The sequence below is a fragment of the Myxocyprinus asiaticus genome, chromosome 14, assembly GCF_019703515.2.
Source record: "Myxocyprinus asiaticus isolate MX2 ecotype Aquarium Trade chromosome 14, UBuf_Myxa_2, whole genome shotgun sequence".
Taxonomy (NCBI): Eukaryota; Metazoa; Chordata; class Actinopteri; order Cypriniformes; family Catostomidae; genus Myxocyprinus; species Myxocyprinus asiaticus.
The window spans coordinates 35221889-35348514 of NC_059357.1; the positions used below are offsets into that span (position 1 = coordinate 35221889).

The 126626-nt window shown below is 38.5% G+C and overlaps 3 protein-coding genes and 1 long non-coding RNA gene across 7 annotated transcripts; 3 read left to right on the forward strand and 1 right to left on the reverse strand.

Moving 5' to 3' along the window:
• Positions 1 to 837: 837 nt before the first annotated feature.
• LOC127452103 (angiopoietin-related protein 2-like) lies at positions 838 to 17027 on the forward strand. 2 transcript variants are annotated; one of them, XM_051717307.1, is made up of 8 exons: positions 838 to 1063; positions 2618 to 2741; positions 2856 to 3362; positions 5149 to 5286; positions 5396 to 5603; positions 13617 to 13810; positions 16116 to 16386; positions 16486 to 17027. In XM_051717307.1, exons 2-8 carry the CDS (start codon positions 2661 to 2663, stop codon positions 16668 to 16670), a joined length of 1584 nt encoding a protein of 527 aa, XP_051573267.1. In that variant the 5' UTR covers positions 838 to 1063; positions 2618 to 2660; the 3' UTR covers positions 16671 to 17027. The 2 variants fall into 2 exon arrangements, with proteins under 2 accessions (XP_051573267.1, XP_051573268.1); XM_051717308.1 differs by lacking the exon at positions 2618 to 2741.
• On the reverse strand, positions 8309 to 19666 carry LOC127452136 (uncharacterized). Its single transcript, XR_007899203.1, has 5 exons — positions 18113 to 19666; positions 16578 to 16662; positions 14778 to 14899; positions 8679 to 8857; positions 8309 to 8601 (listed from the first exon to the last, which is right to left on the reverse strand). It is a non-coding gene; the product is annotated as an uncharacterized LOC127452136 (long non-coding RNA).
• Positions 17236 to 28329, forward strand: icam5 (intercellular adhesion molecule 5). Of its 2 annotated transcripts, none has more exons than XM_051717295.1 (9): positions 17236 to 17456; positions 22089 to 22337; positions 22961 to 23281; positions 24124 to 24387; positions 24491 to 24820; positions 24929 to 25168; positions 25256 to 25483; positions 25641 to 25901; positions 26116 to 28329. In XM_051717295.1, the coding sequence occupies exons 1-9, from the start codon at positions 17402 to 17404 to the stop codon at positions 26289 to 26291; spliced, it is 2124 nt and encodes a 707-aa protein (XP_051573255.1). In that variant the 5' UTR covers positions 17236 to 17401; the 3' UTR covers positions 26292 to 28329. The 2 variants fall into 2 exon arrangements, with proteins under 2 accessions (XP_051573255.1, XP_051573256.1); XM_051717296.1 differs by lacking the exon at positions 17236 to 17456 and adding an exon at positions 19867 to 20002.
• Positions 28330 to 28469: 140 nt separating this feature from the next.
• On the forward strand, positions 28470 to 99667 carry LOC127452100 (cdc42-interacting protein 4 homolog). Of its 2 annotated transcripts, XM_051717301.1 has the most exons (15): positions 28470 to 28739; positions 53821 to 53936; positions 62120 to 62176; positions 71569 to 71716; positions 72238 to 72300; positions 77113 to 77217; positions 77383 to 77511; positions 80478 to 80624; positions 80725 to 80913; positions 87646 to 87810; positions 93220 to 93329; positions 93540 to 93672; positions 95643 to 95731; positions 98004 to 98128; positions 98215 to 99667. In XM_051717301.1, the coding sequence occupies exons 1-15, from the start codon at positions 28716 to 28718 to the stop codon at positions 98364 to 98366; spliced, it is 1752 nt and encodes a 583-aa protein (XP_051573261.1). In that variant the 5' UTR covers positions 28470 to 28715; the 3' UTR covers positions 98367 to 99667. The 2 variants fall into 2 exon arrangements, with proteins under 2 accessions (XP_051573261.1, XP_051573262.1); XM_051717302.1 differs by lacking the exon at positions 87646 to 87810 and having other exon boundaries at positions 28473 to 28739.
• Positions 99668 to 126626: the final 26959 nt, after the last annotated feature.

Consider the following 126626-nt stretch of genomic DNA (forward strand, 5'->3'; position numbering starts at 1 on the left):
TTTTGTGTGAACCATCCCTTTAAGTGGGTAGTATTCGACTGGCCATGTGATTCTAACATGGCCACTCCCATGAGAAGACCCTCTCTATGTAGAATAAAACTTAAAATAAAGCTCTTATAAGGTTACTGATATGACTGGAGACTTCATCTCATCTTCATCTCATTATTTTATACATATGTTTCAAATGTAAATTTTATTATTATTTTAATGAGGAAAAAAATACTGAGTGTGCTTTTCAAAAGATTTAAATTAGGCCTATCAGTTGGCTCTCTTTCTGTTTCAGTCTATGCCATAATTACAATTCTTCACAGAAGCCTCCTTCAGGTAAGTATGACAAAAGTATTTAACACTTTTAGACATTTAAAATATTTTTAGACATTTAAATTCATTTCAGTCAATCAGTTTTTTGCAAGCATAGTGTTCTCACAGTTTAAAGCATATTTAATTTAGTGTCACATTTTCAAATACACACTGACTACACTGCAGAAATGAGAGTGTGCAGGGGTGATCTAAATACTGTAAATACACTAACCCTAAATACACTGTATCTGTTGTCTGTCTCCACATATACATAATCATGGTCAGTCTGCACCCATGGACGGGGGTGAAGGAGAGGATGGAGACAAGTGGGGGTCAGGCCAGTTTAGGAGCAGAGAGGAGGGGAGATGCTCTCATTAGGTTATTTTGTAAGTGCACTCTTCTTTGTTTACAGATCCTGTGACAGGAGCTGATTTAAAAGTCTTTAAAAGTTTACTGTCAGTCTGGGTGTATCCCATTGCTTCACTGCTCACTGCCTTTGAACATCTCCACTGAAGATCAGCCAGAGCATGTAGCACACATTCACTGCACTACAGTTATTATGGTCCAGTATTGATGCAAAGGCAATATGTTAAATGGTGATTACTTTTTGATAGGGATTTTTTATTTATTTAAATAATATTCTGTTGGATATAAGGAACGCAGATCAGAAGCTTAGTGCTGAATATCTGGTCTGAAGACAAGTGGATGAGCTGAACACACCAAATCCAAAAGAGAAGATCATCTGGTGATTTTATCTGAGGAGGTAAGAAACATACTGTATTTATGTATATTGTGATTTGTTCTCTCAGAATCATGGTTTGAGTTATTTATTTCCATGTTTCAAAAAAAACATTTACTGATAGAAAAAATCAAAATAAAAAGTGTTTCTCCTTGTATGAATCCATCCCATCATATTAAACATTTAATTTGTCATTTGTATTGCATCAACAAATATGGAAAGAGTAAACACATTTGTTCACTGATGTTTCCTTTCTGAAAATAAAGTAATAAATAGCAGGGTAGCTTAAAATTTGATGACTGTATTGTGTCATTTTATCATACCTTTTGGTACAAGTTGTACAATATCTTACGATTTTGTCATCTCATGATAATTTTTGCGAGTTGTCTTGAGACTATGTTGGTTAAACTGTTTTGTCCAATGCAAATAAATAAATAAATAAATAAAAAATTGCAGGAAAAATATTTTTAAGTAGCCTAATCATTTTTTTTTGACAATTCTGTATTATGTTTTTCATGAGTATCTGCTCTAATTATCTAGGCATCGATGGAATAGTGTGTTTTTTTATTAGTTTTTGTTGTAAATGTTTAGTGATAATAGATTATTAAGTTTACAATGTGTACAAAATCTGTTGCTTTTCATCAGCATTGACTTAAACAAATGATTTTGACAACTGAATGAAATGAGTTGACTCAGGCTGTTTTCTGTTGACTGTGTTTGTTAACCTAAGAAAAGGCAAAACTGTTTTACCCCCCAAAATTAAGCAAGAACATCTGGCATCCATCAAAAAACTTCAGGCGTCTTCAGTTCTTTCCAAGGCTGTAGACTGAGTGTTAATGTGAGGGGGTGACAGTTCTACGACAGTTACGTAGTCTATAGATTTAGCACATATATAGGAATTGTATGTATGTATGTCTGACACAGGTTTGCATTATGATTTTGCAAGTCAGATCCAGGCTGAACTTTGAGTCACTACAGATTAAATGCTAGAAATAACCAAAATATTTCCAGTTAAACTGAAGAATAGAAAGGCTGTACTGCCCAACAAAGACAAAACAAGAAAAATAGCTTCAAAATGTTTGGTTTTAGTGTGGATTTTATAGTTACTGCAGTTTCTATTAATGTAAGAAATAGCTGAGCAAATCCTGACACTCACAGGACAGATCATAGTCTGAAAAGACCTGATTTCAGTCTGGTTAATTTTGACAAAATGTGAAGTTACTGCATTTTGCCTTTGCATGCCAGTGAGGTAAAATCCATTTCTTTTTAAGTCCCCAAACTATGTTTTTTCACCCAAAAAAGAAAATTCTGTCATTATTAAAGGGAAAGTTCACCCAAAAATGAAAATGATCTCATCATTTACTCACCCTCATGCCATCCCAGAAGCATATAAAGGCAGCATAAAAGTAATCCATATGACTTCAGTGATTTAGTCCATGTCTTCAGAAGTGATATAAGTGTGGGTGACAAACAGATCAATATTTAAGTACTTTTTTACTATGAATCTCACTTTCACATTTTTCTTCTTTTGTTTTTGCCGATTCACATTCTTTGTGCGTATCGCCACCTACTGGGCAGGGAGGAGAATTTATAGTAAAAAAGGACTTAACACAAAAAGGAGATGTCAGGCAGAATGACAGCATCAGTCACCTTTCAATTTCACTGTATGGAAAAATCATACGGGCTCTTGAACAACATGCGTGTGAGTAAATTATTATTTTGGTTGAACTATTTCTTTTAAAGTAAATTGCTAAGATTTTGTCCCATATTTAGATTAATTATTAATTTGTTTTTTTGCTTGGATTTGATTGGTCAGATTACTGGACCATTAGACACACTAATGGAGATTCCACTGTCTTGTGCCTTGGCCCTCTTGCTGTTTTTTGTGGAGATGTGCTGTGTAGACAGACACAAGGAAGCCTCTAATGCAGACACTTCCAAGAGTGATGTCAGTCAAAAAAGGCCATCTGGAGAGTCAGAGAACAAGCCAAGCCGCTGTTCCTACACCTTCATTGTGCCCCAGCAGAAGTTAACAGGGGCCCTCTGCGTGAGCACAGAGTCAGCCCGTGCCAACCAGTCAGAGATGGCAGCCCTGCGAGTGCTGTTAGACCGGCAACAAGAACAACTAGACAGAACGCGTGGGCAATTGGAGCAGGAAGGGGCACTGGCCAATGAGATGAGAGTTCTGCGCAGGGAGAGTGTCAGCATGAATGCCCGTATCACCCAACTCTATGCCCAACTGCTGAATGAGATCATCCAGAAGAAGGATCAGGCTTTGGAGCAACGGCGGCTTGAGAGTTTGGTGCTTAATGCAACATCCCAGGTAACGCAGAAAAGTTTCTATAGTGAAGATCTCATTAATATCTCAGTCTCATTAATATCTCCAGACAGGAGTAAGATAGTGAGCAAATGGAGACTTTTGCATCTCAGTTTTTTTTTTTTTGTTTTTTTTTTTTGTTGGCGGCCTGTTGGCCAAATCCAGCCAGTTTAAAATTTTCAGTGGTCAGTTGTCTTAGGGGCTGTTTGCACTAAACGCGTTTTGTGTCTGTTTGCACTGTTATTCAATTGTTTCAATGTTTTTAGTGTCTCGTGCAGAAATGCTGCATTTTTAAATGCTTTCAGAGCTTTCATTTTGATGGAATGGGAAGATTAAAGAAATAAATTAATGGATGACTGATAAGCATGAGTTTGGAGAAACAGAAAAGTTATTTTCATTAAAGGTGCCATTAAATCAGACATTTTCCAAAACACCACCCTACAAATATACCGTTCAGACCCTCACCGAACAGTAGAGTGGCAGTGTGTCTTCTTATGGTTGTGAAACACAGCAGTATCAAAATAGCGCCCTCAGCTGACAACAGTTATGAACCTGAGTATAACATTAAATCTGAATGATCCGCTTCAACTACTACATTATGAGAACACGTAAAATGATTGACTGGCAGAAAGCACATAAAAGTCTTGGTAAAAGTATGTGTCCTTAGCTGGCAGTTACATTTTTGTTTGTTATTTAGAAAGTCTAGAGCAGTCACAGAGACTGGTCAGACATCTCAGGACACTTATTTCAGTGATATCTTTCAGGGAGAAGGAACATTTTCTGCATATCATTCCATTAAAAAATCACTGTTATTGTTCAATAAAAATATTATTATCAGTCTGATTTACTCTCTCTGTTATGGACCAATTTTGAAAGCACTTTTTTTTTTCGATTAACAATTTTTATTGATTCACATATATGTACCTCAAAACATATACACTGAATCAAACTTAACCCCAACTGATCTCATCACACCGCTCTCATAAAGATCACCGATGAAAGCACTTTTTAGTAGATTTTTATTTTTATTTTTTTTTGTGGTCATTTTATCTGTATTTTTCTCATGATAAAAAATAAAGCTATAAATGAATGTTTTATTTATATAGTGAACAAATATTTTAGGCCTACTGTAACATGATATTTGATAGAAGCTTTTCGTGAACAAACTATTCTGGTTTGGCCCAATACCCCAAAGATTTTTTTTCCATCTGGCCCACTTGCGATGAAGTTGAATAGCTCTGACATAGACCAAAAATAATATAAAATGATATAGAAATAAAACAAACAATATTTTGACTTTTAAAAACTTGTCTGTTGCCAGAATATATACATGATGTAATCTATTTAAATTATCTAAATTATAATATTTATCACATATTATATTTTTAATTGTTACATTCTAAATGACCTTTATTTGGGGGCATTTCACAGTAAATGTAATATGCAATCAATTGCAATTAATTCATTTAATTAATCTGCACATTATGTAATTTAATCGATTAAAAATGTTTATCGATTGACAGCCCTAATTTTTAGCACTCCTCAGGAATTTTAGGAGAAACATCTGAGACTAAATTAATACTTAAAACAAAACTAAGATCTACAATAAGGTTTGTGAGCTTTTAAAAAGCAACCTCTAAGCAATGTGATTTCATCTGGGTTATGACAATTATAAAAACAATTATAGAAAGTTTCTTTTTGTATATATTGTGCCACTCATTAAGTTTTCTAGTTCTCTAATCTTTCGATCATTTACAACTTCTTGCAACCCTGCAATGGCAAATCCCATCAGGTGTTGCACGTGTCTAGTAATTACAGAGACCTAGAAAAGAAGTATGACATGCTCACTTCACTAGTGAGCAACCAGAGCCACTTAATAACACATCTGGAGAAACAGTGCCAACTCAAAGACCCTACCAACGCACAGCAGGTGAGAGCCATCTGAAAACTTTCACATCAGATATCACATAAACCCACAAGTACATATCCCATTAGCTTGGTGCAAAAACAACAGCAAACATTTCTAATGGTCTTTACAGGAGGCGACATCACTTCCAGTTCAACAGTCAAATGGATTGCTGAATGTGAAATCAGAACCCAAACACATCACCAGCAATGTCCAAAGAGTCCAAAGTGCCCCTTTGCCACAGGAACAGAGATTGCAGGAGTCACTGGAGACCTTTGATGACTTACCCAGTCACCCTACAGACACACCTTTCACCAGTTACCCTGTAACTAAATCTCCAGGTAGCATAAAAATCTTTAAACTAGATGTTTACATTTTCTATAGAAAATGTTAGTGGTGCTTGCTAAGGATGCAGCACTAATGAACAGAGACAAGAGGGTGAGAATCTTAGAAATGGGTCAATTGAAACTATCAGTGTTTCCTAAATGATGTTTAGCAGTTTAGAAACCCTGAGTGTCAGTGACCCGTAGTGAGGAAGCTTTATCTGTGAGAATTCCAAACTATGTCTTATCAGAGGCAAGGACCCCCATTACTCTTCACTCAGGCCGACAGCAGTGTATTAACATGAGCACACAAACATTCATGTGCACACTACAGAGGCCAACTAATTACCACCTTCATAAAAGCTTTGTGGTACAACCTTGGAATTACAATGCAAAGCCTTTTGCCTCCCTAACTAGGGTGTGAGATTATTCCACACACATTCGTCTACTCTTTTACCAAAACTGCCTGTCCTAAAATATAGTTACTGTTACTTGGCATACACATAGCAAAATGTAGAAGTAGATGGTTTTGCAGTTTGTACAGAAAAGATCTTTGTACATAAAAAAAAAAAAAAAAAAAAAAACATTGTACAGAAGATCATTGTGTGTGTGTGCGTTTAACTTTGCTATACTTTAGGGAAGACGTTTGTAATGGAAGGGGTTTAAGAGATGTGATTAAAATACCAATGGTAAATTAAATTAAATACATTTTGAAATAATTTTATAAATTTTAAAATGCTCCTATAAAAATTATAAAAATAACAACATGTGAAAATGTGAAATTCACAACATGTACCGACAGGTAAACATTGGTTTCAATCTTGTACTTAAAAGTAAATCATTTAGGTAATATGGGTTTGGCTTAAAATAAGGTTGGTAGATTGAGAACCCCTGCTTTAGGGACAAAATATCTGAAAATGTCCTCAGAAGTTGGCTTAATCAAACAAAACCTCCCTTTGGGGATGTTATCGAAGGTAAAATGATTCAGGGGTCCTGGGTAGCACGGTGAGTATTGATGCTGACTACCACCCCTGGAGTCACGAGTTTGAATCCAGGGCGTGCTGAGTGACTCCAGCCAGGTCTCCTAAGCAACCAAATTGGCCCGGATGCTAGGGAGGGTAGAGTCACATGGGGTAACCTCCTCGTGGTCGCTATAATGTGGTTCTCAATCTCGGTGGGTTGTGCGTGGATGCTGCGGAGAATAGATTGGGCCTCCACACGCGCTACATCTCCGCGGTAACACGCTCAACAAGCCACGTGATAAGATGCACGGATTGACAGTCTCAGACGCGGAGGCAACTGAGATTTGTCCTCCGCCACTCGGATTGAGGCGAGTCACTACGCCACCATGAGAACTTAGAGCGCATTGGGAACTGGGCATTCCAAATTGGGGAGAAAAAAAATGTTTAAATGATTCATAAATGAAGACAATTATAAATAAAGACAATATTTCTAATAATATATATTAGGGTTAGGTTAGCTTAGGTTTAGCACATACAGTTGTGACCAAAATATTGGCACCCTTGGTAAATATGAGCAAAGAAGGCTGTGAAAAATATGTCTTTATTGTTTATCCTTTTGATCTTTCATTCAAAATATCCACAAAAATCTATCCTCTAATAGATATCAATAAATATCAATCAATATCAATCTTCAGTACGCCCCACAGGTTTTCTATGGGGTTCAGGTCAGGGGACTGCGAAGGCCATGGCAGAACCTTGATTTTGTGGTTAGTGAACCATTTTTGTGTTGATATTGATGTGTGTTTTGGATCATTGTCCTGCTGGAAGATCCAACCAGGGCCCATTTTAAGATTTCTGGCAGAGGCAGTCAGGTTTTGATTTTTTTATCTATTGGTATGTGATAGAGTCCATGATGCCATGTATCCAAACAAGATGTCCAGGACCTCTGGCATAAAAACAGCCCCACAATGTTAAAGATCCACCACCATATTTAACCGTGGGCATGAGGTACTTTTCCATATGGCTACCTCTCTGTGTGCGCAAAACCCATCTCTGATGTTTGCTGCCAAAAAGCTCTATTTTTGTTTTATCTGACCATAGAACCTGATCCCATTTTAAGTTCCTTTAGTGTCTGGCAAACTGAAGACACTTGAGATTGTTGTTGGATAAGGGCAGAGGCTTTTTTCTTGAAACCCTCCCAAACAACGTTTTGTGACATAGGTGATGTCTGACTGTTGTTTTGGAGACTTTCTGACCCCAAGTCTCGACTGATTTCTGCAATTCTCCAGCTGTGGTCCTTGGAGAATTTTTGGACACTTGAACCATCTTCCTCACCATGCGTGGAGACAATATACGCACTCATCCTTTTCCAGGCCGATTTTTAAAATCTCCAGTTGATTGGAACTTAATTATTGCACTGATGGTGGAAATGGATATTTTCAATGCTTTAGCTATTTTCTTACAGCCACTTCCCATTTTGTGAAGCTAAATAACCTTTTTCTGCACATCATAACTTTATTCTTTGATCTTACCCATTGTGATGGATGACTATTTGGCTTGTGCGTTATCTCATATTTTCAGTAAAAAAGTCATGGCTGAACAGTTTCATGTTCCTAGTCACCCAGATGTACTAAAAAATGTAAAATATGAATGGGAATATAGTTCAAATATATTTTACTCATAAGAATTTCTAGGGGTGCCAATAATTGTGGCAAACGTGTTCTGGAGAAACATATTTATTTAATTATGAGAATGTGTGTTACACACACATATATACAGTTGTAACACAGTTTAAAGGTTTGGGTATGGAAGGAGCAGACGGGGAGCAGTGACGCGCTTCAGGTAGGCTTTTATTTTTTTTGCCTTCGCGTGCAGCCGATGCACTCTTTTCCGATTTTTCACTCGGTTCAATAATTCACTCTCAAAATAAACAAACTTCTTCACAACACTCAGTATAACAAACTCTCAATATAACAGACGCCAATGCTGCACACTCATTCTCTTTCTCCTCTCTGGCATGTTTTGGCTGCTTTTCAGGTCTCTCCCTGCTATCACTGTAACAAGAAACAGTTGTTAGAAATCATGTCAACCAGCTTGACATGCGTGATCTGAGCAGAGGGTGAAGGCCCACCTCAGCAGGTAGTAGCGGAGGGTGAGGACAGTCCACTTGATCTCCAAACACTCCTTTTCAATAGTGCTGTACTTAGTTTCCCTCAGCAAGAGTTTACGACTAATGTACAGCACGAGTCGCTCCTCCCCCTCCACTTCCTGCGAGAAAACTTCCCCCAGCCCTCTATCAGATGCATCCATCTGCAAAATAAAGGGGAGAGAGAAGTTTGGAGCATGTAAGAGCAGTGTAGATTTAACTTTTAGAAAAGCCTATTGGCACGACTCTGTCCACTGGAACCGGATCTGGAGCTCCCTTTCTAGTGAGATCAGTCAGTGGGCTGGTGACGTCAGAGAAACTAGGCACAAACCTTCGGTAGTAGCCAGCTAGCCCCAGAAACTGTCTCACCTCCTTTTTGGTCTTGGGCAGTGGGAAGGCCACGATCACTGCGGTTTTGTTAATTTGCGGATGCACCTGCCCATGGCCCAAGTGGAACCCCAGATAACAAACTTCCACCCACCCAATTGCGCACTTCATCGGGTTGGCTGTGAGCCCCGCCAGCCGCAGCGATCTCAGGATGGCTCTCAGATGTTGCATGTGCCCCTGCCAATCATTAATATACAGTGCATCCGGAAAGTATTCACAGCACTTCACTTTTTCCGCATTTTGTTATATTACAGCCTTATTCCAAAATTGATTAAATTCATTATTTTCCTCAAAATTCTACAAACAATACCCCATAATGACAACGTGAAGAAGTTTGTTTGAAATCTTTGCAAATTTATTAAAAATAAAAAACGAAAAAAATCACATGTACATAAGTATTCACAGCCTTTGCTCAATACTTTGTTGAAGCACCTTTGGCACCAATTACAGCCTCAAGTCTTTTTGAGTATGATGCTACAAGCTTGGCACACCAATGATTGGAGTTTTGGGCAGTTTCTCCCATTCTTCTTTGCAGGACCTCTCAAGCTCCATCAGGTTGGATGGGGAGCGTCGGTGCACAGCCATTTTCAGATCTCTCCAGAGATGTTCAATCAGGTTCAAGTCTGGGCTCTGGCTGGGCCACTCAAGGACATTCACAGAGTTGTCCCGTAGCCACTCCTTTGTTATCTTGGCTGTGTGCTTAGGGCCGTTGTCCTGTTGGAAGATGAATCTTCGCCCCAGTCTGAGGTCCGGAGCGCTCTGGAGCAGGTTTTCATCAAGGATGTCTCTGTACATTGCTGCATTCATCTTTCCCTCGATCCTGACTAGTCTCCCAGTTCCAGCTGCTAAAAAACATCCCCACAGCATGATGCTGCCACCACCATGCTTCACTGTAGGGATGGTATTGGCCAGGTGATGAGCGGTGCCTGGTTTCCTCCAGACATGACGCTTGCCATTCAGGCCAAAGGGTTCAAACTTTGTTTCATCAGACCAGAGAATTTTGTTTCTCATGGTCTGAGAGTCCTTCAGGTACCTTTTGGCAAACACCAGGCAGGCTGTCATGTGCCTTTTACTGAGGAGTGGCTTCCGTCTGGCCGCTGTACCATACAGGCCTGATTGGTGGAGTGCTGCTGAGATGGTTGTTCTTCTGGAAGGTTCTCCTCTCTCCACAGAGAAACGCTGGAGCTCTGTCAGAGTGACCATCGGGTTCTTGGTCACCTCCCTGACTAAGGCCCTTCTCCCCCGATCGCTCAGTTTGGCCAGGCAGCCAGCTCTAGGAAGAGTCCTGGTGGTTCCAAACTTCTTCCATTTACAGATGATGGAGGCCACTGTGCTCATTGGGACCTTCAATGCTGCAGAAATTTTTCTGTACCCTTCCCCAGATCTGTGCCTCGATACAATCCTGTCTCGGAGGTCTACAGGCAATTCCTTGGACTTCATGGCTTGGTTTGTGCTCTGACATGCACTGTTAACTGTGGGACCTTATATAGACAGGTGTGTGCCTTTCCAAATCATGTCCAATCAACTGAATTTACCACAGGTGGACTCCAATCAAGTTGTAGAAACATCTCAAGGATGATCAGTGGAAACAGGATGCACTTTTTCGTTTTTTATTTTTAATAAATTTGCAAAGATTTCAAAGAAACTTCTTTCACGTTGTCATTATGGGGTATTGTTTGTAGAATTTTGAGGAAAATAATTAATTTAATCAATTTTGGAATAAGGCTGTAACATAACAAAATGTGGAAAAAGTGAAGCGCTGTGAATACTTTCCGGATGCACTGTAAATGATGATATCATCTAGATAAGCGGGGGCATATGCCATATGTGGCCTGAGAATTTTGTCTATGAGATGCTGGAACGTGGTGGGGCCCTGAACAAACTGAACAGAAGGGTCACATATTGGTGTAAACCGAACAGTGTGGAAAATGCATTTTTTTTCTCGGGAGATTGGAGTTAAGGGGATCTGCCAATAACCCTTTGTTAAATCCAGTATTGAATAAAATTGAGCCGTGCCCAACCAATCAAGCAATTCATCAATCCGGGGCATTAGATACGCATGAAATTTAGACACCGCATTCACTTTTCGATAGTCCACACAGAATCAGACCGTCCCATCGCTCTTAGGTACCAGAACCACCGTGCTGACCCAATCGCTGTGTGTCTCTTCTATTATGCCCATCCCGAACATTACCTCTTATTCTTCCTGAATGACCTTTTTTTTTGTGTTCAGGAAAGCGATAGGGGCAGCTACCCCTGGGGTGGTCTCGATGTGGTGCTCTATGAGGTTCGTGCGACTGGTGAGAGACGAGAACACGTCCACGAATTCCGCTTGCAACTTGGCAACCTCTGTGAGCTATGATGGTGAGAGGTGGTCTCCACAGGAGACTGGTTTGAGTGTCACCTCTGGCCTGAGCTCCGCCCTCTCGTGAACTACCATTGCCAAGGCCACTGGGACCGCCTCCCTCCAAGCTTTTAGGAGATTGAGGTGGCAAACTTGACGTGCCCCGCCCCTATCCATTTGCTTAACCTCATAATCGAGATCTCCAACTCGCTGTGTGACCTCAAAGGGCCCTTACCACTTGGCGAGTAATTTAGAGCTTGAGGTGGGCAGCAATACAAGCACTTTATCTCCCAGTGTGAATTCTCGTAGTCGATTGCCCCTGTCATACAGCCAGCTTTGATGTTCCTGAGCTTGGAGAAAATTCCCCTGCGTTAATTGACCCAAAGTGTGGAGTTTTGCTCTAAGATCAAGAACGTACTGAATTTAGTTTTTACTGTTTGAAGGTCCCTCCTCCCAAGTTTCCCATATGATGTCGAGCACGCCATGCGGCCATCGCCCATACAGCAGCTCAAATGGGCAAAACCCTGTAGAGGCTTGTGGGACCTCTTGCACTACAAATGACAGGTGCTCGAGCCACTTATCCCAATTTCTAACAACTTTGTGTACGAATTTACGGATCATGTTTTTCAGGGTTTTATTAAATCGTTCCACCAACCCATCCATTTGTGGGTAGAAACACTGGTGTGAATCGATTTAATACCCAATTATTCATACAGTTCGCATAGTGTTCGTGACATAAATGTGGTGCCATGATCAGTGAGGATTTCTTTTGGAAACCCCACTTGGGAGATTATTCTGAAGAGTGCCTCCGCAACACTATGTGCTGAGATGTTGCGCAGGGGCACTGCTTCCGGATATCGCGTTGCATAGTCCACCAGAAATAATGCAAAGCAATGTCCACGTTCTAATGGCCCGAAGAGGTCCGTTCTTTCGACGGGGACCTTGTTTAACGTAGAGGGCGCAATGGCACTTTTGGGGTGGCTGGTAGATTCACTAACTGACATTCACGGCATGCTGCACACCACCTGCGAACGTCCCCGTGAATGCCCAGCCAAAAAAAAGTGTTTTTTCCTGTCCTAAATGGCCGGCCATTGGATTATGATGAGCCGCCTGGAAGAGAGCTTCCCGACAGCTCCTCGGTAGTAATAACTGGGTTGTATGCTCTTTTGTTTGAATGTCCTGCATCACACGATACAACCAATCTTTAATAATTTAAAAATATGGGTATGCGAGCGCGACGTTAGGCTGGAGCTGTTGACCATCGATTATTCTCACTTTGTCAAATGCGTGTTTGAGGGACTCATCACGTGACTGCTCTAGAGGGAAATCCACTTCTGGGAATTCCCTGCGGGGACCTCCTCCCTTGTGTCATCTTGATGCAAAGCAGATGTAGATGCCCTGGCACCGCCTCTCCAGCAATAGCATTGCACATCAAACACTGAGACATTATTTCACAGGACACATCCGTACAAATTTCCCTCAATAAATTCTTCAAATTTCCTCCCCCTGAATAGTATCTCAGTGGTAACCACCGGATATGTGTGAATATCACCGTGCACACACAGCACCTTCACCCAATTATTTGTGCCCAATGCCCCGTCTTGTACCAGGCGTTTGGTGGATGGAGGCTTGGGAAAAGCCCGAATCCACCAAAGCTTGATATGTATCCCCCAGGGTACTCACCAATACTCCCCAGCACGATTGAGGGCGGCCTGTGGAGCATCTTTAAAAACAATACCAAAAGTCTAAGGTATGTACCCATTTAGGTAGCTAGATAAATGTGTGCATGCTGAGGCTACGAGTAATGTGCGATAGGTGACATTTTTTTTCTGGCTTTGTGGGAGTGGGAATTCCTCCTTGGTGAGCTGATAAGCAAAGGCTAAGAGATAAGCTGAGAATACACAGTTAATGACCTTGCTACTTTCTCGACAAACAGAACAGCGGCTCTTCTTTTCCGTCTTCACCACTCCTCCAAACTGTCTGCTCATTACAGAGCTCACCCATAGAGCAATGCAAGGCATCTCATACACAACACAAACTCTCGGTTATTCAATTCTACAACAAAAACTCTGAATATAGAAAAATATATAAATTACCTTCTCTCTACCTTCTCTTAAAGCTTTAGACCTGTTTAAAAGCTTTTGTTAAATCAGTTAGATATGTCTCAAAAGGGCACAATGTCTCTTTTGTAGGGCCGTGGCAGGACTGTCAGCATGTGCTGGAGTCAGGAGAGACAACCAGTAGCATCTACCTGTTGCGTCCACACAACACTAACCATCTGCTACAGGCCTGGTGTGACCAAAGCAGAGCTCAGGGTGGCTGGACCGTCATCCAGAGGAGACAGGATGGCTCTGTCAACTTCTTTAAGACCTGGGAGCAGTACAAGGTGGACATAACAAAACCTCAACAACCCTTTGAAATATTAGGAACTGACCTATTTGCCTGGTGAACTTTAGGCTACATTATAATTAAGTTAAGAGCATCAAGATGCTCACATGCTTATTAATTATTATGTTTTATTCAGTCTTTGTCAATAGCCCTGCCCACCCAGCAAAAATAGTTGAAAAGACGTTGAAAAGACAACTTTGCCTGACGTCTCAACAACATTGATATTTGGTTGAAAAATGAAAGGTGAAAAGCCGTCTTTTACAGGTTGTTGTAAAGACTTCTATAAAAAGACATCCCTCTACAACTAATTTTGGTTGCATAGTTAAAGTTGAAAATATGTCATTTTCCGGCTGTTTCAACGACTTGAATTCAATCTAATTTCAACCATGAATTCATGACTATATATTATATTCATTATATCTACATATTATATTCATAATTACTCTCAAACAAAGACAATTGATAAAGTGCCAATAAAACATTTATTGACACATGTCAGATACATCCGCCAGACCATCCAGGGGCATGTTATTGTGTGTAAAATAAAAAATAAAAACTTTAAAATATTCTCTGTGCATGTCTTGAGTAGAAACATAAGATGAAACGAGAAGTGGAGCATATTCTATCACTTCCATGGCGTGATCGGTGACTGGAAGAGTTGGAGCACTCCCTTATAGAGTTGGACTGCCCTGTATCAGCAAGGGCTACAGGAAAATGCTTAAATTGATTATGTACTGAACCTAGAATAAAGTGCTCCATTCAAACAGACCAACTCCACACTACAAGCCCAGCTGCCTCAGAAATCCAGTTTAACTACAATGTTCTAGCTAGGCTAACATTAAGCTATAACTGCTAAAGGAAACCTAGCTTCTTCAACTTACCTTGCAACTGATTAGCTCGACTAAACTTCAGTCAAACATGCATTTCTGTATTATTCAAATAAATTACAATTACTTTATACTTACCCAGTTCAACATATGTCTGTGTCTCCGTCGCTCTTGGTTTCATAATGTACGTTAGAGAGTGAGAGTCTTGTCCGCCTTTTTTCACTACCCCCGCCCTTCTCCTCCTCCATGCCCACCTGCAACTATTTAGAATTTTGAGTGACCAATCAGTCACACGTGGCCTTGTGTACGCACGTGCATGTCACATTTTATATTTCATAACGACACTCCACATGTTTGGAATCTCTCTCTCTCTGTCTGTCTGATTATCTAGCTAGCTGTCTGTCTGATGGTTCTAATGTCAAACAAGCCATCGTCAATGTTTGTCTGGACAGATTTTACCTACTAACAATATGACATAAGTGTTCAATTATTTTGGAAATTAATTAAAAGAAAAAGTTTTGAATCATTTTCCATAAAAATTTTTTATTTTATGATATATATAATTATCGCTTAAAAATGTCAAGAATATTGCGAAATACATTTTTTCTTATATCATCCACCCCTATTGTACCGCATCACTCCACTACTATGATCCATACACCTGTATCATGCCCAAAGTACACTTGCACATCTGGATATATGCAAGGTTAATGCTCTTCTCCATCATTTGGCAGTTATTACTGCTGCCAGATTCGACAAAATTGTTTTCACAAACATCTCTTTAAATAAAATTCAGTTTACTCACTGTTTTTCTCAGGTGTTAATAAAGCAATGTTAATTGTGCCAGGCAAATAGCACATGAATGAAAGTCTGAGAAATACCAGCACAGCAGGGAGAAAACCAAATACTTTGGCCTCAGTAATTTTTTTTTATGTCATCTTGGACTCACACCGACACCTAGTGGCATGGATGCAACACCATTCAAACTCAATAATTTTTAGTTACCATTACCAATGTCATTGTAGAAATTCACTATTCACAGTCAACCATGATTAATTTAATCCCCTTATGGGGGCTGCCATGTTAAGATCACATGACCAGCCGAATACTACTCGCTTAATCTCAGTAACCATCCTGTTATTGGACATTTTCACTCCTAGATTAAATTAATTATGACTGACTGTGAATAGTGAATTTCTACAATGCCATCGGTAACAGAAAACTACTGTATTATTTTTTGTTTGAATGATGCTGCATCCAGGCCCCTAGGTGTCAGTGTAAGTCCAAGACGACATGCATAAAACATTACTGAGTCCACCTTAAAGATGCAGGTCACTGATACAGTATACCACGCGCAAAAGTGGTGCAAACTGTTTAGTAAATTTTTACAAGTATATTTTTAATATACCAAATACTAAATAAATGCTTATTTTAGAATAGATTTATATTAACTACATAACTATTGACTATACACAGCAAGGTTTTGGAAATTTGGATGGAGAATACTGGCTGGGTCTGGAGCACCTGTACTGGCTCACCTCTCAGGCCACCTACAAGCTGCGAGTCACCATGGAGGACTGGCAAGGACGTCAAGTGTTTGCAGAATATGACAGCTTTCAGGTGGAACCAGAGAGTGACTGGTATCGTCTACGGTTAGGCAGTTACCAAGGCAATGCAGGAGACTCTCTCTCATGGCACAACAATAAAGCTTTCACCACTCTGGACCGTGATAAGGATGCTTACTCAGGTAATCAGACCTAAGGTCTGTTGGTACAGTATATTGCCGAAGTCTCTGGTCTATCCTTAATAAAACAATTGTCCAATCTGTGCTATGTCTTCCAAATAGGCAACTGTGCTCATTACCAGAAGGGCGGCTGGTGGTATCACATGTGTGCCCACTCTAACTTGAATGGGATTTGGTACAGAGGTGGCCATTACCGAAATAGATACCAGGATGGTATTTACTGGGCGGAGTTCCACGGAGGCTCATACTCCCTGAAGAGTGTTGCCATGATGATCAAACCTGTGTAACATGAACAGAGACAAATTTGCAGACCACTTTTAATGAGTTTTAAATAGAATTATACAACAATAAACACAAGACAGAGGACATTTGTGACAATAAGCATAATTGTCTTTGAGGAGCTTCAGGCTCATTCATTGACTTTCCTTAAAATTGTTTATGCAAAGGCCATCATTTTAATATTTTAATTCAGATATCTAATGCGCCATTGTATTTTGTTATATTTCATATTATTGTATTGTATTGCATTAATGTACATAATGTTTATTTTTTTAGTCATTACCAAAGTGCCTATCATTCAAAATTATAGGTGACAGGTTACAACCCACAGACAATACATCAACAGATGTAATAAAAAAATATTTTTTTAAATAAATAAATAAATATAAATATAATAAAAATATGTCCTGGGACATAACAACTGATTGGCTCATTTGCAACATATTGACATTTTAAACTTTAAATTCACCAGAATTGCAAATCATTTGCTATATTATTTTTAAGAACATTGCTTCACACTTTCGCGGTTCCAAGTACATGGTTTTCCTCTTCAAAATGTGACAGCATGGGCTGGATTTCCTGTTCACTTGTTTGCCATCATCTCAAGCATTACACAATGCCTATCGCATCTACGTGAACATAAATCCTTTTCACAATCAAATCTTGTGCATCAAAAGAGACCTTGTGCATCCATCATCCATCACTGGCATCACTACTCTTCATTTGTGTGTTGCTCATAATGCTCCTGTCTCAGCAGTTGATAGTTCTCTTGCTGATCACCCTTACACATGGCGGTAAGTTCTCTCCATTTTGTGTGGCTTTCATTTTGTTTTGAGAATAATTCTTGTTCTACGTATCTTGGTGTCTGTCTTTGAAGGGATCGTGAGTCGTGCTTACTCTGCATTTTTTCTAAAACTTAATCTGCTTTGTTTAGTTCTGGTTATTGGTGATGTGATTAAACCTGCATTTGCATTTACATACAAAACTGGGTGTTTTAAAGTTGTGGCACTTTGCAGACTACTTAGTCCACCAGATTTGGTTTAAGTGTAATCTTCCCTCACACATTTCATATCTACTGAATGTTCCAAGTTTTTTCAAACTTCTAAAGAGCACAAGTTACATAGTCAATACATATAAAAATGCATACTCTGAAATAAGTGTGAGCAACACCAAAAGCTACTTTGGGATTTTTAAAAATGTTTTAGAGGGAGTGGTTGGTGACGCTGAACAGGAACCTTTGCATCAAGTGGTTTCGCGCTTCCAATGGCCAAAAGTCTTTCTTTTTCTTCAATGCTCAGGGTGAGAACATATGGTTGAAATTATCTCATGATAGAGAAGTTTTATAGATGCTCTGAAGAACAGCGATAAGGACCATAAAGCTTAAATGCTCCTGTCAATTAGACAATGTTGCAAAACTAAAGATATGCACTTACATACACTCAGCTTTTACCTTTGAGCTCAAGGCCTTCTTTTCTTTTCCAGCTCTTTGTCGGCTCTTGAACAGGTCTTGACTTGGTCAACCTACATAGTTTAAGCCAAAAAGGCACCACGATTTTGTTAATTATACATACAAATATCACACATATTTTTTTATTTACACAGTAAGTTTTTAAACTAGATTTTTACTGAAGATTATCTGAAAAGATTTTGAGCAATACTTGCCTGTACAAGACTCACTGCCATGATGCAAGGGGGTTGTGTTTGGGTTCCAGGTAGTTGCTTGGATGTTCCAGGGGTTGCTAATTTTTTCAGCCACATTGGTTCCAGAAGTATTTTTCCCATTAATTTTCCCATAGGCTTTTCATAAAGTATTTCACAAAGTGTTCTAGCCATGAAGCAATCCAACCAGCTCTGAGGTGCATCACAAGATTACAAACAATTTAAAGAGATCATGATGTGCTATTTTTTATTTTATTTTATTATCTTCCCTGAGGTCCACTGATAATGTTATAAAATGTTTTCATTCTTGAATGAAATGGTTTACTTATGTTTTTGATCGGGTCCAAGTGTTTTTAACTGCCTGTAGAAGGTTCGTTGTCTGGGTAATGAAGGAGTCAGGAGGCAGCGAACTGTCAATGTGAGTATGTTTATTATTCTTCAGCGTTGTTCATAAAAAATAAACAAAAAGACACCCAGTGGCCAAGTAGTCACACACACAAACGAGGAAAGGCTTCTATCGAGCACACACAGGTACAGTCTCTCTCTCTGTCACTCTGACGCCTCGTGCGCCTTTTTATATCTCCCTCCGCCATCACTACAACAAGAAACAAGTGTTAGAGATAAGGACAACGCAAGTGACGAGCCGAAAAAAAAAACGCACACACATAATCCAAAGCACAGTAAAATGCCGCACACACATACTGAAGGCGCACTGAGGTGCACATCGCCAGAAACACACCGAAATGGTCAAAGACGTCCATCGTCAAAGATGTCCTATGTTTACATACACCAACAATTAAAAATAGCGCAGATGTGCGAAAGAACATGTCCATGATGTGTTTGTGCTCAAAGCAACAAAAGGCAGCAGATGAATGAAAGAAAATTGCTTCTCACTTTTAGAGTTGTAACTTGACACTGTGTCTTTAAAAAGGGGCAAGACACATGACAGCTGTCAAAGAGTCTGTGTAGTTCATGTTAATATACAAATACTTCATGTTTATATAATAATTCAAAATAGTCCAGATGGGTCCCCTTTGGTGTTCAGGAATAGTTAGCCACACAAGGCCTGTCTGTCCTGCTCTCTCGAATTGAGCGCCAGTGGGCGGGGCCAAGGGTGCGATGACGTATGTTGTGGGATGTGAAAATACAAATGAGCAATGTCTCGTGGGTATAGTACAGTTACCTCTTATATGTCTAAATATCAAGGAAAATTTTATTCTCCATTTCATGACCCTTTAAAGCCAAAAAGTATTTGAAAACGGGACACAAAAGACAAAGGTGCAAGTCTGTGTAATTAATGTCTTTTATTAGGCCATGAAATACAATACCATGAAGCATTACGAATAACATAATCAAATGAAAAATGATATATATCATAGATTTTTAATTTTATTGCAAAATATCAGATATTTGCAAAGATTTTATTCTTTTTTTAACGAATCGGACTGAATCGATTCAGAGCATATTGCAAACCCGTTTGGCTAATTCACTGAAAAGAACAGACTCAAAAGAATGATAAATTCATGAATTCATTCAATATTTTTTTCCATATTTTTTCATAAACGTCTACCAAAAAGCGTTCTAGCCATGAAGAAAAACAACCAGCTCCGAAGTGCATCACAAGATGACAAACTGTGATTTAAAGCGAAAAAGTATTTGAAAATTGGACAAAAAGACAAAGGTACGTACACTACTGTGTACTTAAAGGGATAGTTCACCAAAAACCAAAATTCTCTCATCATTTACTCAACCTCATACCATCCCAGATGTGTATGACTTTCTTCTACTGAAGAAAAACTAAGATTTTTTTAACTTTTAAACTCCAAAAGGCAGCATAAAAGTAATCCATAAGACTCCAGGTGGTTAAATCTATCTCTTCAGAAACTATATAATTGTGTGGATGAGAAGAAGATCAATGTTTAAGTCAATTTTCTAATAAATTCTCCTCCTTGCAAAGTAGGTGGAGGTATGCACAAAGAATGTGAATCACCAAAAACAAAAGAAGAAGAATGTGAAAGTGAAAGTGGAGATTTATAGAAAAAATGGACTTATATATTGTTCTGTTTCTATAATTTATAATTTTTTTTATAATTTTCTTTATTCATCACACATTATACATTTGCACATATACAGTGAAATTCTTCTTTTTCACATATCCCAGCTAGGCTGGGGTCAGAGTGCAGGGTCAGCCATGATACGGCGCCCCTGGAGCAGATAGGGTCAAGGGCCTTGCTCAAGGGCCCAACAGTGGCATCTTGGCAGTGCTGGGGCTTGAACCCCCGACCTTCTGATCAGTAACCCAGAGCCTTAACCGCTGAGCTACCACTGCCCCTAGGTTCTCACCCACACCTATCACATTGCTTCTGAAGACATGGATTTAACCACTGGAGTCATATGGATTACTTTTATGCTGCCTTTATGTGCTTTTGGAACACCAAAGTTTTGGTACCCATTCACTTGCACTGTATAGACCTACAGAGTTGAGCTATTCTTCTAAAAATTTTCATTTGTGTTCTGCGGAAGAAAGAAAGTAATACAAATCTGGGATGACATGAGGGTGAGTAAATTATGAGAGAAGTTTCATTTTTAAGTGAACTATTCCTTTAACGTCAGACTAAAAAGAATGATTCATTCATGAATCCAGCATCGCTAATTCTGATTTGAGAGAAATACGGGACACATGTCATGATTGCTGAAATATTCTGAGGGAAAATGTTTGTCAGGTTAATCAGAGTGTTCATGATTTGCACAGTACATACAGCCGTACAGCTGACACAGCAAACACCACAAATTACACCAAAGAATTGCAGCCAAAATGACCCTTACCCCAACATCAGCTGTGAAAAATTGCTCAGTAATTAATTGTGTGTTTATACATTTAAATGCATTTAAAAGCAAGCAGCTGCCTGGCTGTATGTATGTATGTATGTATGTATGTATTTGTCAGGGTTATATGTGTTTTGTTCCGTGCCATGTTTGTTCCTGTTTCCTTGTCATATGATCTTGTCATGTGGTCCCCTGGTCATGTGATTTCATGTTTCCCTCCATGTTCATGTGTCTTGATTTCATTGGTTTATTGTCTAGTTATCTTGTTATCAGTTCTGTCTTGTCATTGGTTATCATTGTAATTTTTCTCCCTTGTCCATGTATTTAAGCCTCATGTTTGCCATTGTCCATTGTCAGGTATTGTTTGTGTAATTGTTTATGCCAAGTTCCATGTCATGTCATGTCATGTCATGTCATGTCATGTCATGTCATGTCAGGTCATGTCATGTCATGTCATGTCATGTCATGTCATGTCCATATTCATATTTTGTTCAAGTCAAGCTTTGTCAAGTTTATGTTTTGTTCAAGTCAAGCTTAGTCAAGTTCATGTTTTTGTTTTGTTCACGTTTGGAGTTATGGTTTTTTGGATATTACGTTTGTAAATAAAACCACTTGAGTTCATCACACATCATCGTCTCTTTGACTACGTTACAGTATCTATATATTTATTTATTTATTTAGTATTTGTTCCTAAACATTATTTAGTAGGTAAATGCAATACACAATTCTTAAAACGCAATTGCTAAATTTTAGACCATTATTGTTGTGCATTTTGTGAACATAAAGCACCAGAAATTAAGCCAATAATGTCTCATACAGACATTAATTCAGAGTTGTATTGAAATGTAAGTTTTTCAAATGGTTTATGAAATGTTTATGAACTAATAACAAATTTCCACACATTTTATTGGAATACGTTGTGCTTGTTCTTTCTTTTTTAGATGACTGTCCCATTTTCTTCAACCCACCTAAATTGGTTGTTGAATATGGAGCTTCAGCCTCTGTGAACTGCTCCACCAGCATCATAGTCGACGTCATATTCTGGAATATATCAGAAGGAGCAGTGCAGGTTTCTGAAGATTTGATTTCCTGGAGAGTGAATGAGTCGAGGAACTGGGAGTTAAAGCAAACTTGTTACATCTCCTCTAATAAAACAAAGTGTTCACAGAATCTCACTGTTACTCTTTACAGTGAGTTCCATTGAAAGTCTCAAATAATGCAAAACTGGTAACAAATAATTTTTAGAAGATACTTAAATGTGCACCTTAAATTCAAGTCAAGTCATTTTTATTTGTATAGCGCCTTTCACAACACACATCGTTTCAAAGCAGCTTTACAGAAAGTCCTGCATTAACAGAAAATGAAACTGTAATATCTATAAAGTCTTAAATAATAGTCTTAAAGTCTATGATTGTAAACTGTGTATAAAAATAAGTAATTAAATAATAATTGTATTTATAACCCCAGTGAGCAAGCCGAAGGTGACTGTGGCAAGGAACACAAAACTTCATAAGATGTTTGATTAATGTAGAAAGATAACCTTTGGGGAAACCAGGCTCACTGTGGGGGCCAGTTCCCCTCTGACTAAACAACATGAATATAATGACAATATTACTTAGGTATAGTGCAAGTCATGGTTTAAAATTATTTAAGTAAGTGTTAAGGGTCAGTGTTTAAACAAAGATTTTGTATGAACTGTAAGATTAATGACTAATGTCTTTGAAGTCCATCCTGGATTTATTTTTCAACAAATAACTTTTTTAATACACTCAATGACTGTGGATATCTAAATCTCTAAAATGTGTTCCTGCAGAGACTCCAGACTCTGTGTCCATCAAAACTGTAAATTACACAGGACCAATGATTTCGGGCGAACAGTATAAGCTCCAGTGTGACATTCAGGATGTGGCTCCTGTTAAAAGTCTAATTGTGAAATGGTTCAAAGGAGAGAATCTGGTGAATTTCACCACCTTCAGTGACACCATCAAGACTCCAGTGAATGAATCTGCAACACTCTTGATCACTGCAAACAAAGTGGATGATGGAGTTCAGTACAGGTGTGAAGCAGAACTGGAACTGGGACCAGACGGACCTCAACCTCCTCCTAGAGTGACATCAGAATCTCTTAATATTAGTAAGTTTATATATTTTTAGGCTATCGATTAATTAGACACTAATAAGTGATAATTATCACTATTATTATTTTCATACTTTGTTCTAAACCCCTTCTTTTAAGTATTACGTTTTGGCATATAACTTGTCATGCACCATTGTGGCCTACGAACATGAATGAAACCTTGTTAAGGGGAGGTTATATATTACTTTTCCAAGCAAATGGATTTATGCATGGCAGACATGCCAAGCATGAAGGAGGGACCTGCACTACGTATTTCTAAGGACTAGCATAGCACAGACACTGCATCCGAATATCCATAATTTCCTACTACATAGTATACCGAAAAACAGCATGCCAGTGGAGTAGTGTGTCCAAATCTTCAGCATTCATAAGTGAATAAGCTAGAAATACCCGGATGACTTACATTTTATGGTTAGATTCTGAAGTATGGATCGACTCTGCTGGGATGTTTTGAGTTGGGCCAGTTAGCAACAACCTAGCAACCACCCAGAACACCCTTGCAACACCTATGCAACCATTCAGAACACCTTAGCAACTGTATAACAACACCCCGACAAACACCCAAAACACCTAGAATCAAGAAATCGAGTGTAGCACCAATGATAGTTTTTTCAGAAAATGTAAAATCTAGTAAAGACTATTCTAATATTACACAAATGATTAAACATTGTTTTTGCTCCCAAGCCTCCTTCAGTCTAGCTTATATGTCTAGTATATAGCCTATATATCATTGGTCAGATTTTACAAAATCCCAAGCACCCCAAATAATTGACAGTTTGTAAATTGCAGTTATGTGCTGTTATTCACTCTATTCATACCCTACTCCTTAACACATTCAGGTATAAGCTCCCAATGCCTTGTACAGCTCAACCCACCGAGAGTTGTCATGAAGTACGACAGTTCTGTTTCAGTTAACTGTAGCACTACTGTCCCTCATGGTGAGATGGGATGGGAAGCCACTGAGGGAAGTGTACCCTTGACCAATGACAGTCTGATCACCTGGAACATACAACACCTGAGACAATGGGACATAGAGCCAATCTGCTACATCAACTATATTAATGGATCACAATGTGAATCACGTCTCCCAGTCACTATTTACAGTGAGTTTTTATGCATTATAGGTTTTCTGTCTTTCTTTTCTTTGAAATGATTAATAGGATATAACTGATGTAGAGATAACACTCTTTAAATGTTCCTTCACAGAGACTCCAGACAGTGTGTCCATCAGCACAGTGGATCACACAGGACCAATGATTGAGGACAAACAGTATAAGCTCCAGTGTGACATTCAGAATGTGGCTCCGGTTAATAATCTCACTGTGAAATGGTTCAAAGGAGAGACTCTGGTGAATTTCACCACCTTCAATGACAAAACCAAGACTCCAGTGAGTGAATCTGCAACACTCTTGATCACTGCAAACAGAACTGATGATGGAGTTCAGTACAGGTGTGAAGCAGAACTGGAACTGGGACCGGACGGACCTCATCCTCCTCCTAGAGTGACATCAGAACCTCTCAACATTACTGTGCACTGTTAGTGATCAAAATGTACCCATACATTTCAGTGAGCAAAAAGCTCAAACACACACAACCTTTCAGAGCAGTAGTAATGTAAATTAGACTTTCTTTTTTTTTCTTCAGTTAAGCCACAAATCAACGTTTGTAATGACTGGTCACCAAAGATATGGAGCTCATTGGGTTCCTATCCCTTAAATTCATCCTCTGTTGTGGGTAACCCTCGCCCTAACATCTCTTGGAGACATAGATCATCATCTGTCAATGTCTCCAAGCTTCTCGACAAATATGACTCTGGCCAGTATATAATCACTGCCAGTAATAAACATGGGAACTCCAGTTGTATCATAAATATCACATTAGAATGTAAGTGTAACACATGAATTTTGTCATCTCTATGACTGTCTTTGTGTTGTTAAAGTTGATATTAATGCCTGTTTTCCCCCGACAAAGACCCCCCAGAGCTTAACTGCAGTGAAAACTACCAAATAAAAGAGAAAACGCTCTTTAAACTTCCTTGCTTGGTTGATGGATCCCCAACTCCAGATGTTTTCCTCTACAAAGATGATAAAGCTATCCAGCTTCCATATTATCCCACATGTAATGATAGTGGCTGGCATAATTTAATTGCAAGTAACAAACATGGAACGGCGCATCATAATTTCATCATCGACATCCTGTGTAAGTTGCTGCTCTATAGAGAAAACTTCATTGACAAACTTTTCCATAAAAAAAAAAACTTTAAAAAAAAGCTTTATTATGCATTGTTAAATTGTGTCAGCATTTCTGTTTTGTGCTTTGAATTTGGGCCTAAATTAATCTCAATCTTCCAACACAGATGCCCCAATGTTTGACACCAAGCCAGCTACATTTACTGTGGTAGAAGACAGCAATATAACCCTAGAATGCAGTTCCACTGGTAACCCAGAACCTGAAATGTGGTGGAGTTTTAACAATAAGAACATCTCCACTGAGAGGCGCCATCGTCACATCACTTTAAACATCCAGAAAGCCACGTTTACTAGTGCTGGAGTTTATAAATGTAGTGCCACGAATGAATTTGGACGCCAGGAGAAGAACTTCATTGTGGAGATAAAAGGTTGTAAGCTGATATTATGAGGATATAGGGATGCTCCACGTTAAATATTAATTGATAGTTGTTACAACTAGCTTTTAATTCGGTTCTATATGACTGTACAGTAATTTTTTTTAACATGCTTTACCATCCACAGAATTCATCTTATGCAAATTATATCGACTTTAATTGTATTTCTTCATTAATCAAACAATCCTTTCTCTGTTTTCCTTTTTAGGCAACTTTCACATTAACATTGCAATTGTAGTAGCATTTATTGTAGGCCTACTGCTTTTTTTGATCATCTTGTTATTTCTCTGTGAGTGGAGAAGGAGGAAATCAAGTGGACATTATCAAATACAGTCAGAGAAGCAGTATGAAATGAGTCTTCTAAGCAATGGTGGAGCTAAGTGAGATTTGATGACAAGATAAAACATACATACATACATACATACCCAGTTTTAAATGTTTCTTTTTCAGAATCCTCAAACATGTTTCATAGTGTACAGCATGCAGCTGTAATATAAATCCCTTAAATTCACTAGTCACTGTACAATCCCAATCCTGAAAAAGTTGGGACAGTATAAAAAAATGCTAATAAAAACAAAAAGGAGTGATTCTTAAATTATATTCACCCTTTGCTACATTGAAAACACTACAACTAAACATTTTATGATGTTTAGTGAACCTTGTGAATTTCATTTTCATTTTTTAAATGTTTTTATGTACAGTACTTTCTTAACAGTTGATTGCAACACGCTCCAAAAAAGTTGGGACAGTCGAGTGTTTACCACTGTGAAACATCACCATTTCTTCTAATAACACTTATTAAGCATTTGGGCACTGAGGACACAAGTTTGTTGAGATTAGAAAATTGAATTTTCCCTCATTCATCCATTATGCAGGTCTTCAGCTGCACAATTGTACGGGGTCTTCGTTGTCGTATTGTGCGTTTCATAATGTACCACACATTCTCAATTGGAGATGGTCAGGACTGCTGGCAGGCCAATCTAGCACCCGCACTCTCTGCTTATTCGGCCAGTATGTGGTGTGAAGTTGTCCTGCTGGAAATGCCAGGATGTCCCAGGAAAAGACGGTGCTGGATGGCAGCATATGCTGCTCCAAAATTTGTACATATCTGTCTGCATTAATGGTGTTCACACAGATGTGTGAGTTACCCATGCCATGGGCACTGACACACCCCTGGCCCATATAGACACTGGCTTTTAGACCTGACGCTGATAACAGCTTGGATGGTCCTTTCCCTCTTTGGCCCGTAGAACATGGTGGCAGTGTTTTTCAAAAACTATTTGAAATGTGGACTCTTCGGACCAAAAAACTCAGTTCCACTGTTCTACTTTCCATCTAAGATGAGACCAAGCCCAGAGAAGTCAGCAGCGCTTCTGGACAGTGTTGATGTATGGCTTCTGCTTTGCATAGTAAAGTCTAAACTTGCATCTGTGAATGCAGCGGTGAGTAGTGTTGACTAACAAAGGTTTACTAAAGTTATCCCAAGCCCATGTTCATGATATCCATTACAGATGAGTGACGTTTTTTTAAGACAGTGACTTTTGAGGGATCAGAGATCATGTGCATTTAGAAGTGGTTTTCGTCTGGCCCTTTACGTACTGAGATTTGACAAGATTCCTTGAATCTTTTAACTATATTGTGCACTGTAGAGGGGTGAAATGCCCCAAAATCCTTCCAATTTGTCTTTGGGGAACATTGTTCTCCAAGTGCAGGATTATTGCTGAAGCATCAGCTGGCAAATTAAGTCTTGAACGATCCTTGCTCTTGAAGGACTAGGCTGTTTTTGGAGGCACCTTATACAGTATACATCTTCTGTTTCACATTGCCTTGTTATTTTAACTCGTCAAATTGTTATTAGTCTTAAATTGCCCCTGTCCCAATTTTTTGGAGCGTGTTGCAGTCATCTAATTTGAAATTACTGTACATAAAAAATAAAAATATAATAATAATAATAAAAAAATAATAATAAAAAAAATTCAAAAGGTAAAACATCATATAATGTGTAGTTGTAGTGTTTTCAATTTAGTAAAGTGTGAATATAATTTACAAACCACTCCTTTTTGTTTTTATTAGCATTTTTCATTCTGTCCCAACTTTTTTTGGAATTGGGGTTATGCATGATTTGTATGATTTTAGTTTTGGTGTATAAAACAAAGAAAATGTATTATTTTTTGGAATAATAAATTCATACATACATACATACCTGAATAATAAATAAATACATACCCAATTTCAAATGCTACTTTTCAGAATATTCTCAAAAATGTTTTATAGTGAGTGTACAGTAATGCAGTGTAATGCAGGTGTAATGTATATCCTGAAATGCCACTGTATATAATTTGCATGATTTCAGTTTTAGGTGTATAAAACAAAGCAAAATGTGTTGTTTTTTTTCTTAATAATAAATAAATACGTAAAACAATGCACATTTGCAATATTTTGTTTCAAGGAAGGGTACTGGTAATTGTATTGACATGTGGTGTTAATAATTTAATAAAGGTCCTGCCACCTTCTTTGTTTTTGAGTCTGAGAGCTGGTGGAAACTCGATCCGGCGGCTCCTTTAAGAATTAGGGATCTGGGAGTGACGCTGCAATGAAATCCAGTTGATCCCTCTCGCTTTGCAACGAAAGTTATTTATGCTCGCGCAAAGTAGTTCGCGCTGGCGACCTGTCTGCTGTTTCTGTATCGCGCGCGCTTGTGGAAACCGAAATGAATCGCGTTCTTTGATCCTTTTTGAACATCTGTTACGCTTGCAAGTTGGGATAACTTTTCCGCCTAATAAAGTGGAGCGATAAGGAGAGCTGAACATGGACTGGGGCACCGAGCTTTGGGTAAGTTCGGAGGAGAAACTCATCCCGCTGTTTTATGTAATATTCTTGTGTTCACGCGCCGATTAAACGCGGTTGAAGAATGCCTCAGCTGAATATATGGGCGTGAATAACTGTGATGTATTTATGACAATTTACTTTGAACATAGCAGATAAAAAAGTAGACACAATAACAATATGTCGCATGTTATTAAACACATTTCTGACCAAATTCTATGACATTATCAGTTGTCATCATTAATTTGACGAATTTCCACGATTAATGTAAACTTTGACTCTAAAACAAAGTTAAGCAGTATCACATCTGCAGAAACAACAACAACAACAACAACAATGTCGCCGTTAACTTCCATAGTCACTGTCTGCACTCGCTGCTAAATCAGTCAATTTAACTATTTTATTGTGCTGCAGTTTAGACAATAGTTTGCAGAATAATTGTTTATTCACGATGGCATAGGCGATGTTATGTCTTGACCAGCTTTTGATGACATATATTTGAAAACATGATAGCAATTTTATGTTTAGTAAAGGCTTTTCTTGACTACCAGACTGATTTTTTGTAAAGGTGCATTGGCCTTGTTTACCTGTTCAAAAAAGCTCTTTATAGTCTTAAGATAATTCTCATTGTAGTACAAGCGGCTGGTTTACCATTAATAATTTCTGTTACAGTCTCTTTTGTTTGATTTTTATGTTAACTCTTGATAAATTGAGTTTAATAAACAGTACCTGTGATGTCACAAGAGCTTTATTGGCACATTTTTATTTTGTGACAGCAGTTGGGTTTGCTTGTATTATTTGTTATTTGTAAAGGTGCATTCCCCCACATCGTCATTATTTGGGAATCTCGTTCTGGAAAGATACATAAATGCCAGTGATTGCACAAAAGTCTTTTTTGCACCTACTCAAGCACTTTCACAAATGTAGAATTGGCTTATGGACAATTCCAGCGTTATGGATGTGACATTTGCGTAAAAATGTGAAATTTAACTTCACATATAAAGTACTCATTACCAGTATGTCAATCAGTTTATATGTATAATCCCAGACCCCTTTAGATAGAGTCCAGACATCAGACATTTTTTAGTTTTTTTCCAGTTGAGATCAGGTAATGAACTTGTGGTATGGTCAAAAATGGACACGAGTTTTTGGGAGACCAGACACTTTGTAAAAATGAAAATTTAAATGCACAATCCAGAAATAATAATAGCTACAGAATGTTGAAGGGTTGGCACTCTTGAGAACATGTAATATTTATTTTTTATTCATTGTCGTTTTCACATAAATGGGGAAAAACTGGTGTTACAGACGTGACATCTCTTCATTACGGGTGAGACAGTTGTGAAAGCAGCACTTACATCATGAGGAGAAACCATCCAAAACACTTTGAAATCTGCTGACTTTGACCTCTGAGACATATTATACAGTATTACGTTGTAATACCCATCAAGGCTGCATAATTAATTGAAATAAGATTGAAATTGCCATTTTTCTGGAGTATTGCTGTCATTTTTGTGGAATTGACCATTAGAGAAATAGTCGCAGCTTGTTTCTGATTGCATCATCACCTATATTTCTTCCACCTTGTATGGAATTAGTGCTCCAATTTGCCTGACCGCCATGTAATGTCCCATGTACAGAAGTTCCCATCTTTTTTGGCCACAGCCGGATATTTTGCTCTCCACATGTATGCCGTATGTAAATGGAGCGTTGCGCTGAAGTGGGTGGGGATTTTCTGACCTCATTGCTTTTGCTCCCCCTAGACCTCTGTCTTCTGTCCCCTTTCCATCTTCTAGGCTACTGCACCAGCCTAATTAGTTTTGCCCTCATTTATTAAAAACATATCATCCCGTTCATGCTGCTATGTTTATTTTGTCATTCTGATTTGCTAGAAAGTGTTACTTTTTATATGAATTTAGGGCTGTTGGTGATCGGGACATGCCATTTTTATGGGTTTCGGCTGTGTAGTAAACAGAAGTGAAGGTTGAAAGGGATTGGTATGGCCTTGTGTTTCGGCTTCTGGCAGGCCCTTAACCAGGTGGGAAGTGTGTGCATGTCTGTGGTTTAAAGATTTGAATGAGTCACACAGTTTGTAAATCAGAAAAGAGAAGAGGGCAAGGCATTCTCGTTAATCTAGGCTTGGTTTACCTTCACTCGAAGCAATGTCTAAACTAATTGGTTTTGGTTGGGTTAGTCATTAAGTGCCATTTACATGGCCACCCTGTGGCATCTGTCCACTTCTTTGCCGGTAATCTACTTACTATGTTTGGCAGCTCAAGATTTCTGTCTACCACTTGACAGATTTTTGTGTATTTAAGTGTTTGTATGAATTCTTCTGGCATGTTTTGAAAAACTCAGGACAGCACAGCAGGCTCCTTATTAAGTCATTTGGTCATGACAAAGGACAGTGGCATGTGGACTCTTCTCTCATGGGAGGCTGTAGACTGGTACTCTGTGCTCCAGCTGGGAGAGTTGGTTTGTATTGCACTGTGGGGAGGAGGAGTCAATGACAGGGGAAAAGTATGAGGGAGGGGTCAAGACCAGGCTGAATACTATGCTACAGATAAGAGAAACCCTGCTGTATATTACGCCTAGACTTGTTTTTATAGCTTGAGTGGTTGTTTTCAAAGGGGATCTCTGCTAGTTTAGAGATTGGGATGTTAGCTGCTGGTGTGAATCCATTCTGGAGTTTGTTTGAAGTCACTGCTGATGCAACTGATGAAAATCTAGTGGACGCTGTTTCAAAGCATGAACTAGTACCTTCACAGTTTTTTTTTCCCGTGTGAAACTGTCAACAAATGTCCGGGTAATATTTTATCCAGACACAAAATGAAAAAAAATAAATAAATTAGGCTATAAGAATTATTATTATTATTTTTTTAAACATTAAGACATTTGCATTGTGACAATTTTCATGACAATTAAGAATATTTAACCTCATCCGTTGTCAGTAGTAGGGCTGTTCAATTAATTGAAAAATAGTCAAGATTACAAATACAGCTTCTGCAACTAATTGTGAAACGTGTCAGTTACAGTGTTCCATTTAGATTTGTCACAGTCCTTTTCAGTCCACTTGGCGGTAGAGATGAGAATTGTAAGGAATTTAACGATTCTGGTTCTGATTCCTCTTAACGATTCCGGTTCCTTAACGGTTCCAGTAACTTTTCCAGTAATTCTTTTAGTACTTTATTTATTTATTTATTTATTTTTACGATTATTTGGAAATGAGAAATGCAATTCTTATTATATTTACTACCATCTGTTGTCTGTTACTAAATGATGAGATTCATTTCTGACATATACAGAGAAGATATAACAAATCAGAAATAAAGTTAATACAATTCTTGTAAAAGGTGTGTTTGCAGACTTTTAAGAGACATATACAATCCAATAATATATCCTAACTATATATAAAAAAAAAATTAAAAAAAATTGTTGATTATATTTAATTAATTCTTTTATAAAATTCCACTTATTAAAACAAAATTTGTGCATTTTAATTACACATTGTCATATGAACACTAGTCAGTAACTGCACAGCTTGATTACAGTCTCACAGGTCTCAAGTAACATTACAACAATAGCAGTTCCAGAGACTAATGTTTTAGTTCAGGCTTGTGAGACTTCATCAGTTCTCATTTCATTTAGAGTTGGAACAGAAGCACTGTATGTTTCGCACTGTAGATTCGAAAGAACCAGCTCATTAGAGTCATAATTTCTGAAAATCTGACTATACCGGAAGCGTTGTATGTTTTGCGCTGTAGACTCAAAAGAACCGTAATCGCCTTTTTATTTTATAATTGTTATCACTTTGATAATTCTCCTTTTCATTTTAATACAAGTGGGCTAAATAGTCACTGGATCTACTCTTATTGCATTAAAATGTTCTATTTACATTTTATTTTCCCCCATTGCTTGAGCATTTTTAATCTGTCACAGACATATCCTCATACTTAAGTAATGACTTGACAAAACAAGAACACTCCCATTAAAATGTATTAATATAGGTTAAGAGCAAAAGTAATAAGGAACACAGTTCTCCACTTATTTTTGAAAGTGTAGCCTATTTAAAGAATCTGATTTGAATTTGCCCACACAAAGCAAATATTTGAATTAGGGCACAAAATATCACATTCACAAAATATCGCAAATGTACATATCGTGATATGCATCAAGGGTTTACGTTAACAGAACGATAAATGTTTTTTTCAGAAGTAACGTTTATGGCGACGCAGATAGCAGATGATAGAGTGGGCATGCATTTGTCACTTAGTGTGTGCTGGCCAAATTGATGCCCTATGCAAGGTGTTGTTCTGGTGCCCCTCTAGGATAAGATGATGCCCCCCTAGGGAGCTTGTACCCTACGCAGATAGGGCTGAAATGATTAGTCGACGTTATCGACAATAAAAAATTGTCGACAACATTTTTGTTGTTGAATAGTCGTTTGAGCTCATTTAAACATGAGATCACATTAAACTCTAATGGGGAGTCACGTGACGCCATGCAAGGTTCGGATGTGTGAATGGCGAGCTCTGTGCACTTTGCTAGTTTTAACACTATTAATGTCATTAACCGCTCTTTCCGAGTGTGCTCAACATAACAGGCCGTAAGCTGGAAATCGAGCGAGCTCGGAGACAGGCCCCGATCAATTCTGAGAATGAAATTTCTGAGATCATCTGATAAAGATCTCGTGTTATGCGAGGCGAGGAGTAAAGGAAGACTTTCTTGGAAGAACCACAGCATTTTCTTGTTCCCAGACTTTGCGAATTCGACAAGAGAGAAACGTGATCGATTGAAGGAGTACAAGAAACTCTTACATCAACGGAAAGTCGCTTTTGCACTGATGTTCCCGGCCAAATTGAGAATAGACGCTAAGGATGGCCATAAAACATTCACATGTCCGCAGCAAGCGATGTCCTTGTGGTACTCTCGTTGCAGCTGAATGGACTGACTCGCTGAACATCCACTTGACTGTCCGAGGAAACTGAGTGCCTTTTTTGTTTCTTTTTGTGCTGGTTCCGCTTAGCGGCTGGAGTTTGTTTTATGAAGTAACACTCCTTCGGGACAGTTGTGTGGATAAATCTGCACATTCTTTGTGCTTATGTGCTATTATTTCTTGCAAGTCTTTGGAGTGATTAGATCATTTGTTGCACTCATGTAGCAGCCGAATAGGCCGGCTCACAGAACATTCTTTTGACTGTCTGAGGAAATGAGTGCCTATTTTTTATTTTTTTTTGCTGGTTCTGTCTAGCGGCTTAAGTTTGTTTTGTGGAGGAGCACACCTGCGGGACAGTTATGTGGATGAATCTATACGTTCTTTGTGTTTATTCCACCTATTGCCTGGAGTTTGTATTTAGAATATAAATTATCTTTTGTTGTGTAATTCTGTCTCACAAAATTTGTATAGAAACACTGGACTTGAGCAATCCGACGGCAAAGTTGTCGTGGGGTGTCTAGTAGGCGTACATAGACTGTTTGAGAACTGTTGGGGTTAATGCACACGTTTTTCTTTTTTTGTTTGTTTGGTTTGGGATGTTTAGGGTTTGATTGTTGTACTAATGTTGGAATGTGGTCTTTATAATTTTGTTTTTGACACACAATCCATTTTTTCTAATATGTAAAAATGTAAAATGTTAATATGAGTGGATTGTCTCTCTACATGGAATGTGAATGGGTTGGGGCAAACCATAAAAAGAAGGAAGGTTATTTCTCTTCTTAAGCGTAAGAAATACGATATAGTGTTTCTTCAAGAAATGCATCTTTCCCCGCAGGAAGCTGAACAATTTGGGAAGATATGGGGTGGACATTTTTGCTTTAGTGCTGGCTCAAGTAAGAGCAGGGTAGTCATTACACTGATAAGTAAACATCTACAATTCAAATGTCTCAAACAGATTAAAGATAAATTAGGAAGAGTCATTATTGTTTTAAAGAGCACCTATTATGGTTTTTCAAATATTACCTTTCATGTAGTGTGTTATATAGCTGTTTGTGAATGTAAAAAAGTCTGTAAAATTTCAAAAATCAAAGTGGACGAAATATGGAGTTATTGACATCCAAAAGAAAAAAACGATTCTGAACACCTGAAACGAGTCGTTAGTAATTCCAGACTTACTTCCTGTACTAACCTACGTAACAAAAAACCCACCTCTGGTCTGTCTACATGTACAGCCAGTGCAGGCTGTTAGCCAGTTAGCTGTTAGCCTCTGCTAACCGGCTAACTCTCGTTATTGTCAAACTACATATAAACTTACCACTGAGAAACGTCCTGTTCTCGTTGTGCTTGCGATGGTGGTTCGGGTTGATCTTCCGATGTATCACTATCGGACTCGGGCTCAAATTGGTAAGGTAAAACAGAAATTTTTTCAGACGGAGCTGAAACTCAGATATGGTAGTGGGCGTTTCTTTTCCGACACGCACTGTAAGCGGTAGACCAATCACAACAGGTTGGGACATCTGACCAATCAGAGCAGAGTAGGCTCTCTTAAAGGAGGAGTTTAGAATGAATCCTTTAGAACGGATCATTGAACGAGTCGTTTGAGACACTGGGGAAAAAAAAAGTAATGCTGCAATTTAAATTATGAGCAAATTAAAGTGTTTTTTGACCCTGGATGCATGTAAATCTATTGTATGAGACCTTTAAAACAAAATTAGGCACGTTTAAAAACCATAATAGGTGCACTTTAACAGAAATTCAAGGGCAAAGTCTTATTTTGGCTAATATATCTGCACCTAACATTGATGATCAGGGCTTTTTTATAGATCTTGAAGGGATATTGCAAGCCGCTGGCACCCCTCATGATATAATACTGGGAGGAGACTTTCATCTTTTGATGGACTCAGTCCTGTGTTAGCCCCATAGAGCAACATTGACAGGATGTGTAAAAATCTTGGTCTCACCGATATTTGGAGACTTTTGAACCCATCTGGTAGGGACTATACATTTTTCATCAGTCCATAAGATTTATTCCAGAATAGATTTTCTTTTTATATCTAAGTCCCTCATTTCATCTGTTGATGATTGCTCAATTGGAAACATCTTAGTTTCAGATCACGCCCTGGTGAGTTTAGAGGTGTTGCCACATATGGAGAAAAGGAAATCATATAGTTGGCGCTGTAATATATGCCTTTTACAAATTCCTGAATTCCAACAAATGTTAAAGGCTGAAATCAATGTTTCTATGGAGACCAACTGGTCCTCAGTGTCCTCAGTAGGTGAGGCTTGGGAGGCACTTAAGGCAGTTCTTAGGGGTTGGATCATACAGTATGCCTTATTCACCAAAAAATCCAAAGCACGAGAACTCATGGAGTTGGAAGGGAATATTAAAAGTGCCGAGGCAGAGCTGAAGCGCCGAATGTCGTTTGACGGCCTCAGGGAACTGACCCGATTGAAATACAGGTATAATACTATTTTGTCGCTGGAGATGGAGTTTTGGCTATTCAGGGCAAGACAGTCATACTTTGAGTCAGGGACAAGGCAGGAAAACGTCTGGCTAGATATATAAAACAGAGTGTGTCTTTTTCTGACATTCCCTCAGTGAAATCTGCTGGTGGTGAAATATTTACCTCAGCCATTGATATTAATAATGCTTTTAAAGAATTCTACTCTGATCTCTATAGTTCCACGTCTTTGTCTACTGATAAGGATATTAGAAACTTTGTGGAACCATTAGAACTTCCTAAACTGACGGCTGAGCAAAAAAATTATCTTGATTCTGAGATAACCATGGAGAAGCTTGGTGAGGTAATTAAGGCCTTGCCTACAGGCAAGGCTCCAGGCCAAATGGCTTTGCCGCTGAGTTTGTTTTAGATCTTATGCTACAGAATTGGCTCCACTTTTGCTAGAAGTTTATACGGAATCATTAAAGAAAGGAAAGCTTCCGCCAACCATGACGCAAGCCCGGATCAGTCTGATTCTTAAAAAGGACAAAGATCCAAGTGAGTGTAAAAGTTACCATCCAATTTCCCTGATCCAGCTAGATGTTAAAATATTGTCAAAAATTTTGGGTAACCGATTAAGTAAAGTTATGACATCTCTTATACATATAGGACAGGTGGGGTTTATTCGGAGCTGTAGCTCTTCTGATAACATTAGGCATTTCATCAATATCATGTGGTCAGTGGCAAATAATCAGACTCCGGTCGCTGCCATCTCACTTGACGCCGAAAAGGTGTTTGATATGGTAGAATGGGATTATCTTTTTAAGATTCTGGAAATGTACAGGTTCGGGAATACTTTTATTGGTTGGATTAAGTTACTTTATAGACACCCAGTAGCGGCAGTACAAACAAATGTATTAATTTCAGATTATTTTTCTCTGAATAGGGGCACCCGGTAGGGTTGCCTTCTTTCCACATAATTGTTCTGTCTTGCCCTGGAACCATTAGCAGCTGGGATAAGAAATGAGGATGATTTTCCAGGGTAGTGGCTGGAGGTGTGGCGCATAAGCTTTTGCTTTACGCAGATGATATTTCGTCTCCGACCCTACTAGATCTGTGCCTTGCCTCCACAGAATATTAATTCCTTTTCTAAGTTCTCAGGATACAGTGTTAATTGGTCTAAATCCAAAGCTTTGTCTCTGACAGCGTACTGCCCGGTAACGGCTTTTCAACTGGGCATCTTTCAGTGGACCAAACAGGGCATTAAGTATTTGGGTATTTTATTCCCAGCAAATTTATGTGATTTATTTAGTTAATTTTGACCCTTTAATAAAAATGTTTTGAGCGATGTGAGTAGGTGGGCTTCATTACATTCATCTATGATTGGTAATGTTAATGTTATTATAATGAATTGTATTCCAAAATTTAACTACCTGCTACAATCTCTCCCTGTAGATGTCCCCCTCTCTTATTTCAAGCAATTTGATAGCATAGCGAAGTCCTTCATTTGGAATGGTAAACATCCCAGATTACATTTCAGTAAACTGTGTAGGCCGATTGACAAAGGTGGGCTTGGCCTTCCCAAGATTTTGTTTTATTATTATGCATTCAGTCTCAGACATTTGGCTCATTGGTCGCTACCACCTGAGAGAGCCCCTCCCTGGTTTTGTATTGAACAGGAAGTTCTTGCCCCTATTTCGCCATTGCAAAGCCTTTCTATCAAACTAATAGGAGAAGTCAAGTAGGATGGAAGTCGGCTGGAGCACCCCCATTTCAGGAGTGGTTCTCGAAGATGGGGAGGGTGGCGGCTTTCGAAGAAGGGTCATCTAGAAGACTGGGGAATTTGGACTCGTTTGTGGGGAAATGGGGCAAATATTTGCCGTTATTGGAGGGCTCTCTGGGAGGGGCAGTGCAGAGAGAGGTATAGTTGTTAATGTGTGTGATTATTTTATATATATATATATTTTCATTCAAAACAGCATATTAAGGGGAAAGTTAAGAAGTTACCATCCTTGACTTTGTTCTAACCATTCGAACAGCTAATGTTAGCGTCCTCTCCACCTTGTCGGCAATGCAGTTCTCCAGTTCAGTGAGTAGTTATAAACAAATTAATTATCAAACCACCTTTGGTTGTCTTAAATGACTGATTTATTGTACGATGACAATAATAATAACTACACATACCTTGGCTTTTCTCTGTCGATGTTTCAAACCCGCTTTTGAAGCATCCGTCTCTATAAATAGTGGAAAAACAAACTCCACCAGGAGTCACTGATTGTATTTTATGCAACCTCTAGAGAGCGCAGTTATATTGTTGAATCAAGGAGTTCAGACTGTAGAATCCTCCAGCGCTGGCCACGGAGAAATTAAACCAAAAATAACTATCGGAAATTATCGGAGTTGATTTTTCCGAAAGTGATAGTTAAAAAAATGCAACTATCAGCCCCGATTAATTGGTAAATCCGATATATTGGTTTACCTCTACTGACAGGGCAAGTGACTAATCACAAGTCACCACGTCACCACATGCATTGCACCAGAACAGTTCTCTGTCCTGAATATGGCTAGCTTACCGTGCTGAGATTTGGGAAAAGTTTTGTTAGCATACCTTACCGAATCATGCTCAAGTGGAAGTGCTACTGGAACTGTCATTTACTGTGCTCAGAACTGCTCGGCCGAGTGGTGAAAAAGTGCGGGGGGAAATTTGCTTAATTGTCATGAAAATAAAGCCACAATGCAAAAAATAGGCTTCAGTTTATTTACGCAAAATATAATTGTTTTTATTTTCTTTTGATATTAGTGTGAAATATGGCCCAGACATTTCTTTGTGAGAGTCATTCTCTTATTTACCGCATTGGGCATTCGTGTTATGTATAAAATGTATGTGCCATGTGTTTGAATTTGCTGTCAATATAAAAAAACACACTTAAACATAAATATGTCTAGATTGTCATTGTCTTCTACATAAACAACCACATTGGCTTTTGTTTTGAATTAAGTTGGAAAGTGCTCTATATTTGCAAATGAGTAGGTTGTGAGGGGGTAGAGAATTCTTTTCTTGCTCTACATTAATGGTCTCCATTTTGAGGAGAGAGGTGGAGTCAGGGACATGGCCTGGCTTGTTAGGAATGTCAACCCAAAGGCTCCTCCCTCCTTCCCACTTCAAAGCAAATGTCTAAATCCAGGCTGATGGAGGTAGGTAGCACTGAGGGGGTGGGAGGCATTTTTAGATATCAATTGTAAATGGTCAGGCCTGTACTTGAAATGTAACACACCACTCCTCAAGGAACTGGGAAATTTCAAAAAAAGACATTCAAGCCATACTTCTTGTTTGAGAGTTGTTTATAGAGAAAATGCTGACAAATGTTTGACAAACTAGTCCCTCTTTCTGTCTCTGTTCAGCCTTTGGTGTGCTGTAGAATATAAGTTAATATTCATATTTGTTGAGCAGGAAAGGGGAAGACTTCCACTTCCTGAGTCCTGTCTGTTCAAACGCTTGTGGCAGGATGAGTTTACAGCCCTGAGGAACCCCCTGCCTCCCACAGATAACATTACTGGGGGTCAAGGGTTGTGGACAGGCTGGGAATCTCTTGGTTTACCGTGTGTTGGCAAATACAAGACAACTCATTATCAGCTCTAAGCCAACATATTATTAACCCTCATATGCATGAAGTTCACTACAGGGGACCAGGGCTGTCGATTGGGCAGAAAAAACAAATTCGAATTTTTACCTTAAATATTTTCAAAATGTGAATAATATTCGAATTTTAAAGTTAGCTGATTTTTAAATTGACATTGTTTTCTCAGTCCACAAAAGGGCGCATTAAATACATAAACCATACAGCACCATTATATTATTGTAAAGATAATGGCTGTTAAAAAAAAAGAGCTTCAATAGGCAGTCCACATTGTGTTGCACTTGCACTGATGCCACAGTATAGTACCCCAGACTCAAGCTTCATAATAACAGCGAAATACCACATTGGTTTTGTTATTCATTACAGTTGTATTTAGGGTAGTAATATTCCCAGATAGCAGAGGTATTCGGCTGAACTTGGTGGTGAAGTGGCTCAGACTATGAGCCCCGCCAAGGGGCTGTTCAAACAGACGGTATATAACAGAATGAAATCGAATGTGAGGATCTCGAGACACATATTTCCAAGTTGAACATCTTTCCTGACAAAGCGTTTAGAAAAAACTCACTGCTTAATCTGAGAAACGCTTATAAGAGTGCAAGATGCAACGGCCAAGTACCTCCACCTACTTTAAGGAACTGTTTACACTGAACCCGTCGCTTTTGCAATCATACATTTGTTTTTCTATGTAAGCGCGTGCTAGACAAACATATTTGTTTCGCTTTCTTTTTGTTTATTCAGCGTCTCACACAGGAGTGCTGTTTTTAGATGCTGTGTGTAATTAAAAGGAACTTTAAAAAGCATCTTGAGACACTTGCTTTTTGTTAAATTGTATATGTTGTGCTGTGTCTAGCCTTTTTAGTGCAAGAATCCGATTGATCTGAAGTCATCATCAGTGCTTGGCACACATCCAAAATTCAAATGCACACTTTTAGCATTCAAGTGTGAATTTGTTTTCTTAAATTCAAAGAATATTCAAATAATTTGACAGCCCTACAAGGGACAGATCTTAAAAACTGAAGTGTTTAATGTCTGTGCTGCTAGCGTCTCCCCCCGTATGCCATTGGTCAAACAGATAGTCCCGGCCCCAAATTCATGCCATTGGTTGAGTCAGTTTTAACCATGTTGCGCTGGTTAAAATGCTTAAAAAGAGCATAGACATTAATTTAATGCCTTTCTAAGTGCAAGCCACTGTCATCCAGACCACTGCTGAAGCAAACATGTACAAGTGCATGGTCACATCGTACATCTAACTTTCCTCAGTGCTGTCAGCGATGGACCGGCTGGACCAATCAAAGTCATTCGTGAATAAAGTATAATTTTATTTAATAATTTTCTTGAGATTGTCTATCTCATGTACCAATCTGTGGAATTAATAGATTTGAACAAACAGACTTTTTCCGTATACAGATATCTCCAAAATTTTTCCCCTTTTTCACCCAATTTGGAATGCCCAATTCCCACTGCGCATTTAAGTCCTCGTGGTCACGTAGTGATTCGCCTCAATCCGAATCCCAGCTGCCTCCGTGTCTGAGACCGTCAATCCATGCATTTTATCACGTGGCTTGTTGAGCGTGTTGCCATGGAGACGTAGCGCGTGTGAAGGCTTCACACCATCCACCGCGGCATCCACGCTCAACTCACCACGCGCCCCACCGAGAACGGACCACATTATAGCAACCACGAGGAGGTTACCCCATGTGACTTTACCCTCCTTAGCAACCGGGCCAATTTGGTTGCTTAGGATACCTGGCTGGAGTCACTCAGCATGCCCTGGGATTCGAACTAGCCAGCGTCTTTTACCACTGAGCTACCCAGGCCCCTGGGAAAAGTTAATAGCAGAGCATTTGCACCAAATAGATGTTACATCCAAATAGGGCTGGGTAAAAATATAGATTTTCTGATGAATCACAAACTTAATTTGAACGATCTCGATATCAATTCTTACAATCCCAAGATTGATCTTTTACTCTATGCGGCAACCCTCGTTGCATTTGTGGTCAAATTTTGTGCTATTGCAACTAATCTATGCTGAACTCTTTCTGCTAATAGGGAGTTTAACAATAAGAAAGGCTTGGCCCTGAGGCAAATCAATGCAATGTCACTTAGTACCACCTGAGGGTGCAGAGTAATTTATTTTCCCAATTACCATAGTGCTTTAAGTATTTCATATCTGTTATTCATGCATTATGGATGCAATACTGAAGTGCTTACAGGACATATTTGAAAGAGAGGAGACAGTAGTATCTTTTTATTCACCAGGGGCCTATCAAAACTTTGTTGTTAGGCATCATTGAAAGTGGAATTAGATTATTACACTACTGAAAAAAAATAAATTAAAAATTCTGGTCTAGCTGGTCTCCTAATCTTAGAACAGATTGGGATTAGCTGGTCAAACAGCTGTAAGTGTCCAAAACCACTCTAAAACCAGGAAACAGACAAGTCTGACATTGCTGGGAGACCAGCAAACCAGTTTAGGCAGGATTTTTTTTTATTTATTTTTTTTTACTAAGGCAGGCTTAGTTAGCTGTTGGTTTCTCTTGTTCTTTCTGCATGGTTAGGAGAAGAAAATAAGATAAGAAGCTGGCCTGCTCCTCTCTATTCTATACTTTGAGCTCATAGATTTCCTGTCCATCTTGTTCACTCTGTCATTGTGTCTATAAGAGACATGGCATCAATCACAAACCTGTTAGCACAAACTAGACAGATTTTTGAACTTAGATATGATGCTCTCAATGTTGGACATCACTAATCCATTAAGCCACATCCATTCAACAGAAAACACAAAAACAGAATTTGTTATTATATTCATGCAGCTCATAGTTATCAAGCCTGTCCAGCTCGCCATATGATTCACCAAAATTTAAGTCATTACTCTGAAAATCTGTTGCCAGATCTTAAATCTCACTCTCTATTCAGCATATTTCAACTGGTGCATCACATTTGGTTATGACATGCATAAGAACCAATGATGTTTTGATGTCAGTCCAAAGATCTCAACACAAATGAGATTTGTCATTGATTTAACCCCTTACACCCTGAAGGCATTTTTAAGGATTTAATGCTTAAATGGCATACTCAAAAGTAAGAGCTTATAACTAAAAAAAAAAAAAAAAAAAAAAAAAAGAAATTGCAAAGAGGGTCAAATACATGGTATCATTTTTTAGAAAACCTTTCAAAATTTGAAGAAAATATATTTTGATCATGCTCAGAGACTTTCATGATATAACACTGCTGAAACCCCCCCCCCCCCCCCCAAACAAAAACAAAAAAGCATGAGCACTAAAAATACACTTTTTGTTTGACATTATACCTTTTAGCAGTGTGTATGGAAGGTCATTAAATTAACTTGGGTGTTTTTCTCCAACATGTCAACTATACCAGGAAAAAAAAAAATTGTTAATAGTACAATGCAATCCAAAGATATTGAATATGGAATCAAGGTTCCCACGGTGGACTTTTATTTATCAAAGTGTTCAAAAACATCTCAAGCAGAATAACAATCTCAAAAAATATAACAATACTTAAAATTATGTGAATTAAGTCCATAATCATAAATTTCAGATCACTTTGGCTTCCTATTCCAACTCTGAAAAATGTGTATTGAGCACCCTCCTGTGCACAGTCTGTGTATGTGCGCTCTGGGTCTGTTTACCACACGTGGGACAAGGGGACATTCCAAATATGTATTCTAACACTTTCTATACAGCCAATGAGGACAATCTGGCACATCTATGACATGAAGTATAGTGTTTCAGTGAATCGATCCCAGAGAAACCGTCGCCATAGAGACGCCATTAGCGATTAGCCACCATAGCTTGTTATGACACTCTCTGAGGAATATTTCAGGATCTACTTATCCTATTACGTCGAGTGTGGGTTTGTTTTAGTCGGAGCCGTTTGCTGTAAGTTGTGATACTTTTTATATCATGTTAATTTTTAATGAAGTTATAAACCAAAATGTGACGATGACTCTGTTTTCTCTGTTTATCATATATGTGCATTTCACAAGCTAAAACTCAATGTAGTTCGGTCTCTCAGTGAAACAGATTTGCTCGTTATATTCAACTAATCAAGATATCACAATGGCTGTGTGATCTTTTGATCCTTTTACTGGTTCTAAATATGATTGTTGTTATCGCAAATTTGTGAATTATGAAAATGAAACAATTCAGTCTCATTGAGAATTGGTCAGATCAGCTATATTCATTGTAAAAATGAGAGCCCATGCTTTAAAACTACACCTATTTTGTGCAGATCAAGCAAGTGGTTGTTGAGTAATACCATATATATACAGTGCATCTGGAAAGTATTCACAGCGCTTCACTTTTTCCACATTTTGTTATGTTACAGCCTTATTCCAAAATGGATTAAATTAATTATTTTCCTCAAAATTCTACAAACAATACCCCATAATGACAGCGTGAAAGAAGTTTCTTTGAAATCTTTGCAAATTTATTAAAAAAAAAAAAATGAAAAAAAAAAATCACATGTACATAAGTATTCACAGCCTTTGCCATGACACTCAAAATTGAGCTCAGGTGCATCCTGTTTCCACTGATCATCCTTGAGATGTTTCTACAACTTGATTGGAGTCCACCTGTGGTAAATTCAGTTGATTGGACATGATTTGGAAAGGCACACACCTGTCTATATAAGGTCCCACAGTTAACAGTGCATGTCAGAGCACAAACCAAGCCATGAAGTCCAAGGAATTGTCTGTAGACCTCCGAGACAGGATTGTATCGAGGCACAGATCTGGGGAAGGGTACAGAAAAATTTCTGCAGCGTTGAAGGTCCCAATGAGCACAGTGGCCTCCATCATCCGTAAATGGAAGAAGTTTGGAACCACCAGGACTCTTCCTAGAGCTGGCCGCCTGGCCAAACTGAGCGAACAGGGGAGAAGGTCAGGGAGGTGACCAAGAACCCGATGGTCACTCTGACAGAGCTCCAACATTTCTCTGTGGAGAGAGGAGAACCTTCCAGAAGAACAACCATCTCAGCAGCACTCCACCAATCAGGCCTGTATGGTAGAGTGGCCAGACAGAAGCCACTCCTCAGTAAAAGGCACATGACAGCCTGCCTGGAGTTTGCCAAAAGGCACCTGAAGGACTCTCAGACCATGAGAAACAAAGATTGAACTCTTTGGCCTGAATGGCAAGCGTCATGTCTGGAGGAAACCAGGCACCGCTCATCACCTGGCCAATACCATCCCTACAGTGAAGCATGGTGGTGGCAGCATCATGCTGTGGGGATGTTTTTTAGCAGCTGGAACTGGGAGACTAGTCAGGATCGAGGGAAAGATGAATGCAGCAATGTACAGAGACATCCTTGATGAAAACCTGCTCCAGAGCGCTCCGGACCTCAGACTGGGGCGAAGATTCATCTTCCAACAGGACAACGGCCCTAAGCACACAGCCAAGATAACAAAGGAGTGGCTCCGGGACAACTCTGTGAATGTCCTTGAGTGGCCCAGCCAGAGCCCAGACTTGAACCTGATTGAACATCTCTGGAGAGATCTGAAAATGGCTGTGCACCGACGCTCCCCATCCAACCTGATGGAGCTTGAGAGGTCCTGCAAAGAAGAATGGGAGAAACAGCTTGTAGCATCATACTCAAAAAGACTTGAGGCTGTAATTGGTGCCAAAGGTGCTTCAGCAAAGTATTGAGCAAAGGCTGTGAATACTTATGTACATGTGATTTTTTTTCGTTTTTTATTTTTAATAAATTTGCAAAGATTTCAAACAAACTTCTTTCATGTTGTCATTATGGGGTATTGTTTGTAGAATTTTGAGGAAAATAATGAATTTAATCCATTTTGGAATAAGGCTGTAACATAACAAAATGTGGAAAAAGTGAAGCGCTATAATATATGTACATACACACACGTGTGTGTGTGTATATGTGTGTATATATATGTGTGTGTGTGTGTGTGTGTGTGTGTGTGTATATATATATGTGTGTGTGTGTGTGTGTGTGTGTATGTATATATTTACAGTTGTGCTCAAAAGTTTGCATACCCTTGGAGAATTGGTAATATATGTACCATTTTTAAAGAAAACATGAGTGAGCAGGCAAAACACATTTCTTTTATTTCTTATGGGATTCATATTCAACTGTAGGTTGTAACAGAATGGCACAATCATAAAACAAAACATGGCAACAAAGAAAAAAATGAAATGACCTCTGTTCAAAAGTCTGCGTACCCTTAGTTCTTAATACAGTGTATTGCCCCCTTTAGCATCAATGACAGCGTGCAGTCTTTTGTAATAGTTGTCTATGAGGCCCCAAATTCTTGCAGGTGGTATAGCTGCCCATTCATCTTGGCAAAATGCCTCCAGGTCATGCAAAGTCTTTGGTCGTCTTGCATGAACCGCACGTTTGAGATCTCCCCAGAGTGGCTCGATGATATTAAGGTCAGGAGACTGTGATGGCCACTCCAGAACCTTCACCTTTTTCTGCTGTAACCACTGGAGGGTCAACTTGGCCTTGTGCTTAGGGTCATTGTCGTGCTGGAAAGTCCAAGAGCGTCCCATGTGCAGCTTTCGTGCAGAAGAATGCAAATTGTCTGCCAGTATTTTCTGATAACATGCTGCATTCATCTTGCCATCAATTTTAACAAGATTCCCCGCGCCTTTAGAGCTCACACACCCCCAAAACATCAGTGAGCCACCACCATGCTTCACAGTGGGGATGGTATTCTTTTCACTATAGGCCTTGTTGACCCCTCTCCAAACATAGCGCTTATGGTTGTGACTATAAAGCTCTATTTTGGTCTCGTCACTCCAAATTACAGTGTGCCAGAAGCTGTGAGGCATGTCAAGGTGTTGTCGAGCATATTGTAACCGGGCTTTTTTGTGGCATTGGCGCAGTAAAGGCTTCTTTCTAGCAACTCGACAATATTTGTTCAAGTATCGTCATATTGTGCTCCTTGAAACAATCACACCGTCTTTTTTCAGAGCAGCCTGTATTTCTCATGAGGTTACCTGTGAGTTTTTCTTTGTATCCCGATCAATTCTTCTGGCAGTTGTGGCTGAAATCTTTCTTGGTCTACCTGACCTTGGCTTGGTATCAAGAGATCCCTGAATTTTCCACTTCTTAATAAGTGATTGAACAGTACTGACTGGCATTTTTAAGGCTTTGGATATCTTTTTATATCCTTTTCCATCTTTATAAAGTTCCATTACCTTGTTACGCAGGTCTTTTGACAGTTCTTTTCTGCTCCCCATGGCTCAGTATCTAGCCTGCTCAGTTCATCCACGTGAGAGCTAACAAACTCATTGACTATTTATACACAGACACTAATTGCAATTTAAAAAGCCACAGGTGTGGGAAATTAACCTTTAAATGCCATTTAAACCTATGTGTGTCACCTTGTGTGTCTGTAACAAGGCCAAACATTCAAGGGTATGTAAACTTTTGATCAGGGCCATTTGGGTGATTTCTGTTATCATTATGATTTAAAAAGGAACCAAACAACTATGTGATAATAAATGGCTTCATATGATCACTATCCTTAAATAAAAGGATAGAAATTTTTAAATAAAAATTTAAGGATATCCTTAAATTTTTTTTTTGCATGATTAGTCATATTTTCAAAATCAGTGCCAAAATGTCACAATTTCTGCCAGGGTATGCAAACTTTTGAGCACAACTGTATGTTTGTCCAAAGACGGGATTCATGCAACCCATTTGGCATTGAATAATGTCTCTTTCAAAATCCTTTTCTGTTCTTTTCTGTTAGTTGTTGACCAAAAAAAGAAACATTTAATTCTAATCAAGCATTGTGGTAAAGAAGCCATGTGACTACATATATGGTAATATAAGCACAACCAAAACCCCTCTGTGAGACCGTTGCTGAACTGCGGCTATTCTTAAAGAGACAGTACTGGTTTAGCATGTGTTTTACAAAAAATTATAAAACAACTGCTTGTGCTCTTTCTAACAAGTTATTGGAGAAACTAGGATGTGTGTGTTTCAGAGAGAGAGAGAGCGATTGAGCGCGTGTGATTACCTGCATCTGTCGCGACTCCCAAGCAGAGATGAACAGTAAAGCTGCAGCTGTTTAACTGTGTTCCTCAGCTGTAGTGTAGTGTTAGTCAGCTTGCTGAAGATAATGTCATTTTGGTCAAATACATCCTCTTTTCTCTGTTTAAAAATAGACATCAGAGCGGGGGTATTCCTCCCAATTTCGCGGCAGCGGTGCGCAAGAGTCATTCACTATAGAAACCTTACTCTCCTCCGCCATGTTGAATTTTTTTTGTTTGTTTACATCTCCTCCCAAAGTGGAACCCTGAATCAGTTTTAGAGTTCTTATATAGGTTTTTAGTATTTAATATATTTTAACTTGTTTTTTGCCATGATAATAGCCATGACGTGGCATAAAATCACTAATTAACTAACTAACTAACTAACTAACTTACTAACCTCCCAAAGTGGACAATCCAATAGTATCAGTTAAGCATATGTGTGATTTCTCAGTCTGTCTCTCTGCTGTGATAAGCCTTAATGCTGAAGCTGTTTAACTCTATTTCTCAGCAGTAGTGTAGTAGTAATTAGAGCGTTTATGGAGTGAGAGGCAATTGCCGATGACTTCAAAGAAACCACTTGCTGACTGACAGCGCTGACTCAAATGAACATCAGCTCAACTCGCTCATAATGGAATGTTGATGCTGTTCTTCTTTCCATACAGTGAATGGACACTAAAGGCAGAAACATACTCTATGCAAGTACGTGAATGCAAATGCATCTTGCAACGCAAGCTCGATTTCACACCGTTCCATTCTGAAATGCATCAGAGTGCAATTCAGAACTCAACGCAAGTACTGATTGCATTCTCAGCATTGCTGCAAGGGGCGTTATGGCGAGATTAGTGTGAACTTTCCGCTTCTACTGTGACTTTACTCTTTCAAGTATCTATATATGTCAGACAGACGTCTTTGGCTACTGCATTGCATCTCGTTGTTATTCCAGTGTCTCACATTTTCTTTATTATAGACTGTTATAACGTAGTTAAAAAAAAAATAAAAAAAATGGCATAATCAAAATATAATGCATCATATTTTGTCATTATGTGAAGACTCGCTGGAAAACTAGAATGCTTAGCGTGTCTCTCTGGGGGCCTGGGTAGCTCAGTGGTAAAGATGCTGGCTACCACCCCTGGAGTTTGCTAGTTCACTAGTTCGAATCCCAGGGCATGCTGAGTGACTCCAGCCAGGTCTCCTAAGCAACCAAATTGGCCCGGTTGCTAGGGAGGGTAGAGTCACATGGGGTAACCTCCTCGTGGTCGCTATAATGTGGTTCTTTCTCGGTGAGTTGAGTGTGGATGCCATGGTGGATGGTGTGAAGCTATGTCTCCGTGGCAACACGCTCAACAAGCCAAGTGATAAGATGCACGGGTTGACGGTCTCAGATGCGGAGGCAGCTGGGATTCATCCTCCGCCACCTGGATTGAGGTGAATCACTACGCGACCACAAGGACTTAAAAAGCACTTTGGGAAATGGGCATTCCAAATTGGGAGAAAAAGGGGAAAAAAGAAAGCGCGTCTCTCTGCTCTTCCTTTAGGTTACCGTAATTATCTTAATAAGCACACATCACTGTTTTTGTGGTGGCCAGCCGAACAGTGTATTTGCAAACCATGGTTGGCTTGACTGGAGATCCCATAACCATCATGTTTTTAATATGCTGTGTTAAGTTGAAAAATAGTTTTGAAGACCATGCATTCTGTTCCATTCAGCTGTGTAAGTGTGTGTGTGTTTCTTCAGAGTGTTAAGCGCTGTCTCTGCCCCGGAAAGAAAGTCACTGTGCACTGTGTTGGAGCTTGTTGCATTTATGACTCAGACTGCAAGATATGGCTGGAAATCATGACATTATCTCAAAATTAAAAATAAGGCCCCTCTTTGACACGTTTGTATATAGTTATCACTGAATTTCGAATTTAGTGCAGTCACATCACGTATAATCATCATCGATCATCGATTATCGTTTTCATGATCAATCATTGCTGTCACTTGCGAGTACTTGTGTGCCCATCCTTACAAATGAAAAATATAAAGCTAAAATTAGTTAATTAAAGCTGTGGCTTTGAAAAGGTTAAAAGTTCAGTTAGGCTGAGCTGCTTTTTTTTTTTTTTTTTTTGTGGAAATCAATATTATTAGTTTTATTACCTTTTAAATTTGATGCACAATTTTCTTCTTCCGTGGTTACTCTGCTAGGGCACCTGTGTGAACTTGAGGAGAACTGACTTCATACATCCACTAAAAATCACCTTGAGACCAGTTTTTGGCTTAAAATAGTGAAGTTAGTTTTGAGAAATGGTCCTTGTCTGTCAGTTACCCCATTAAAGGGCTGTGCTTACCGTCTACAGTGGCGGCTAAAAGTTTGGAATAATGTACAGATTTTGCTGTTTCGGAAGGAAATTGGTACTTTAATTCACCAAAGTGGCATTCAGCTGATCACAAAGTATAGTCAGGACATTACTGATGTAAAAAACAGCACCATCACTATTTGAAAAAAGTCATTTTTGATCAAATCTAGACAAGCCCCATTTCCAGCAGCCATCACTCCAACACCTTATCCTTGAGTAATCATGCTACATTGATAATTTGATACTAGAAAATCACTTGCCATTATATCAAACACAGCTGAAAACTATTTGGTTCGTTAAATGAAGCTTAACATTGTCTTTGTGCTTGTTTTTGAGTTACCACAGTATGCAATAGACTGGCATGTCTTAAGGTCAATATTATGTCAAAAATGGCAAAAAAGAAACAGCTTTCTCTAGAAACTCGTCAGTCAATCATTGTTTTGAGGAATGAAAGCTATACAATGCTTGAAATTGCCAAAAAACTGAAGATTTCATACAAAGGTGTACACTACAGTCTTCAAAGACAAAGGACAACTGGCTCTAACAAGGACAGAAAGAGATGTGGAAGGCCCAGATGTACAACTAAACAAGAGGATAAGTACATCAGAGTCTCTAGTCTGAGAAATAGACGCCTCACATGTCCTCAGCTGACAGCTTCATTGAATTCTACCTGCTCAACACCAGTTTCATGTACAACAGTAAAGAGAAGACTCAGGGGTGCAGGCCTTATGGAAAGAATTGCAAAGGAAAAGCCACTTTTGAAACAGAAAATCAAAAAGAAAATGTTAGAGTGGGCAAAGAAACACAGACATTGGACAACAGATAATTGGAAAAGAGTGTTATGGATCTTAACCCCATTGAGCTTTTGTGGGATCAGCTAGACTGTAAGGTCTGTGTGAAGTGCCCGACATCTAAAAGCCACATCTATGGCAAGTGCTACAGGAAGCGTGGGGTGAAATGTCACCTGAGTATCTGGACAAACTGACAGCTAGAATGCCAAGGATCTGCAAAGCTGTCATTGCTGCACATGGAGGATTTTTTGATGAGAAGATTTTTTCAAATTGTAATAGTAATTTTTCACATTATTAATGTCCTGACTATACATTGTTATCAGTTGAATGCCACTTTGATGAATAAAAGTACCAATTTCTTTCCATAAGAGCAAAATCTGTACATTATTCCAAACTTTTGGCCACCAGTGTATATAATGCAAGAAATGTGTCCGATAGCTGTCTGGTGTACATGATGCTAAACCAGCCTAATTATACAGTAGGGCTGAAACGATTAGTCAACATTATCGACAACGTCAACAATAAAAAATTGTCGACAAATAATTTCGTTGTCGAATAGTCGTTTGATCTCATTTAACGTAACATGAGATCACATTAAACTCTAATGATGATGCGCTAGAGCAGCACTGCAGTTCGCGCCTGACTGAGTAGAGGAAGAATTACACAACTCGCAGTCCAGATGCACTCTAAACTTTCCAAACAGCTTCAGGTGATGTAGATCGCAAAGCATTTGGGAACTGTAATGCAAAATTACAAAAGTAAATACAGGAGCACTCTCGTTGTGGAATAAGCTGAGCCGGTACTCTTTGAAGGAAACACCCTGGTGTTACATCTTAAATGCAGTTATATTTAATGCGTTATAGCTTTATTAAAGTTCAAATAATTCAAAAGCAGGTCATGTAAATAACTACAAACTCCAAAACTGTTATTTCTTTTCTGTGAGTTGCGCAAAGTGTCCTGATCTAAGGGGGAGAAATTGAAACTGCACCCGACTGATGCACACTCTGTCATGGGGACGCTCATCCCTCGAGCGAGCACGCTTAATGCAGCTAGATTATAACGTGATGGCTCGCAACTTATTGAATCATAATATATGTCACTGTGCATTTCGTATCTTGAAGAAAATTGGCAATACGCAGCTTTATTAATAAGAGAGAGTTTGTTTTTTTGTGAGTTAAAGATGGATTGAAGTGAACAAAAAAATGAGAGAGGGTAGTCTTCTCCCCATTATACAAAGCAACAAAATACGTTTTTGATTTGTTTTGGCTTGTTTTCCAATATAAATATCTAAAACTCCTTTAAAACAAAGTACATTTACTTTAGCAGCTATACTGCAGAAGAAAAAATTGTTATCTGAGAATGTTGAATATAATATTAAAAATACAAATATTTTAAAATATCTAAAAATCCTTTAAAAAAAGATGCATTCACCTGAGAAGCAGCAAATAAGATATTTAGACTTGCTTTTAGAGAATAGATCTTGAATATAAGAATATTTTGTCTTCACTCAGAAGTTTAACCAAGTGAAAAAATACACGTATATACAAAATACACTTGTATATAAGATACATTCTCGTAAAGCAAGTCTAAATATCTTATGTTGCTTCTCAAGTAAATGTATCTTGTTTTAAGGATTTTAGACAATTTTAAATGGAAAACAAGACAAAAACACTTGATAACACTAGGATTGTTTGCAGCGAATTTCTTTACTGAATTAAACGTAATAAAGTATTTTTTTCCCTTTAATTCAGTAAATGTCATTTAGAGGTATTTTTTTTAAAGATGATTTTGTCCTCTCTGTTGTTAGTAGGCACGTTTAATACAACATATTAAGTCGGGGCACAAGCTGAATAATCTGTTAAAAGCTAATGATTAATCGTTGCAATAATAGCAGAATAGTTGAATAATCGTTCTTATAATTGTTAGATTAATCGATGATCAAAATAATCGTTAGTTGCATCCCTATTATACAGGGCTTTCTTAAAGGGATTGTTCACCCAAAAATGAAGAGTCTGCCATCATTTACTCACCCTAATGATCCAAACCTCAATTACTTTTTTCTGTGGTATACAATGACTAAGTTTACATGGACACCAGAAAGCGGGTTATTGCGAGAAAGCAGCATTCCGGTTTATATGCACTGTTTAAGCGCCATATTCTTTACTCCTGTATACATGGGGCTCAATCAAGCAGCTTTCTCCAGAGCATCGTAATTTCCTCATGACGCTTGTGTAAATAACAAACATGGTATCAGAGGAAGACTTTATTTTGCTTTATTTCCAGATATTCCAGAATTGTTGCTGTGTTTGTTTCCTTAACTTTCCATCGCGATATGCAGCGGAATTGTGCTGGAATAGAGGGGGTTTCCCTCTTACATAAATCTCTGGGATTCCCCCAGTGTACAAGCACATGAGGGAACGTTGATATTTAACATTGGTGTGGAAATGAACATAGTTTATAATGTATGTGCTTTTCCCACTTTATTCCCAGAAATGTTGAATTCTTTCCACTTGTTGACTTGTTGTTGGGCTCCATCCTATTACGTTTGTTTTCTGGATTGTTCACGCACATGCGAACTACTCAAAAACCTGTTAGAACTCCGCTTATGTGTTCAAATGACCACATTAGCTGCGTTCTCCAGGAGAAACCTAGGTGTGTTAAACCGCTTTCTCTTAAACCCTTAAATGGCGTAAGAAAATTGACGTTTTCGCTTGCATGACATTTCAGAATGCCGCTTTCTGCAAAAACCCTGGAATAAACCATTTTCTTAAGTGCATGTTAACGTGGTCATTGAGATGTTTGGAAAAAGACAACCTAGTTGATTTTAGAAATGAAAATAATAAATGAAGGCTTGTTAAGTTGAGGGCAAGATGGACTTGTGCCTTGGTTTTTTGTTAACCTGGTCTCCATCTTACAGGACCAATATGACATCATTGATAAACACACACAATCTGGGCTGGACCTGGTGGAGAAATATGTGAAGTTTGTAAAGGAGCGCACAGAGATTGAACAAAATTATGCAAAGCAACTAAGGTAAGTGATTTCAATGTAGTCTTTCCTGTTAGTTTGTGTGCTTTTGCATAAGTGTGAACTGAATGTGTGTATGCGTGCACATGTACAGGCCTGCAGTTTGTGTATCTGTGCAGAGCTGTGGCTGATTGTGAAATATATGGGTTCCATGACCGTTTGGGGCAGAACCGAACATGTTGGCACCTGTTGACCTTGACCCAGTGGATAAGCATATCCTCACCTGCCCCCCTTTTCTTTGGCTCATTATTGACTAGGCCTTGAAGCTCACTTAATTGTCTTTGTTTGGCAAATCTGCCACAATGTGCTATGTTCCAGTCGCCAGAGAGAGAGAGTGGAGAGAGGAAGTGGGAGCAGACAAGCATATGACAGAGGGGATGTGGATAATACAGTGAAAGTGTGGAAAGCAGCAAAACATTTGCATCTAACTCTACTTCTCGTGTGCAAATATAGGAAAGAAGGGGAACTAAAATGTTAAAGTTTGTTAGATTTTAATTTTAGTTTTATAATTTTTTTTTTGTCACATTTTATTTACTTCATTATGTTGACATTCAAACTATGCCAATTTCCATACTTCCATTTATATTGTGACAAAAGTCTTATAGTTTAGCATCTTTAAAGTAGCTGCCCTTTTTCATACATGGGCACAATATCTCTACAAAACTAGCATTTAAACATACATCTTTAGGTCCAATTGTTTTTTAAGATAATGAGAAACAAAAATTTGATTGTTACTTTGTCCAAAAATCATGATACAGTGATGTTCCACTGCTTCTGTTTTGTATTTTTCTAGTTTAATACAGTTTTTTTTTTCTTTTCATAACAAATTCTATTATCAGCATAACAATTCAAGTGAAAATGGGAATTGAAAATAATAATTTAAGAATGACTTTGTATTTGGTATGGCCCCCTTTTGCTATAATGATGCAGACACACCAACGAGCTAGCTTGGATTTATATTTGTGCAGAACCTGTTGTTAGATCCCGTATCCCACTAGACCTCTCTCTCCATCAGTAGATATCCAAATATCAGAGTTCTCTCTGATATCAAAAACCCAGTCAACATCAACAGCTTATTATGTTAACTCTTTTACCAGCCCAAGAGTCAGGCACACACAGCAGAGGAAGAGCAGGAGACAGGAAACGAAGTGATGGTAAAAATGAGTAGAGTTTATTGAATAATCTTAGTTGCATCTGTCTCAGTGCTTAATCTGACTTCATCTGACCAGCACAAACTCAACAAGTGTTATTATACCAAGCAAAGACAGTGGGAAAATTACAGCTTCCCAACATCTTTGGGCATTGACATTGAAGACCTTGAAATGGAGACTGCTCTTTATCTCTAATTTGTGAAGACAATACAGCACACAACATAAGATAAAACAGAAATAATAGTGCATCGCAAGATCAAGAAAAATATAAAAAGAAAAGTAATAAGTAAAATGTAATGTATAAAATGAATATAAAGAAATGAGTAAATATATAAAAAAATAAAATGAAAGAAATAAAGAAACTACATCACTGAAGTACAACACAAGGTGTTTAACCCACAGCTGATCGATAAAGTGGGTCCTCAGTCTGCCAGAACAGTTTTGAGAGTGGGCGCTTCCAGGTATGTGGAGACTGGCAGTGTGTGGGCATCGCAGCTATTTCAGCCCTCATTATATCAGATATTACACTTATTCTGCGGTGTCTCGTGGATGCATTTAATAAAATGAGACTTGCTCCAATCTTGCAAATAAAACTGTCCCCAAAGCAGGGAGAGGTCATGACGAGGCGGCTCCCTCATGATAATGCGCATTACGTAGTGGATGGAAATGCACAACAATTTGTAGTTTCTTAAGTTTAATTTTTAGAAATGCGCTTAAAAATGCTAAACATTTTGGATGGAAACCCAGCAACAGTTGTATGTTTGCTCTCTTGAAGCTGCACACTCTCAGGTTACCCACCCTAGCAACCGGGTCAGTTGGTTGCTTAGGGAGCCGACTGGATTCACTCAGCATGCCCTGGATTCGAACTTGCAACTCCAGGTGTGGTAGTCGGTGTCTTTACTTGCTGAGCTACCCAGCCCCCCCCTCAGGTTGCCTTTAAAACTCAAATTAGATCTTCAGATCCTTCGCTGATAATCCATGTTATCCAGCATGATTTGAGAATCTTCCAAAGAGCATCTTGTGTGTTTCAGTGTAAGCAAGGAAATTTGACCTTTTATACAGAAGAGCTTACATGCTCCATGTTCTAGACATTAAAAGGCCCTAGGCAAAATTTATTTTGGAGTATTGAACATTTCACGATTCTCGATACCAGTTTCGATACCACAGCAAATATGGATAATATGCTAATGAACACACTTTTGTAGCCTATTGAAAAAGTGAAATATAAATGTAAATAATAAATTAAAACAACTGCATGTTTCCTTCAAGTGTTTTTCAATTAAGTAAACATTGCTTCAAGTTTTTTCCAAGTATGGCCCTACTGAAATCTGTTTTATTTTTTCCCAAATCCTGTGTTGTCCATTTTTTTTCTGAATTCCATGTTTTAAAGTTTAAAAGTGGTGTTTAATCAAATTAATTAATAAAACTTGAGTTAAACTGAAATAAATCTATTTCTTTTCAACATACCATTGCATTTTTTTCTTCTGTTAAGATCAAGCATTATATAAAACACAGCATTGGTCTTATTTTTAGTCAAATAAAGTGCTGCACAACAGAGCATCACAGAATAAATGAAAACATTGATAAAAATTGTATTCAGTACGTAAAGCACTCTTGCTTGTGAGATAGTATTTAAGCATTTGATACAATGAACTTAAGTACATACGTGTTGTTTCATTGTACTCACATTTAGTTACATCTGTAATTACACTATTACGTTACCCCTAAAGGCTGGTTTATACTTCTGCATCGAACCTAGTAGTAGCCAACGCATGGTTTGCATTTATAGGTCTGTGTTGGTGTGTCTGTGTCCTTTTGTGAGTACACAGCCAAAAATACTATTGTATTGAGAGAAAATGCCTTAATTGTTTAAATAACTGTACATCTCATAAATAAAGGCAATACCTTTGCATGGATAAATGCCTCAAAAGTATTTATTAAATTATTGAAGCATTAAAAATTAGTTTATCAAAGTATGCAGTATTTAGGTACATATTATTTATTATTCATGTTGCCTGCAATGCAGAGAGACAATAAATCAGGCATAGACTGTATGCTTGCTTTTGAGTTGCTTAAAAAATTATAAATAAGTAATGTGGCGTACTTAGACGCCTGTTCTGAAAAAAATTATCAAATTAATAAATAAAATCTTGCTTGACCAAAACACAAGTTTTGTTTTTTAAGCTTAGAATCTTTACAACATTTAGGCAAAATAACCAACTCTTAACAGCTGCTTTTTTAATCTGCTGACAAATTAGAAGTGTTCCATTTTCATAACTAATGAAAATATGATTATTTAATTTCCACCATACGGTCAAAACATCATACAGGTCGGAAGGTCTCCATATATATTTAGAGTAAAAGACCAGAGAAAAAAGTACAGGATTTATATGTTGTAAACCGCAGATGCTCAAATAAACGAAACGAGTCCAGATGCAATGTGACATGATCACTGATCAGTGGGAACATACGATGCATGGATAAAATAATCTTGGAGAATATGTGACTTGCACCAGTTTGCCCATATCATTTTCCACATTCGCACAGTAATTTTTACCCACAAATGTTTGCACACTAAAGCCCTGATAATAGAACCTTGTATGTATATTTTTATGTATACACATTAAATAACTTTTACTAAACACTAAATGAAGCCAAAAATGAAAGGCCATTTGCAATGTCTCTTTCTCACAGTCCTTGCTTAAGGATGCTATCAAGACCATCTTTATGAAATTGTACATTTATTTCTCAACAAAATCACAAAATGTATTTCTGTTTTGGAAACTAAAAGAATGTATTATGTTAGAGCAGAAAGGTAAACATCAGTTTAATTTTGGAGTAGTTCACACAGTTAACTGATGTTACAATAGGTGTGTTTGACTTTATGCAGGCCTGCGCAGACCGATCTGTGTCTGACTAGAAGCAATGCATATTGGTTAAAAATGTTATCCGACCTCTGTCTGCGCCACCACCACATCATAATTATATACACATTCTTTTGACTTTTTACACATTTTATTACCATAAAAATATAACAGAGGATTCGAAGATAGAATTGTAGCACAGCGTAGTTCTAGCGGAAAGACTAGCAGCTGTACATCATCACACCATTAGCTAGGTAACTCCTTATAATATAGGTAACAGACTTATAAAGCCATTGCTTTATAAGTCTGCCCACAATCTATCACATTGCTGTTTCTGTGTGCTAACACGGCAACCTCCACCACCCCACCATCACCAGTTGAGTCCTGTCCTGCACGGGGGTAGGCTCCTCGCCCCGCCTCCTATCTCCGGCAGGATATGACGGTTCCGAGTACAACTTCTTCGGACCGCCAGATGGGGCTTACGCCAAAGAGAGACATTACATTTCTGTTTTATATTCATCAAATAAATGTCATCTTAAATTTCAAGTCTGCGAGTCTTCCTGATAGAAATATAAATTAAATAATGGACATGAATTAAAAAAGCCAGTGCAGTTTCTGAGCATATAGGGGACCTAAGCAAAATCCTATTTACATTTTCCAAAATTCTAAAATGTTTGGTAATTTCCAGGTTTAAATAGAAAAAAAAGAGAGACCTCTTAAGATAAATTACAGGTTTCAGTAGCTGTAAAACCATGTTAGACATATAGAACCAGACAATTGTACATGGATTATCAAAAAAAGAAGCAGCTCATGGAAAAATTCATTGTAGCATAAAGTGATTGCAATGCATCATGATGGCGTCGCGGATGGCCGCCTTGGTGTGGAGTTCTCTTATTGTTTTATTGTTTTTTGTTTGTTTGTCCCGTGTTTAGTAATCTTTTTCCAGTCAGTTTTACCAGAGATGAACTGCTGAACATTCGACAGCTTATACCAGACAGTCTTTTCCCGGTTTATGAATATTCAGATGTTTTGCTGGACATTTTAGTCGGAGACGCAGCTTTGCTGTTCAAGAGACGCAGGCGAGGGAAACGAGCAGGCGCGCTGGTCAAACTCCGTCGGCGCGGCTTTTGAACAGCCCTGCCGAGCATTCATCTTGCGAATCTCCGCTCTCTTCCTAACAAAACGGACGAACTACATCTCCTCACCCGCACAAACAAGGCCTTGTGCTTCACAGAAACCTGGCTGAGTGAAGCCATTCCGGACAGCGCGTTACATCTGCCGGGCTTTTAGCTGTTCAGAGCGGATTGCATTGCGGAGTTAACTGGGAAAATGAGAGGCAGTGGAACATGCTTTTACATCAGTGAATGTTGTACAGATGTAACAATGTTAAAGAGGATGTGCTGTCCTAATGTGGAAGCGCTCTTTATTAACTGTAAGCCATTCTACTTGCCGCGGGAGTTTTCCTAGTTTTTTCTGGTGAGTGTGTGTATATCTCGCCAAACGTGTGTTTGAATGGCGTGCTGCAACAGCTGACTGATAAAATCACAGACACGGAACAACAGTACCCAGACTCAGTTATTATTATTCTTGGGGATTTTAACAAAGAAAATCTCACACGTGAACTGCCCAAATACAAACAGCACATTACATGCCCCACCAGAGACAGGAACATACTGGATCATTGCTACACAACAATAAAGGATGCATATTGCTCTGTCCCTAGAGCAGCTTTGGGACTCTCTGATCACTGTCTGGTTCATCTTCTTCCAACCTACAGGCAGAAATAAAAATCAACCAAGCCAGTAGTAAGGACTGTAAAGACATGGACCAATGAAGCAGAGCGGGAACTACAAGCCTGCTTCGATTGCACGGATTGGAGTGTTTTTGAGGCTGCAGACACCAATCTGGATGAGCTCACAGATACTGTTACATCATATATCAGTTTCTGTGAGGATATGTGAATTCCTACTAGGACTTATTTAAAGTTCAACAATGACAAACCGTGGTTTACAGCAGAGCTCAGGCAGCTTCGTCAGGCCAAAGAGGATGCTTACAGGGGTGGGGATAAAGTCTTGTACAATCAGGCCAGGAACACACTGAACAAGGAAATCAGAGTGGCTAAAAGAAGATACTCTGAGAAGTTGAAAAACAAGTTTTCAGCTAATGACCCTGCATCAGTGTGGAGTGGCATGAAACAACTCACAAATTACAGGACTCCTACCCCCAACCCTGTGGTGGACCAACAACTGGCTGACGACCTGAATGTGTTCTACTGCAGATTTGAAAGGCCCAATCTCACACCCCACACCCACTCTGACCTTCACTTCACACAAACACCAACACCTCCTGCAACCCCCCTCCTCCCCCCTCCTGCTGCTCAACCTGCACTAAAGATCTGTGAAGATGATGTGAGCCTGGTCTTTCGGAAACAAAAGACAAGGAAAGCTTCAGACCCAGATGGCGTCTCACCAGCGTGTCTTCGATCCTGTGCTAACCAGCTGGTCCCCATCTTCACACAGATCTTCAATAGATCACTGAAGCAGTGTGAAGTCCCATGCTGCTTCAAATGCTGCATCATGTCCTGCAACATCTGGACAGACCAGGGAAATATGCAAGGATCCTTTTTGTTGACTTCAGTTCTACTTTCAACACCATCATCCGATCTATACTCCCGAATAAATTACACCAACTCTCTGTTCCCATGTCTATCTGTCAGTGGATTACCAGCTTTCTGACGGACAGGCAGCACTTGTGAGACAGGGTAAACTGACTTCCAGCACCTGTACAATCAGCACTGGTGCCCCCCAGGGATGTGTGCTCTCCCCACTACTCTTCTCCCTCTACACCAAAGACTGCATCACCAAGGACCCCTCTGTCAAGCTCCTGAAGTTTGCAGATGACACCACTGTCTGCATACAGTAGGGAGGTTAAACAGCTGGCTGTCTGGTGCAGTCAAAACAACCTTGAGCTGAACACGCTCAAAACGGTGGAGATGATTGTGGACTTTAGGAGAAACGCCCCACCACTGAGCCCCCTCACCATTCTAAACAGCACTGTGGCAGCAGTGGAGTCATTCGGGTTCCTGGGCACTACCATCGCACAGGACCTGAAGTGGGAGACACACATTGACTCCATTGTGAAAAAGGCCCAGCAGAGGTTGTACTTCCTTCTCCAGCTGAGGAAATTCAACCTGCCACAGGTGCTGCTGATACAGTTCTACTCAGCAGTCATTGAATCTGTCCTCTGCACTTCAGTAACTGTCTGGTTTGGTTCAGCTATGAAATCAGACATCAGAAGACTACAAAGGACAATTCGGACTGCTGAGAGGATTATTGGTTGCCCCCTGCCACCCCTTCAAGAACTATCCACTTCCAGAGTGAGGAAAAAGGCTGGAAAAATCACTCTGGACCCCACTCACCCTGCCCATTACCTTTTTGAACTGTTGCCTTCTGGCCGACGCTTCAGAGCTCTGAGCACCAGAACCGTCAGGCACAGGAACAGTTTTTTCCCTCAGGCTATCCATCTCGTGAACAGTTAAATTGCCCCATTGAGCAATAACTATGTGCAATACACAGTTTAGTCTTTCTTATATTTATCCAACACATCCAACCTCTTCTGCCATTTCATTCCTCTGGAAAAAAAACAAACATTTGCACTGTACTTAACAGATTTGTATTTGCACTGTACATAACAGATAACAGATTTGTATTTGATTGCACTACTATGTATGTGTATGTGTGTATGTATGTATGTGTGTGTCTCTGTGTGTATGTACATATGTGTATAATTATTTTTATTTTTTATTATTATCTATGTCTTGCTGCTGTTTTTGTATTGTTTTTGTATTGTTGTACACTGGAAGCTCCTGTCACCAAGATAAATTCCTTGTATGTGTTAGCATACTTGGCAATAAAGCTGATTCTGATTCTGATCTTGAAATCCATGCACATTTTCCAGTAGCACTTCTAAAATACTCTGATGTCTGTGGTTTTGGAAAGAATTAATATTCTGCATGCAACATCACATGCAAAAGCACCACGGCCACCTGCTTTAGAAGGACTGGTGTTTTCTCTTTCCTGCATGGCATGTTATGCAACCTTTTGAAACAGTTGAAGCAGGTGATCCGTCAGGCAGTGTTTTTCAAAAGTCAAGTCTTTTTTTGTCTATCTTCTAGGAATTTAACCAAGAAATACAGCCCTAAACGAGGCAGCAAAGAAGAGCAGGAATGCAGGTAATTTTGTATGCTGTGTGATTTATTTTTTACATTTGTGATGACAAGTGAACTATCCAACCTGAACAATGTGATCTCATAGAAGAAAGCTGTAAAATCCACAGTCACTTCAATCTGATCACTGTGGTACAGTGACTAATGGCTGTTGTTGCTACGGTGACTGATCAGCAGTACCCTTGGGGCAGTTGCCGACATTCATATTATCCCTCTGAAAAGCAAAACTAATGAAGTCACTTATGGAAATGAGACACTATTCAAACAAGACACAGGATTAAAGACAACACGAGTCCACATTTGCAACACATTTAACTTTTGTAATGTGCCATATTTCTGAGTGAAACAGAATATTCAGTGGGTAATAATGTAGGACAGAACTTGATTGTATCCATCAGTGTTTGATTAGATTGTGTAAATTGTGAAAAATTATATTATTGGTTAATATTATTTGTCCTGCCCACGTGGCCTTGGTTACAAAAAGACATTTTATTTCTGAAGTTCTATTTTAATGAAAGATAGTGATATACTGTATAATATATAGAGTTACATGCACTTGTTAATGTTCCACAACAAGGCCAGGGATATTTATTAAAGCTGAAGAGAGGGGGCCTGGGTAGCTCAGCAAGTAAAGACGCTGATTACTACACCTGGAGTCACAAGTTTGAATCCAGGACGTGCAGAGTGACTCCAGTCAGGCTTCCTAAGCAACCAATTGGACCGGTTGCTTGGGTGGGTAGAGTCACGTTGGGTTAACCTCCTCATGGTCGCTATAATGTGGTTCTCGCTCTTGGTGGGGCGCGTGGTGAGTTGTGCGTGGACGCCGCAGAGAATAGCTTGAAGCCTCCACATGCGCTAGGTCTCCGTGGTAACGCGCTCAGCAAGCCACGTGATAAGATGCGCGGATTGACTGTCTCAGACACAGGGGCAACTGAGATTTGTCTTCCGCCGCCCGGATTGAGGCGAGTCACTATGCCACCACAAGGACTTAGAGCGCATTGGGAATTGGGCATGCCAAATGGAGGAGAAAAGTGGAGAGAAAAAAAAAGCTGAAGAATGTAACTTTCAATGTTAAAATACTTTCTTCTATCACAGTTTAAAGGGATAGTTCACCAAAAAATTTAAATTCTCTAATCATTTACTCACCCTCATGCCATCCCAGATGTGTATGACTTTCTTTCTTCTGCAAAACACAAACAAATATTTTTAGAAGAATATTTCAGCTTTGTAGGTCTATACAATGCAAGTAAATGGTGACCCAAACTTTGAAGCTCCAAAAGTAGATAAAGTCAGCATAAAAGCAATCCATAATAGTCCAGTGGTTTAATCCATGTCTTCTGAAGTGATCCAGTTGGTTTTGGGTGAGAACAGACCAAAATTTATTGTACATCACAGAACATCTTGCCATTGCAGTCTCTTGGCACAATCATGATTTCAAGCTTGATTAGACTTCCAAGTGCTTGACACACACATAGTGCTAGATTGTTCTATAGAAAGTGTAATCGAGCTTGAAATCACGATCGCCAAGGAAACAGCTGTCGAAATGTATAGTGAAAAAGGAGTTATATTTTTGTCTATTCTCACCCAAAACCAAATGGATCACTTCATAAGACATTGATTAGACCACAGGAGACGTATGGATTACTTTTATGCTGACTTTATATAATTTTCTGAGCCTTTGGAGTAGGGCTGCAAAACAACATTGCAGTTATTTTGAAAAATATTGCGATTGCTATTTGAACTGCGATTATGATAGACAAGAACAACAACAACCAAAAAAAATTTTTGTTTTGTTTTTCACATGTTCAACTGCCAAAAGGCTAGTGGGGTTTTCACAATTGAGTCCTCTTCAAAAGAACAAAACTGAGACCTTTTTTTTATTTATTTATTTTTTTATTCACCCACAAACAAATAAACATACAAACAGTGAAACAAAGAAGAAACAGTCTTGTTCATATTCAAATTGTAACCATCCACCGTCTACCTGTTTTTGTCCATTTTGTGATAGGGTCTCAGCAGACTAATTATCATCATTAGTTTTTTAAACCCAGTCAGCTTGAATATTAGGGAAGCTCTGATCAGGATTTTAACATCCGATACTGATCTCCAATTTTCTTTTCATCTAATTGTCCGATGCTGATTATTTAACTTTTTATCAGCAGCTCTGTCAAAACTGGTTACATGTAAGCTTTCTGCTCAGTGTCACTGTTAACTGAATTTCCCTGTTGGTAATACCATAGTTGTTGCCTAGTTTTTGCTGTCAAATATACTGTTGGTTGGTTGAATAATGAAATAAACACAAAATATTTCATTTTAGTCTTTACTCTAGGCCTTAAAAATAAGTAGGCTTATACAAACTATTCTCTACTGTATATAAGATTTTCCTAAAGAAAGAGGCTTAAAGGTGCTATATGATTTATCTTTACTGTACTAAATCATAAAATGACCATAATATGTTATTAGATAATTAGGAAACATGCTAAGTTGAAATACTGGTTTCTCCAATAACAGTGCTACAGCCAATATATTCTACATTGAAGTTTCCATTCCGGGCCGGAATTTCTGTGTATGTTTTGGCCCGTGTGATCCCACCCACTGCCCACTCACCAATAGTATTTCGACACCGCCAGGTTGCTAGATTTGAACAAGTTTGCAGGCTAACACTGCGTGCTGCAGCCATGCAAGCCAGCAAACAAACTGGATCAGAGATAACAGATTCCACCTGACATAAAAAGCCTCGCCATCCATCTAAAAACCACCATGACCAGAGGCGTAGTAAAACAAGGATAAATATTGGAGATGCCTTTAGAAGATGGAGACAGCTTAAAGCCCAGAAATCCTTTAAAACGGATGCTGAGTTGGCTAATTTGTATGTCAACATTCTGGCACCCCGCATGAGCTTTGAGTCTGGGGCGGGGCAGACAACTCTCCAACATTTCGAATTTGGACTGCAGTACCCATTTCGAAAGCTTGTCAATCTTACATTTAGCACCTTTAATGTCAAACTTAAGTTGAGCTGCTAACCCACTGGTGCAATTAAACTTAAAGTGAAAGTCTTGGTTAGTTTGTCGCCTTTTCATTTAATTACAGTGCATCCGGAAAGTATTCACAGCGCTTCACTTTTTCCACATTTTGTTATGTTACAGCCTTATTCCAAAATGGATTAAATTCATTATTTTCCTCAAAATTCTACAAACGATACCCCATAATGACAACATGAAGGAAGTTTGTTTGAAATCTTTGCAAATTTATTAAAAATAAAAAATGAAAAAAATCACATGTACATAAGTATAAAAGTATAACCTTGTTACAGATACCTGTGCCTGGCAGAGACTGAGTTGCTGCTACCGCAGATGATAATAAAAACCACTTCATGCAGGACGCACCGGTTTAGTGTAATAAAGTGCTTGGCGTACGCAAGCAAACGGAACCAAACTCTGAGCACTACTGTTACTCGAGCATGAGATGGAGTTGTGGAGCAGAGAACAGCTCTGAAGACACTGTAATAATGCTGTAACTTAATATAGACTGTACAGAGCAGCGCAAATAAACTTTGAAGCCAGTAGACTATTTATTTATTTAATTAAATCGCAGCCCTTTGCGATTTAATAATCGCATAAGGTCATATCGTAATTTTGATTTTATTTCGATTAATTGTGCAGCCCTACGTTGGAGATTTGGTCACCATTCACTTGCATTGTATGGACCTACAGGGCTGAAATATTCTTCTAAAATCTTTGTTTGTGTTCAGCAGAAGAAAGTCATACATATCTTAGATGTACAAATCATTAATTTTTGGGTGATCTAATCCTTTAATATGCAGAGACAACTTTAAATAAGCCATTCATAGCTTAATGTTCTCAAAAACTGTAAACACGGTGTCTCCGTTGCGCTATAAAATTTCCTGTGTTTGTTTTGAGAGACCCACTTAAACCCTACCCAACAATGTTACTCAACCAATGGCGTGAGTTGGGGGGCAGAACTATGATCAACTTAAGGCGAGGGGCATATTCAGAAAGCTGTTTTGAAAACATTGTTTAGTTTTGCAATTCCGTACGTTTGCCCTAGTGTCTTTTTTTTGTGATGCCATGATAGGTCACCATTTCTTTTAAGATGGTTTAAATAACTTTTTACTTTTTCATTTGTATTTCATTTGAAGAGGCTTGCAGTGACAATTTTTTATTTTTTATTTTTTTAATTATTAACAGTTTTTATTGATTCCATTCAACAAATTTAAATAAACATAACAGAAAATGCGGAATCAAATTATATAAAATTAAACCCTTCCCCCGAACATTGAATGGAATCAATAAAAATGTTTAATATGTTAATGACCGTCCCATCGCCTAAAATACAGAGTCTGGGGCAAAATGAAATTTGAGTGCCCAGTACGTCACACATAAATCTCTGAACCCTCAACCAAAATTCTTGAATCTTAACACACCACCAAAAAACATGGGTTGTGTTCCCATTTTCTGATTGGCATCACCAGCAGGTGGGTGTCTTTAAGACCAAACCTATACAATCTAGAGGGGGTCCAATAGAATCGATGTAAAATCTTAAATTGCATAAAGCACCTCTTTGCATCTATAGATGTAGACTTGACATTTTTTTAGAATCCTAGCCCACACTCCCTCTTTCAATACCAAGTTTAAATCTTTCTCCCATAATCTCTTGAGAGAAGCCGAAACTCCGTCCTCAGACTCTGAATTAGCAGGGAGTAATAATTGATGCTTCATTACCTTTTCCAAAAGCAGTAATCACCACGCCCAGAGTATCTGCCGCTTTAGGGGGGTGTATGCTACACCCAAAAATAGAACAGAGCAGGTGGCGCAGCTGTAAATACCTAAAGAACTGAGACCTGGGAATCCCAAAATGTTGAACCATATTTTCAAAGGATCTCAACACTCCACTCTCATATAGGTCACCGAGCATATTAACCTCACAATCCACTCTGTTCAGCAGAAAGGGGACTTGCAATACATAATTTTGGGTTCAGCCATATGCTCGAGGCAACATTTAAATAAATGTCCGAATTAAACACTCTGGACACTTTTGTCCATACCGAGTGCAAATTCAAGATAACGGGGTGTAACTTAACTTCTCTGGTTAGTTAGAAAGGCTTTGTAATGGTGAAATTGGGGCAAAAACGTCCTGTTCAATATAAAATCAGGGAGGGGCTCTCTCAGGTGGGAGTGACCAATGAGCCAAATGTCTGAGACCGAATGCATAATAATAAAACAAAATCTTGGGTAGGCCTAGCCCACCTTTGTCAATCGGCCTATGTAACTTTCTGAAATGTAATCTGGGACGTTTACCATTCCAAATGAAGGGCTTCACGATGCTATCAAATTGCTTGAAATATGAGAGGGGGACATCTATAGGGAGAGATTGTAGCATTGAATTTTGGAATACAATTCATTTTAATAACATTAACCTTCCCAATCATAGGTAAATGTAATGAAGACCACCTGCCCACATCGCTCGAAAACTTTTTTATTAAAGGGTCAAAATTAACTAAATCACACAAATTTGCCCAAATATTTAATGCCCTGATTGGGCCACTGGAAGGTGCCCAGGTGAAAAGCCATTACCAGGCAGTACGCTGTCAGAGCCAAAGCTTCGGATTTAGACCAGTTCACTCTGTATCCTGTTAATTTAGAAAAAGAATTGATAATGCTGTGGAGGCAAGGCATAGATCTAGTAGGTTCGGAGACAAATAATAAAATATCATCTGCGTAAAGCAAAAGCTTATGCGCCCCGCCTCCCGCCACCACCCCTGAAAAATCATCCTCCTTTCTTATCGCGGCTGCTAATGGTTCCAGAGCAAGACAGAACATTAATTGGGAAAGAGGGCAACCCTGCCAGGTGTCCCTATCCAGATTAAACGAATCTAAAATTAATCAATTCGTTTGAACCTCCGCTACCGGGTGTCTATAAAGTAACTTAATCCACCCAATAAAAGTATTCCCGAACCTGTACATTTCCAAAATCTTAAAAAGATAATCCCATTCTACCATATCAAACGCCTTTTCGGTGTCAAGTGAGATGACAGCGACCGGAGTCTGATCATTCGCCACTGCCCACATGACATTAATGAAATGCCTAATGTTATCAGAAGAGATACGGCCCCGAATAAATCCCACCTGATCTATATGTATAAGTGATGTCATAACTTAATCGGTTAGCCAAAATTTTTGACAATATTTTAATGTCTAGCTGGATCAGGGAAATTGGACGATAACTCTTACTCTCGCTTGGATCTTTGTCCTTTTTAAGAATCAGTCTGATCTGGGCTTGCGTCATGGTTGGTGGAAGCTTTCCATTCTTTAATGTTTCCGTATAAACTTCTAGCAAAAGTGCAGTCAGTTTTGTAGCATAAGATCTAAAAAAAACTCAGCGGCAAGGCCAACTGGTCCCGGAGCCTTGCCTGTAGGCAAGGCCTTATTTACCTTGCCAAGCTCTTCCAAGGTTATCTCAGAATCAAGAGAATTCCTTTGCTCAGTCGTCAGTTTAGGAAGTTCTAATGGTTCCACAAAGTTTCTAATATCCTCATCAGTAAATGAAGACATGGAACTATAGAGATCAAGATAGAATTCTTTAAAAGCATTATTAATATCAATGGCTGAGGTAAATATTTCACCACCAGCAGATTTCACTGAGGGAATGTCAGAAAAAGACACACTCTGTTTTATATATCTAGCCAGAAGCTTCCCTGCTTTGTCTCCAGACTCAAAATATTGAGTCTTGCCCTGAATTGTCAAAACTTCCATGACAAAATAGAATTATATCTGTATTTCAGTCGGGTCAATTCCCTGAGGCCATCTCTGCCTCAGCACTTTTAATATTCCCTTCCAATTCCATGAGTTCTTGTGCTTTGGATTTTTTGGTGAATGAGGCATACTGTATGATCTGACCCCTAAGAACCGCCTTAAGTGCCTCCAAAGCCACGTCCACGGAGGATACTGAGGACCAGTTGGTCTCCATATAGACATTAAGTTCAGTCTTTAGCATTTGTTGGAATTCAGGATTTTGCAAAAGGGTACATTAAAGCGCCAACTATATGATTTATTTTTCTCTGTATATGGCAACACCTCTAAACACACCAGGGTGTGATTTGAGACTAAAATGTTTCCAATTGAGCAATCAACAACAGATGAAATGAGGGACTTAGATATAAAAAATAAAAAACTGTTCTAGAGTAAATCTTATGGACTGATGAAAAAAATGTATAGTCCCTACCAGATGGGTTCAAAAGTCTCCAAATATCTGTAAGACCAAGATTGTTACACATCCTGTGAAGCATCAATGTTGCTATAGGGGGCTTGCACACTTTTGCTTCACTATGATCAAGGACTGAGTCCTTCAAAAGATTAAAGTCTCCTTCCAATATTATATCATGAGGGGTGCCATTGGCTTGCAAAATCCCTTCAAGATCTATAAAAAAGCCCTGATCATCAACGTTAGGTTCATAAATATTAGCCAGAATAAGACTTTGTCCCTGAATTTCAGCTAAAACAATAATGACTCTTCATAATTTATCTTTAATCTGTTTGAGACATTTGAATTGGAGATATTTACTTATCAGCGTAATGACTCCCCTGCTCTTACTCGAGCCAGCACTATAAAAAAAAAATGCCCACCCCATACCTTTCAAAATGTTTCAGCTTCCTGCGGAGAAAGGTGCGTTTCTTGAAGAAACACTATATCATATTTCTTATGCTTAAGAAGATAAGTAACCTTCCTTCTTTTTATGGGGTGCCCCAACCCATTCACATTCCACATGGAGAGAGACAATCTGCTCATATTAACATTTGACATTTTGACATATAAGAAAAAATAGATCATGTGGCAAAAACAAGATAATAAAGACCACTTTCCAACATTGGTGCGACCATCAAAACCCGAACTTCCCCTAAAACAAAACACTCGGCTGCAACATTTGTGCAGGCAAATTACTTAATCACTCTAGTGTCTTTGAAAGAAATACTCTGCAAAACAAAATCCAGCCAGTAGGAGGAATAAGTACAAAGAGCGTGTAAGTTCATCCATAAAACTGTCCTGAAGGTGTGCCACTCTACAAAATAAACTCCAGCAGCTAGGCGGAACCAGCACAAAAAAACAAGTGCTCTGTTTCCTCAAAGAGTCAAACAAATGTTCAGTGAGCCGGTCCACTCGACTGCAAAGTGAGTACCACAAGATGACTCCATTGACTTTATGAAGGACATCACTTGCTGTGGGCACGTGAATGTTTTACGGCCTTCCTTAGCATCTATTCTTAATTTGGCCCGGAATATCAGTAAACTTGCATTGATGTAAAAGTTTCTTGCATTCCTTGAATCGATCACGTTTCTCTCTTGTCGAATTCGCAAAGTCTGCGAACAAGAAAATGCTGTGATTTTTCCAAGAAAGCCTACCATTACTCCTCGCCTTGCGTAACACAAGATCTTTATCGGATAATCTGAGAAATTTGGCCAGAATTGATCGTGGCCTGCCTCCTTCAGCGGATCTCTGAGCGGGATCCATGTGAGCTCATTCGATTTCCAGCTTATGTCCTGCTATGTCGAGCAGATTCAGAAGGAGCCCATGACTTATTCTGACAAAATATTTTTTTTTAAATATATTCCATGTAAAAAAATATTCCTTGGAGTCTCTCAGTTAAGCCCAAAGTATACTTAGGTCAGATGCGTACGCTGAGTGTCTGCGTACAGGACGTGTGATGCAAATTTCATCATCAGCAGAGTGAACACTGAACACACGCAGCCCCATTTTTCTAATCGTGTGTCTTTGAACGTGCAGAATGTGCTTGCGCCTGGACTTATTTGCACTAATTATTGGGTCCACAAGGTGGCAACACTCACATTTAAGCTGTTGCTATCACAAAGAAGCATTAAGAACATGTAATCGCCGCTAAACATCAGGAGATGAAAGTAAAAACAACAACAGTGGATGTGCGTCTGTGAGGAGGTCTGGAGATACCTGCTTTTGTAAAACTCAAGTCTGAAGGGATTTTTATGGGTCTAAACTCCTGAAGAGAAAGTCACGTGTCTCATAGCAATCGTAGCGCACATGCGCCAACCGCATGTGTGTTCATGCACAGTTAAATGGAGTATACTTTGACAGGCTCGCGTTCGACTGTACACAGATGCTGAGTGTACGTGTCAGAATGGAAGTATATCTAGGGCTTTAATGTGAGCTTTTTGCTTGCATATAATTGTCACTGCATATTAAGCTGAGATAGGAGAAATCATTGTATCATCGAAAAAATTACATCACCTTTACAATAATTTAAGATGGAGCATAGCAGGTCACATGAATGGACACTGTCATGTCAGTTACTCTTGTACATGTCATCTCTTGCATTATACAGCATCTCATTCATATCACATTTTCTGTAGGTTCTCAAATCACCAGACCTTTCTGGACATCCTGAATGAGATGAATGACTACGCGGGCCAGAGGGAACTAATTGCTGAGAACATGATGATCAACATCTGCATTGAGCTCACCAAGTACCTACAGGAGCTCAAACAGGAGCGCAAGATGGTGAGATATCGAGAGAGTCGGACTGAGAAACTGAGCCTGGCTTAAAATAAAGCATGCAGTGGGAAAGAGGGCTGGGGAGGAAGGAGGGAAGAACACAGATAGAGGGATTGTGGGTGTGAAGGAGAGGCAGTGAAGAGCATTTGATTGTGTATGTTTAGGAAGAAACATTAGAGTCTCTTTGGGAGAAATTCTGTTTTTGACTTGTGGCACACGGTGGATGCTTTAGGTTGAGCCCACTGCTGTTTATTTTCATGAAGAACAGTAGATTCTCATCTGATAACCTCAGCTGTCTCTTTTGTTTATCTCTCTGCATTTATAGGACAGCGTTTTGTTTGTAGAGCTTGCTAATGCAAACATACATTTTACTATTATTCCTTTTGCTCATACTTTAGGGATAAGAACAAACCCCTAACCCAAAAGACTTAAGCACATATAAATGTGCTCATTGACCATGTTACCAATCTCCCCCTCCCCCCACTTCTCTCTCTCCCTCTCTCTCTCTCTCTCTTCTAAATATGCAGCATCTTTCTGAAGTCAAAAAAGCACAGCAGTCCCTGGAAGGCACCTACAAGCAGCTCGACAATGTAAGTCTCTCCCAGTGACAGGTTGCGATGAAGGCCCTGCTGTGGGTGAAGTGTCCCAGTGTCTTTGCGCATGTCATTGAGCAGACAGATCAGACCACATTTGATGTGTTTACATCCCTGTCAGAGGCTTGTGTTATGTCTCTTTGTTGTGTAATCGCTGACTGAGGAGAGAGTGCTCTATTGTCTGCATTGTTTCTTGTCAGTGTGGGGTTGTGTGAGGGCATGTTTGGCGGATTTTAAAGTGATTTACTTATCGTTCTGTGACTATAGTGTTTGGTCAGGTGAGGGTCAGGAGTGTACACAGAGACATGATCAAATATTCTCTTAAAGTTACAGCAGCCAAAATATTTCAGCTGTTTACAATGTGCAGATGTGTTAGACACTGGCATGTAACAATACACAAATTTTATGATATACAGAAATACTCAAACCAGTCCCGTCTGGCACCAACAATCATGCCATGGTCCAAATCACTGAGATCATATTTTGTCCCCATTCTGATGGTTGATGTGAACATTAACTGAAGATCCTGACCCGTATCTGCATGATTTTATGCACTGCATTGCTGCCACACGAATGGATGATTAGATAATCGCATGGATGATTGTTGGTGCCAGATGGGATGGTTTGAGTATTTCTGTAACTGCTGATCTCTGATTTTCACACACTCGGATTCTGACCTTCACTTCACACAAACACCAACACCTCCTGCAACCCCCCTCCTCCCCCCTCCTGCTACTCAACCTGCACTTAAGATCTGTGAAGATGATGTGAGCCATGTCTTTCGACAACAAAGGATAAGGAAAGCACAGGGCCCAGATGGCGTTTCACCTGCATGTCTTAGATCCTGTGTTAACCAGCTGGCACCCATCTTCACACAGATCTTCAACAGATTACTGGAGCAGTGTGAAGTCCCATGCTGCTTCAAACGTTCCACTATCATCCCCATCCCAAAGAAACCAAAAATCACAGGACTTAATGACTACAGACCTGTCGCCCTGACATCTGTGGTCATGAAATCATTTGAGAGATTGGTGTTGGCCCACCTGAAGAACATCACTGGACCCTTTCTAGATCCCCTTCAATTTGCTTATCAAGCAAACAGGTCTGTGGATGATGCAGTCAACATGGGATTGCATCATATCCTGCAACATCTAGACAGACCTGGGACATATGCAAGGATCCTTTTTGTGGACTTCAGTTCGGCTTTCAACACCATCATCCCAGCTATTCTTCGGAATAAATTACACCAACTCACTGTTCCCATGTCTATCTGTCAGTGGATCACCAGCTTTCTGACGGACAGGCAGCAGCTTGTGAGACAGGGTAAACTGACTTCCAGCACCTGTACAATCAGCACTTGTGCCCCCCAGGGATGTGTGCTCTCCCCACTACTCTTCTCCCTCTACACCAATGACTGCATCGCCATGGACCCCTCTGTCAAGCTCCTGAAGTTTGCAGATGACACCACTGTCATCAGCCTCATCCGAGATGACGATGTGTCTGCATACAGAAGGGTGGTTAAACAGCTGGCTGTCTGGTGCAGTCAAAACAACCTTGAGGTGAACACGCTCAAAACGGTGGAGATCATTGTGGACTTTAGGAGGAACACCCCAATACTGAACCCCCTCACCATTCTAAACAGCACTGTGGCAGCAGTGGAGTCATTCGGGTTCCTGGGCACTACCATCTCACAGGACCTGAAGTGGGAGACATACATTGACTCCATTGTGAAAAAGGCCCAGCAGAGGTTGTACTTCCTTCACCAGCTGAGGAAATTCAACCTGCCATAGGCGCTGCTGATACAGTTCTACACAGCAGTCATTGAGTCTGTCAGTTTCTGAGGAAAAAGGCTGGAAAAATCACTCTGGACCCCACTCACCCTGCCCATTACCTTTTTGAACTGTTGCCTTCTGGCCGACGCTTCAGAGCTCTGAGCACCAGAACCGTCAGGCACAGGAACAGTTTTTTTCCCTCAGGCTATCCATCTCATGAACACTTAAATTGCCCCATTGAGCAATAACTATGTGCAATACACAGTTTAGTCTTTCTTATATTTATCCAACACATCCAACCTCTTCTGCCATTTCATTCCTCTGAAAAAAAAAAACATAAAAACATTTGCACTGTACATAACAGATTTGTATTTACACTGTACATAACAGATTGTATTAGATTTGCACTACCCATGTGTATGTGTGTATGTATGTATGTATGTATGTATGTGTGTGTCTGTACGTATGTGTATAATTATTTTTTATTTTTTATTATTATCTATGTCTTGCTGCTGTTTTTGTATTGTTTTTGTATTGTTGTACACTGGAAGCTCCTGTCACCAAGACAAATTCCTTGTATGTGTAAGCATACTTGGCAATAAAGCTCATTCTGATTCTGATTCTGACAACAGTCTCTAGAATTTACTCTGAATGGTGCCAAAACCAAAACATCTAGTGAGTGACAGTTCTGCAGATGGAAACATCTTGTTGATGAGAGAGGTCAACAGAGAATGGCTAGACTGGTTCGAACTGACAAAGTCTACGATAACTCAGATAACTGCTCTGTAAAATTTTGGTGAGAAGAATAGTATCTCGGAATGCTATTCTGAGATGTGGGTTAGCGCTGTTTTGGCGGCACGAGGGGGACCTACACAATATCATGCAGGTGGTTTTAATGTTGTGGCTGATCGGTGTATAAAGCAACACAGATGTATACATCAATAAGATAAATAATGGAAGAAATAAATAGTTATATTTTTTTACAAGTCATGGGCCAGAAAAGGATATACAGTTTATTATTAATAACTCAAAAAAACCTACTCCCTATGGGGGCACCATCTTACCCTAGGGGGGTACCAGAAACTCCACCGGCTGCCGTTCCTCGCACATACGAACCATGTCCCCCCATCCCCCACCCCACCCCGCTCCAAAAAAATTCTCCCTATTTTTCACAGTCCGATGTTGGCAGGTTTGGTGATCACACACACAGCAAGATGCTCATAACTATCAAAAACCAGCTTATTCTAAAAAACAACCACATAAGACTCCCGTGAGAACATGAGACTTATTTGCTCAAACCGCTACATAATATTGTATTTTGTACATATAACGTAAAGCCAGAGGTCAAGTTCCTCTCAAGGCCACTAACTCATATCAGTGTTAAATTAACGATCTGGAACGATTTCGCCGTGGCGCCATCTGACCAACTTACGAGACAAATCGCGTCCTGTATTGATTTGATACGGGAGTCATCATTCCATATTTAAATTCGGGATGATCCCGTATTTTACGTGATGGGTAGCAACCCTACAGGTCTGATACATTTTCATGAGCAAAGTGTGGATGCTGAAAATCGTGAGTTTATCTGGAGAAATTGTAAATCGGGAGGAGGGGTGGAAAAACGGGAGAAACCTGGTAAAATCGGGAGTGTTGGCAGATATGGTGATCACGCTCCGTGTCAGCTGGGAGAGGCTGGCGGTTAATTGCAACTTGCTGCTGCTGTTTTTTGCCTTGCAGCACCGAGACATGACACTGTTGTTTGGCAAATTCGACAAGCTGTAACGCTACAATCTACTTGCCATTTGCCATCGGCCTTAGAGCTCTCAACTCGTCTATGTAGACTAGTTGCTCTGTTTTCCTGTGAGTGTTCAGCGCCGCTTCTCTGGGGAGGAGACTGTTTTGCAGCTCCCAATGTTACATTGCTTGGTTTTAATCACACTTATGTATTTATATATGTATCATACGATACATATTATATCAAATCGAGAGCATCGTATCGTACGATACAATACGATACAATATTTTTTTACACCCCTAATTAGACAGTCTACCTTTAAAGTAAAATTTGATCCTATTTACTTCATTACATTTGCTTAGGGATGTCTTATGGATGCACTGATATAGAAATATAGGCAGTAAATTTATTTGTTATAAACAGGCCCAGACAGAAACTGTGGAATGGATTTAAACATGGTAAAATATGTTAAACGGTTTTGAGAGTGCCATACTCTTAGCTGAAAGCACAATCAAATTACACAAACATTTTCATAAACAGCATGCAAGCGATAGAGGATGTGTAAAACTTGGTGAGAATTGTGCGATCAAATTCTGTTGAAATCTGCAGATCTTTTTGTTATACAGGTACAGATTCCATGAGGGCCTAGTTATGACAGAAAACTGATATGATGACTGATTTTATACATTTATTCTGTTTTGCCCCATTTTCATTGTTCACACTAAAGTTTCAAGTAGAATTTTCAATGTTTGCAACAATTGCAAAGAAAAATTAAAAATCTGCTAGCAATAATTATCAACTTGTCAGTGCAGATTGACAAGTGCTAATATCAGAATCAGAATGAGCTTTATTGCCAAATATGCTTACACATACAAGGAATTTGTCTTGATGACAGAAGCTTCCAGTGCAAAAACAATACAAAAACTAGACAGAGATAATAAAAAAAGAGAAAAAGAGAATAGCAAATATAAGTATATATAGTATTGGCAGAAACTGATATGGCCGTTAATATATTGTACATCCCTATAAAAAAATTTTTTTTTCATAATTATTTTCTTTTGTTGAAATGTTAAATAACTTTTTCAGCCTCTGAAACGACTTTTCTGCTGCGGGGAAACGTATCAGTAATATTAACCAATAAGATCATGTTTCATTAATCACCTAGAAATGCATCATAAAATGGAAGTTAAATGTGTTGCTAATGTAGTGTGATGTTATTTTTAATTCCAGCATGTAAAAAGATTGTGTAATTGACCAAGAGGGATAGCTTTTAACTTGTGGTGAATGTTGTTGTTGTGGTAGAGTAAAAAGCGATTCGAGAGGGAATGGAGAGAAGCAGAGAAGGCAGCACAATACGCAGAGAAAACCGATCAGGATCTCAATGCCACCAAAGCTGATGTGGAGAAGGTACGAGCATGCATTTGTTACATTTCCCAAATATGTTGCATATTTGCATGCTGCACATCCTCAAAACATGCCATCTTATTTTCATTATATCAAAATGCGTTATTATCTTGTTCCTCGTTTGGTGCCAGTGTCTGATTTCACTAAACTTTGTATGTGTAACTGTAGGCCAAACAGCAGGCGCACATGCGCACACATATAGCAGAGGAGTGTAAGAACGACTATGCTGCACAACTGCAGAAGTACAACAAGGAACAGAATCAATTTTACTTCACAGAATTGACCCTTATTTTCAACGTAAGCAGCACCTGCACCTGCCTGTCTCAATATGTCTTCTTGGTTTACTATGTGAAGTATCCAGTGCAGTCTTTTATGAGTGCATACAGTTATCTATATCCTAGAGGATCCCAGCACTGCTTATTTTGGATGTTTCCCGTGTCTGACACCAATTTCACGTCTTAGAGACTGCATCTGAAAGCGAAAAAGGCAGACTTCGCAGGCAGTATATGCAGGTAGGAAGGCATGTCAAAATACTTTTTACTTAGATACAGTGCATTCAGAAAGTATTCAGACCCCTTCATTTTTTTCACATATTGTTATGTTGCAGCCTCATGCTAAAATACTTAAAATTCACATCAATCTACACTACATACCCCATAATGACAAAGCAAAAAACAGATTTTTGATAACTTTGCAAATTTATTAAAAATAAATCACATTGACATAAGTATTCAGACCCTTTGCTATGACACTTAAAATTTAGCTCAGGTGCATCCCATTTCTCTGGATCATCTTTGAGATGATTCTACACTATGATTGGAGTCCACCTGTGGCAAATTCAATTGATTGGACAAGATTTGGAAAGGCACACACCTGTCTGTATAAGGTCTCACAGCTGAAAATGCATATCAGAGCAAAAACCAAGCCATGAGGTCAAAGGAACTGCAGAGCTAAAGACAGGATTGTGTCAAGGCACAGATCTGGGGAAGGCTACAAAAAAATGTTGGCTGCATTGAAGGTTCCCAAGAGCACAGTGGCCTCCATAGTTCTTAAATGGAAGAAGTTTGAAACAACCAGGAATCTTCCTAGAGCTGGCTGCCTGGCCAAACAGAGCAATTGGGGGAGAAGGGCCTTGGTAAGAGAGGTGACCAAAACCCGATGGTCACTCTGGTTGAGCTCCAGAGATCATTTGTGGAGATGGGAGAAACTTGCAGAAGGACAACCATCACTGCAACACTCCACCGACCTGAGCTTTTTGGCAGAGTGGTCAGATGGAAGCCTCTTCTCAGTGAAAGAAAGCAAAAAAGCACCTAAAGACTTTCAGACTGTGAGAAACAAGATTCTCTGGTCTGATGAAACAAAGACTGAACTGTTTGGCCTCAATTCCAAGCATCATGTCTGGAGGAAACCAGGCACCGCTCATCACCTGCGCAATACCATCCCAACAGTGAAGCATGGTGGTGGTAGCATCATGCTGTGGGGGTGTTTTTCTGTTGCAGGGACTGGGGGACTGGTCAGGGTTGAAGGAAAGCTGAACACAGCAAAATACAGAGATTTCCTTAATGAAAACCTGGTCCAGAGCACTCAGGACCTCAGACTGGGCCGAAGGTTCATCTTCCAACAGGACAGTGACCATAAGCACACAGCCAAGACAATCTTAGAGTGGCTTAAGGACAACTGTGTGAATGTCCTTGAGTGGCCCAGCCAGAGCCCGGACTTGAACCCAATCGAACAACTCTGGAGAGACCTGAAAATGGCTGTCCACCGATGTTCCCCATCCAACCTGACAGAGCTTGAGAGGATCTGCAGAGAAGAATGGTAGAAAATCACCAAATCCAGGTGTGCAAAGCTTGTCACATCATACCCAAAAAGACTTGAGGCTGTAATCGCTGCCAAAGGTGCTTCAACTAAGTACTGAGTTAAGGGTCTGAATACTTATGTCAATGTGATATTTCAGATTTTTCTTTTTAATAAATTTGCAAAGTTATCAAAAATCTGGTTTTTGCTCTGTCATTATGGGGTATGGAGTGTAGATTGATGTGAAAAAATAATAACAATTGAAAGCATTTTAGAATAAGGCTGCAATATAACAAAATATGAAAAAAATTAACGGATCTGAATACTTTCTGTAATCACTGTATCAAGTCAGTTTTTGAAGACCACTAGAGGGGCGTTCAGACCGAATGTGTTCTTGTGCTAAAAAAAGCTTGACTCAGTGCAATGAATGGAACAGAACGCAGGGTTTAAGTGTTTTTTTAACTTGACAAATCTTGTAAAAAAAATTTGCGCTCATGTGCAACGGTCAAAGACTTCCATCTAGTGCATATTTTTACATAGAAAAATCAATTGGAAAACAGCGCAGACGATATGCAAATTTTGCCCCCTTCGGAGGCGCTTTCAAACTAAAATGGTGCCTGCGAAGTCATTAGTTACTTTCACACATAGTTTTTTTTATTTATTTGAAGGTCATTTTGGGAAATCCCTGTAAATCAGCTCTGGCAATTAACCAGAAATAAAAGATATAAAATTTCCGGAAAAGATCTGTTTTGATGCTATGTGTGAACAAAGTCATAAGATTAATATGGTTTTAGTACGAATGAGGTCAGGACGTGCTGACATACAAAGTCTGCTTGGGCTAATGACAAAGTTTTGACTGAAATGTCACCGTTACTCAGCACTGTTTAACACCTGTCACTTGGGTGTTTAAAAATGTCATCAAGTTGCACAGATAGCTTCTCTTTGTCAGAGTGGAAGTAGAAATTTATCGACAACTTAAAGGAACAGTAAGTGATTCCGTTACTTATGATAAAATAACTAACCTCCTTTGGGAACGAGGTATACAAAGGACCAAAAGACAAATGATAAGCTTAACAGCTTGACAGTTTAAAGATCATTTCTGACAAATTACATCACAGTTTACTTGCATTTTGGTGCTGATGTGTGAATGGTAGCAAAACGGATAAAAGACAGAAAGACATTCATGTGTGAATAGCAGATGTGGTACATTTACCAGAAAAGGCAATTTTACTGCAATTTAACAGGTTTCTTGTGTGAAAGTGGCTATTGATTAACTGGGCAGTAAGGGAGCATGGCAACTGCCTTAGCTTTTGGACACAGCTAGTGTTTCTACTAATAACTTATAGGTAGAATCAGGCATGTTGGATATCCATTCTAAGGGAGATATCCAAAATGTGCAGTGCTAAAGTCCTCCAGGGACAGAAATTAGAAACTCTGATTTATATGTATGTGTTTGTACACTGAAGAAGCTGCAAGACATGGATGAACGGCGTATCAAAAAGCTGGCGCAGGGCTACATCCTGTTTGCAGACACGGAGCGCCACGTCATGCCGATCATTGGGAAGTGTCTGGAGGGCATCAACCGAGCTGGCACAAACATCAACGAGAGGAACGTGAGTCTGCGGCCGTACCCACATTATAGCAAACACTTAGAGAGAGAAGGTGACCTTCTGCAAGATAACACATGGAGTAAAAATTAACTTTGTTATTCAGGACTCAGTGGTTCTCATAGAGCAGCATAAGTCTGGCTTCGAGAGACCAGGAGATCTGGAGTTTGAGGACTACAGTCAGGGCATAAACCGAGCCTCCTCAGACAGCAGTCTGAGCACTCCTAAAGGTCCCCTTGAGCTGCTGGGCAAGAACAAGAATAAAACCTTCCGGTTGTTCAATAAGAAGAGCAAGGTAGGCTTCACCACGCCATGAATGTTCCTATTTCTGCAGTTCCAGTTGTCACTTGTGGAGGTGGAAATTTCTTCTGCTTAGGGTCAGTCCATCTCAAGTGGTCCAATACAGGTTGCTTGACCATTTTAAATTTTGCCTAATATTTTTTGAGTGAAGTCTGAGGAACAGAAATGTGCAAAATGTTTATATATGTACAGTACATGTTCCCTCCAGTTAGGGCTGAAACGATTAGTTAATGTTATCGACAACGTTGTCGACAAAAATTTCCGTTGTCGAATAGTCGTTTGATCTTAACGTAACATAAGATCATATGAAACTCTAATGATTGCACACAAGAGCAGCACTGCAGATCGCGCCTAACTGAGGAGAGGAAGAAAACACATCTCACAGTCCAGATGCACTCTAAACTTTCCAAACAGCTTCAGGTGATGTAGATCGCAAAGTATGAGGGAATTATAATGCAAAAATACAAAATAAGTAAATACAGAAGCACTCTTGTCGTGGAATAAGTCAGAGCTGACGCTCAGCTTAAGCAAAACTTGCGTGTCAAGTGTTTTTAAAGGAAACACCCCGGCGTTACATCTTTAATGCAGTTCTATTTAATGCGTTATAGCTTTATTAAAGTTAAAATAATAAGGAAACTGGCATTTCTCTGTGCGGTCAGCGCCTCTTCTGTGAGTTGGGCGAAGTGTCCCGAACTAAGGGGGAGAGATTGAAACTGCACCCGGCTGATGTACACTATGTCACGGGGACGCTCATCCCTCAAGTGCGCACGCTTAATGCAGCTAGATTATAACGCGATGGCAACTTACTGAATCATAATATATATATCACTGTGCATTTCTTATCGTGAAGAAAATTGGCAAAACGCAACTTTATTAATAAGAGAGAGTTTGTTTTTTTGTGAGTTAAAGATGGATTGAAGTGAACAGAAAGGTGAGAGAGGGTAGTCTTCGCCCCATTATACACTGCAACAAAATACATTTTTTATTTGTTTTGGCTTGTTTTGCAATATAAATATCTAAAACTCCTTTAAAACAACGTACATTTACTTTAGCAGCTATACTGCAGAAGAATTTTTAATTTTTATCTGAGAATGTTGAATATAATATTAAAAATACAAATATTTCAAAATATCTAAAAATCCTTTTAAAAATGATACCTGAGAAGCAGCATATAAGATATTTAGACTTGTTTTTAGAGAATAGATCTTGAATATAAGTATATTTGTCTTTACTGCACTCGCAGAAGTATAACCAAGTGAAAAAATACACATATACAAAATACACTTATATTTAAGATACATTTTCTTAAAGCAAGTCTAAATATCTTATATGTTGCTTCTCAAGTAAATGTATCTTGTTTTAAGGATTTTGAGTCAATTTTAAATGGAAAACAAGACAAAAATACTTGATAACAATAGGATTTTTTTGTAGTGAAATTTTTACTGAATTAAACATAATAAAAAGTATTTTTTTCCTTTAATTCAGTGAATGTCATTTAGAGGTATTTTTAAAAGATGATTTTGTCCTCTTTATTGTTAGCAAGCACGTTTAATACAACATTTTAAGTCGGGCACACGCTGAATAGTCAGTTTAGAGCTAATGATTAATCATTGCAGTAATCGCCCGAATAGTCGAATAATCATTCTAATAATCATTAGATTATTTGATTATCGAAATAATTGTTAGTTGCAGTCCTACTTCCAATGAGCTCTATAGGTCAGTTTTTGTTCCAAGAAGCTGGGACCATCCTAAGCCGAGATATTGAGGTTTCCATAAACAGCTGTATAACCAAAATCGTGTTCCATGACACAAAGATTGCCCTCGTGGTTTAACCAAATAAAATACAAATAAAATAACTGGTGGTTTTGCAATACCAATACATAGAGATAATCACACACTTTTTTTTTTAAATGGTCAAGCAACCAACTTTACAATTATTGGACCACTTGAGATGGACTGACCCCTTACCCTGTTGGAAAAACCAGGTGATACCAGCCTAAGGTGTTCTAGCTGGTCAACCATTGGTTAACCAACTCAACCAGGCCCCCCCACCTTGTCAGTGGTCGTCTACTAGCTCTAACCAGGTTTATGTCAGCTCCAACGGCTGGCAGTAGTTGCCCCTTCGGCCATGTCCTCACTGGCTGATTCTCCCCGCCTCTTGGGTGCCTGGTAGGACGAGGGGAGAGGAAAAGAGGGTGGGAGAGACAGAGAGAGAGAGAGGGAGAGAGACAGAAATGAAAAAAAAATCTGGTTCCTGACCAGGCAGGAACCAGATTGGGCAGCGGTCGTCCGCGACGCCGGGTGATGGCACTGGACTTCGCCTCCTGGCAGACGGCAGTGAGCTCCTCCGTCTCCCGGCAGACGTCAGCGGCTGCTCCACCTCCCGCCGGACGGCAGCGAGCTCCCCCACCCCCTGGTGGACGGTAGCGGCTCCTCTGCCCGCTAGCGACTGGCAGCGGCTTCTCCACTTCCTGTCCCCTGGTGGACAACAGCGGCTCCTTCATCTCCTGGTGGATGGCAGCAGGCTCCTCTGCCCTCAGGCGAACCGCTCCAGCACCACCACATCACACCTCCTCGGCGTCGCGATCCCCCGTCAGCTGCGAGGGCTCTCTGACGCCGTGTCCTCCTCCATCCCCGGGTTTCGGCACCAGTGTAACAGTTCAACATTCAACGAGACTTTAATTATAACCAACATCAAACTGAACTGGAACGTAAAAACACACGGTGACAACACACACAGCTCCGTGTGTGTGTGTCTCACTCTCTCTCAGGCATCCCCGACGACTCCTCTTATCTCTCTCCAGCTGATTGAGCTACTCAGGACCAGGCGTGCACCCTCATGGCCCGGCCACGCCCTCCTCCTCGTCACAACCATGTTAAACCATCAGAGGCTGGTTGTAACTGGATTTTCCAGGAGGGTACTTCTCCTTTAGAGAAAATATGTGTTCATAAACAGGCTAGGCATATACTGAAACATAACAGAAGGTTGGTTTGGGAAGATCTGTAGGTAAGATGGTGTTTCACAGTCCAGGTAAAGAAGACCTTAGATCTACAGGTCTTTTGCACCCTTCGTCTCCCACAATGATGCATGATGGTTAAATTCACCCCTACCCTTCCTCACCCCAACTCTCAATCTCTTGCACACCCCAAATAGATCCATATAATCCAGATTCCAGTATGGGAAATCTTATCTTCTGCATGGCTCTCTGGCTGTGAGTGGGGCTGGAGAAACCCCCAGCTCTGATGTTTTGCTCAGCGTGTGACCAGTACTCTTACTTGGAATATTCTGCTGCGTTTGTGCTTTTTCTTAAGGTGCTGCACTGTCACTGCTCTATTTGCAATGGGCATTAACACACACACTACTGCTATTATACACTGTATAATATATCATTCAGTCCCATCACAATGACACCTTTGTGCACTGTCTACCATCCGGAAAGATGCTCGGTTGCATCTGGTTAACTTGTTAAGGAGAACAATCTCCTTAAAATGAGGGTTGGAGGCAAAACATTCTTCTCCTCAGTCATGTGATAATGTAGAGCTCAACATCAGATTCAATGGATATTTGTTTGTCTCAGAAGCCCAAGATTTTTTCACTTCACCTTCAAATTAATAACATCACTTTCTGTCCCTCCAATAGCCTATTTCTTCAACACTTGGCCTTTCTCACCTTCCCCTCGGCACTTCCTTTGCCAGCCTGCCTGAGTTTGCATGCCGTCTGTCTTTTCCTGTTTAATTTCTGTGTTCTAGTTGTTACACTGGTCCATCCTGTACCTTGTGAGAAGGGTCCAAAATTAGTTTATTGCCACACTTTCCATATGGGGTTAATTGTGAAAATTGACCTGCCATAAATATTTCCTACTGACCATGAAACCGGACCATGCATTATTTTTATTAGAAATATTTATTTCCCATGTAATTCTCCTTCCTTCGCTAATAAAAACTTTGGGAGGCAATGTGGCACAATGGCTTCAGGCTGTCTAAACTGAAAATGTTGAAGTGATCATTCTAATATCATTCTAAGGTGTGAGCTCAAGGCTAGACTTGAGCAACAGTTAAATGAGAAGTACAATGGGGCATCCGTCAACAGGGTTGTTGCAATGGATGCTTTCAGAATAGAAGGCACCATTAATGGGAGCAATTTAATTTTGAAGCAATGTGAAATGACGTGAAGCGCTTTTAGCGTCAGGTGTAGACAGGGTGTTATTTTGAGGAATATTCCACATATTGATCACCATATGAAGAGAAAAAAAAATCTATGAGCAACCAAACCAAAAACTATAAAGTACCATTTTATTTAAAAGTGTTAATTTTGGACCTTGCTTGTGAGTTAGCAAATGCAAAAAGTTTTTGTAATGTTTTAGAAAAGTTTGCACTGCAAATCTGCTTTGCTCCCCCTCTACCTCTACCCTTAGTAGTTTAGATCAAACATCCTTCATTCCTAGTTGCTTCACTTTTTGCTGACCGTGCATGTTCCCTTTCCGGCTAATACAGTCACAATGCCACAGAAGGCTGAAACTGTTTTGAGGTTGAAATGCTTATTTTTAGTGCCAAGCAGTCAGTCATTGATTATAACATGGAACTTATAGCAGATTGTCCGACACCATTTTGTTGTTCAGGTCTTCAAGTTTCCTCCTATCAGGGTGAAACATTTGCCTGGTTCCAAAACCCAGCAAGCTGCCCAACTAGACAAAATTTTTAACTGTCAACATTCTAGCTTAGCAAGATGCTAATGTCAGACTCTATAAAGCGCAACAGTGCCCACCCACTTATTCAGCCATCTGGGTTCTGGAAGTATCTGTCTTATTCATCATACTTTCCATAAAATCCTTCACAAAAGAGTCATAAGCCATGAACCAAACCAAGGTAAATCATAACATCACAAACTTTGTTTTAGGCAAAAAAGTATTTGAAAATCGAACAAAAAGACAAAGGTACAAGACTGTGTACTTACCGTCTTTCCTGAGGGCACAGACTACAATCCCATTAAGCATTGCGAATTATGTCATTGAATAAAAAACAATGGGAATGTATAAAACTATTGATTTTAGGTTGTTGATTATAAGTATAGAAACAATATTTTTTATGCTTATTGCAAAAGATGTACATTCTGAGATGTACAAATAGATAAGTAATTTAAAGGTGAAAAGACTTGATTACGTCATTCACAGTGCATCATGGGAGTGGGCGGTCGTTTCACGGGCTTTGTTGGCCGCAGTTCTCTGATTGGTTTAGCTTTCTTCGCTGGACCATGGGTAATGTAGTTGTTTGCCATTCATTCCGCTATAAAACACGATTTATAAACAATGAAGTTGAAATAATGCAGACTGATGGCTTCAACGGAAGCATATACCATCGGTGAACAACCTCTGAGGTCATGGTAGGTCTGTCTTTAAAGGTTTATAAGTTATCGTAAAAATCAATTCATCTATGGAAAAAATTAATGGGATTTTTACTTCCAGAACCAGACTGTTGTGCTCTATTGGACACTGTGAACGCTAGTTGGTTCTCTTGTTTGCTTCGAGTACTACAGTATTTGTGTGGCATTTGGGTGTTGCTTATGAGGTTCTATTTCAGTTTGGATGCCTTAAAACTTATCTGCCTGTGTAGACAGTGAGGTAGCTTACTAGGTTTTGGAACAGAGCTAATATATCTCAACAAATCTGCGACCTCAAAATTGCAAATATGCATACTTTCCTTAATTATCAAGATGCATTTTATGTTCAGACCATTTTGTTGCAATGTAGTTATATACTGTGAAACCTCTGAATGTTAATTGGGCAAAGAGTGGCTCCATGAATGTAATCCTTATAATACACAAAATTATTATCGGTCATGTTTTAACATAACCTGTTTTGGAGACACATTGTCCATGCTCATGCTGCCTTCAAGTCCTCCTGGGAAGTTCCTACTTATGAGTTTGGAAGTCGTACGGAGTGGTGTGATGATATTTATTTATCTCTTTTTCACTTTCTGACAAAGACAGTGAACTACTTGCCCCTATTAAAACAAAATGAAGAGCAAAGAATGAGCAATAGGTGTGTAATTAATACTGTATGTATTTTATCATTCTTGTGCTGCAACAGAGATTGATGGTTTTGTCGCACGAGCCTGTTGCCTCCATATATCTGAAAATTGAGCAGGATTTTCTAAAGCTATTTTTCAAAATGCACAAAACTAAACTGTACATTCACAATGAAACCTAAATTATGACTAATAGCAATTAGCTTCCATTATTATTCTATAACTGACACGCCCCCATCTTGGAAAGTCAAGACTCCATGAAAATCCAGAGTTTCCCAGTGGTAAATACGACATTGTGGTGCCGTTGATGTGTACTCATCCAGAAAATGTTTACTCATCTCGTAAATATGATCATTCCGACATGACTTAAAGGCAGCATTATCCATTGTGAAAGGACAGAACTTGACTTGAGTGTTTACTGATGAGCCATTGTTTGCATCTTCATCTGGCTGATTGCATTGCTGGTGTTGGGGCTTTTGCTTTTGGGCTGTTGGTGGGCTGGGCATTCTTTGTCTTGCTTCTATTGGCTCTTGCTGAAGGTTGGTCCAGTATTGTCCTCATTTTGATGTTGCTTTGAGGTGTTTGATGGTGTCTTTCTTTTCCCTTGTCATATATGTTTTTTGTTTGTCCCCCCCCCATCCGTCCCCTCTCCTGCTGTCCTGTCCCTCTGTCCCTTTGGGTTTGTGCCTGGTGCCTGTCCCAGCTCCCCTCGTCCTCGCTCAGTCCTTTCGCCACACCCCCTACCCCCTCACCTGCTAACGGACCCCCCTCCCCCAAGTTTGGCCGGGATCCCCTGTCGTACTGTTTGAAGGAAATCAATAAGACAGTCAAACCCCGAATCGCTTCCTTCCGGACCCTCAAGAGAACGGTGAGTAGGTCAGGGGTCAGACTAAATCTGTGTGCTGCTGCGTGCATCTCTCTTTAAGGCATTTAGCAGCCACTTTAAAGCCAAGATTGATCCGGTTCTAATTAACGGTCATGTGCACATGAATGGTCACAGCCTTTTCATTGCTCATCCTAATTCAAAAGAACACCAGCTCTTCACCTGCTCCTGCCACACTGTTAAACGACCCTTGTTGAGGTGTAGCTAAAGCTGGCGTCACACTAGTCGACTCAACATCTGTTTGTGTGGGATGTCACACATACCGAGGAAAGGTGGAAATCAGCAGGGACCTGGCAATACAAATGAGTTCATGTCGATATTTGGGTTGTGATATGATATTATTTCTTTGTTTAGTGTATTGTGTTTCAAAACTGTGATTATATAGTACTCTTTTACTTGCTTGTTTCTCATTCCTCTTCATTGGACTTTGGTGCTTTGCTCAACAAGGGTTAAACTTCTTGAATTTGTAGAGCCATAGAAGTAGCGTAGAGCATATTCACATCAGCTTTATAGTCAGTGTGTTTATGATTATAGACTTATATTCATAGCTTGTTCCGAGTTTGCATTTTGGTGGAATAGAAGTGGTGTACGTTGTCATAATGCCACATGATACCAATGTTTTGCCTTCTCACAGACATTCTATGAGTTAGGGCTGCACGATTATAGCAAAAATCATAATTGTCGATTATTGTAAAAATAGTTAAATATTGTAAATATAATGTTTGTTAATGTTAGGCTAAATAAAAATGATTTATAATGGATATCTATGGTATAGAATAAATTAAATTATTGCTAAATTACTGCTTAAATTATTAGTCCACGTACAGTATATAATATGACATATTCAATACTCAAACTTATTAACAGCAGATTTAAATTGACCAAGTTACTTACTGCGTTCAGTAAGCCCTTTGGTGGTGAGACAGGGGACCATTCATCCCATTAGATCTTCGTCAGTGGGTGCACTTTGGAAATTAAAAACCTTTGCAATCGGAGTTTGTGCGGTTTGTGAAAATGTTAAATTTACTAATGCCAGCTGCATGGCAAATGGGTCTCATTAGAGCAGACACGATAACAGTGACGGTGATTCCTGAATTATGCTATTCATGCCATATTCTTTATGTTGACTGCACCTCCAAAACAAAAATAGAACAGTTAAGCTGAATTACTTTATTGCTATTTTCTACAAATCAAATTCACATTGGCCTACTTATTAACATGACAAAACAAAACTGTTATTACATTTTTAATAAACTGTACACAGAAATCGAGCAACGTGACAAACTCTCCCATTATGACTGCTGTCACTCACTGCAGGTTTACACTGTTTGAGACCTGCATTTCAACACAAGCTCAATGACACTCCGCACAAAGTTCTGCACTATCGCGAATGCTCTCATTAAAAACAAAGCTGTCTAATCAGCATAATAAATCAATTATTTAAACCGCGTCTATGCCTTGATTAGAACGGGAGCATTTTAGTTTTGTCGTATTGCTCATTTGCAATGTATTTAACATCTACGTTCAAAGCGAGTGGTGCAATATGCAATGAATCCAAATCTTGTTTTACAGCTTCTTTTCAAGTGTCAGCTGATGTTTCTTCAGTGTAAATTTTTGTGTCCCACTGTGAACAGAGGTGGAACATATGGCAAGCATCTGGGCATTCAGACGGTTTAAAACTTGTGCATTAGGATCAGCTGTCATTAGTGACAGGATGGAGGATTAATTTAAGCGACTCTGATTGGCCATTGCCATTTCATTGCTCAACGGACATTTTAGTTATTGGTTAGACTACTCAACCACAGCAAAAACACATTGTAAATAGAAACCATTGACGCAACAGGAGCAGACTTAAACTGAACACTGTAATCGTCAATTGTCACGATTTCATAATTGTGGCAGCCATAATCGTAATCGCGATTAGTTTTTTGATTAATTGTGCAGGCCTACTATGAGTGGTGGTCAGTCTTTTTTATTTTTGCCAAAAATACTAATGTGAAAAAAAAAAAAGTATCTTGCCATTAGAATCAATGCAGCATTGTGAGGTAAAATAGCACAATTTCCCGCTGCCTCTATGATAGTTTTGTTGTTGGAAACTGGCCTTTCTATGTCAGTGGGTTTGTCACACTTGCCGATTAAGAAGTTGAATGGCAAATTAAACAGCTGCTCCTGACAGTCCTCAATGATTGTCTGCAATGTCCCATATTGGCAGCAAATAAATGTGAAGTTCAGGAGCAACACACAAATGTAATAAGTTGTCATAGACTGAATTAGAGTGCAGTTCACAGAGTGACTTGTGTTGTGAATGTGTGTGATATGTATTTGCCCTCCCGGGGCTTGCAGTAGGAAGCATGTCTGGTGCTGGGGGTGCTTGTCAGTTTCAGTGAAAACAAGACTTGCATAAAATAAAAATAGACTGTTCTGTCTCTGCCTTCTTATTTTATTATTTATTAAAGTTTAGATGTACACCAGAAAAATACCATGGATAACAAAGTTTTTGCACACAAAATAGCAAGAACTAGTTGAAAATCGGCAACTGCAATGCGATTGGCTGACTTTACGCAACTTCTTGGAATCTGGGTGCACTAAACTTCCTGGAAACAAAGTTGTATTATCAAGGTACCATTTTGATACAATAAGTGCTTTTGAGAATAAACTCATCACAGGATTTGACGAAGTTTGCCAGGTTAGTGGCATCAAATCTTTTAAGGAAATGTCTTGTTTCAGGCACTTAGTACTAGTAGCAAACTAAATATACATGAGCAGAATTGTATATTCGGCTTTGAGTACATGTTAGTCTGTTAATGAGTGCGTTTACATGCACATTCTTACACCAGTTATGCTTAAAAAGCCATAAAGGGTTGAAGCAAAAACTAGTTTTGCCCATTAACTCGATTTTGCATTGGATGTAAACACCTTTACTGGCTTATACAATGTGTGCAAGCAGAGAATAATCCAATGATTTCAAATCTCATGTAAATGCAGTTTTCTTGCATTGTCAGATTTTTGAATAAGTTGACTTTTGGTTTTTATCAGCATATTAATGTGCATGTATTTGTTTCAGATAAACCCGCCCCTAAATGGCACATAAAAAATGGTTGATTGCTTTACGTGTTAGTCAGATAGTCTCTTCCTGTCGAAGTGGGTGGATTTTTGGAAGACTTATCACTCAGATCACCAGAACAAATACTTCATGTCAATGTAAATGAAGTTTACAACTAAAAATCGGTGGAAAACTTGTCTAGTGTGACGCCAGCTTAAAAAAAACACACTGTCTGTTTCTCTCATTCTCTTTCTCAGTTTACTCCAGAAAAGCTCATGGTAATCAATTTTAACATGGTGTGGGCCGTATATGTCGTATACATGTTTCACTGCGTCTTTTTAATGAATCTGTTCCGGGTGCTTAGGATTTCACATATGACCACCTCTACACTGATTTTCCCATAGTATGTCTCATATGTGACATGATCTTGTGATTGAATTTTCTATAAATGTCAATTGTAGAGGTGGCCATTCTCAGCCGAAAGCACAGCAACCTCTGGGTTTATTTACAGTACACTCTACATCGTGGCTGTTAAGCAATGACAAACCGTTTCATGGTGAGAAACTGAAACACAGAGGCATAATCAAATAATCTTTTGATTGATACTTAAGCCAGGCTGTTATGGTGTACTTTATTGGACATGCTTTGAAGTTGCATTGATAAATCTATGCACAAGTTCTAAATTGTTATTGTGGGTTGCCGTTAATTTTATTTATTGCCTATTCAAATAAATTCTCCTGAATCTACAGTACCAGGCAAATGTTTTTACACCTACTCATTCTTTGTTACTATTTTCCACATTTTAGTTAATAGTAACTTAAGTCATCAAAACTACAAAATAACTCACATAAAGTGTGGGATTATGCATTAACCAAGAAACATTAAACAAATCAAAACTATCTTATATGTTAGCTTCTTCAGAGGTAGCCACCCTTTGCTTTATAACAGCTTTTTAAACTCTTGGCATTCTCTTTGCCAACTTCATGATGTAGCCACCCAGGTTGCTTTTTATAAAGACATTTTTACATAGACACAACTTGCATTATTCTACCAATTTAATTTCAGCATAAAACTTGTTTTAAGCATATGCCTTTAGATCAAAATGTCTTTAAAGTTGAAGTATGTAACATTCTTTGTCAAAATATGTTTTATTATCCCAGTTTATTGTTCATTGACAACTATAAGTAAGCCATTTGTGGTTTTAACTCCCTCAAAAGTATAAACACTGAGCCTTCCAGTCACTTTAAAAACATTGACATTTATATTTTGAGTGACCCACTCTGCCTCACCCGTCCCTTTCTAGCACGAGCTTGGGGAGTGGCTACTTGTAGTAGGCTGTTCAGCCGGGAGAATATGAACAGTGGTAGACGTGTACAGAGGAAAATCTAATTTTGATTCACCAAAATTTGAAGACTTGTTAAAAGAGACAGAGAACGGAGTAAAACCAGAGTGAACATTGGCGTTTCATTTACAAAGTGAAGGACTTTGAGGGAATTTTTTAGAGTTTTGTTGGAGACTCCAAACTTGGCAAGTTGCTTGTCAACAGGCAAGCTACACTCAGGGTATTGCCACACAAGTTAGCTCATTACCGTCGAGGTTCAGATGAATTTGTAAGATACTCTGAATATGTATCGTTGCGCTTACTAGTTACCAGAAGTATCATACTACCTCATGTGCTGGATCCCTAGCTGCTGTTCAGTTTGGCGAACCAAATCCCTGCCACGCTTTCTGTTTGGTGTGTATATGTTATAGTGGAATTGTGAATTCAATATTTGCTTCTCCTTTTTTAAATAAACAAGGGACTGGTGGAAATGATTTTTGTGGTAATCAACATTATGTCAAATGCTTTCGATTGAGCTTAAATATGTGTTGAACCCGCTGATTGCTTTACGTGTAAGTCATATAGTCTCTGCCTGGTGAAGTGGGTGGATTTTTGCAAGTTACCACTCAGATCACTAGAACAAATACATGTAAGGGATGGGTCAAAATGATTTTTGTGGTAATCAACATTATGTCATAAGCTTTCGAATGAACTTAACTTGTGTTGAACCCGTACTGTTCTTTTAAGGTCATGAGAAACATACATTCACTTTGACTGGTACTGTACCTCTTACAAAAATCTAAAACTGTGCATCTATTAAATATGCCTGTTGAGTTTAAATGGAACAATTATAACATGCAGTTTAATTACCCTGGTTATCAGTTGCTACGTAACAGCATTTCTTACTGCAGAACTGAAATTTTGCACCATGGGGTCTCAGGTTCACGTCTATGTCTGCTTAGCTTGTGGTGTTTAAGGGATCTCTGAGTTTGTTTTGTGTTAATGACACTGTCTCCATCCATCTCCTCAGCCTGTGGATTCTGAGGGCTTCATCCATCTCCCACCTGAGCAACGCAGGAAGCGCTTACAGCAGAAGATCGATGACATAAGCAAAGAGCTGCAGAAGGAAATGGATCAGAGGTGAGCCGCACAGCACGCCATCTCTCCAACAGCTGTCGCTATAACAACCAGCCACAGCTGAATCCTCAGGGTTACTGAGGTCTGGGCTTTGTTTATTGAGCTCTTCAGGTCTACAAGGAATCAGTGGTGTTGAGTGTCATGTGTAACTATCTCAGTGTGTTATTTGTCTTTATCTCTGTCTATCATAAATATATTTGTTTTTCCGTGCAGTGAGGCTCTGGGAAAGATGAAAGATGTGTATGAAAAAAACCCTCAGATGGGAGATCCTGCCAGTTTGACTCCTCAGATTACTCAGACGGCACAAAACATGGAGAGACTGAGAGGAGAACTCGGCAAATATGAGGTTTCAATTTCACAATCTCTATAAATATTGAGTGCTTTTAAGTTTACGTCCCTCATTTCTCTTAGGTTTACATACCCCTTGAAGAATCTGATATTTGGCATTTGTTTAAATTAAGACTTAAAGGTTATTTTTATTTAGTATTGCCCTAAATAATAAGCTCCATAACAAATATTTTAATATATTCCACAATACAAAATAGTAATTTCAAATATACAACGTATCCGATTACAACTTACCAAAAAACAAATGTCAACTTTATTAAAAAAAAAAAATCAAAATTCACGATTACAGTATAAGGCACTTACAGTGATAATGAATGGGGCCAGTCAATAAACATTAAAATACACAAAAAGTATTTTAACAAACAAAACATTTAAAAACTACAGCCAAGTTAAAGGGAGAGTTCACCCAAAAATGGAAATTCTCTCATCATTTACTCACCCTCATGCCATCCCAGAAATGTATGACTTTCTTCAGCAGAAAACATTTGGAAAAAAAAATAGAAAAAGATCTTAGCTTGATAAGTCCTTATATTGCAAGTGGATGGTGATCCAACATTTGAACCTCCAAATATTACAGACAGTTAGCATGAATGTCATCTATAAGACTCCACTTGTTAATTTAATGCCTTCTGAAGTGAAACGATTGCTTTTGCTGCAAAAAAGATCAATATTTAATTATTTTTTAACTATAAATCATCTCTTCCGGTCAGCAACAGTATACGCCTTCACGAGAGGGCGGAGTTCACACGGTTTCTTGTGTGACTTATTCTTGCTGGCATGTAACGGACGTAATCTCACATTTTTCTCTCGGTTCAGACATCCAGGATGAGCAAACAAATGCACCATTGTGAGTAAACAAACAGATACAAATACAGATCTAAACCAGCGATGCTTCTGTACAGTGTTCCTCCTACTCGGTTGTAAACAGCGCTGCTCTTCTGGGTGTCACACATGTGTCTGTTCTCGTGTGAATATGCCAACACGATTACGTCACGCGCGTACTGCTGCTGACTGGAAGCGATGATTTATGGTTAAAAAGTACTTAAAAATTAATATTTTTCGCAACAAAAGCGATCGTTTCGCTTTAGAAGACATTCATTTAACCAGTGGAGTCATAAAGATGACGTTTATGCTGACTGTCTGTGATTTTTGGAGCTTCAAACGTCGGATAACCAACCACTTGCACTTTAAGGACCTACTGAGCTAAGATATTTCTCTGTATTTCTTCAAATGTGTTCTGCTGATTAAAGAAAGTCATACACATCTGGGATGGCATGAGAGTAAGTAAATGATGAGAGAATTTTCATTTTTGGGTGAACTATTCCTTTAACATAGCTCACTAACCTTATCATTGTAAAGTTCTATCCAATATTACAACTTTGTTGCTAGGATTACACAACGGTAGTAATTTCTACAAGTAATTTTATCATACTAAAATCTTGTTAACAGGTATAATGTTTACATCCTGTGGCTGTGTACTTTTGAAACGGTGTGTATTTTAAGGTTTATGGACTGGCCCCATTTACTTCCATTCTAAGTGCCTCACAGTAACCTCAATTTTTAAATAAACGAGGATCAAGTCGAAATAATTTTGAGGTAATCAACATTTTGCTAAAAATGCTGTCAAATGAGCGTAACTTGTATTGAACCCAGAACATTTCTTTTAGTGAGCCAAGGGTAATCTTTTGAACAGGATAATGTGTAAATTTAGTTATTTTGTCTTGTGGAATAAATGTCAATATCTCCTATATCAGATAGTTTCATGAGGGCATTACTAACTAAAACAAACTAAATAAAATTTGTATGATCCCTCTTGTTTAAAAAAATAAAATAAAATAAATAAATAAATGATATATATATATATATATATATGATACTCCTTTGCAGAATCTTCAAGATGGTTATGTAAACATATGAGCAGAACTGTACATTTAAACCATCTCAACACACATCTTTGTTTATTTGTAGTCCTGGCTCACTGAAGCACGGGGCAGAGGAGACTCAGTACGATACTCGACTCACTCTCTGAACAATAATGGTGCTCCCAACCACAACAGGTCAGTTTTGTTTTAAATACACTATAATCACATTTACATGCACGTTTTTTTTTTTTTTTTTAAATTAAGGTCCACGCCTGGTCAAGCCTTTATTCCTTAAAGAGGTTTTCATGTTTAATAGGTACTAGAACATTCCTAATGTAAAAATAAGAAATGCACACTCTTTTCTTGTGATTTTCTTGTGAAAATAAATACTCCTTGCTCTCGCCATTTTATTTCAAATAATTTTCAGTAATTCCTTACAGTAATTTAAGCACTCATTCATGTCTTTGACAACAGCACATTAGAGCCCAGTGAGTTGCAAAATGTAGGTCATTAAATGTTTAAGTTGTTTCCACCTTATTATTTGATTTGTATTGGTTTGTAAAAAAAAAAAAGAATGACTTCCTCTTGCTCTAGATTTTAGCACTAAAATTGAAAAAAGCACTCATAATAAGATATAAATTATCTGTGGATATTCCAAATGATGAGTTTACATGACACATAAATCTGATTAATACAGGCATATGCCAGCTGTCTTAAAGCCAAAGGATACTTCGGGTGTCCATGTTGCGGATCGCACTGCACACAGCATGTGTGACGCAAATTGTGTCATCCACACAGCTGCACGGCTATACCGTGCACCGCCTAGATTTTCTTAACCTGCACATGCGGTCCTTGGCTGTGCGTGCTGCTGACGAATGTGCCTGCTGTTGACTGTACTAAAAGAGTATCACAAAGAAGCTGTAGTGGGCATGCGTCAAATGCGTTCATATTCACTCGCGGTGAGAAGAGCATACTCAAAAAGGCAACACGGTTCGAACCGATCCGGAACACGCAAAAACGAAGTATACCTGGGCCTTTACTCAGAGTTCTAAAAAACTGAATAATGGGTTAATGTGTTTACATCATGCATGCATAATCAGAACATCACACAATTCCTATTAGGGATGGGCACGAGTACTCGAGTACTCGGGTACTCGGACATGGCAGCAATGATCAATCATGAAAACGATGATCGATAGTGATCACGCATGATGTGACTTTTCACTTAATTCGAAATCCGGTGACAATTACCTGACAACTAAACACACAAACAAAGAGGGAGCTTATTTTTAATTTTGAGATTGATTACGTTGTGGTTTTGAGGGGTACATTGATTGTCAGAAACGTCTCATAGCAACCAAACTGATACAACACTGCAATGCAATTGTTACGATAATCAAAGAGAGTGTAATTAACCATGTTTTGAACGCCTGTCTCTACAAAACATTTGCTAAACACGTTTTATTGTCATTTCATGTAAGAACTTTGACTCGTTAATGGATATTATTTAATAAAAGTAAATATTTGTCACTGACTGTAAACCTCCCTGCCCTGCGTGAAGTGACACGCACCTGCATCTCGATGAAATGGGAGTTGAAGATTTCTGCACGAGTTTCCAAGTTAGATGTCCAATATAAAGTGTCCTTCCGTTGCACTTTCCCCAGTTGAAAGGTGGAAATTCAGACTCTCCAAGTTGAATGGAACGCTTCCTGAATCACAGCAACAACAATACAGAGCATCGCGGCTTTCCTAAAAAGAGCGAACATTTGGGGACACACACACACACACACACACCAGGCGCGTGTGGCAGTGGACTCAACGTGCTGAAGCAACGCATATACAGCAGGCGAGTGTTTCAAACAGCTAGACAGAGTGCAGCTAAATGGAACACGATGCAGCATCTTCAAACTGATCTTCAATTTAACGCACATATTAAAAACACAGTGGTTATGGCGTCTCCTGTTATTTGAAAATAGACGGTTCAGACAGTCACTAAAAAAACTGGTGCGTGCTTAATAAGATTACTATGGTAACCTGAAGGAAGAACAGACAGATGTGCGTTGGGCACATTCTTTCAGAGTTGGACAGCGAATCTTCACATAATGATAAAATATGATGCATTATATTTTGAATCTTTTGTACATTTTGTAACATATTATTTTATAACAGTCTATAATAATGAATAGATGATATACTTGAACACCAAGGCACTATGCAGCAGCCATAGATGTTTGTCAGACATGTTAATATATATACAGTTATGAACATGTAATCGCCCCTCGAGTACTCGACAAGTACTCGAGTAATTAGTCTGAGTACTCGAGTAGACAAAATGACCAAAATGCCCATCCCTAATTCCTATATCAATCTGATTTTCATGTGCATGTAAATATAGTCACTATATGAATGAGTGGATGGCATAATCAGTTAAATCACTATCTTTTCTCCCACCAATATTTCTGTTTAGTCCTGTAGCGCACTCAGATGACACTGACTCTTCCCAGGCCATCTACACAGATTTTGATGATGACTTTGAGGAAGATGAACTTCCTGCACCTATTGGTCAATGCATAGCACTCTACAATTTCCCAGGTAAAATTTTACAGTTCCTCGCAAGTACTTGTGAATATTGTACCTAACCATTTCCTCTTACACTCATCTGTATTCCCTGTCTACAGGCTCCAGCGAAGGGACCATATCCATGCAGGAAGGGGAGGTTCTCGCTGTAGTAGAGGAGGATAAGGGTGACGGATGGACACGAGTGCGCAGGAACAACGGGGACGAGGGCTACATACCGACTTCTTATGCTACCATCACTCTAAATAAATGACTTCCTTTACCTTCACTCACTGCAGCAGAGATGCACTATATCAAACACTATGAGTAGCTTCTTATTACCACACATTATGCCCTAACATGGCTTGCTGCTCCTCTCAGAATGAGAATTTAGGGGAAAATACTGCTCTATGGGCTAGTACACCCTTCCCTTTAGTATAAGTGAATATCTCAGGGTGTGTATTATGTGAGTAAGTGAGCTAGAGAAGGTTGGAATCAAAAATGATTATTTGTTATTGAACATGCATGGAAAATGATGCAGCAGTGTGCCATGCACTTGAGCAACTATTCCGTAACAGACTCATCTGTTCCTGTGATAACTGCTTGATGGCGACTTTCGATAGCATTCTGTCTGTAGATCAAGAACTGTTAAGATATTTTGTCTGACTCAACATGAGCTCCACAAAGATCTTCCATCTGCACCTTGATGATATAATTTTGGATCTGTACTGGATAAAAAGCCCAACCATCTCTGCTGACAGAAATCCAGCAAAAAAGCAGCAATTTAACTTAAAGGTATTTGCTCTGAGTGGTCAAAAACACATTTTACCGCAGCAAGTCTTGAATATGCTTCCGTATGTGTGCAGTAACACTGGTTTGAATACAACACCTATGAGTTGATAAGACCTAACATTTTTGTCTATTGAGAATAATGAACAATGCCACCCAAGTAATATAAAGCAGTTGACATAGCTGTCATTTTTGTTTCTTCGTATAAGACTGTTACACAAATACACAAGATGACATACTCGGCAGTACAAAATTAAGACAATCAGAATCTTCTTAGAATCTACAGAATAAAGTCAGTTCTCAAATCTAAAATATACAGCACAAAAATTGTTTTTGAAAGAATATAATTTATTGAGTATATAAATAAGTGTTTGTATGTTTAATGATAATCACATTTATATAAGAGGTAACTGCACGTGTTTGTTATTTCAGATCGAAAAAATGCACAATGTACTCGCTACTAAGAAAAATGACAAATTATTTTAGGCAACAGAAACAATGTTAGGATTTTCATGTATGAAATAATATATTTTAGCATCACAACACCACTATTGTCTTATTAGCTTTTTATTCTTGAGGAATAAAGATTGTATAGTTAAGAGTAGATTTCTAAATTCAAAAGGAAACAAGCTTTTATGTTCTTCATTTTTGTTTGTCTTTGATTGAGACGAAGGCAGAATTGTTAATATTTGGCTAAGTCAAGGTGCCTTCAGTTTTGTTTATGTACCATACTCTGAACAGACTATTTTACTGTCTTTATAAATGTCAAGCACATTTTCAAGCTGACATGATGTTGTGTCTTTTCTTTTCTGTTTTTGCTAAATATTCTACTCAAAATTGGAAAGAGAGATAGGCCTATAGCCTTTTTTGTCTGTCTCTCTCTCTTTTTTTTTTCTGCCAGTAGTTTAACTACTTTTTTCGTCCACACCATTTTAAGGATTTTTTTTTTATTTGATTTTGTCAAATTGTTTCCCATATTAAGTTGAAGTTGATTTCACATTGGTATCGCATGATCGTGATACAGTTGTTTTCCACAGATCACAAGTGCCTCCTGCTGGAAATAGCTGCTAGTTGAGCCCACATACATTTTATGAGCATGAAGTGTCGGCTCTGTTTAATAGAATTTACATTTTAAATTGTTCAAAATAATTATATAACAAAGCAATTTTTCTAGAGCAAGTACACGTAAATTAAGAACTAGTTTGTGCAAATCATGATAGGAACCATCATGTAAAAGAAACAGTTTGAATTTTAAATTATAAAATGGATAGTTCCTGCTCTAAATTCGTATGTGATGAATAAGCACAATTGTGGCCGCACATCATCTTGATTTCTTTATTAATTCGCCAAGTCGCTGCCCTGATTGACATCAGCCTACAGTGTGACCAATGAACTATATTACTTGGCGGAAAAAAATGTTTAATCGGATTGTTATTAATAATTAATGAACTATTTATTGATCAAAAATACTGGGTATCTTTGGCCCACAGGCGTAGATTTAGGTATAGACATGCCCATACCAACTTTAATAAATCAGAAATGTTGCCATCAACATATGGGCAATTTTACCACATAGAAAATACTTAAACATTATAATATGTATTTGTTTTCATCTTAATGACTATTATGTTTCTCATATCATAATTCATGTTTAAATTATTGTCCCACCTCTTCTGCATCGGCACAGAAACAGTGTTGTCATGTGGCAGCTGTTACTTTATTCAGCGCTGTTGAGGATGCACCAATCACAGTCGACTTAATACGGCATGGAGTTTAAAGAAATAAATAAAATAATAATAATATTCTGGAGATTACGCAGGCGAATTACCATTTATATTTTAGGTCCAATCCTTGAAATTAACAGATTTAAACAAGCATAATTTTCGTGTACAAATATTTTCCATCTAAGAAAAAACAAAAAAAAAACAAAACACCCAGAGTTTTGCATGCGGCCCAATGGAGGATTCTTACATTTTGAGATATAATTTTACACATGTAACTTGTTAATTTAGCCTCCTTTTGTTTAGATTTCTATTTGTTTAATGCTGTATAATACATTTGACAGAATGTCACTTTATGTCCCTTGAATATCATTTTTTATGCAATGTAGATCTACAAAAAACATGAATCTTAGGGTTATCACACAGCACATCGTCGTAATATAACCTAATCCAACACATTTTGCCTTCATATCGTGCGGCCATAGTCAGGGCCGTAGAAAGGTATGTATTCTTGACTCTATATTGATCGGGGCCCCTTTCCTGTTAAAAACAGACCTGGACCTGTGGGTCCCTAGAATCGTTACCACCTTTCACCCCACTAGCTACGCCCCTGACCCTAGTGGTCAGTTCTAAACCTGTTTAATCTTTAAAAAAAAATAAAAATCTGTAGCCTATGTAATATTTAATGTATAGTGGGCCAGAGAAAAGGGAAATGTGACTTGTTACGTATATGAGCAAATAATGTTATTTTACCAGACTGACCCCCTTGCATTTTCTTAAAACCAACATTTTGAATATTATCCTCCTTGTAATATGTTCCTACCAACTTTCAAAGCAATCTTTGCTTTTGGCGCTGTTGTAAAAGCCACTTGATGTTGTGTCGTGAACCACACGTCCAACAGGTGGCGCTATTGCATCACAAATCTAAACTGGACCGTATTTTTGCACTTATTAGGAACAGACTCGAAACAATGTTGCTGTCCTCGTTCACAAAACAGATAAGGTAAGTGCATACAGCTGCCAACAAGCCACATATTACAATACGTACAAATCAAAACACCTATTTGTCATTCAACTCTGGATACACTGAGCACGAACCCAACAGTTGTTATTTTAGTATTCTTTGATTTAATAGCCTGTGACTCCATCACTTCAGCTCCAGCGGTTCCCTCATTTTTGCAATCTTAAAGCGAAAAATACTGCTTATTGCTGTTTGAAAAAATAAGCAGAATATATACACGTATTAATGAACAAACGAACGAAAACAACACATTTGCGATGCACATCTGTGTCGAAATATCGAAAGCGTCTCAATAGTTGAACATTCAATGATGGAACATTAAAATATAGAGCAGGTTTTGCTCTCTATTCATTGATTTACTGATTTGGAAAGATAAATAATTCGCAATTCGCTTCATATAAATGATAACTGGAATAATGAGCTCCTTCCACTTGTTCGGCAATTGTGCTTGTCTAGAGGGCGCCAAATCTATGCAGCTGCAAATGTGAAGCGAACGAGCAAATTTCCCAGCTGCAGCTCACTAATATTTTCAGATTGAACTTTCTTGTGGTAATTATTTAAATGTACATTTTATGTAAATGTGTGAAATCGAAATATTCCATAAATACATGTGATTTAGTAGATATACAATATACTGTATATTGTCCACACTGAGGGCTGCTTTCAAATTCATATACTACATACTTTAAGTATGTACTTGGCTGATGATATGACAATACATACTTTTGAGTTGGTAATAAGAAAGTAGAGTCCTATTGGGACATAATACAACATTACAAATTCATACGTTGAACACAGAACCATTTTTTGAGTGGTGTTTGTGTTTGCAGTGTTATTGCCAACATTCAAGTGACACTGGACAAAAGCTATGTCTCAACTGACACACTATAGGCCCTACACTCAGGGGCGGACTGGCCATGGGGAGAACCGGGACTTTTCCCGGTGGGCCGGCCACGAAACGGGGCCAAATGGGCAGCAATAAGCTGAAACGGGCCGCCATGTTATGCCGAACAGGCCGCGACTGGCTGAAGAGGGCCGCAAAACCGTGATGCAATATGCCGAAGATATGCAGAAAATCTTTCTGATGAAGGAAGTGACGTTTTAGCTTTAGCACATTAGCCAACCTCAGTCCAACACATATATGTCAAATAATGTATATTCACACAGCGTGGGGTGATGGTAAAGCATTCAACTCACATTTGCAATTTTGGGTAGGTGCCACATTCACCATTAATAGACATTATTCACGCTAGCGGCTTCTTTGATTTTTAATGGGAATGACAACGAGGCTGTGAGTGATAGACTTCCCATCTCTTCAATGGCACGCATGGTATAAAGCTGTAAAAAGCTCAAAGATCACATCTGATTTTCCATAACTGATGTTGTCTGGAGTTTTTTGTCTACTGAATGTTCTTGAAAATATGTTTTTCAATGTTTTGTCTGTGGAACGATCCAAAAACACTTTAAACTGCAGTACAACCCATTAAAGAGACTGTATGTTTATCCCTCACAGCCTCGTTGTCCTTCCCGTCAAAAATAAAAGATGGCGCTGCTGTGAATACCTTTTAATAAATTGTTATGTTAGAACAGCATTAGAGCACTGAGTGCATGTAGTGTCCAAGATTGCACACTCTGTTTTTGTCAGCTGAAGACGTCGTATCATCCAGGTACTCATAGTCATGCACGTACATGTAGTACCCTTATGGGGCTTTTCCACTGCATGGTACGGCTCGACTTGACTCTGCTCGCTTTTTGGGGGTTTTCCACTATGGATAGTACCTGTTACCTGGTACTTTTTTTAGTACCACCTCGGTCGAGGTTCCAAGCGAGCCGAGCGAATACTAAATGTTACGTCAAAACCCTGCAGATCACTGATTGGTCAGAGAGAATCTAATAGCTAGATGGCAGGTTAGCTTACCCTCATGCATCGTCTTTGAGCTAACACAGTGATGTCCTCGTCTGCGCTTTGGTGTATGATTTCCCAAACTCTCCTGTTTTTTTAGTGGTATTTTGTCTTGCTGCTGTCAGCCTCTTTTGAAACAAAGGTTGTTGTCTTGCTGTGAAAAACAGCCACATGCCGAGAATCAAGGACATCATTCCTTCGATATCCTCCATTGCTCCTTTGTAGTGTGTTTGTGTCACGTTTAAGATGATGTCACGGCAGTAGAGGCGGCGCAACTATGACGATCAGCCTATAATCCCACCCACGTTGAGGTGGCACTAAACTGCAGTGGAAAAGCAAGCTCAGAAAAGTAAAGCGAGCAGATTCGAGTCAAACCATAATGTGCAGTGGAAAAGTGCCATTATTCTCGTTGCATTTTTCAGTGTAAACACACTACTTACACTTTTTAGTGTTACTCAGAGTGGCAAAGAATAGTGAAGAAGAATGTGATTTAGGATACAGCTAAAACTTTTATGGTTGGGCCAATTTAGATTGAATGCAAACTGGTACACAGTGGAGGTCTGTTGTTTTGAGTTTTTGGTAATAGCCTACCTGTTGCTCCAGTTCTTTATTCACTGGTTGACACAGCCCTGAGGAATCACCAGTTTACATGTCAACAACATATTTCTTTAGACATCTGAAATTCACATAAAATTGTTCTTACTTGGAATTACACACTATCCGCAAAAACGTGACATTTGATATACCTTTGTAGATACATTTTGAGGCACCTATCGCACATGTTTTCCATTTTTACCACTAGAGTTCCATTACACCTCCAGCTATTTAACTGAAAAAAGACATTGTTAAAGATACACTCCATAGATGCACTATAGCACTTAATCAGTAACTCTGAATATAACCATGGTTACTTCAATTAGAGCTAATTGCATGTTCTTTGCAATTAACCCAATTATCTGGGCTGCGCCTCTTTTGTCCCTCACCTTGTGTTTAAACACATTTAATTTGAATTTGTCTCCACTTTGTAGACTTTGAAAAGGCAGACAATGGCTTGCTTATTGAATAAAGCAGCTGTTGTTAACATGCTGACATGAAAACCCATGTTAAGTAAGAGACTGGGAGGATTTTACTTCATCTGCCAAAAAGACACAGGCATACTGTATTGGTTAATGAATGTACTATGAATGAACGAGTACATGTATTTTTCTCCCTTACAAACAGCATTATTTAACTTACTGTTTTGTAATGATTTAGAACAATCTTTTTGATTCAAATTTTACAATTTGAGCAGGAAATATAATTGTCATCACATTGGAACTATAACAACGTCATATACTTTTTTATGTGAAAGATGCAGTAAGTTGCATTGCTAAGCTGTGCAATCAATTAGATGAATTAGAAAGTGGGACCAGAAAGGATGTGACATCGTTATAGTTTCAATTAAAGACTCCATGGAGGTAAAGTTGGAGTTATGTTGCTAGTAGTCCATGTCTGTTATCTTTGAGATTATCTGTACACTAGTAAACCCCTAAAAGTTTTTTTTTTTTTCTTCAGATAAATACTTATCCTTTCAGAGAAGTAACACTTTACTAATGGACTTACAGGTCCTACAAGGAGCAAAACCTATGTTGACCATTAAAGTTAGTGTTTATTATTTGTGATATAATGAAGATATGCAATTTCATCATACGTATATGGACTTTTTGTGTGTGTCTAATTGTATGAAAGCATCAGGTCTTCCAGCTTGCTATGCAACATATTTGCAATAGTCTTTAAGCTTTTGTTTGCTCCTCAGGCGGTGTACTACCTCATTTATATGCTTTGACATTGCTCTCTAAAACACGTTAAAGGTCAGTTTTACCATAACACTAAGGGAACCTGGATGAAACTGATATATCTCTGGTAAAGAAGGGGTTTCTTGGGAACGGACTCCTCACTAAGATTGGCTGCCCCACCACCAGTACCATCATTCTTCCACTTGTAAGCAAGACCAGCTCTTACTTAAAGGGAGTATATAAAACAATAGTTCCACCTTTCTGGATTATACTGTACTCGGCAAACAAAGCACACCACAACATCTGATTTTCTTATCATTCTTTAAAACTTCACAGTGCATAAAGATGCCAGTGTGACAATATTTGTAAAAATTCAGGAGCAACATTATTTGCACTGCACACTAAATATGGCCCTTAGGTTTGTGTTTATTAAATGTGACTCACGCAGCAGAAATGTCACGCCCTTAGATGGAATAAAAGCTAAATCTGTTACAAGGAATGCATTCATTCTCTTAATGCAGTGGTTCTCAACCCTGTTCCTGGAGCCCCCCCAACACAACACATTTTGGATATCTCCCTAATCAAACACATCTGATTCAACTCATCAGCTCATTAGTGGAGACTCCAACACCTGAATTGGGTGTGTCAGAAAAGGGAGATATACCTGTACAAAATGTGCAGTGTTGGGGGGTTCAAGGAACAGGGTTGAGAACCACTGCCTTAATGGACTGATTAATGGTGTTTTTGGTTTATAATGCACATATGTCTCTTCTGGGGGTTTAATTTATTACTCTGGTGTGCTAGTGAGCATTATCTAGAAATGACTAATAATTTAAACTTCAATAAAAAATAAAACAAATAATAAATATATATATATATATATATATATATATATATATATATATATATATATATATATATATATATATATTGATTTAACGACAAATACAAAGAGCAGAAGTCAAGTCATTTTTATTTGTATAGCGCCTTTCACAACACACATCGTTTCAAAGCAGCTTTACAGAAGATCATGCATTAACAGAAAATGAAAATGTAATATCTATAATGTCTTAGAGTCATCACTGTGTAGTTTGATAAAATACGATTATGAATTGTGTTTAAAAATAAGTAATTAAATAGTAATTGTATTTAGAACCCCAGTGAGCAAGCCGAAGGTGACTGTGGCAAGGAACACAAAACTTCATAAGATGTTTGATTAATGTAGAAAAATAACCTTTGGGGAAACCAGGCTCACTGTGGGGGCCAGTTCCCCTCTGACTAAACAACATGAATATAATGCCAATATTACTTATGTAAAGTTATAGTGTTAAGGGTCAGTGTTTAAACAAAGATTTTGTATTCACATAGATGCATTGTCCTTGTTAGTTGGCTGATGAAGGGTTTTGTTGGCAGTTAATTGATAGTCTGTGTATTCCATTTCAAGAGTGTAGTCCATCATTAGACCGAGGTGATGCAGGCAGAGATCAATGTGGTGCATCGCAGTTCAACCGGCCAGTAATTTCGGTGAGGTCTATCCTAAATCCATGATTCAGGCAATGGCATATGATGTATCCCATGTCTTATGGTTGGAGTTGGCATCAGTTCATCCTCTGAAGTCCATCGTAATAGACTGAAGTGATGTTTGGCTGGCACTGGCTGCTATTAGTCATCATCACTCAGAAACACGTAGTAGTGGAGTCCAACACGAAGCAGGAATGGAGCTGGATCCAGCCGGTTCTGGAAACAAATAGAATAATATTAGCATAGATGCCATTCAATTTATTGCAGAGTTATAGATCACAATCAATGTTTCTGGTTTCTGGTTTCTGGTTCCGGCAGACCTAACTAAAGCAGCCTAATTGTGAGTTGAGGGATAAATTAGGTGTATGCCTGGCTAAATAGATAAATCTTTAGTCTAGACTTTGAGTGAGTGTGTCTGCATCTCGAACAGTGTTAGGGAGACTATTCCATAGTTTAGGAGCCAAGTATGAAAAGGATCTACCTCCTTTTGTGGATTTTGATATTCTAGGAACTATTAACAGGCCAGAATTTTGCAATCGTAATGACCGTGATGGAATATAGTGTGACAGAAGGTCACTTAAGTACTGCGGAGCTACACCATTCAAAGCTTTGTACGTAGTTAACAGAATTTTAAAATGAATACGAAATTTAACAGGTAGCCAATGTAACAACGATAAAATTGGGCTAATATGATCATATTTTTTGGTTCTAGTCAGCACTCTGGCTGCTGCATTTTGAACCAATTGAAGTTTATTTGTTGATCTTGCTGGACATCCTCTCAGTAATGCATTACAATAATCTAGTCTTGAGGTCATGAACGCATTAATTCGTTTTTCGGCATCAGCAACAGAGAGCATGTGTCGTAATTTAGCAATATTTCTTAAGTGGAAGAATGCTGTTATACAAACATTGGTAATTTGATTTTCAGAGGACAGATTGGCATAACTTTATCGACCAGCTGTGGGTTAAACACGTCCGAATGACAAGCGCTATGTTCAAAGAATTGTGTGCCAAGGTCGGACCTTTTGGTGGGCTAGTCACATCAAGCTATCGCACACTCATAACACATGCATGAATGGACAAAACACGTCATCGTTTTGTGAATAAACCGTTTCCATCACCTTAATGTGCATTTTAACCAATCCAGAAATCTAGAAAATCCACCTCCTCCTAGCGCATTCAATTTTAAACGAATTTAGAAAATGTATTCGCATATCAAGTGTTTCCATTCAGGATTTCTTATGCGCAATTTCAAAATGCGCATAAAAATTGTTGGATGGAAACCCAACTAGTGTGACTCACTGAGTGAACTGCTAGTGTCAAAGAGGTGTGTGTATGTGTTTTATGTGTAAATGTTGATGTATTTGAATGGAGTCACTATCAAATAACAAATGTCCATGAATTTACGATACAACTGCACTTCCACAGAAACCACATAGTAACCATTTTGCTACTGATTTGGCAACATTAAAAAAGTTTTTTTATTTTTTTATTTATTTATTTATTTTTTTTTGCATAGTAAAAAGAGCCTCCAGAGCACCAAGACATTGTCTATTAAACACATCAACAAATTCTAAATATTCTTTACATTTAGAATCTGGACTAAATGTTATGCAGGCAAAAAAATATATAATTTTTGTGAAGTGTAGCCATGGATGGGCAATGCATGTATATTCCTGTAGGACCTTTGTAACAGCTGGAATAATTTGAAAGCAAAGATTAACACAAAGTTAGGCCTAAATAAAAATAAAAATTTTCCGAAAAATTTTACTGTGGGGGGCAGTGCTGCGAAACTCATGAATATTAATTATGTTATGCACAGTAAAAGATTATTTTAAAGTACCTGTTTTGATCAACAGTAGGGCTGAAACAATTAGTCGACGTTATCGACAATGTCAACAGTAAAAAATTGTAAACAAAAAATATCGTTGTCGAATAGTTTGATGTCATTTAACGTAAAATGACACACGAGAGCATCATTGCCGTTCGCGCCTGACTAAGGAGAGGAAGAATTACACAGCTCACAGTCCAGATGCACTCTAATCTTTCACAGCTTCACTGGCATTTCTCTGTGCAGTCATCACCTCTTCTATGAGTTCCACGAAGTGTCCTGGTCTAAGTGGGAGAAATTGAAACTGCACCCGACTGATGCACACTCTGTCACGGGGACGCTCATCCCTCGAGCGTGCACGCTTAATGCAGCTAGATTATAACGTGATGACTCGTGACTTATTGAATCATAATATATGTCACTGTGCATTTCTTATCGTGAAGAAAATTGTCAATTTATTGTAAAACTTTATTAATAAGAGAGAGTTTGTTTTTTGAGAGTTAAAGATGGATTGAAGTGAACAGAAAGGTGAGAGAGTGTAGTCTTCTCCCCATTATGCACTGCAACAAAATATGTTTTTGATTTGTTTTTGTTTTGGCTTGTTTTCCAATATAAATATCTAAAACTCCTTTAAAACAAAGTACATTTACTTTAGCCGCTATACAGCAGAACAAAAAATTGTTATCTGAGAATGTTGAATATAATATTAAAAATACAAATATTTTAAAATATCTAAAAATCCTTTTAAAAAAAGATGCATTCACCTGAGAAGCAGCAAATAAGATATGTAGACTTGCTTTTAGAGAATAGATCTTGAATATAAGTATATTTGTCTTTACTCAGAAGTTTAACCAAGTGAAAAAAATACACGTATATACAAAATACACTTATATATAAGATACATTCTCTTAAAGCAAGTCTAAATATCTTATATGTTTCTTCTCAAGTAAATGTATCTTGTTTTAAGGATTTTGACAATTTTAAATGGAAAACAAGACAAAAACACTTGATAACACTAGGATTTTTTGCAGTGAATTTCTTTACTGAATTAAACTTGATAAAAAGTATTTTTTTCCTTTAATTCAGTGAATGTCATTTAGAGGTTTTTTAAAAGATGATTTTGTCCTCTTTATTGTTAGTAACTCGGGGCACAAGCTGAATAATCGGTTAAGAGCTAATGATTAATCATTGCATTAGTCGCTGAATAGTTGAATAATTTGAACGATTATCAAAATTATCGTTAGTTGCATCCCTAATCAACAGTTCAGATTCAAGCACTCCAATAAATATTTCACATAATATGGTAATTTCATCTCTACATCTGCCACTATCAGTCTTGGGATTTTGTTAGTCAGATGATTACGTAGATCAGCACTTTGATTATGAACATGACTGATCTAGTTGTAACATTTTGCCTTTAGTTTTTAGAGGTTTTGGATTCTAATTCGCCCAAATATAACTTTTTGGATTATAATCACTGCTGTAATCAATCATGCTATGGGTCTTTTTAGTCATTTGTGCATTCGGTGAGAGTTTAGGCAGTTCGACATGAATAAACCCTTACACAGTGTCAACATCAACTATAATATACTTACATTTATATTTAATACATTTGGATACTTATGCTGGGGTGGCAGATGGGGTGGCAAAGCTTATTTTTAGGGTGGCAGCTGCCACCCCGTGCCACTCTTGTGGCCATGCCCCTGCACACAGTGTTGGATGCACTTCACTGTCACACTATTGTCACACAGCAGCAGTATACAAGCGTGAGTGGTTTGTTTACTGCATATCAAAGGAGCAATTTCTGCCTTGTGTTCATATTACAGCAATGGAATATTTTTGGGATGGAATTGCCCATCTGAACATTTGAGAGAGCTTTTGAATGTTCTTTTCACAGAACATTAGTCTCCTACCTAGAACATGCGCTTGCTTTCCACTTAACGACATGCACTTCACAAACATTATATTTTAGTTCTGCCTGTTGAGCCAGAACAACAATTGTAAATATTTTTAGACATTCAACAGAGATCAACCAGCTATTTGATTTGCATTTTATATCAAGCTGCTTCAAAGGAATGATGATTATATGTATTGTTTTGTCGGTTTGGGTGTTTCTCAATAGAAATACCACTAATATTACTAATCTATCTATCTGTTTGTCTGTATACAGGTGTATCTATCTATCATCCATCTATCCATCTGTCTGTCTATCTCTGTCTTTCTCTCTGTATGTCTCTATATTTCTGTTTGTCCGTCCATCTGTGGCATCAGGGACAACAGGTGCTTTCTTTGAAATTGAGTTTGTCATTTGCATTTCAGTTGGTGTGGAAGTTTCTTTGAGGCTACTTTTGTGTCACATGCTTTTAGATCAAATTAATTAATGAATTAGGTAAAAATGTTGTGTCAAGGTTAAATGAATGCCTAACCTTTAACAAAGCTGGGCGAGGCAGATGCACAAAGTGCTGATGCATCCGTCTCTTCCAATGTCAGTGTTTGCGTATTTGCAGTATATCACCCTCCTTTCCATTACTGAGTGTTACAACAAAACTAGCAATTAATTCACTGCCTGGCAATGATGATTAAAGTTTAAAAACTAGTTTAATTATGTAGTCTCTGTTAAAAGAGAGCAGAGATAAAAGGAGACGTTCTTTGAGCCATGCCAGGCTCAGGACAGCGCAAATCAGCTTTGAGCACATTAGTCACTATGGGTCCCATTACAGATTTATGACAGCCAGTAAATGATTCTAAATCATTGCTTTGTTGTGGAAACACAATTCAAATTTTATTTTATTTTTTTTAATCTTATATTACATATTGCTTATAGAAATTCAGCTCTACAGGTACTGAAAGATGTAATATTAGCTACCTGTAATGCTCTAGTTATTGAATAACAGAGGTAGTAATCTGATTTCTTAAACTTTTTGAAGAAAATGTGAGTGATGTTTGCCCATGCAACACTTGCTACCAAGATACAAGGGTGTTGAGGGTGCTTGCCAACATATTGCTTTGTGATTGCTAAGGTATTCATTTTTAACACATTGCAAAGTGTTTGCTAGGGTGGTTGCAAAGTGGTTGCTTACTTGCCCAAGTCAAAAGAGCAAACCCAAATGTTTTTACCCAGTGGTCAAAGATGGAACAACAGTCGTGCATATGCGCAACAGTAAAGAGACCAAAACTGCGCTCTTCCACTTCCTTCTTTAAACAGATGTGATGTGAAAGGCACAGCATGTTCAACAATTTTCTGAATCATTTGAGTAGTAATTGCATTAATATACTCCAACTTAACCCTAACAGTACTGAGACCAAAACAGTGTCTCTCACTTCTTTGCAAATTTTGTATCTCACTAGCCGAGATAACCCTATGAGAAAACAGAATACAGTGTAAAATATGAGCAATAATAATAGTAATGCTTGTCTTGGCAAACACCACTAATTACAAATCTCCTGTGATTCAACTGAGCTCTTAATAATTAATATAGTTACTTTATAATGCCATAGGATTGCAATAGTTTGACCATTCTTTTGATCATTACTTGCTTACACCAGAAGCCATGCAGACTTGCTTTCTGCAGTTCTCTGAATGAAACCATGAAAAAGAGAAGGAGGAAAAATCAGAATAAGAGGGAAAGGGAGGGAGCGGGAGCGGTTTGCCATTTATCTTTCGCTCTCATCTGTGCGTTTGCCGATGGGAATGAATGGGCGTCTTTAAATAGCTTTGATTAATTAAAGTTTTTAATTGCTAGTAGTGCTGGCCTCTTCCTGTCAGTCAGTCATTTGGTCCCCACAATGTAGTATAAACATGTACACACACACACACACACACACACACACACACACACACACACACACTCAAAGGCCTTTCGTCACCATGGCAGCCCAGAGCAGCTCTGTGATGATGGCTTTGCTTCATCATTAACCTTGCGATACTGCTAGCTCCTTCATTAAACAGCTATGTTCCGGATTTATGTTAAAGCCACATGCAAACTTTCATGTGCTCTCTGCTTGCTGATCATCCTCTTTCAGGTTGATTGCATCAGAGTTTGCTCCTGGTGCCCTCCTGGAGCTTCTGATTGTTGTTTCTGTAGCTTCAGAAACTGAATTTCTTCACAGTCTTTTGCAACAGTACAGAAACATCATAGTGGTGACCCTGATTTTGCCTATTGAGATATGTTCTTGAATCAACGTCCTTGTTGGTTCATGCAACAGCATTCCTATAAACCAATCAGATTTTAGGATCAAGTTTAGGCTTAGGGCTAGGTTCAGGGGCTTTTTCTTGGAACTCTTATGAACCTATCAATTCCTTCTAATCCGATCACATGTGGTCAGGTGAGAAACAATGCTGTTTACAACTGGTCATTTAAATGTGTCTCCTGTGGCCACTTGTGATCGGATTTGGAGGGAGAGACTCTGTTTCATGACGATATACATCAATCACTGTCAGTGTATTACTGCATGATAAAGCACAACAAAGTCAGAAAAGACAAAGAAAGTGCGAAGAAAAAAAACATGAGCTGTCTCTCCCAGATGCGGTTGAAATTTAATCAAAGCGCAAACCCAAAATATCAAGCAGAATTATCCATTATTTTAGTAGATAACCTGTATTAAAGGAGCTTCAGGTGTTCGTGCTTCCCATTTGTGTTGATATCAGACACACTAAAGAAGATCGATGAAGCTCTTCTGATTGTGAATGCATCTGCTTTTTAAAATATTCCGATTGGATGGTTATTTCCTTTAAAAGCCGCTTGTAACCGGCAAAGTTTAAACTCTTGTTTTGGTGAGGGGTGGCGCTTCACTACTGCCGGAACGCATATAGGACGGAGTGCCACACACTGTACATTTTGATTTCTGACTTGTTGGTAGCAAGTTTCAAATAGGGCGTCACTGATGCTGAAAATGTTTCTTTTATTTGTTTTACAAGATAGTTATAGGGTTATACTAAGTTAGATTGGTTATGTTTTTTATTTTTTTATTTATTAGATGCAATCCATATTCCTTTCCCCCCTCCCTGATTAGTGTGTTTCTTTGTTCTACCCGTGTTTTGTACATATTGAAAGTATTTATCATCTATTTTCTATAAGACTCACTACTTACAATTATATATAAATTCTCCTGCTTTTGCACTGTAACATCCTTGTTTGTGTCATAGTCTCTCAGCACTCAAATAATTTTACAACTTTTAATTAATGTTATACCCCTCACACCCCTAGACCCATCTAGGGTCGTAGTACTCCCCCACGAAAATAGACCAGGAAAGAGATGTGAGTGAGGAATGTGGAGAGTTCATTAAATCGACTGACCTGTTGTCTTTTTTCATATTGCAAGAGCAGAATAAAAAGAAGCCAAGAACCCACAACACAGTTTGATAAGGTGATATCAATGGCACCTTAAAAATAAAAGTGTCTGAGTATTTTACTGATGGATAAAAACAGAGCAGGACAGAAAACTAACAACCCAGTCCATCAAAGTAATGGATAATGATTTTTTTTGGACTATGTTTGTTTGAAAGGAATGTTATTCCAGGACTAACAAAAGATGTTGATACAGACATGCCTTTCTTGGCAAAATCAATGTGACATTGTGAAGGAGATGGTCCTTCTTTTGCTGAAATTACAGCTTCCATTCTTCTGGGTGGGCTTTGCAGTAGATGTTGGAACACGGCTGCAGGGATTTGCTTCCTTAAGGAGCTTCCACATGACTTGCATTGTATTAAGTGCCAAGGAGGGCTGATTTGACTAGTTTGCCAGGGCAAGAAACCAGGAGGTGTGCACAGTAAATGGTAAAACATGTATTTGGAGAAGAGAAAAAAACTCCTGGCAATTGCTTTAACCCAAACCCCTAACCTAACCTAACCTAACCTAACCTAACCTTAACTCATTTAGGTTTAAGTCTTAGGATGTTCTTGATGAATTTAAATAAGTTCAAGAAGGTCTTTGGATGCTCGGAATGCTCGGAGACATTCAGTATCTCTTCATAAAGTTGGTCAGTTTTTGAATATTTCTTGTTGCTTTGTACTCTAAAAAACACCATTAGTGAGGCAAAACATGTGTGAAAATCACTTTGGTCTTTGCATATATGCAGTTTGCCCAGAAATCATTGGCTGATGCTTTGTAAGGTCAGCAGCAACAGGGTCAAAGTTGAAATTGTTTAAACTTTTGTTTCACTCAATTGAGTTCAATGTATTTGGCAACACTGACTCGAGTTGTATGGAAGCCCCTTTTCAGACACAAGCATCAGTGAAATCGACATTTCTATGAAGGTAAAATAGTACCTAAATGATTTGCACACACAGTGTAGGGTTTGTAACAGCGTAAATGAAGTTACAAGAGTGATAGAAATATTTGCATGCGCAGAGTAAGATTTGTGAAAGCGTAAATCAAATTGCAAGTGTAAAAAGAAATGGCTTGCGCACAGAAGGTTTTGTAAAGGTGTAAATCAAGTTTGCAAGCATAAGAAAAAAATATTGGCAATACTTTAATGCTTTCTTACATGTAATTCACGTGTTGGAATTTGCAATTTCATATTAACACAAAGTAAATGTGGTCTGTATTCTTATGACTTCCTTTTTTTTCTTTTCGCGCTCACACTTTTGCCACTGTTTTTGCGCTTAAACATGGCCAAAAACATTGCAAACTTACAATCAGCGATATGCAAGCAAAGAAAGGGTTTAAAGAACAGCAAAATAGATTCACCACGTAGAATCAGTCTGTATGTGTAAAATAAACTACTGCAAAAGTGTAAATGACTTGTGTTTGTGGCATAAATATTTTCCTGAAATAATCCAATATACACGTTTGTTGCGCTCACACTTTTGGCACAAATTTCTCACTGAAAAGAGTTTTGCAAGCGCAAGGAGAAAGGTGGGTCTATCTGCTTCTAGTAACCAATCAAATGAGGTTTTCCTTGACCAGTTAATTCTGATCTGATTGGTTTAATAACGTGACAGACCGCCTCTTCTTCATATGGCTAAGCGTCCTTCCTCTGGGTAACTCTCTGTGGTGAGCAGGGCGGAGCCGAGCGGCATCTGGGCAGAGCGAGGCCGGGGGCATGTTCAATCTCAAAACGGTGTGAGATTTTTGCTACGTTTTGCTACGGTTTCCGGGTTGAATGACATGTTTCCTCGAAACGGTGTGCAACGGGCTTTGAGGTAGGTTTTCTCTCATTTGGTGGGTGTGTCAGAGGTGTTACCCAATCAGCAGCGACGTGGATATAAACCCTGCTGTATTAAAAAGGCAGTGCGCACAATGGATCCAACTTAAGTCCTTTACAAATGTGTCCACTGCAGCTTGGTGTATGCAACAATTGAAGACATTAGAAGAAATGTTTGCCTTGTCATCCTGAAATGCGAGGCAAATGTTGGATCACCATAATTAGGAACCACAGTTTCCACATATCTCTTCACTCGATTGGGATGTTCTCTGCTATTCTGGACAGCAAGGGCAGTGACTGTAGCATCGAGCGTATTTTGTAGTATTAAACACGTATTTAAACTGATTTCATCAGGCTCCGAAAATTCTTCGAAAAGAATGCAAAGAATGGCCTTCTCAGCTGCCATAGTTGCAACGCTTGAGTAACACAACAGGGTGTTCAACGCACCACCGTTTCCATTTAAATAAAGTTTTGCTACATTTTGTCAATGTTCTATGATACTAGCAAGTTCCATCCATCCATTTGCCATGCCAATGATAATACAAAGTAATTAAAATATAATTAAAATAATGAACAGCAACAAGTAGAAACATTTGAACACCAGATTGAGAATCATATTTATATAAATAAACGGTGTCTTCTCAACTTTATCCTCACAATAAAAGAATGTGTATGTATTAATATTTCAGTTTAATATTTAAGAGAGGAGAGATACCCAAAGGAACGACGCTTAGCCATATGAAGAATAAGCGGTCTGTCACGTTACTAAACCAATCAGATCAGCGTAAACTGTTCAAGGAAAACCTCATTTGATTGGTTACTAGAAGCAGGTAGACCCACCTTCCCCCTTGCGCTTGCAAAACTCTTTTCAGTGAGAAATTTGTGCCAAAAGTGTGAGCGCAACAAAGGGAAGATGGAACAATGTATATTGGATTATTTCAGGAAAACATTTATGCCACAAACACAAGTCATTTACACTTTTGCAGTAGTTTATTTTACACATACAGACTGATTCTAAGTGGTGAATCTATTTTGCTGTTCTTTAAACCCTTTCTTTGCTTGCATATCACTGATTGTAGGTTTGCAATGTTTTTGGCCATGTTTAGGCACAAAAACAGTGGCAAAAGTGTGAGCGCGAAAAAAAAAAGGAAGTTATAAGAATACAGACCACATTTACTTTGTGTTAATATGAAATTGCAAATTCACAACACATGAATTACACGTAAGAAAGCATTAAAGTATTGCCAATATTTTTTTCTTACGCTTGCAACTTGATTTACACCTTAACAAAACCTTCTGTTGATTTACGCTTTCACAAATCTCACTCTGCACATGCAATCATTTAGGCACAATTTTACCTTCATACATTTCAGTTTATTCGAAAGGTGTTCAATGGGGTTCAGGTCTAAGCTTTGTGCAGGCCAGTCAAGTTCTTCACACCAGAATTAGTAAACCATTTGTTTATGGATCACGCTTTGTGCACAGGACATTGTAATGCTTGAATAGAAAAGGGCCCTTTGCAAACTCATGCATTAAAAATGAAGGCATACAATTCTCTAGAATGTCACTGTATGCAGTAGAATTGAAGAATTAGTTGTGCAGAATTTTTGAAGAATGTTTACACTGCTTTTTCATTTCTGCTAGTCATTCTGCCTAACATCTTTTGTGTTCCGTGGAAGAAAAGTACTATGGCTTTGAAACAACAAGAGAGTGAATAAATGATAACCAAATTTTCAACAGGTTTGCCCTGGTCATTTTCCCCACAGCATCTGTTCTGCCATAGAGTAAATGAGGGAAATATAAATGAGTAATCTCTACTCTCACACCTCCCATTAACCACTAGCTGAAAAGCAGCCTTTCTTTAGTTCCATAGCTCTTATGTAAAGGCTTTTGGCAGGTTTGGAGTATTGTGTGACATTGCCTGGCCTTGCTGGGCCTCTCCAGGCTGCTTGAGTATGCAGGAGAGCCGGTGCTGATTGATGACTCAGCTGTGGGAGTGGAAATCTATCCACAGGCTGCAGTTGTGGCCCAGTGATGGATAGCCCTTTTGAGCTGTACACTGGCCCAATGGAACACAGGCCACTCCAAGCCATGATGGGCAGGTGTTTTGTTGGTGGGAGATGGAGACAAACATGGCTTCTAAAGAAAGAAGAGTCTGTGGTCACTGACCCTAGTGTGGTTGAGTGTAGCACACTTTTTATTCACTGCAATAAATTCAGAGATAAAATGGAGAAATCCCCTCAATCATCTTTCACTTTCATTGTATGCATAAAAGATGCAGTAATAGTGAATGGTGATTGAGGCTAACATTAATCTTTTGTGGTCCATGCACAGATTTGGGATTGGGATTGGAACAATATGAGTAGTAGTATTCTCATTTTTAAACTTTCCTATTATAGTTAATTAATGTCTTGTTGAATGTGTATTTTATAGTATTGTTATTATTATTTTATTACCATTACTAGCACCTTATTTTATTTCTTCTTTCTTTTTCGGTCACTGCTTTTGTTGTATGCATTGATGCAGTGGCTATATTGTATGTAAACCAATCATGCCTAAACAGAAACATGCCACTTATTCATGCTCCATTAAACAAAATATGTGCTATCTTTCCATGAGCTGTTGTTGTATGGATTGTTGTTTGTTGATGTTGCTCTTAATATAGTAGAGCAGTGGAAATGAACCCAGTATTAAATTGTGACCCTGCCCTGGTTCACATGCTTTAGTAAGCACAACATTGTATTACTCCTCTTGTTAGATTAGTCACTCTTGTCCGTAGGTGTGTTTGTAATGTCTCAGATTGTCTCTTTAGAATGCAAGACTGTTGTTTTAATAGGGAGGGAAACAGCTGCAAGACATTACCTATTTTTTAATGAATCAGTTTGCCTAGATCTCAAAAATAACACACTTAATATGATATAATATACTACTTTGACATTTTCTGTCCTGTATGAATGGTTTCTGTATTAATCTATTTACTTTCTTCTTACCATAAAAAATTATGGTAATTATGTGCTTTTCTTGTTTTCTCTGCAATTTACATCTTAATTATATCAGTCCCATGGTGACAAAAAGTGATTGAATGAAAATTGCTGTAATCCATATATTTCTGATATATTTAGAGATATATTTCTGCGCTGTACATTGAGGGAACTTCTTCGGGAAAATGCACTGTAATTGGTTACACAAATAATAATTGTATGGATTGTAAGGCAAGGCAAGTTAATTTATATAGCACATTTCATTCACAGTAGGAATTTAAAGTGCTTTACATAAAAATTATAAAATCAATTAAGAACAAGAAATAAGCATAAAAAGTAATAAAATACATTTAAAGAAAAATGTATTAAAATGAAAAAAAAAAAAGGAGTATAGAAATAAAATGATGCAGTGCAATCAGTAAGTGCAGCACAGTGCTCATTCAGTAAATGCACAGTTAAACAGATGTGTTTTCATTTTGGATTTGAGTGTGGCTACTGTTGGAGCATACCTGACTTGTTCTGGAAGAAAGTTCCAGCTGCAGGTGACATAATAGCTATATGCAGTCTCACCTTGTTTTCAGGGGCAGATCTAGAAATTTTTTTGGGGGGTGGCAAAGGGGTGGAATGCAGACCATGAGGGTTGGCAACACCAAAGCAAGCACCCATGGATTAAGGCACCAAGCTTCATTGCAGCAAGTACTAGTTAATTACAATAACTGGAGTCACTATCAAATTACAAATGTCCATGAACTTGCGATACAACTGCATTTCCACAGGAACCACATAGTAAACATGTAGCTACTGATTTGGCAATAAAAAAATATAGTTTTTTTGCATAATAAAAAACAAGTAATAAAATGTATATCTCCAGAGTACCAAGACATTGTCTGTTAAACACATCAACAAATTCTAAATGTTCCTTAGCTTGAAATTTAGAACCGGCAATCTGGACTAAACATCATAATTTTATGCAGGCAAAAAAAAAACCGTGTTAACCCTTTCATATGTACCATCACACATATGTGACTGTTAATAACTGGGCTCCGCAGAGTAACGTCACACATATGTGTTTCTGCAACAGCCAGTAACGTTACAAGCTGCCAGATTCAACACAGGCTGCGCTCGTCAAGCATCTATAGTTTATATTCACTCAAACAGTTACTCATACAGTTTTCTAAACCACAGAATAAGTTTATTTTATATATATATATATATATATATATATATATATATATACACATCCAACTCGTGTAAAAAGTTTACAGCTCTTATACGCACAGTCAATCCATCAAACTTGATCTTCCTCCGATGCGTGCTGCCATTTGTTTACATTAGTAATGGCTGTCATTCATCAAACAAACAGCTACTCAAAGAATCATTTTAAGCACGTTTATTTTATGTAACAAACAGCCAAATTGTCACCAAAGTACCAGTATAACAGTTCACAGCTTATATATGCACAGCCATCATATCTAAACGTGATCTTCCCATGCACACAGCCACGTCTACTTATTAGTTGCAGATGCGGTTTTCATTCACACTAACAGCAACTCAAACAGTCTTTTCAAGCACATATAATATGTTTGTTTTCTGAAACAGACAGCCAAACTATCACAAAAGCACCACAATAACAGTTTAAAACTTGTATACTTGCAGTGAAAACATGCTGATCGAGCGTGATTATCCGATACACGCAGCCTAGTCTGTTTACATTACAGCTTGGCACACACACACGGAGGGCAGTGCTACGAAACTCATGAATATTAATTATGTTATGCACAGTAAAAGATTCTTTAAATGACCTGTTTTGATCAACAGTCTTTCTTAATGACTGATTCAAGCACTCCAATAAATATTTCACATAATATGGTAATTTCATCTCTACATCTGCCACTATCAGTCTTGGGATTTTGTTAGTCAGATGATTACGTAGATCAGCACTTTGATTATGAACATGACTGATCTAGTTGTAACATTTTGCCTTTAGTTTTTAGAGGTTTTGGATTCTAATTCGCCCAAATATAACTTTTTGGATTATAATCACTGCTGTAATCAATCATGCTATGGGTCTTTTTAGTCATTTGTGCATTCGGTGAGAGTTTAGGCAGTTCGACATGAATAAACCCTTACACAGTGTCAACATCAACTATAATATACTTACATTTATATTTAATACATTTGGATACTTATGCTGGGGTGGCAGATGGGGTGGCAAAGCTTATTTTTAGGGTGGAAGCTGCCACCCCATGCCACCCTTGTGACCACGCCCCAGCTTGTTTTGAGTGGACCCTTGGTATTTCTAACTGACTTGATCCTAATGATATGAGAGGTCTGTTAGGTTTATATTCAACAAGCATATTTGCAATGTATTTAGGCCCTAGGCCATTGAGTGATTTTTTAACGAGTAATAGTACTTTAAAATCAATTCTAAATGTAACTTGTAGCTACATATGAAGACAACTAACCCTTAAATGCATACCTCATTCTACCCCCTCTGCATAACAAATTTTTTGGAGTTATGCCCCTAACTCTTTAGTATTTTTTAACCATTCTCTTAGGAATAGTGTAACAAAAAACAAACAAACAAAAAAAAAAACAAACAAAAAAATATGTTATTCTAATTGCTTAATTACCAAAATTGTACATGTCATTAGTGACCTGATACCAGTGGCAATTTTAGGGGGTGGCCTGTGGTGGCCTGGGCCACCCCTGAAATCTCATTGGCCACCCTGTGGCCACCCCAGAACTGATTGGTAGTTCATCATGTTCATCTACACAAGAATGAAGAACCAATAGAAACACCTGTCAATCAAAGATGACATCTCAGGTTTAAAGACATTTCAGACATTTGTTGATTTAGAGCCACACTGACCCAGGGTCAGTTTTATATTTCTGACCATTATAGTAGTGGTGGGACTGAAGCTGTGTGAGCTGATCTTTGATCAGTGGGGGGAGGGGCATGCTGCGGGTGGCCAGGCAGGTGCCGCATGTCGCGGGCAGCGGGCGCCAGGTCTTGAGTATAACGGTCGGTCAGAAGCACGAAGCTGACACGAGCTAGCGTCTACCTCCAACTTCCAATGAGTTGACGACGTCGATTTATGGTCAAAAAGAAAGCTGTTATTTGAGAGGTATGTTCATCTAATCTAACGTTTAATTTATCCCGAATTTCCATGTGAATGTGAAAACATTTTTTCATTGTTACAGTAGCTAGGTTAAAGAGTAAGCTAGACCCTTCACCACATTCAGCATGTTATCTTTATATTGACATGAAATATGAAATGCCATGTTTTCTGATTTAATGACGGAGGTGTGTAAAGCGTTTTACAGATGTATATGTTCAATAGCTAAAGTTATATATATATGGCTAACCTGTGTGTGAAATGGAAGGGTTTGTGCTGTGACTGTACTTTAAATCTTTACATGAGTTATTTATGAGCTCTTTATGTGTATTACTGGTCAGTCAGTCCAATAAAATCTTCAAAGTTTTTATACTTTATTTGACATTTTAAATATGCAGAGGCAGGGCAAATTGCACTTAAATGCCGCAAATGATTTGACTAACTATTTTATTTGGTAATATTCAAAGTAATTGAAGCTATCAGAACATGTGGAAAATAAACCTGAGTAGACACTGTAAATAGAGTTTTGTTTTTTACTGTATTCAGAGCTCAATCTGCAATTTTGGGGTTTCCAGACAGACACCTATAAGCCCTCGTAGCCAATTTCACACACTGATTTGTACCCAATTTGACAATATTTCTGCTGGACAGTGCAGTTATAGCTAATAAATGAATGAATAATTGATTGAATGATTGATTGAATTGTGCCTCAATCAGTTATCACCTGTACTTGTATCTTTTTATGATTATACACTATACCTGATGTTATACGCAGATTAATTCTCTACAATGAGAATAGCTCTTAAAAATGTGTAACTGACTTTTCCTAAACAATTACTGATTTAAAAATGGGTGTTATGTTAAAATAACCAGGGATTCCCAGAAACTGTAACAGGTTGAAATAGAACAGGAATAGAAAACTGTCAAATGTCAAAACAACAATCTGATATTGAATACAAACAATTCAGTGAATGCTTACATGAGTTTAAGAATTCATTTATTTTACATGTGTAGATGTTGAAGCAAAGCAATGCGATATTTACACATTTTGATCATGTGCCATTCATAAAGGTTCTCCCGGTATCGCCACCCCACACTAGGTCTGTGCCCCATCTTGGCCACCCCAGTAAAAATGTCCTGGATGCGCCACTGCCCGATACATTTAATAGTGTTGCAATAAATATATTGTGCTTCTATAATAATAATATTATTATTTTTAACTGTATAAGTTTACTGTAATAGGATATATATTGCTTTGTTTATTACAAGACAAATGAGAACTATATTCATACAAATTACTTCTACAGTATATCATGTCATTTTTCAGTGCATCAATGGTGAATTATCAGTATTCCATAAGCGTGTACACATTCATAATACATGCTATTTGTTACTCAAGCTGGCACTGTTGTTTCAGTGATTGACTTGATCTAAATTGATATTGACATTACTATTTAAAAAAAAAAAAAAAAGAAAAAGAAAAACAAAGTGGAAGTAAACTATAGCAAGTGTAACACATGAACAGTTTGATTTGGCTATTCTGTAAGCTGTACATTTATTTAGACTCAATAAGTGCCTGAGAAAATACATATGTGTAGCTTATGTGTTATGTGTTAATCAAAATGTCTTTGACAGCCTGCTGTGTCACAGAATTTTAGCATTGAAGTAATGAGTCCCATAATTTGTTGCATCATCTCTTTGATAAGTGAAAAATAAAACATCAAAATATAACAAAATATATTCTATTATATATGGGGTGATTCTAGGATTTGAATCTTAGGGGGCTCAGCCCCAATGACACTGTAAAATGTGTGTTTTAATGTAAGCTTTTCCACTCTGTTGCATAGATGGCGTTTTGATTTTAGTACTATAGTCAGTCTTTACAGGCAAAAAAGTCACCAAAGCAGTCTCGCGTTGCAAACTAGAGCTCACAATGGGTGATCACAGATTTGCATGCTGATCGCAGAGTCACTGATTTTTAGGGGGACTGAGATTAAATTGGGGGTATTTATTATAAAATACTCTAGAAAATGCCTATGTATTCTATTATTTTCTAATTGTCTTGGAAACGCTTGAAAAATTTTACGCTTTCTAGGAATTTGGTAGATCCATTTGTGATCCATATACGTGACAGCTGCTGAAGACCCAAGGTATGTAATAATAATTGCCAAAACACCCATGCAATTAACATTGTTTTCTTTGTAGCTTTTTATCTTAAATATAAACTGCGTTCTATAGTGTGACTGATATGTCAAATATTATAACATGAGAAATACTGCCTCACCATACAGTACGATTTGTTATCACACCGTATTATGTTTCAAACTATTAATCTGATCGATCTGTGACAAGCTGTGGATTGAAATCACCTTTTTGTGACATACCCACTGCAATATGGCAATGCCTTTAAAAATTTACAAGTTATTGAATTTTTGGTGCATAGTCTCACACTCACACCACACTGAAAAAGTGCCATTTTACAAAGCAAAACTCACCCATTGTCCTTTAGAGATGCTTGTCCCTTCTTATTGAGCAAAGACACCAAAAAGATACGCAAATCAATGTGTCCGATCAATACTTACTTTGTAGGGTCAAACCATATGTTACCCATTTCTTGGACAAAATCTCGAACCAATGTTCAATGCATAGACTTCTAAATCGAAAGTGTACAGCTGCAGAAAAATTATGTGGACCCTTTAGATTTACCTGCATTTTTACATAAATTGGTCATAAAAATGGATCTGATCTTCAGCTAAGTCACATCATTAGACAAACACAGTCTGCTTAAATAACACACAATACATTTTATGTTTTGGTTATCTATGTGTAATACAAGTCATGTATTAATTGAGTAAACTAATACATTTTTTTGGTGGGCAATGTTTAAATCTAAAGGATATTGGTTGAACTGTAAGATTATTTTGTGTATGTGTGTCTGGAAGGAGGTTCATGTAGAGGCTACTGTTTTACATTCCGTTCGTTTGTTCGTATATTTGATCGTCTCTGCATTCTTTCTGTTTCGCCTCTCTTTCAGACTGTAGTCCAGGCAGTAATGCATCATTCTCTTCTCATCTGTCTTGTTTGTTTGTGTTTCATTGCTTCACGTTGTCAACAAAGCAAACACAATCTAAATTAATGTGTTCCCTCTGGGAAAATGGGTGACAGCTCTGTTCTGGCCACTTCTTCCTCAACTTACCTCAACTGAGAAAGAAAATCTAGCAGAACACTGCTAAAATGAACACATCTTACTCCATGGTAACTTGCTTGACTGCCTTGAAAGCACCAAAAATCAATCTCTGATGTGGTAAGACTCTGACAGATAATGAATATAATCCCAGTTTTTTTTATGATTTCATTAGGTGGATCCCGGGGCTTTGAGATGAGCTTTAGAAAAACATAAGGCATGACAGCACTGGAGCCCTTACTGCCCCTGCAAACTCATTAGTTCTCACTGCTTCTTCTATAGACATAATAGATAGAGCTGCACTGACCTACTGCACTATTTATAATGCTCAAACGGTCTGTCCCGGTGCCCTCACGCACAGCAGTGGATATGCTAATGAGAGTTTTGCAGGAGTCAGTGTGGCTTTGCCAAGAGCAAGCAATTGAGAGATGACTAACCTTGCTGTTGGGTACACGGACTTCCCTCTTTGTTTTGAACTTGGAATGAATTTGATATGAATTGCTTAAATGTACAAAAAGGGTCTTTGTTTTAGCTTCTCTTATTGGTTTGTTGCCTTGCAACTAAGCAGTGTTGGATATGTAGGATCTCAATTAGGGTGACGGCATAAAACTCAAACACATACATTTACATTAAATAACTTGTAGAGCTAAAAGAAACATCCTAATATATGTAACAAAACACAGTTTTGACCAGCAGCATTTAATTATATATTTTCAGAGGCACCCTATATTAAAACATACATACTCAACTGTATGCTTTTTTTTTTTTTTTTTTTTTTTTTACTATTATTACTTTTATTACTGATTCAAGTATGAAAAGCGTAAAGCATGTTCATTTTAGATCCATTTTTTGAGAGCTAATAAAAATTCCTGTATACCCTATTTTACTAACAAATTAATGTTTATTTTAAGACAGCTCTCTTCTTTCTTCGTAGAAAACTCTGGTGTGTTTATTTGTGTGTGTGTCTGGTGGGAGGTTCATGTAGAGGCTTCTGTTTTACATTCCATTAGTATGTTTGTTACTGTAAATAAATATTGATGCAAAATAACAGCTTAAATGAATCGATAAATTGTTTTTGCACCACTTCATCATAATTGAACCATCCAAACGAACTATTGTAGTACAGTAAAAATGAATCAGACTTCTCAACACTACTTGAGAGAGAGGGCAGTTTAGGAGAGTGTGTTTGATAATTAAAGTGAACTATAGCTGTGTCTCGTTTGGAAGGCTGTGTGCTAGGTAGGTTGCGTCCTTTGAAGGCTGCAGTATACCGAATGTCCTCCTTTAAACAAGTCTCGTTTAAACGAGACGGCCTTCGTAGAATAAACGGAAATGGAATATATCATGGTTGCTATGACAGCATGCCACTCTTTAACAAGCGCGAGCAGAAGCGAGAAAGGAACAAAGTCCCTCTGGAAGGGAATGCTTGAGGTACATTTTTAGGAGATGCTGTAAAGAGAAAATAAAATAGATTTTACAGTTGTACTTTTAGTCTAATACATTATTTAAATTATATATTAATGTGGGGCCTGGGTAGCTCAGT

Excerpts from the sequence above, each read along its gene's own strand:
- LOC127452103 (XM_051717307.1), top strand. The coding sequence starts at position 2,661 with ATGTCAGGCAGAATGACAGCATCAGTCACCTTTCAATTTCACTGTATG. Across the intron at positions 5,287-5,395 it reads ACCCTACCAACGCACAGCAG|GAGGCGACATCACTTCCAGT; the intron begins GTGAGAGCCATC and ends TGGTCTTTACAG. Across the intron at positions 5,604-13,616 it reads CCCTGTAACTAAATCTCCAG|GGCCGTGGCAGGACTGTCAG; the intron begins GTAGCATAAAAA and ends TCTCTTTTGTAG.
- icam5 (XM_051717295.1), top strand. The coding sequence starts at position 17,402 with ATGCTCCTGTCTCAGCAGTTGATAGTTCTCTTGCTGATCACCCTTACA. Across the intron at positions 17,457-22,088 it reads GATCACCCTTACACATGGCG|ATGACTGTCCCATTTTCTTC; the intron begins GTAAGTTCTCTC and ends TTTCTTTTTTAG. Across the intron at positions 22,338-22,960 it reads TCTCACTGTTACTCTTTACA|AGACTCCAGACTCTGTGTCC; the intron begins GTGAGTTCCATT and ends GTGTTCCTGCAG.
- LOC127452100 (XM_051717301.1), top strand. The coding sequence starts at position 28,716 with ATGGACTGGGGCACCGAGCTTTGG. Across the intron at positions 77,512-80,477 it reads AATTGACCCTTATTTTCAAC|AAGCTGCAAGACATGGATGA; the intron begins GTAAGCAGCACC and ends TGTACACTGAAG. Across the intron at positions 80,914-87,645 it reads TGTTCAATAAGAAGAGCAAG|CTCCCCTCGTCCTCGCTCAG; the intron begins GTAGGCTTCACC and ends TGCCTGTCCCAG.